At 41.2% G+C, this 144,179-nt stretch overlaps 4 protein-coding genes across 8 annotated transcripts in view; 1 reads left to right on the top strand and 3 right to left on the bottom strand.

The window, feature by feature from the left end:
• Positions 1-28,565: 28,565 nt before the first annotated feature.
• LOC110984446 (lactadherin-like) lies at positions 28,566-31,908 on the bottom strand. Its single transcript, XM_087133264.1, has 3 exons — positions 31,348-31,908; positions 30,433-30,808; positions 28,566-29,053 (listed from the first exon to the last, which is right to left on the bottom strand). Exons 2-3 carry the CDS (start codon positions 30,607-30,609, stop codon positions 28,865-28,867), a joined length of 366 nt encoding a protein of 121 aa, XP_086989390.1. The 5' UTR covers positions 30,610-30,808; positions 31,348-31,908; the 3' UTR covers positions 28,566-28,864.
• A 2,345-nt stretch (positions 31,909-34,253) lies between these two features.
• LOC110984447 (uncharacterized) lies at positions 34,254-62,568 on the bottom strand. 3 transcript variants are annotated; one of them, XM_087133261.1, is made up of 17 exons: positions 62,412-62,568; positions 58,115-58,497; positions 57,287-57,431; positions 55,729-56,108; positions 55,090-55,228; positions 46,881-47,023; positions 46,028-46,131; positions 42,442-42,605; positions 41,603-41,757; positions 39,922-40,028; positions 38,655-38,797; positions 38,043-38,231; positions 37,415-37,714; positions 36,962-37,006; positions 36,251-36,283; positions 35,815-35,885; positions 34,254-35,224 (listed from the first exon to the last, which is right to left on the bottom strand). In XM_087133261.1, exons 1-17 carry the CDS (start codon positions 62,455-62,457, stop codon positions 35,168-35,170), a joined length of 2,604 nt encoding a protein of 867 aa, XP_086989387.1. In that variant the 5' UTR covers positions 62,458-62,568; the 3' UTR covers positions 34,254-35,167. The 3 variants fall into 3 exon arrangements, with proteins under 3 accessions (XP_086989387.1, XP_086989388.1, XP_086989389.1); XM_087133262.1 differs by having other exon boundaries at positions 46,881-47,020; XM_087133263.1 differs by lacking the exon at positions 62,412-62,568 and adding an exon at positions 61,199-61,313.
• A 2,898-nt stretch (positions 62,569-65,466) lies between these two features.
• On the bottom strand, positions 65,467-134,764 carry tmem131 (transmembrane protein 131). 2 transcript variants are annotated; one of them, XM_022244607.2, is made up of 36 exons: positions 134,579-134,764; positions 133,986-134,047; positions 133,231-133,271; positions 103,452-103,538; positions 102,489-102,612; positions 100,595-100,708; positions 97,558-97,680; positions 95,353-95,433; positions 92,132-92,297; positions 91,246-91,364; positions 90,728-90,939; positions 89,767-89,929; positions 89,336-89,506; positions 88,245-88,349; positions 87,547-87,669; positions 86,553-86,744; positions 85,862-86,017; positions 85,576-85,657; positions 84,847-84,964; positions 83,633-83,768; positions 83,045-83,154; positions 82,457-82,523; positions 81,368-81,543; positions 80,506-80,645; positions 79,821-80,016; positions 78,541-78,930; positions 76,976-77,663; positions 76,355-76,533; positions 75,909-76,057; positions 74,708-75,181; positions 73,455-73,581; positions 72,839-72,945; positions 72,168-72,293; positions 71,361-71,494; positions 70,781-70,975; positions 65,467-70,120 (listed from the first exon to the last, which is right to left on the bottom strand). In XM_022244607.2, the coding sequence occupies exons 1-36, from the start codon at positions 134,724-134,726 to the stop codon at positions 70,013-70,015; spliced, it is 5,889 nt and encodes a 1,962-aa protein (XP_022100299.2). In that variant the 5' UTR covers positions 134,727-134,764; the 3' UTR covers positions 65,467-70,012. The 2 variants fall into 2 exon arrangements, with proteins under 2 accessions (XP_022100299.2, XP_022100300.2); XM_022244608.2 differs by having other exon boundaries at positions 65,467-70,117; positions 134,579-134,762.
• A 2,155-nt stretch (positions 134,765-136,919) lies between these two features.
• The window catches only part of LOC147799973 (ELMO domain-containing protein 2-like), a 9,877-nt gene continuing 2,617 nt past the window's right edge, over positions 136,920-144,179 (top strand). Inside the window, exons 1-8 of one of the 2 annotated variants that reach the window (XM_087133390.1) lie at positions 136,920-136,987; positions 137,903-137,995; positions 138,589-138,781; positions 138,907-139,033; positions 140,809-140,938; positions 142,820-142,928; positions 143,601-143,625; positions 143,870-143,938. In XM_087133390.1, the coding sequence (XP_086989516.1) occupies positions 138,637-138,781; positions 138,907-139,033; positions 140,809-140,938; positions 142,820-142,928; positions 143,601-143,625; positions 143,870-143,938 (605 nt within the window). In that variant the 5' untranslated portion in view covers positions 136,920-136,987; positions 137,903-137,995; positions 138,589-138,636. Of the gene's footprint in view, positions 136,988-137,899; positions 137,996-138,588; positions 138,782-138,906; positions 139,034-140,808; positions 140,939-142,819; positions 142,929-143,600; positions 143,626-143,869; positions 143,939-144,179 lie in introns of both variants that reach the window. The other variant, XM_087133391.1, reaches the window with a different exon arrangement.

The raw sequence follows: 144,179 nt of genomic DNA, 5'->3' as shown, positions 1-144,179 counted from the left end.
CTACCCCGATCGATCTACTTGGATTCAACGTCAACCTAACGTCCGAAGAAGCGCTGACTAAAGATTTAAACGACGACCCGATTATAAATCAAACGATGGGACACCTACTAACCGAGGTTTGTTACAAGTACGGTGTTTACTTGTCGCCACTTACAGCAGCGTTGATTACAACAAAACATCTAGAATTCAACAAAAGTTCTCTTATTATAAAAGAGGATGTCAACGAACGAAGTGAACCAAACAAACGAATCGAACAACAACCAAATTCAGACGGTAACTAAAGCCAAAAATCCAAGGCGTGTAGAACAAGGTAAAAAATTGGCCGAGCATAACAAGAAGATGAAGCAACAGCTCGCCAAGATGAAATTAGCGGGTGAAGAAAACACCGAAAAATCTAGCTTTACCCAAACGGCCTTTGAAAACAGAAGCTTGATATTTTGTGGATTGGGTATCACTTGGGTTCTTCTCTATTTAATTTGGAAAAATAAGTGTTCTACTTCTCGACAAGTTATTCAACCAAAACGAGAAGCGGAGCGAGAGATAATTCCTAACCAAGAACCAATTTTGGATATGGAATGACTTTAAGATTCCTTATATTAAATATGAGTAACGCTAAATCAATCGACGTAAACGGAATCGCACGGTGCCGTCGTTTCGGAATTTCTATTGGATATGCTATGCTGTCGAACAAGCATTTAAAATCAAACCGCCGGACCTATATAAGTTGTCTGCCGAGGATGCGTTGATGTTGACCGCGCTGTCTAGCGGTGCCCTGTTCACCCAAGGTTGGCTGGTGTCACAAGGTATCCTGCCCGCGAGTTTTCCTATGAGCGGTTAAGTTTCTTTATTTTAAGTGGCTGAAGGAGGAGTTGATTTTGAAGAAATACCACTAAAAAACAAAGAGGAGACCAATCAAGACTCGCAATTGGAGTGGGAGGACTTAATACTTAATCGAACGCAAACAGAAACGTCGTTAGAAGACCCTGATTTTACACATCCTATTGACGTTGGGCCAGACGAAGAAGATGAAATATATGGCGGCTTAGAGATCGAAAAGCGATACAACGAGTTAATTAAAGACGTCGATCCTTTACACGAAACAGAACTAACAAGACAAGTCAACTTAATGGATCTTAGGCAATTTTTACGCGAATCTAAAGTGAACGATTTTTACTCAGCTATCAAAAAAGAAACTGGTTACGAAACAGAAATTAAAGACCCAAATATTTTTAATTTAGATAGTAAAGATCGCTTGTACATAAAGTTTGAAGGCAAAAAAGTTCTTTTAACCCAACAAAACGATAATAGTAAATTTCTTAGCCTAAGTACTATTAAACAAAGAACAAACACAGATTTTATAAGACGCGTTTTAGGCTTGCGTCATAACGTTTCCGGAAAAACAAAAGAAGAAGCCGCTCGGGTGTCTCGTAAACTCGCGGAACTTCATCCCGAGAGCATAGAATTGGTAGAAATACCCCAAGAAGCAGATCTAGCGAGCGACATCGTGGAAGACCTCACCCATGACGTAGACGTTCAAACCGAAGGGTTAAATTACAGAGAACTCGTCGCTTTAGATAAATCGTTACAAACGGCAAAAGGAGAATTAATTTTGAATCAAGGTAAATAAGATGAGTTAGACGCAAAACTTCAACAGGTCGAAGCCGAGTTGGAAGAAGCGACGTCCGAAGGAGAACGTATGGAACTTCAACGGCAATTTGACGACTTACGAGTCAAAAGACGGGGTAGATTAGAAATCATCGATAGAAATACAAATCAATTAGGGAGCCAAATTAATCGCATCAAGGAAACGATCGAAAAGATCATGAATTCGGATTTGACACTACGCGAGAAGATTCGAATGATATTTAGAGAACAAGGCGTCACGATCGTAAGTATTTTAACGGCTTTTAGTTTAGCGGTAAGTACCATCGTTAGTAGTATCGTGGCTAGCGTCAGAGCTGTTGGAACTCCTAGTGTAACGCCAACACCGCCAGCTCCTCCTTCCAAAGGTGGAATTACCGATTGGATCAAACGTCAACTGTGGAACCTGGCAAACGTATTGAAGAAACTCGGGTTGAAAGCTTTAGGCGCTTTGCCCGGGGTCATAGGTAGCATTTTGAGTTGGATTTTCAACGTGGCGAGTAAAGCTGTCGGATGGGTGGCAGAGCATCTGTGGACCTTGCTTGTAGGCTTGGGTGTTCTAGTTTTGACGTACGTGCAAAAAGGGTAAAAAGAGATTTTAAAATAGGCAAAAAAAAATAAACACCTGTTTTCCCCATGGGAGAACAGGTGTTTATTTTTTTTTATGCCTTACATCAAACCGTTTAAGTTAAAATTTTATACAAGGTAAAACCGACGACACCCATGGCAACAGCTCCGATGGTTAATGATAGTTTTTCTTCGTTGTGACCGTCTAAAGGCTTTAGAATTGGTTCTGGTTGCTTTAAAACTGGCTTTACAATTGCCCTCCTCGGTAATTCCTCTTCATTAAAATCAACTTTTAAACTCGCTCCGCTATTTAAACTCGGTACGTAACCAGTCTTCATATCCTCAGTCGCGACTTGTAAATTATTGTTATATCCCTCAAAAGTGCCGATGCGTAAGTCCATGTCAGAGGGCACCAGGTACAAACCCGGGGCAACTACGAAGTTTAAGGGCGTTTTTGCGTATTGTAGCGAATCTTGAAATTGGTCGATCGACTGTTCGAGATCGGGGTCCGAATTAATTAAAGATTCCACGATCGTAATAAACTGCCGTCGCGCGTCTAATCCGGTGCCGGTGGCCAAAACGCTGGTCTTGGTCTGCGCCTGTGCCCCGAGTAATGCGTAGACGTAAGCTCGAATTGTTCGTTTACCTTGGTGATTCCCATGTCCGTCAACCGAGACTTTTTAGGAACAAAATCCCACCAGGCCAAAGTAACCGCGTCCGACTGTGAAATCCAGGTGACCGTGTAGGTACTCGCGTGACCGGAGCCTTTAGGCGGTTTAGCCCATCCAAATCCCGTGTAAGTAGATCCGCGTATTTACCGTTGGTCACGTGTAAGTCGTGCGCGTCGTAGTTTTTACCCGGAACGGATATATATCCATTGTTGTAATAAAAAGCTGTCCCTAATCCGTTCGACAAAGTGTCTCTTGTTTGTTTATACGATTTATTCGGGTCTACTCCGTATAAAAGACACTTGTCCGTAAACTTCCGATGGTCGTAATTATTGTGTAACGCGTCAAATACGTGTCGCTCGGAATGGGCATCACGCAGTCGTAAAATATTTTTCGTACGGTGTAATACACGTGAAAGTTAAATAAAGCCGAGACGTACGGATTAGGGTCGGACAGCAGATCAAAACCCACACCGCAGGCCGTCGTCGCGTAATAGACCGCGAAATTAAATTGATTTTGGTAAAACGATATCGACTCGGTAGACCAGCGATTGACTGCTTCACCCGTGGTTACTTTCGGTAATTTATACGCGTGCGTTAAATTTGGAAACTCGGCTGTAAAAGAATTGTCTTCGTTTACTAAAATATTTAGACTACTAAAATTGCCTCCCATTTATTTTAAAAGAATTTTAAAGGAGGTGCCGTTTGGACAGACCAAGTTTTGATAAGCGGGTGGATTCTCTTCATACTTAACCGACTTTGTAAAACTTGTAAAACTTTGCCAAGTTTTTTCATAAGATCTTTTTTTAAAACCGCCGCCCGTTCGTTGGCTAGCGCTTCTGCTTTTTCGTTGACTTGACGTTCGAATTCTTCTTCAGAAGTTTCGCTCGCTTTAGTTTCTTCCAATTTTGTAGACGTACGCGATCTGATCTTTTCTTTCATCTCGTTAAACTTTTTCAGCTCGGATAAAATAAGGACAAATTCTTCCTGGGATATGTCACCGTCTTCAATCGCGTGAGATACGTATTCCTCGATGGTGTTTAATTTAGCGTCTGCCAAAATTCGAATTTGGTCGTGTTTTTTAGTTTTGTGGGCGAGTCTACGGGAGGCGTACTTTAGAATCGCGTAAGCGCCAAACGCACCGATAGCGATGCCTTCCATCACAAGTCCGACGGGCCCGGTAATGACACCCAAAATGGCGGGAATGCCTACGGCTGCTGATGTGACTCCAATTGCTTCCACGCCGTGCTCTACGTATCCGAGCGCGGTTAAAAGTCGTTTGATCTTTTTGTAACTATTTTCCCTCGCGTCGCGTTTTCTTTGGATTTGAGATTTAATTTCTTCGATCTTTCTGAGTCTGTAAACCTTTGTTTCCGCTTGTTCAGCCGAGTTTAAAGTCAAATCCGAGTGTTTACTTAAATCTGGGTATATCATCTTTTATAATTAAGAGTTTTAAACGATATTCACCTCAAGCAAAATTCCATCTCCTTCGCCGCTTACTAACTTACCAGCGTCGTTTCTTAAAGAAAAGGTGAGTTCGTCTATGTTCCGATCTATAAGCCTTTTACAGGTGGGGTTGACCTCTAAGTTGCACAGGTCTGTGTCTCTGGTGCCGAGTACCGTTGAAGACTTTCCATCATAAAAGTTATAATTTGGGTCGAGCTGCTCGCAGTGTATAAACAGATATTTGATACTATCAATGTCATAGTTGCCTTTGTATACGTGAAGGCTTCGTAGTTCGTCGTTGGGCAGACCGAGCAATTGACCCACGCGTTCGTTTAGTTTTAGTTTTAAAAAAGGATCAAAAATTAACAGGGTCACTACTTGAGACTCTTTGTAAACTTTAAAAATAACACCTGGGATGGCGTTTAAAATTGAATCAAACCAATCGATTCCGTAGTACCCAGGTTCAAGGGTGATACTTATACTAGAAAACCCAGATACACTTACTGACTCAAACGCCTTATTAACATAAAGTTGGCCAAACTCAAAACTCGCTTGGCTCGGTTTCATGGTAGAAGTCACGGTATCCCAAACAAACGCCTGTTTTTCTCCGGTTGACGGTGGTGGTCCATCTGTGAGATAATTTTTATAGTCTAATGAATCAATAATTTGAAAGAACGCGTGAAGGACAGCCCATATTGTTTCTTGAAAATAATGCGCGACAGTAATACTTAGTTCTACATTAACAACATCTCTTAAACTACTATAATCCATATAAAAGATATTAGAATAAGAACCTCTAGTAATGTCTGAGCGCACTCTTTCCAATCTACTGTTAAATCTATCTAAATTAAAACCAGTTCCAAAAATACTAGGATCTAATGGATAAAGAGTATAGCCATGATCAAAATAATCACGTAAATAATCTTTAGAATAACGAAAAAATTCAAAACTTAATGCGCTCGTTATAGAATTAATGTGTGACATATAGATTTTTATTCGTTTAATGTTGTAATCCCAATTTTCAGTATATTTATGTACGTTGCTTAAAAATTTTTAAATAGCGTGGTAAAATCCAAAAAAAGCGTCTATTAAGCGCAAAGACGGTTCTTCAATATCGTATCCTTCACCCGTATATAGATCAAGGTATTTTTGATCAAAGTAACCATAAACCATATCTTCACCGGGTTCGATAGGTAAGAACTCCCTCAACTCCCACTCGATCTCTGTCTCCCTCGTAATGTTTAAAAACTTTTTTTCAAGCTGAATATTTTTGACGCAGATACGTTTGGTCCCTTCTTCATTTTTGATCTCGTTTTTTAAGTTTAAATGTCTGCCGATTTTTAGTCAAGTGAAATGTGTGGGTCTCAATATCTTTCTCCATTTTATTAATAGATATCTAATTCAATCAAAATTTTGTTGGTGTTCTTCAAGAGTTCATCTCGCTCGTTTCTCAAAGAAAAGGTCAATTGCCAATGTTCCGAGATAATAGCTTTTTAGGTGTTTTATTCGTTGAGTCATAAGGGATAACGTCAAGCAGGTTAGAAGACTTTCTGTTATAAAAATTGATGGAGTGATCCAATTGTTGACAGTGAATAAACGTAGGAGTTGAGTTATACTCACCTATATAAATAACGTTGGGTGAAAGTTTGTTTTCGGGTAAGTTTAACAAGTTAGCCACCTCTCTATTGAGCCGCAATTGAGATTGGGATCTGTAATGGTTAAGGTCACCCTTTTCGATTCTGAGAGCACCTTAAAACTTACTCCAGGGATGGCGTTTAAAATAATATTAAACCAATCGATTCCGTAGTACCCGGTAGACACCACGATGCTTCCTCTTTGCGACTCGGGCAGCGGTTGAGCCAAACTTGGAGCTAGCAAAGCATATATAGGTTCTTTAATTCCCGTCAAAATAAGTTTTGGGGTCGTCTCTTTTCTTCTTTTTTCGTTTCTGTCCGAATTTGTATCCCGTTGAATGTCGGTGTCTTGTGTTACGTACAAATATTCAGCTTCAAACTGAATGTTTTTGACTCGGACTACTTTATCGCCTTTAATGTTGTTAATCTCGTTTTTTAATTCAAACGTTTAAGGATTTTTAGTCAAGTAAAACGTGTGAGTCTCCATTTTATTATATACCCGCTTTTAAAAACTTTTCTTGGGCGTTTTTCCAGTGCTTATCCGAGACTTGAAAAAGGTCTTTCACTTTAGATTCGGTTTCCCCCTGTGACGTCTTGATAACATACCGCAATTAAAGCCTTCAACGGTTTACCTCGAGAGATCTTACCGTTTAGAACTTGGTTTAATTTGTATTCTATTTCACCCTCTTCGCCGTTTTTAAAAGAAATGTTATACTTCTGCAACGTTTTTTCTGATTTTGGTGGTGGCGGTTTCTTCCAAACGTGATGATTAAAGTACCGATCTCCCATGACTGCTGGGGTGTAAGAAGTGAGCTAAGCGAACCCCAAAATTAGGCCGCAATGTTTACAAGCTTTTCTTTCATCTATTTCAACTATTTGGTGATCACAAGCGGGCATCGGTTGACTTTGTTTTTCTGATCCCGCTATGTGTACTTCCTTTAGATTCAGCAAGTGGCAAAGTTCCGCATCAGTCATCTTTTATATAAGGGTATATTTATTTAAGGTAAAAAAAAATTTAACCCCGGTTATTTTCCGAGGAATAACCGAGGTTAAATTGATTTTTCAAATTAAATCGTCTTTTAATTCAAATCCGCTAAACGCTTGCAACGCCGACTTACTCGAAATTAGACCGTTGTTTCTAATTTTCAACATTGCCGCTGTCACTCTATACCTGACGCTGGCTCCGCAAGACAGTAAACCGTGGGTACCGTAGTATACGTCTTTTGCACAAATAAATGATTGCGCGTCGCATCTCTTATTGATAAATTTATCGATATTTCACGAGTCGATAGACATTTTTTGTGATCAAATAGCGAAGCAAAGGGATCTATTTTAACGTACATTTGGTTTTTAGCCGTATAAGGCGGTTTAACTACATATTCGATCTTGTTCAATTCATCGATATCGTGACTGGCTTTGTAGGCATTCACGGTGTTAGACGGGAGATTAGACCCTTGAAATTCGATAAATTTATAAACAGCCAAATTTATGTGATCGAGTACGCTTGCCGCAGGTGATTGTATCTGGTAACAAATTTGACCGCCCTGGGTGTTTTCGGGCGTTTTATCTCGAGTGCCATATTTGTAAAGTGGGTTTATACCGTAACAGGGTTCTGTCGTCATAATCAACAGGCGTTTGTTTTGGTCGTTGTGATAGTAAAAAATGGGCGAAGTATAGATCCCTTCTTTAACCACGGGATTTGAAATGATTAATTTACTCGGGTCAAAGGGGCCATAGGTAACTTTGGGATCGCAGTTGCCGGCATTTAGGCGCTCGTGGTCGTCTGAAACGATAAATACTTGAGTTGACATGGTTCTGATTTTCCAGCTTTGACCAAAGTTTTTCTCATTTTTATTCGGGTGGGATTTCTACTTTAATTAAATTTTTGACGTCAGCGTCGTATTTAATAATTAATCCAATTTTGTATAAGTCCGCGTCGAGTTTAGTCGATGAATCGGGCAGTGGCTCGTTCTGTCGCGCGTGCCTCAGCTTTTTATGCTTGCCGTCTACGAGCACCACGTGATCCATTCCTTCCAACTCGACACAATTTACGCAGCAGGTGCAGTAGGTACAACCAAAACATTCGATACAATGGGCGCACTCGTAACAATCCTCGCAACTGTCCAAGGCATTTGAATTTCTGCAGTCGTATGAATTAAAACAAGCCACGCAATTTATACATCTACCACAATCGTCGCTGGTGGAGCAGTCCTTACATCTGACGCAGTCTTGGCATTCGTGACAATTGTGGCATTCTTTACAATCGATGCATTTGCGTAAACTTTTGGAATTTAAACAACGAAAGCAATCGTACGAATCTATCAAGTCGATCGAATTTCTCGTGTCTTTGCAAAAATAACAACTCACGTTTGTAGTTTCATGTACCATTTATTTTTATTATTGCTTGTTTATTTATTCCGTTTTTTTTTATAACGGGCAAGTCGAGAAGTTATTGCTAGTGTGATCGGTGCTAGTCAAAAGTTCAAGCTCAGTGAAGCAAAAATAACGATTTTCATTTTAAATAAATAATGTATTTAAAAATGTTGATAAAGGGTTTTAAAAGAGAAGATTACATTAAAGCTCAAAATGCTTTAGATCCAGATCCTTTTAATGATTTTCACGCGATTAAATCTAAAGAACTAAGAGATTCTTTAATTTACGAATGGGTTTAAAATTCAAAAATAAAAAACAAAGATCGCGCAATACACGCGATCTTTGCAAAATTAAACATGAAAACTCTAAAAATAGTAATTAAAGACGGAACTATTATAGAACCAACATTACCGCTTAAATAAAAAGCAAAAAGTTACCTATAAATGGCGGTTCAATACACCGTAAGTTATTCTACTAAATCACCAAAATAATTCCCAGCAAGTAGATCGGATGTAGGCCAAAGGTCACCCAACACACCAGCAAAGGGGAGCCGCGTAAAATAGATTTATCCCCTAGAATGTCTATATTTTTTAAAAATGTCCTTTTTGTCGATGTGGTACCAAGGGGTTTTTTGGGGCAAAACCCGGGATTTTGAGTCATTTATGGTTTTTTCCCATTTTTTCTCGTCAAAACTATTTCCGCGATTTTTTTTAGTCGATGTAGTACCCAGGAGTTTTGGGCAAAAAGGGATGTGTGCTCCAGAACTCTCCAATCCCTACTACTAGCCCGATCCATGCGTCCCTTCCGATGTTACGTGCAAGGTAATCCTGACATAAGGGGGGAAAATACGATATGAAAACCCAAATTACGGGTCGAGTGGATCTTCCTGTGTTACAATCACAAGACACACACAAAAATGAAAACAAAACAAAGGTTTAAATCTAACAGGTCATATATTATTTAAATAGAAATTCCTAACAAGTAATATTCTTCCCCCTCTTCTGGCCCGGTGGTATTCCCTAAAAACAACCTACGTAACAAGAAAACCACAACACCTTCCGTTGATCAGGACAGTGACTGAAGTTGGGATACATGACTTCTTTTTCGCGGCAAAGACAACTGTGTCTTCATAATCATCCAGGAGGACAAACTAGACAAGGTACATTCTATTAATCAGTTTTGTTAAGGACGTAAAGTAGTAAGTGTAAACAGTTTAGTCGTTTCAAAAAGATACTCAGAGTTTAAAAAACAGTTCACGGAAATTAATTAACACTTAGTTTTAATGTTGACAAACTCAATAAACGTCCACAGCGTAGCATCCAGAGATCAGTTAGAGCTATTTTTTGGCTCTAAACTTTTTTTGTGTTTGTTTCTTTTTGACGTCTTCTCTACAGCAGACTGCCGTCATAATTGAGTACCACAGTTTCCACGGTGTAACGCCACTCGACCACAAACTCACACCGATATTTTGAAAGGACAGTGATTTATGGCGGTCACTCTGCGTCTCATCAACGATGAACAAAATCATTTTCTGGAAACACTTTCACGATGAAAATGTTCAGAAATGTTTCACTGCACAGTGAAAGAAGCTCATAAACCTGACTGTTTAATGTCTCTAAACATACACCGGATTTACATGCAGCATTATAGAAAGTGGGCGTTTTCACATGTTGCAGGGGTTTCGCAGATTCCATTACAAGTTAAAGAAGAAATCTCACGGTCCTTACATTCATTTCTTGATCGACTACTGTCACTAGGCGCGAGCCATTGTGCACACGTTGGCAAGCTGCCTCGGCATCCAACCACTGGGAAGCATCATAATACACGTGGAAACATTCCCCTCTGAATGATAGGCCATCGGGACCACACTCTGTAAGGTTTACTGTTCCTGCTACTCTGGCCAAACGGACAGACAAACAGACATGAGCAATACAAGAACAACTGAACTACAGAAAAATTAACCAACAAGAAATAATTATGCCATGTTTGGAAATACAGCTATTACAGCTGTGTCTTCAAACATGGCATCTTCATTGAACGGACGCATCAGTCAAGAATATATGTAATCAAAGAGATTAACAAATAAGGTTTAAGCATTTCCGAGCATTCATAAAGCATAAATTCGATCAGTCCATTTCTGATGCACACAGCCTACAGTTTGCTTTTTTTTGCGATATTTGATCAGATCAACAATTCTTCATTCCGAAACGAATTTCCAGTGGTGGCACTCTTTTGCTCTTGCCAGAAAACTACATTACACATTTCTTATGTGGTGTTAGATAACATTGGGTTTTCCCACAAACGTCCTATCTTTAACTGCATATGGGACTCAAAGTCACATCATGTCAACTTGAAGGGAACATCTCCATAGCCTGTTCTTCTTTTTGTAACAGAGTAATGCAATGCTCAAAAGACACGTGCATCTTAATGCTCAAGCAGGTTCAGCCTGCGTTGTTGCGTTGCAGAATGTACATTACTATAACAGCTGAAGTATAAGGGTTAAGTTGAACTTTTCTCATTCTCTACTTGTTGCGTAGGTCCTTTTATTCGGAGTAGTAAGGAAGGGACAGTTCTGGACCAAACGCCCCTTTTTACCCGGTTTTTGCTCAAAACCATTGGGTAGTACATCGACTCAAAAAATCGTCGAAACCTTTTTGGTGGGAGAAAATGGGAAAATCCAGAAATGACGTGAACCCCGTTTTTGCTCAAAACCCTTGGGTAGTACATCGACTCACCCATCACACGCACCGCTCGCTACGCTCGCTCACCTTTTGACCCCGGCTGTAAACAACTCGTGACTAGCGCCGGGGATTTCCACTTCACTGACCTTGAACTTTTGACCCCGGCTGTAAACAACTCGTGACTTGGCAATCACTCGCAAACAAGTCGAGACTTGCCCGATCTGAACTCGTGACTGGCACTCACTCACAAACAAAAAGGGATTTCCCCTTGCTTTTCCGGTCTGAACTCGTGACCTCTACTTAAAGCATGGCTCTGTTCAAAGCAAAACACGCTATATTTACAACCGCCTTAAATAAATGACCTATATATAAAAAAACATGTCAAGTCAAGTCGATAGAAAAAATGGAAAAAAATTTAGAAACCTATATATAAATAGAGACATGAGCAACCTTCTACACAGACCAATACTAAAATATTTTACTCGATTTAAGAAGGCGTTTTTAGAAGATTTTGTCAAACAGTATAACATTCTGCTACCGGCACCTAAAAATAAACATCATACACGATTTGAACTAGTAAACGCTATCAAAGAGGATCAAAAACAATTTAGATATCTCCCGCGTCAGTCATATCGGCAGCTGTTGCAAACGGTACAAAAATATAATATTCCTTTTACAAAGAAAGACAGATACGTCAAACAGGACTTTATCGATGCGATTAAAGCTTACACTAAGCCCGAGGAAATTGCGGAAGTCGACATTAGAAACGTCAGGTGCTTTCAGGGTAATTTTCGCAATTGGGAATTGATACCTCGTTTCTTTGAATACGACCTAATACACTTTTTTGATTTTTACAAAACTGTCATCGAGAAAAAAGCTTTGGAAGAACTGAAAGAAATTGGTTCGTACAAATTGCAAACGGCTCTAAAAGTTCAGTTTAGATTGGAAAAACCTGAAAAAACTGAATTTGGCGTATTCCCCTTTCCGAGCGACAACGATGCAGTCGCAAATAAAGCCGACGTTAAAAACGCACTCGCTGAACAACGCGAAGCGCAAATAAAAGAGGTGGAGGCTCATACACAAAAAGGCTCGGGTTGGATCTTTGACAAAGTTGTCGCTTTTTACATCAACGTGGTTAAATATAATCCAGTGGGTTCTTCTTACATTCCGTTGCCAAAGAACTGTTAGACAAAAAAGCAATCATAACTGTCCAAAATAAAGATCAAGAATGTATCCGATGGGCGTTGCGGGCAGCTTTAAAGTTATATTCAGACGACGTCAAAAGTCAGCTAGAAACAAATCCAAAATATAAAAGACATGACGAGTGGCCTTCGACTTACCGGTCAGAATCAGATGGTTTAAATTTTACAAACATAAGCTGTCCAACACCGATTTCACAAATTCCACGTATCGAATCGCAAAATAGATTGGCGATCAATGTGTTTGGTTACACCAAAAAGACGGTCTTTACATTCTTCACAAAAGCAAGCGTCCAGAAGAACCGATCAATTTACTTTACTTTAACAAAGGTGACGAAAATCACTACTGTTGGATTAAAAATTTTTCTAGGTTGACGGGTGACATCAATAAACACGACGGCCAAAAACACTGGTGTTTCAATTGCATGTCGCATTTCCAAACGGAAGAAAAGTTAATCAGACACAAAGACGATTGTCAAGGCTTAAACATTCCCACATGTACGGTCGAGTTGCCGGTCAAAGGTGAGAATATACTCAAGTTCAAAAATTACAAAAATAAACAAGACGCGCCTTTCGTCATTTACGCCGATTTTGAGTCTGTTTTAGAAAAATTACCGCCGGCAGACACAAACACGGTCAAAACACAGATTCACAAGCCTTGCAGATACTCATACGCGGTCGTCAGATGAGATGGAGTTTGCACTAGCCTAAAGACTTACAGAGGTCAAGACGCGGCTGTTGATTTTGTAGGGTCACTTTCTCAGGAAACAGAGAATATCAACGAAACGTTTAAAAACAAAGCGAAGTTGATCTGGTCACCCGAGTTACAAAAAATTTACGAAAAATGTAATAGATGTTGGATCTGCGAAAAGTTGATAGATCGAGCGAAAGCGAACGAATCTCAATGCCAGTGTGATATTCCAAATGAACCAGAAACAAAAGCTGACAAAATTGCTTTCTGTCATAAAAATGAAGCTGGGTTCAAAGAATGGGCATGTTTGGATTGCAAAAAGCCCATCAACAATTTTAGAAAGGTTAGAGATCATTGTCACGTGACGGGGAAGTACCGAGGCGCAGCGCACGCCAGTTGTAATCTCAAGTTAAGAATAGTGGTCGATCAAACACCCATTCTGGTGATCTTAGACAACTTGGAGAAATACGATGCGCACTTGATTATGCAGGGCGCTCACAAATTTTACGGGAAATCAATTAAGTTGATCGCTAAAAATACTGAAAATTACATTTCGTTTTCTTTTGGCCAACTCAGATTTTTAGACTCTTTTCATTTCATGGCGGCTTCGCTAGATCGGTTGGTTAAAAATTGTTCACCTTATGATTTTAACTTACTTTGCGAAAGGTTTCCAGAAAACACAAATTTACTGTTGGAAAAGGGAATTTACCCCTATGCGTATATAGACTCCTTTGATCGGTTCCAAGAGAGACAGCTCCCACCAGTAGACGCTTTCTATAGCTCTCTGAAGCAGGGAGGGATAACCGAGCAAGAATACGCTCGTGTGGAGACAGTATGGCAAGCCTTTGGTTGTAAAAACCTAGGCGACTACCACGACCTATACGTGGAAACGGGCGTGTTATTGGTAGAGGCTGTTTTTGAGAACTTCCGCAAAGTCTGTAAACAACACTACGGCCTTGACCCAGCCAACTATTATACGTCACCGGGTCTGTCGTGGGATGCATTGTTAAAGCATTCGGGTATACAATTGGAACTACTGACAGACATCGACAAGCACTTGTTCTTTGAAAGGGCAAAAAGAGGTGGTATCTCGAGCGTGGGTGCAAAGCGATATGCAAAGGCCAATAATCCAGAACTACCTGATTACGACCCCAATAAGCCAGAGTCACAGATCATGTACCTAGACGCAAATAATTTATACGGCTGGGCGATGAGCAAATATCTGCCTGTAGGGGGAATTTACCTGGGAAACAGACTTAAAAAAATTTACTTACTATTACATCCAAGAGTTGCGACTAACTGACGACTACGGTTACATGTTTGAGATTACTATGGATTACCCGGAACGTCACCATGACAAACATAATGACTTTCCACTTGCACCCGAAAATATCTCGGTACCAAACGAATGGCTTTCGAGCTATCAACAAAATTTAATTGGTAATGGAAAAACCGACCTCGGTAGACAAACTAGTGTCTACTTTCAACACCAAACGAAAATATGTGTGCCATTATTGTACATTGCAAAAATATCTTAAACTCGGGTTGTGGATCAAAGAAGTTCACCGGGTACTGCGTTTCCGCCAAAAGCCGTGGATGAAAAGCTATATTGACAAAAACACGAAATTGCGCAAATTGGCCAAGTCTGATTTTGAGAAAGACTTTTTCAAATTGATGAACAACTCGGTCTTTGGCAAGACGATGGAAAATGTCAGATATCGAATTGACGGTCATTTACTGAGGGACGTACAAGACGCCGACAAATACAGAAAATTAACTTATAAACCAAATTACAAATCGACGGTACCATTTGAGGATTGCGAGCTTTCGTTTGTGGAGATGTACCAAACCAAAACAAAATTAAATAAGCCAATCTATTGCGGTGTAAGTATTCTCGATATCTCAAAAACGTTGATGTACGATTTTTATTACAACGAACTGAAAGCCAGTTTTGGTGAGGGGGTACGCTTACTTTACACGGACACTGATTCTCTATTAGTTCAGATCGAGCGAAGCTCACACGATTTAACTGGTTACCTAAACGAAAAGCGCAATTTATTTGACTTTAGTAATTACCCGCCCGATCATCCGCTTTACAGCACCAAAAATAAAAAAGTCATAGGCAAAATGAAAGACGAATTTGGTGGCAAAACAATTTTAGAAGCCGTTTGTATCAGACCGAAAATGTATTCGATCTTAACTACCGATCAAAAGCGAGCGGCAGCGAGCAACGAGCGAGGAGAGTACTTTTCTTTAAAGAAGGCGAAAGGGGTCTCCAAAGTAGCAACCGAGAAACGGTTAACCTACGAGATGTATAAAAGCTGTCTATTTGACCAAACGCATTATTTCAATAAACAACAATTATTTAGATCGGATAAACATCGTATGTTCACCATTTCACAAAATAAACTTAGTCTGTCACCGTTGGACACAAAGCGCTACATATTACCGAACGGATTCGATACGTTGGCTTACGGGCATAAGCTAATCAGGCTGTAATTCGGTATCTTCGGGCACGACCTGAAGTTCCTCTTTGACGAAACTCCTATTTGGTCCGTTTAACAAATAGTACAAAGTGGGACCCGTTTTGACCCTCTTGCCTTTCACTTGTTTACCAAATTGACTGGTGCGCTTTTCAATTTGATAGACGTCCACGGACCAGATCGGATCTGTCGCCCTTCTGACGGTGCCGCCCTCTTGCTCGCCCGGGTAATATAAATACCTAACGACCACGTCTGGAGGAAGTTCTCTTTGGGTAGTTCTTACAGGTGCACTGGGTGTTTGGCTCGCTACGCTCGCTAATTTTATAGCTTCTGCAGGAACGGCATCTATTAACCGCGTTTTTTCCTCGTTTAACGATTTTATAACTTGAGGCAAACGTTCTACCCATTCCACGTTTCGCTCACCCACGTTTATCATTTCTTGAGCGTATTGGTGGCCAAATAAACGCTCGGCTAAAGTGCGGTTAAACCTTTCCACGATTCCTTGAGATCTGTGTACCCCAGGTTCACCCACTTGAATTTGTACTTTATTTTTTGTCATTAACTTTTTAAACTCACCTTTGAATTCAGTTCCCGAGTCTACCATTACGAATTTGGGCCAGGTCAGAGGTGATCGCTCGTAAATTTTCTTGGTCGCTTCGGTTACATGTTTGGCGGTTTTATTGGTCAACGGTTCTGCTTCTTTATATCGCGAACCAACGTCTACCACGGTGAAAGCGTACCTAAACGTTTTTCTTTTAACGCAGTCCCAGGGTAAATAAAGTACGTCCATTTGATGCGCGTAATTAGGTTCGACCGATTCTGATTGCAACATTGTAGGTCTGGGTACGTAATGTGGTGCGGGTAAATATATTTGCCAAATAGCCTGCTTTTTTAGCCACTTCCTAATAACTGATTTGTCCGCACCGGTCTTTTCGTGTAGATGATCGACCGCGCTTTCTCCTCGCCAGTAACCCTGTGGGCTGTAAAATAGTTTTTTAAATTCTCTCTCCATTTTAAAATAAGTTACGCAAATCGATAAGCTAACAACCCCACCAAGGCCGTCCCGGATATAATCCAAACAAACTCGCGAATTTTTTGATCTTCGGAAGGCTCGTAAAAATCGGGCAATCGTTAATCTGGCGGTAACGGGGTAATACTCTTACCAGTCAATTCCGAATAAGCTCGTAAGGCTTCGTCCACGTTTACAAATGTCTACTGACTCGCGCGTTCTTGTTGCATTCGTTCGTTTAAAAAGTCTAGCATGTGTACGCGTTTTTGTTCCCAGGATTCCTTCGCTTGCGCCAGTTGTTCTAACGCGAGGTCGTGTCGCTTTCGTTCTTCGTCCACTTTACTTTTTGATAAACTGCTGAATAAAAAATTTGAGCCCGTGAATGCCAAGGCGTTTACTATCGCTCCTCCAACCATCATTAAAGCACTAGCCATTTTTAAAATAAGGTTAAATTAAATATGAATAACGAGCGAAGCGAAGCAACGAAGCGACCAGAGGGAGCAAAGAGTGTTACCGAGATTAAAGATAAATTAATCGAGATTCAAACCGATCAAACAGAGATTCAGCAGATGCTGGGTGATATTCGCGCCGATATAGTTTCAGAGACCCAAAGTGAAAAATACGAAAACCTGTTTTTTGTAGCGGGTTTTACGTTTGTTGCGTTTTATTTAATTTTTAAAATAAAATAAGAATAGTATTATATAAAAGTAATGTACACCAAAAAGCTTAACCCGAGTCGCAGACTTAAAGTTGCTCGCGCGATCAAAGGCGAAAGGTGCAAAGTCACCATTACGCACAACCCGAGCACTATAGCCGCGGATCACACGTTAAACGTAAAATTCCCGGCCCTAGGCACGGACGACGTCATTGTACCCGGTACGGCAAAGTTGGCTTTTAAACTCGATCTAGACGGCGCCTCGGACGACAACCGGGCAGTTTATAACAACGTGGCGAGAAACCTGGTTTCGGAAATAAATGTGAGTCTACAGGGAAACAAGATCGTAAGTTACCGAGATGCAGACGTATTTCACAATTTTAAGGACAATTGGTTACCCCTGTCGCAGACTAAAAATATGGCGTACTTTGGGTTGGAAAAGGAAAACGTGGCCAAGATACGTCTAGGGGCTGGCGATAAAAACGAAGCCGCAAACAACGGTAAAGATATGGCGATTGCCGACGCTTTTAAAAATCGTTATGCGATTCCACTGGACACGCGTATGTTGACGGATCACGCTCCGTTTTATCCTTCGTGGTTTAAAGAGCCTCTGACGTACCAACTAACTTTTAACGGGCACGACAAAGTGGTCAACTCGTCAGATACCGCCGCAGAATATCAAATTTCAGATCTTACCTTGGAATATGAAGTTGTTACCAATCGAGATCTGGCGCAAACACTAAAAAATAAAAAAACGATGTTTTACCTATTTGACCGAGTGCATTCCTGGAAAAAACAGGTCGTAAACAAGAGTGACACGCTATGGAACATCAACATCGATCAGACGATTAAAAGTCTAAAAGGAATTTTGATCTTGTTTCGAGATCCGGTTATCAAAAACCCGCAAAAATTTTATAATCCGCACATCACAAAGACGGTCGTCACGGTCGAAGGGAAACCTAATCAATTGTACTCGCAGGGTCTGTTTGAATATCAACATTGGAACGAAGTTACAAAGTACTTTGGCGATTCGGATAAAGAATTGGCTAGAGGGGTCGTCTCAGACATATCTTTGTTGGGAGTAGATATGGCCGACTATTTAAAAGACAAATACGGTCTCTGGCTCGACTTCAGAAGTTCCGACGACAATTCTGCCCACGGATCGGGTAGGCCTCTCGGTGGAGGAGGGGACATTTCTATACAGATGGAACGAACGGCCGAAACAGCGGGACCTCTGACGATGTACGTATTTTTGGTGATGGATTCTCAACTCACGGTGGAAGAAGGAAACTTTAAAAGTCTGGTTTCTTAAAATGAGCTCCGTGTTTAAAAATCCTCACTGCGCCTTAATCGTGGGTAAGACGGGCAGCGGGAAAACTAACTGGATTTTAAATCTTTTAGAGACGGAATACCGTTTCGCGTTTGAAGCCATCGTAATTATATGTCCGACGCTTTTTAAAAACAAAACATACTTGGACCGACTATGGATATACAGCGACGAAAATGTTTACTTGTGTGATTTAGATCGGGAAAGGCTAGCATTAAACGAGGCGATCGAACTTTATCAGAAAATATTCGACGGGATAAATACGTTGTTTATCGTCGACGATTGTGCCGCCGATCAGTTTATCAAGTATCGAAAGAAATCTAAGGGTACCAATACGTGCGCGTTGTCTAAAATGGCTTTTAGCGGTCGACATTATCTTCATTCGTGTTGGCTTTTAACGCAAAAGTATAATTCGGTTTTAATACCGCATGGACCGCGATATTTCATTGTAAAGATCGTTCGTCCTTTGACCAATGTCTCGACGAAAACGATGTAGTACCAGACGAAAAGAGAGAAGAAATTAAAAGACACCTACGCGACGTTCGGTTTAGTAAATTGGTATTAAATACAGAGCCACCCGTAAGTTATTTAGTTCATTAAAAACGAGAAAAATTTTTCAATTACCTTCATTAAATAAGATGATTGAAGAAAAAATAAATTGCAAAAAGTGCCGTTGGCTCCTAGACCCGCCAAACTTCTCCGTACAGAGAACTGGTAAAATTAACGCGACCTGTAACGGCTGCATTGAGAAAGTACGAGCCTATCAAGAACAAAATAAATGTGAACACGGGAGACAAAAATCTCGTTTTAAAGAGTGTGACGGAGCATCGATTTGCGAGCACGGGAGACGAAAACATACTTGTAAGATTTGTTCTGACCCAATCAAGGTAACGATTAGAAGATGGATTCGCAGCGCTAGACAAAAGGACAAAATGTATAATCGATTTGATCCCGACCGGTTTATTGACACAGACTTTTGCCGCGGGTTAATTGAGGATTATCCGCGCTGCTTTTACCCAGATTGCAAAGTTCAGATGCAATTCTTAGAACACAAAGACGATCTTTGTACCATCGAACGATTAGATAATAAAATCGGCCATATTAAATCAAATTGCGTGCTTTGCTGTTATAGCTGCAACAATAAGAGAAAGAGCGATAAGTTAATTGTTACGTCGTATAACGATTTGAAAGCTAGTTGTTAAGAAGTTACTATTACTAATTCTTTGCTTGAGCATAGCTAACTCAGCTGTGCTTGAGCAATTTTATTTTAGTTATAGTAAATAAGCAACAATGTTACAATACGTTCAACTACTTACCCAGCTAGTTATAGCAGCTAACTTAACTTACTACACAGTTGAGTACCTACGACTAAAGCATACCTACAACACAATAAAAACGTATATATTTAAATGGACGACATCAAATCTATACTGGCCGATTCAAAAAGCGGAGCGAGCAACGAATCAACTGAAACCAACCACAAAGACCGCCTTTGCGCGATAGCCGCGTCAGGTGAAAGTAAGAAGTACCTAGGCAAAGAATACTCGATCAAAGAGATTGAAGCTCTGTCACCCAAAGATCAAGAAAAATTATTCAATTTGTACGAAGTTAAGTTTGGCAAAGAGATCGTTAAAACTCTAGGTAACGCGATTTTGAGCCTGTATTCTCGCCTACTCGGTATAGCTACTCCGATCGATCTACTCGGGTTCAACGTCAACTTAACGTCCGAAGAAGCGCTAACTAAAGACCTAAACGACGACACGATTATAAATCAAAAGATGGGGCACTTACTAATCGAGGTTTGTTACAAGTACGGAGTTTACCTATCCCCACTTACAGCTATGTCGATTACAACAAAACATCTAGAATTTAACAAACGTTCTCTTATTATAAAAGAGGATGTCAACGAACGAAGTGAACCAAACAAACGAATCGAACCAAACAAACGAATCGAACAACAACCAAATTCAGAAAGCAAATAAAACAGAAGCAATTAAATCAATTTCCCAACTGTCAACGGTAACTAAAGCTAAAAATCCAAAGCGTGTAGAACAAGGTAAGAACTTAGCCGAGCATAACAAAAAGATGAAGCAACAGCTCGTCAAGATGAAACTAGCGGGTGAAGAAAACACCGAGGAAAAAAATCTAGCTTTACCCAAACGGTTACAGAGAACAGAAACTTGATATTTTTATGGATTGGGTATCACTGGGATTTTTCTCTATTTAATTTGGAAAAATAGATCTCAACAAATTATTCAACCAAAACGAGAAGCGAGAAAAACGAATGAAGCGAGTAAAACGAACGAAGTGAGTATTCCTAACCAAGAACCAATTTTAGATATGGAATAAATTTAAAAGTTCTTTATATATAAATATGAGTAACGCTAAATCAATCGACGTAAACGGAATCGCAAATACGGTTTACCACGGTACCGTGCTTTCGGGGTTAACGCTCGGATATGCTATGCTGTCGAGCAAGCTATTTAAAATCAAACCCCCAGACCTAAATAAATTGTCCGCCGAAGACGCGTTGAAATTGACCGCGTTGTCTAGCGGTGCATTGGCTACCCAGGGTTGGTTGGTAGCTCAGGGTATCCTGCCCGCGAGCCTGCCCACCGCTTAAAAAACGTATATTATAAAAGAAATGGCAGAAGGAGGATTCGATCCCGAGGAAATACCTCTCTTAGAAAATCAAGAATGCGATCAAAGCGAGCGCGACCAAGATTTTGTTGAGAATGATCGACAAGAAACGTCCGTTATAGAAGGTGCAAATGAACCTGGATGGGACGATACCAACACTTCATTACATGAACTAAGAGTAGGAATAGAACCGATTGAACCAAATGGACCTGGATGGGACGATACCAACACTTCATCATATGGAGAAAAGGTAACAACAAAACCGATTGAATCAAAATTGACCGTAAACCCAAGACCAGTCGGTGATACATTAGAACGAGGGAGAGCGGTATTAATAACTAACCCAATTGTAGAAGACTTTTACCGATATTTTAAACTCGCCGGAAGAAAAGATGTACCATCAGTACTTCACTATGAAAGGTTTGATTACCGCAAAGGCAAAGGTTTATTTTACAAAAGTGAAGGCGAATACGGTGATGTGCTATTAACCGACAAAAGAAACCCAGATGTAGTTGTCGGTCTTGACACAATCATCAAAAACGCCAAGCTGCTGGATACACCGGAACGGGTGAAGACACCATGTCAGCGCAAGATTTTATAAGATTCAAATTGGGATTTGGCAATTATGGAAGATCGGTGCAAAAAGCTGAATCAAAATTAAAATCCATTCAACCCGAGAGCATTCCAATAGAAGAGCTACCCCAAATATCAGACCAAGTCAGTGACATCGTAGAAGAGCTCACCCAAAATAAAGAAATACAAACAGAAGGATTAAACTATCGCGAGTTGGTCGCTTTAGATAAATCGTTACAAACAGTAAAAGGAGAATTAAGTTTAAATCAAGGTAAATTAGATGAGTTAGACGCAAAAATTCAACAGGTCGAAGCCGAGTTGGAAGAAGCGACGTCCGAAGGAGAACGTACAGAACTTCAACGGCAATTGGTTGACTTACGAGTCGAAAGACTGGGTAGATTAGAGACTATAGTTATAATACTAATCAATTACGAAGCCAGATCAATCGCATCAAAAAAACGATAACGGCTGTGATGAATTCGGATTTGACACTACGCGAGAAGATTAGAACTATATTTAGATATCAAGGTGTCACGATCGTAAGCATCTTAACAGCTTTTAGTTTAGCGGTAAGTACCATCGTTAGTAGCATCGTAGCTAGCGTCAGAGCTGTTGGAACTCCTAGTGTAACACCAACGCCTAAACCTCCTTCCAAACCTGGAATTACCGATTGGATCAAACGTCAACTGTGGAACCTGGCAAATGTGTTGAAGAAACTCGGGTTGAAAGCTTTAGGTGCTTTGCCCGGGGTCATCGGTAGCATTTTGAGTTGGGTTTTAACGTGGCGAGTAAAGCTGTCGGATGGGTGGCAGAGCACGTGTGGACTTTGTTCGTAGGCTTGGGTGTTTTGATTTTGACGTACGTGCAAAAAGGGTAAACGGATTCTAAAAAGGAAAAAAAATTAAACGCTTGTTTTCCACGTGGAGAACAAGCGTTTAATTTTTTTTATGCCTTAAATCAAACCGTTTATGTTAAAATTTTATATAACGTAAAACTGATGACACCCACGGCAACGGCTCCGACGGTTAAGGACAGTTTTTCTTCGTTGTGTATGTCGAGCGGTTTGCTTAAAACTGGCTTTACAATTGGCTGCCTCGGTAATTCCTCTTCATTAAAATCACCTTTTAAACTCGCTCCGCTCGTTGCTCCGGTCGCTCCGCTATTCAAACTCGGTACGTATCCAGTCTTCATATCCTCAGTCGCGACTTGTAAATTATTGTTATATCCCTCAAACGTACCGATGCGTAAGTCCATGTCAGAGGGCACCAGGTACAAACCCGGGGCAACTACAAAGTTTAAAGGCGTTTTCGCGTATTGTGGCGAATCTTGAAATTGGTCAATCGACTGTTCCAGATCGGGGTCCGAATTAATTAAAGATTCCACGATCGTAATAAATTGCCTTTGCGCATCTAATCCGGTACCAGTGGCCAAAACGCTGGTCTTGGTCTGCGCCTGTGCCCCGAGTAATGCGTAGACGTAAGCTCGAATTGGTTCGTTTACCTTGGTGATTCCCACGTCCGTCAACCGAGACTTTTTAGGAACGAAATCCCACCAGGCCAAAGTAACCGCGTCCGACTGTGAAATCCAGGTGACCGCGTAGGTACTCGCGTGACCGGAGCCTTTAGACGGTTTAGCCCATCCAAATCCCATGTAAGTAGATCCCACGTATTTACCGTTGGTCACGTGTAAGTCGTGCGCGTCGTAGTTTTTACCCGGAACGGATATATATCCATTGTTGTAATAAAAAGCTGTCCCTAATCCGTTCGACAAAGTGTCTCTTGTTTGTTTATACGATTTATTTGGGTTTACTCCGTATAAAAGACACGTGTCCGTAAACTTCCGATGGTCGTAATTATTGTGTAACGCGTCAAATACGTCGTCGCTCGGAATGGGCATCACGCAGTCGTAAAATATTTTTCGTACGGTGTAATACACGTGAAAGTTAAATAAAGCCGAGACGTACGGATTAGGGTCGGACAGCAGATCAAAACCCACACCGCAGGCCGTCGTCGCGCAATAGACCGTGAAATTAAATTGATTTTGGTAAAACGATATCGACTCGGTAGACCAGCGATTGACCGCTTCACCCGTGGTTACTTTCGGTAATTTATACGCGTGCGTTAAATTTGGAAACTCGGCTGTAAAAGAATTGTCTTCGTTTACTAAAATATTTAGACTACTAAAATTGCCTTCCATTTATTTTAAAAGAATTTTAAAGGAGGTGCCGTTGGGCAGACCAAGTTTTGATAAGCGGGTGGGGATTCTGATAATTTTGAACACCTTAAACATTCTGGTTTCTCTTCATATTTAACCGACTTTGTAAAACTTATTCGCCAAGTTTTTTCATAAGATCTTTTTTTAAAACCGCTGCCCGTTCGTTGGCTAGCGCTTCTGCTTTTTCGTTGACTTGACGTTCGAATTCTTCTTTGGTGCTCGCTTTGCTCGCTTCCAATTTTGTAGACGTACGCGATCTGATCTTTTCTTTCATCTCGTTAAACTTTTTCAGCTCGGATAAAATAAGGACAAATTCTTCATGGGATATGTCACCGTCTTCAATAGCGTGAGATACGTATTCTTCGATGGTGTTTAATTTAGCGTCTGCCAACATTCGAATTTGGTCGTGTTTTTTAGTTTTGTGGGCGAGTCTACGGGAGGCGTACTTTAGAACCGCGTAAAAGCAAAACGCGCCGGTAGCAGCGCCTTCCATCACGAGCCCGACGGGTCCGGTGATCACTCCCAAAATAGCGGGGATACCCACGGCTGCTGATGTGACTCCAATTGCTTCCACGCCGTGCTCTACGTATCCGAGCGCGGTTAAAAGTCGTTTGATCTTTTTGTAACTATTTTCCCTCGCGTCGCGTTTTCTTTGGATTTGAGATTTAATTTCTTCGATCTTTCTGAGTCTGTAAACCTTTGTTTCCGCTTGTTCAGCCGAGTTTAAAGTCAAATCCGAGTGTTTACTTAAATCTGGGTATATGTTAGTCGTCATCTTATTACTTTTATAATTACGCGTTTTAAAAAATGTCTAACTCGATTAAAATTTTGCCGATGTTATTCAAGAGCTCGCCTTTATCGTTTTTAACAGAAAAAGTCAATTCACTGATGTTTCGGTGTATTAACTTTTTAGGCGTTTTACAGTGATTACAGGTGCTAGGCTCGGTAGCTGTCACGTCTAGCAAGTCTAAAGACTGCCCGTTATAAAAATTGTAAAATGTATTTAATTGTTTGCAATGAATAAACGCGAGTTTCAAGGGGTTTAAATCGTAATTGCCTTCGTAAATGACGTTGGGTAAAAGTTTTATTTTGGGTAAGTTTAATAGCTTGGACACTTCTTTATTTAGTCGCAACTTGAGATTGGGGTCCGTAATGGCCAAAGTCACCCGTTTAGATTCCGAGTGAACCTTAAAAGAAACGCCCGGTATCGAGTTTAACAAAAAGTGAAACCAGTCCATGCTATAATAACCGGGGGATACCACGATGCTTCCTCTTTGACCCTCGGGTAATGGTTCGGATGAGCTTCGCGCATGAAGTCTGTCGTATATAGGTCCAGTTAGCCCCGTCAAAAACAGTCTTTTAGTTAATTCTCTTCTGGGTCTCCTGGGGGAGTTGGTGGTGGTGGTAGGTCGAGTTGGTGGATTCCCTTCGTAGATTTCATCTAAGGCTTGTCTTTGCCCCACGAGCAGTGAAGCTGATTTGATTTTTTTATCGTCGAGATCAAAAGCTAAACGAGCTCGCGTTTCTGATGGTTGTCTTTGGTTTAACTGACCTTCTAAAGCTGCGATTTCTTGGTTTAGCTGCTCAATTTCATCAGCTCTGATTCTGATTTCTTCCGCTAACTCGCCTCTTTTATTTGCTTGGATCAATCTGGATTTAGCTGTTTGTACTAATTCTGGATTGGAAGATGAGTCTGTTCTTTCCACTGAGGGTATACCGGGCGGTCGTTCGCCAAGTACCCCCGCTGGCCTACCGTCCAAGTTTGTATCCCACTCAATTTCAGTGGCGTTTGTTACGTTAAAATATCCAGCTTCAAACTGAATATTCTTTACTCGGACGACTTTGTCGCCTTTGGTGTTGTTGATCTCGTTTTTCAATCTAAACGTCTGCGGGTTTTCGGTCAAGTGAAAAGTGTGAGTCTCCATTTTATTATATACGTTTTATACGTCTTGTTTGGCGAGGTTAAACTTCTCCCTAGCGTTTTCCCAGTGCTTATCCGAGACTTGAAAAAGGTCTTTCACTTTAGATTCGGTTTCCCCATTTGTGTCTTAATAACATACCGCGATTAAAGCCTTCAACGGTTTACCTCTGGAGATCTTACCGTTTAAAACTTGGTTCAACTTGTATTCTATTTCACCCGCTTCGCCGTTTTTAAAACAAATGTTGTACTTCTGCAACGTTTTTCTCGATTTTGGCGGCTTGGGTTTCCTCCAAACGTGATGCTTGTAATATCTATCTCCCATGTCTGCTGGGGTGTATGAGGAAACCCACCCAAGAATTTGACCACAATTTTTACACGCATATCTTTCATCTATTTCAAATATTTGGTGTTTACAAGTTGGCCTCGGTTGACTTTGTTGCTCGCTACGCTCGCTTCCCGCTATGTGTACTTCCTTTAGATTCAACAAGTGACAAAGTTCCGCATCAGTCATTTTATATAAGGGTTTATTTATTTAAAGTAAAAAAAAAAATTTAACCCCGGTTGATAGAACCGAGGTTAAATTGACTTTCACTAACTTTTCTTTAATCAAACGCTTCCCAAAAGCAAGGTTTTTCTTCAACCGTGAGCATAGCCGACGTGACTCGGTACCTAACGCTCGCTCCGCAAGAAAGTGAACCGTGGGCGCCATAGTAAATATCTTTAGGAGAGATCAAAGAGACCGCGTGACATTTTTTGTTCGCAAAAAGAGCGCGGTCGATTTCTTTAAACGATTTATCCACCAAGGAGGCATCATAGTCGATCTTAACGTACATCCTACTTTTATCGGTATAAGCCGGTTTAACTAAGTAATTGATCCTATCGGATATGTCGTCTAGTTTTTGAGACACCTTAAAGGAGTTACGCGTACTCGCGGGGAGATCTTCCAGCATCTTATCTGTTAATTTTTCAAAATAATTATAAACTTCATCATTTACACGTAATAGCAACGACTCGGTCTCGGGAGATATCTGATAACAAATTTGATCTTGACCAGTAGGTTCCTTAGTACCTTATTTATAAACTGGGTTGACTCCGTAACAAGGGTCTTCGAGTCTAATCAACAGTCGTCTGTTTTGCCCCTCGTGGTGATAAGCGATCTTAGAAGAACACTTTGTAGGTCTTAAAATGACTAAATTTTCAGAGTCAAAGGGGCCATAGGTAATTTTTGGGTTTTTGTTGCCGGCATTTAAACGTTCGTGGTCATTTGAGACGATATATATTTGAGTTGACATGTTCTATTTATAATTAGATTTCTAAAATTTTTCTCATTTTTATTCGGGCGGGATTTCTACTTTAATTAGATGTTCGACGTCAGCGTCATATTTAATAATTAATCCAATTTTGTATGAATCCACGTCGAGTTTAGTAGCTGAATCGGGCAGTGGCTCGTTCTCTCGCGCGTGCCTCAACTTTTTATGCTTGCCGTCTACGAGCACCACGTGATCCATTCCTTCCAACTCGACACAATTTACGCAGCAGGTGCAGTACGTACAACCAAAACACTCGATACAATGGGCACACTCGTAACAGTCCTCGCAACTGTCCAAGGCATTTGAATTTCTGCAGTCGTATGAATTAAAACAAGCCACGCAATTCATACATCTACCGCAATCGTCGCTGGTGGAGCAGTCCTTACATCTGACGCAGTCTTGACATTCGTGACAATTGTGACATTCTTTACAACCGATGCATTTGCGTAAACTTTTGGAATTAAAACAACGAAAGCAATCGTACGAATCTATCAAGTTGATCGAATTTCTCGTGTCTTTGCAAAAATAACAATTCACGTTTGTAGTTTTATCTACCATTTATTTTAATGTATTTTTAGTATTGTTTGTTTATTTTTCCGTTTTTTATGATGGGCAAGTCTCGACTTGTTTGCAAGTGATTGCCAAGTCACGAGTTGTCTACAGCCAGGGTCAAAAGTTCAAGGTCAGTGAAGTGGAAATCCCCGGTGCTAGTCACGAGTTGTTTACAGCCGGGGTCAAAAGGTGAGTGGGAATCCCCCCGTTTTTTGGGTCGATGTACTACCCAAGGGTTTTGAGCAAAAACGGGGTTCACGTCATTTCTGGATTTTCCCATTTTTTCCCACCAAAAAGGTTTCGGCGATTTTTTGAGTCGATGTACTACCCAATGGTTTTGAGCAAAAACCGGGTAAAAAGGGGCGTTTGGTCCAGAACTGTCCCTTCCCTACTACTTTCGGAGTTCCTCCTTGGGATTTCCCTTTCCCAAATCCGAAACTCTTTCTTATAGGCCTTTAAAGATCAATGTCATAATGACATGGCCGTGCTGGAGCCTCGTACCTCCTGATGCCTCTCACAAGAGTTAAAATGGAGGTTATGCAAGGGAAATCTATCAATCCGTATAGTGGAAGTAGTGTCGGTCAGCGACACAGAGCATCTCGCGTGCGTGTGTGTTGGAAGGCTTTCTCCTCGCGATAGGAGCTGTTTCTTTTGTTGCAAAATTCAAATCTGCGTCGTGGGAAAAAAGTGTCCCTACAGCATTCTTGATTCCCGACACGTCGATATTTCAACAGATCTGTCGTCCATATTAAGCGGTAACAAGTGAAGTGCACGTGTGTGTGTAACAGTCACCATCGGAGAAAGTTACTTGCGTCTGTCAAACGTTAATTCAAGTGTCGCGTAGGTTTTTTTCCTTTCAGGGTAACTCCCATGTAAGTGACTGCTCTCCAGCCGTTTCGAAAGAATTACATCAAATTTAAATAATTGGTTTGAGGTAAATGTACAGTTCCAATTAAAGAGGATTTAATTCGGTTAACTCACACATTCAAAGATAACAGGAAAAATTAAATCCAAACATTACTTGCCTTCCAACGCCACCCTCCCCCTGCGGGGTACACCACGTCAGGCAAGTTGCTATTAGACCAATATATTGTCGGCCGTGATTTTGTGTCCCACAGAGGCCTACGTGGAAAGTCAGACACCAGCCATGAACACCAGCCCAATCTACAAACTTGGCCTACTCCAAATTCAGCAATTCAATGATCTCTTCGAAATGCTTGAAATTTTATAGAACGGACTTCGTTTTACCACGAAGCGGTAAGAACCCAGACAAAAAGCGATCTAGTATGACGTTATTGAAAGACAATCTACAGAATAAGAATCGTCCTTGCCTCTGCAGCCGATGAGCTCAATCCGCATCGTTGGGTATGTGTAGTACTGGGTTGGTCTGACGCGGATGTAACGAGCTTGAATCGGCCTGTCAAAAATGGTGGTAACAGGTGTGGGTATGTCTTCGCTGCCTTCAAATGTCTGTCAAAAAGGAGAAGCAAGAAGTTTGTTTAAATCCACCACAGACACCACATCGTCGAATTGCACACAATAACCCTGGGTCTTTTCATATAGGCTACCTAGATTAGTATCGCTGAGTGAACCACTGTGACATTGCCCAATCAATTAAATCTGTCGAGAACATCAAAAGAAGGCAGCTGCTGAAAGTGTAAAACTGGTCCATTTCCGTGGCAGAGTTGTAATGCTCGACTGGAGTGTGACGCCAGTCATAATTTTTGGCGACTCGACTCCCGATGGATATTATGACTCGACTCGAGTCACTGCGACCAAATGACTTGACTCGAGTCTAGCTCTCATGAGAGGACCTGACTCGAGTCTAAAACATGAAAGCAAACGTCTGCAAAGATTTTCAGTGACTTACAGTGTCGGTTTCTATAAATGTTCATGTCATGTGTTAAGATCAAGAGTAAAATATGATGTGACCACATGTAGAAACTCAGATATATTTTTAAATTGCGAAAAAATTCCTCTCGTGTTTTTATTTATAGTTTTGTGTTCAGACATTGGCAACTCGAATTGATTTAAGCTAAAAATACTTGACTTTTTGCCTGATTACTCGACTACACTCCAGTCACTTCGTTGCAATGCCTCGACTGGACACGAGTCAGAAAAAAATAATGACTCGTTACAACTCTGTTTCGAAGTCTTTGAACTGTTGGAGATAATACTTCTAATATCTTTTCCCTTTGCCCTATCCTTTTAAGGAGGCATCCTTTACATTCAGCAGAGAAATCGTCTGATAAAACGACCCATGGTGTTAGAATGACACCGATGGAGTCCAAACAAAAAAGATCATGGTTTCAACAAAGGACTTCACATTTGGGACCGATTTTAATATTTTGATTGTTTTGTTCTCGTTTGCGATCAATCTGATCAAAGCATTATCTAGATGTGATACGGCTTATATGAGTAAATATTGAGTTTTTTCTTTCACTGTAATGGTGTTTGCTCCATAATCACTTTATCTGTTTATCGTAAATACTGTAATGGCTATCTCAAATTGAATTCAACACGAGCGGATTCACAATAGTGCGCCACCAAGAGTTTGCAACGCGTTGGCCAATCACAATGCGCGAAATTTTTCGACCAAATGCGCATTTGGAAAGGGTCGACAAATTTTTCGCGTTGGGACTGGCCAACGCGTTGCAAACTTTTGGTAGCGCGCTATTGTGAATCGTCCGTATCGAAATCAATTCACAAGACGCTTTTTATGTATGTAGACCTAATTATTCTTTTTTTTGTCTCTGTCTGTATTATTGATCTTTCCAAATCAAGAAAGGCAGAAAGATTTTTCAAGAGTAACTTTACCATTTTTTCGGATAAGGAAAATGACCGTTTACCTTCGGCACACTCCCAGGATCTTCACTACGGGTCACATACAGCCAATCAATCCCGTCATCACTGTACTGCACTCTGAATCGGGTCACTCGTCCAATCCAATGTAGAAAGGCATTGCGCTGCCCTGTATGATGACCCCTTCCACCTGCAGTTGCTCTCCCAAATCGACCCCCAACCATGACGTATACTTGTCAGTCCGGGCCGGACACCAACCGTCAGCTATCCCGCCGCCTCCTGGGTTGTTCAGCCGGCCGTTTGCGGCCCTGCAGTTGCCGGGTGCGTTGATTTAATTGTGGTAGACACTTGAGGCTGTGATTCTGGAATCGGGAATGCTACCGTCCTCCATTCCGAGTCGTTGCCGGCAGACGCGTCCCTCCACTTGAAAAAAAAACAACAACAGTTGAATGTTAATTGCAGAGTAAACAGGTTGTTTATTGTGATTATACAGTTGACTGATATGAGGGTAAGGGACTTATCCAAGCATAATTTTGTACTCGGTATTGTTGGTTTAGGCCTATGTACTTTCAACATTCATCTAATTCACCCCCATAAAGAATCTTCCGTTTTCCATTTTACTCATTAAACACAAAATGAGAAACTGCCTTCCATTTTGATAAGAAAAGCCTTTGGGTAACATTTTATCGCGGTCGTATAATATTGTTTAGGGCCATATTCCGTCTTAGTCTTATTCTTGTAATTATTCTTGACCCAGTGTGACTGAATTCGGATTGCGTGTAATTGACTGTAACGTGTAATGTAACCTGTCCATGGAACCACCGGCTTGTACTCGAACACTTCATTATGAAGCAAAGGCATGGCTCAGCATATCGTCGGCACCATGCAACCACTCTACACTTCACCCCTCATGTCCACAACGTATTACCCCGTGAGTCGAACAAGCAGGAGAGCACACCTACCGAGGCTGGCAAGAAAATGTGCCAGTCCAATCCAGTATAGACTCATTTAGTCACGGAGGCGACCCGGCGTCAGAGACACTGTAATTCCGTCTGTACCTTTCTTCAACATCAACACTTGTGAGGGTTGTCGATGCTACTTCAGTAACAGGAAAGAGATATCAAGGTTTCTCGCTGTTTGTGCAGTTAGGAAAAAAAATAACCGATCTACAATTACTTGCGTCACAATTTAGCGCGAGAAAGGAAACCAGAATAAGTTGTCAGTCCCCGTGAACAATCGGATGGAGGCAATGCTTTGTTTCCTGTGTGATAACGCTTCTTTCGGAATTGTTCCCGTTGCTTCCTTTCCAAAGAACCACCACTCTCTTTCAGTGTGTCCTTTTTTGTGCTGTTGAACGTGAAGAAAAGGCCAGATCGTCGAGTAACATGCCTCTCATTGATTCATTGGTTCTTTCTTATGGACTTAGCAAAGAGACCATGAAAGTGTGCATTTCAGTCCCGAATTAAAAAGGACCACACACCTTACTTTCCATGCACACCAAACCGTACTTGTGCTCAGGTACGTGGTTGGATGAACTACTGATGTCGATAGATACCGCACGAGTTAAATGCATACAGCAGGTATTAAAGATCTATCAATAGGATTGAAACCATTGAAAAAGAATAACCACAATGACGTATCTCTGGTATGTATTGTTAACATTTTAACTGTCGCGTTGGGTCACGTAGCTGGTAAGTTCGAGTTTGCTGAGGTTTGTGGGGTGCTACCAATTATTTCCCCAACGGACTACGAAAACAAAAGAACATATAGCCAGATATTTTCCCCAACACTTGCAGGCAAGAGCGGTGGGGAGGGGTGTCACATAGCCCCTTCCTCCCCCGAACGCCTTTATAGACCTTTTTCAAAGCCTACTACGCATGGGCGGCCCGGCTTCGGATCCAGAAGGGATTGGGGTCAACCCCCGCCCCATTTTTTTTTAAGTGGCCAAAGTCTAAAGGTTGCAAGTCCCCCTGCACGCATTGACCATGTTAGGGGTCTTATTTGCGATTAAAAGATAAAATGGCTTCAACAACGACGACAATTGTTGACCGCTGTGATGTGGGATATGACATTTTGAACACCCGAGGGACGCATATCGCCTCGAGGCGAAGCCGAGGGCGCTATGTGTCCGATTGTCATATATCTGTCTTGGATACTGTCCGTTTATTGGCCCAGAACGATAACATGACGGGGCTGTATATCTGCATATCACACTCACCGTGAGATATCTCTTTCTGCCGACTGTGCGTGAACGCGTGCGAGACAGAAGAGCTTCAGAGAGTTCGGGGACGAGCATTTCCGCTCCTTTAGTCAGTTAGCGTGGTACGCATGATACGTTTTTCGCATAGGCTACCGGGGAATTCGATCAATGATCGTGCTCGTAAAACAGACTCGTTCCCGTCCCAGCAGCGTATAATAAATGCGGGAACCGCCAACCAGACTACATATACTCACTGGTACTTGCAGACGATCGTCGTTTGCGTCCGTTAGGTTAATTATACAGTTTGACAGTAGGCCTATCGTTTTCTGAAATTAAGGCAGAGGTATGACAAAACAATTGTTGACCGCTTTGGTGTGGGATGTGAAATTTTGACCACCCTCATGCACGCATATAGCGCCCAGAGGCGGAGCCGAAGGCGAAATGCGTCTCTCGCTGGGGTGTTCAAAACGTCATATCCCACACCACAGCGGTCAACAAATGTTAATTATTCTCCCCTGAAGAAAAAAATTCGACCCCCCCCAAAAAAAATCCTGGATCCGCCCCTGTGGCCTAAATATCACCACTGCGAAGTAACATCACGGTGTGACATCCAGAGAAAGGGCGATAAATAGACGAATATATTCAACAATTGCATTGTCGGACACTGGCGTTCCTTAATTAAGCACTTGGGTTTGTGAGGGGTTTTTAAATGGGGCAGCGCTGCCGGTTAGGGCCTTGTGTAGTGAAGACCAGACGTGCAAACATGACCCGTTATTATTGTCTAGTACGTCGAAGAGACACCCACACACCCTTCGTGGATACCGTACCAAGTGGTGCCTTGGGGACACGGAAATAGAACCGGACAAAAATGATTCCTGTGCCAGTTACTGACTAACATCGCCTTTGGGCCAAAGTTAAAGCAGTACTACTTTCTTTTTACCGTTTCCCGGTAAAAATGTAATTTCGTTCGGTTGAGCGGGGTAGTTCTTACTGTGGAATGTATCACTCCGCGTCGCGGAGGTGCTTTTCTATGAGTCTCAGGGTGTAGCAAGAATGTGCTATCTGCAGTCCGACAGGCAAACACTACTTCATCATGGCAACTTATTCTTGTTATTTGCAAGGTTTTTTTTCCATGGGTTTTTACCCCCCCCCTCCCCAGGTTTTAGATTTTAAGGCGCCGGGAAGGGCAACTGCTTTAGAATATTTGTGAACGAAATGCAGCTACAGCTACAAACGTAAGCACTGTGGCTTACTCTCTTTCTAACTCCCTGCACGATGTACAATGTAATGCCCACTTGTCAAGACTAGCAGAAGTGTTCACACGTGTTGTTTTATTATAGCACTACTATCTAGTGAGTGCTTGGCAAGAACTGCGTCATATATGACGCAGTTCTTGCCAAGCACTCACTAGATAGTAGTGCTATAATAAAACAACACGTGTGAACACTTCTGCTAGTCTTGACAAGTGGGCATTACATTGTACATCGTGCAGGGAGTTAGAAAGAGAGTAAGCCACAGTGCTTACGTTTGTAGCTGTAGCTGCATTTCGTTCACAAAATTCTGTGAAATGCATTTGCCTTTGGAACTAGCGAAGGCTGATTGCAGCATATGAGGACTGACACTGGTAAGTGTGCGTAGACCTGCAAACTAAGCGACACAGCACAACAGTTCTTTCTTTTCCAAAACTTGGAAGTTTTTGGTTACTTTGTTTATTTATCTAAATCATTAGACATCAAAATAAAACCAAAAAAATGAAATCAGTGGGTGTGGTTTTCCCTCAGTCATATTAACCTTGCGGCGTTTGACATTGCATTCAACGTCGCAGCAACGATGGAGTTTTCAGCAGCATCCATCATGGATCACCAATAATTAATTAACAATAAACAATGTTAGTGCTGGTTAAAAGCAATGCTGATTGCAACCTCGGCGACAACTTTCTTTCGATTTTTCAGCTTTAGGTTTTTAACAACCCGCCACACCCCAAAAGTACCCTTGAATTCAGAATTAGAGACAGAGAGAGTGAGTGGAGAACGATTTGAACAGACACCCACCCATACGGCTCTCCTAAACATTACTTCTAGATGGTGAACAAAAATTGAAAAGCATGCAACAAAGTGAATTAAGCACGACTGTCATTTCAAGACTTTCAAATACACACGTATTTATTGATCTAAGACCCACGAATGAGAAAGAATAAGTGATATTTATGCTTTACAAGGCGATTCGGCATCTCAGTCCCCACCATCCCGTAATCATTCCCAATCCCCATTCAACCTCCATCCCATCTCACCTCCAGCCCCACACTCGCACTCAGCCCCTACTGATCAACAACCGTGATTCCGGGTAGAAAAGTGCCCAGACCGGCACCCACTTTCACCCCCTCTTCAAATAATATCCAAAAATATATACTTATAAAAATGTTCCTCCAGTCTGTCTACAACTTTCCCAATGGACCAAGACTGGGATGGATTAGATTCTCCGAAGCAACTAAACCGTACGCCATCAAGAAGCTGCATGAAATCTGCATGAACACGTTAACAATCAGCCGAATCCAGACTTGAGCCAAGACATTCATTAGGCGCTCACATCAGCACATCACTGGAGCGCCGAGTGCGTCGAAGAGTAGTTTCTTGACGAACCTGTGTGTAAAAACAGAGAACGTTGAGGGCGCAGCACATGAGCTCCAGGCAGAGCTTCAATGTCTCCCTGCAAGATGCTGAAAGCAATGGGTTTTAAGGAAAGTTTGAAAAACGCGATCTGTTTATGAGCATTTTGCATCTTTTCCCTTTTGCTCAAACAAAATCTCACCTCCTTCACTGTGAATGTTAACCTTTGAAGCGTTATGTTCCCAGTGCATTGCAATGTAAAACTTTGATACAGAGGAAAGCTTTACGTTCATCCGTGTGCAATGAACGTTTACCCATTTCTTTGCATACAATTTAGCCAAGAGTTAATTTTGATCTTGTGCAGCAATTTGAGGCCGATGCGTTTCCAAAAAGAGACGAATTTCTAGTCACGTTTTTAAAAATCAGGCTCGATTCAATCTCTTCCACGAAACACGTTAACTAGTCCAGACAGAACGGGGATGACGAATGCAGACAGAAGACTAAAGCATCGATGTGTATCAATACCATGCATAGCTGCAATATGAATGGATTTTAAGACATCCACCTTGAGGTTCAAGTCAAGGCCAAGCTTAAGTAAACGAACGTTGAAATTTGAAACCTACCTTGACAATGATGAAGGCAGCCAGTAAGCACACAAAGCAGACGCCGAGAGCGGCTACCGCAAAGATCAAACCTTTAGGAAAAAATGGGTAAATTGAAAAAGGAAACTCTTGGAGATAGCAAACTTACTTGTTTCGCCCCTAGTGGACTCGAAGTCAAGTCTGTCGTCGAAATTCGAAAATTACTTCAAATCAGTCTGCCACGGAACCCTTGTCCTAGAACGAATCCTATGTAGCGTCACATTCCTATACTTATGTGAGTTGGCATTCTGGGTGTGAGCTTCGGGGGGGGGGGGTTGTAGCACACAAGGAGACAACTTCTGGCCTCGGTAAATATCTTACGCATGACAAGTTCCAATTAAGGAAGTATGCATTAACTTTGTGTGCATGATAAAATCTTCTTGCCATCAAATCATACTTTCTTTCTTAGAATCTTTACCTTTTTCCTTGGGCGAAACTCCCTGCTCATTTCCTGTCACAAAAAGATTGTAACAACGTTTACATCCAACAACTGTGATCAATGAATGGTGAAGCCAACAGGATCCAACAGATCAAGTTGTATTACACCTTTTGAAATTCTCTTGAAAATAAATGTCAAGGCGCTATTTGCCTTCCAGATAGTTTTTGTTCTTAATGCCATTCATAGTTATTTCTTCCTATAAACGAAATCGGACAATTTTAAGTCGTTAATATTTATGCCCTTTCTAATGACATTTAAATACCAACTCCAACTGTTTTAAAAATCTAAAAAAAAACTCTTATTGCGTTTAGTGTTTAATAAATTATATATTCATTACCAAATTATGTCTGTATTGCGTCTGTAAGTTCGTGCTGTCGTCTGCAGCTATGCATGCTATGCATGCATATAGCGCGCGCACGGTGGTACGTGTATTTCCTCTCTTCTATACGTCACAGAAATCAATTCATTAGATGCTAATGAGTGGTGACGACACGTCCATTTTTATAACTGCAGACTGGACTCCCAGGAAAAATAGGTACAAAAACTGTGTTTTATTAACATAAAAATGTGTGTTGCAAGGGAGATATTGATATGTGCCAATTTTATTAGACTTGAATAGGATTCAATATGAAAAAAAAAATCAACATCGTTGGAGTTGGTCTTTAAGCAAAACTGAACGAGCTCACTTACCTTCAGAAACCTTGCGTGGCGGTTTGGGTGTTACGGTATTTGGAACTATGAAACACAAAAACATCAATTCTCAATTTGGAAGTGACTTTCTAATGTTACATCGTTAATTATCCTGGTTGAAACTTACACTTTTGCACAACAGTTAAAATAACTGATCGATGTAAATGGACATTGGAATCGACGCTTTATACGAATGTGATGTTTTTTCTTTGCAGAAATGTAGACGTTCATGAATTTGGAAACCTTGTTTTGGATGAAACAAATTTGATCCAGTGCCGTGTGTAAATGTATTTGTTCTCCAAATTAATGGGTGTATTTAGTACACAACTGCACGACATAGGCTTCATGGCAGCGACATCTTGGTTAGAATAAACACATTGTGTTAGGAAATTGTCCCAAAAAATGTTACGAATTCACAAAATGGGCTTGCTTTTGCGAGATTTTGTCACTAACCTACAACGTGAAGATAGGTACTGTCCATCTTCGACGTGCCGATCTGACCTATGACGGTGGTGGCGACGCACACGTAAGACCCTGTGTCATTCTCCTGAACTTTCTCTATAGTTAGATCGTAGTCTCCTGACTCAGGTCGGTCCAGTAGGACAGTCCGGCCCTCCGGGAGCATCTCCGTACCGCTGACCTTTCGCCAAAGCACCGTGATGTCGATGGACGGCACGTTGACATGGCAGCGCATGGTGACGGTCTCTCCACGTTCCAGTCGGTTGGGAGCATGGATTGTCACCATCATCTCGTCTTGATAAATATGGGATAAAATGAACACAAACACGACTTTAATGATCAATCATTTCGACAGCGTCGTATACGACGAATAGAGTAGGTAGTAACTAATTCCTGTCGATCAAACCACAATCGGTGTCCAAAAGTTGGGGAAAGCCAAATTTTCCCGGAAATATAAGGAACTCTCCGATTGACATGATTGTTCCTTCTACTTCTCACACCATTACCCCCAAATCCAATTCGATTTGGCCTGCAAGAAAGCACTGTACATGTACACAGTTTCAGTTTGACAGATATCAAAAAGAGAGAGGGCGTAAATCAAAAAGAAAGATCTGTCCATCACCTTTGTTGCACTTCATGCCCGGGAACAGCGCCTCGCAATGACACTTGCCCGTGAGCCGGCAGAGTGCACCAGAAACACACGAACATCTCGGTTTGCTGCCAAAGTCAAGACATTCGTGGTCCTCGTCGGATTGCCTGCTGTTTTGCCCTGCCCATGACCCCAAAACACGGGATGGCCCGTCGTAGCAAGCTGGAGAGAGAAAGGAACAGCGGTTAATTCAAAAAGACTTCTAACTTGGATTAGATTCAGGCATGCTGTCGTCTTGGTTTCAAGACCCTCGTGCTGTCTGCATATCTCTCTCTTCCCCTCACTGGAAAGTACTGCTTTCGTTACCAAATCTCTGCAAACGTTACTTTTAATCCATTCCACCTGCGTTCGATGCTGTAATGAATCGTGTTTCAAACCAAGCATTGATTCCTTCGGAACTGCATTCGACTACATATAATTAATTCAACATCTTCTGACTAAATGTTTTTGTGTATCGTGGAAATATATGCATGGGCAAAAATATCGGGCAGTAAGGCCAAGACTGGCTACGTAGGCCTAAAGGCAACAGTCACATTTTGAGACGGAAGCCCAGAATATCTTGGTAAGGATAAAGAGGGTTCTTACTCTGCAAGGCACAAACTGTACGGACATTTTGCGAGCAGAAAGTTGGCGACCAGTGACCGCCAGTCTCATCGTTATAGTTTAGAACTGCGCAGTATCGCTCATCTCGCGAGGGATCCAGTTCGACGTCTCCCCATCTTTCGTAACTTTGGGGTACGAATGGAAAAAAGACAATATATAAAGACAATATAGACAATATATTTCGAATATACTAATAAGGCAAGGCAAGGGTAAGGTTTTGTCTGATGTCGAACGCTTTTGACGTGCAAAATTTGCTTGAATGCCTAATCCTTAGGCCTTCACGCTTGATTGAACGGAATTCCACACTTATTTGTCACTGTGTTTAACATCAACGTCGTGGGGACCAAATACGTTATAGAACAAATTTATTGTCTTCTTGGTTGACGATTGAATTACACACAACGGAGTGGCATTGCATGCTTGCACCTTCAGAAAGTGAAGGGGTTAATTTCTTTTATTGGAAAGTCTGGACCGACAGGTGAGGACAAAAAAGTGGTCTGTAACATATTATATAACTTTTGAAAATTGTTTTCCCTTTTTTTGGTGATAATAATGCATTGTCGTAGTTGGAAGTCTAAAAAATGCTTCACAATCTGGTTACATGCTTTACTCAAGACAAAAAGTGTGGGAGGAGGATTCAATAGCACATCCACCACCTCAACAAGTGGGGGGAGGATGATTCAATAGCCTATCCACCACCTCAACAAGTGGGGGGAGGATGATTCAATAGCCCATCCTCCACCTCAAAAAAGTCGGAGGAGTAGGCCCAGACCCCCCCCCCAGAATTACGTCCATGCTGAGTTCAAACAAAAACGTTTCGGGGCAATACTTTTTTCCCCAAAATCTCGTCCCGACTTTCCATTAAAAAAATGTCCCCTTTAGGCCTAAAATGTGGAAGGCCCTGCCATACAACGCTACATACGCTTCAATACGCTAAATTATAGTGTTCTGTGATCATCATTGAACAGTACCATGCAATTTGCGTACATTTTACCAATTAAAATGTTTGTCAAAAACAAAACGATTTGTGACAGATTGTGCAAACCCAGTTTTTCACTGACTCAGATGTGCGAACTATCAGGGCAAGGTCGCACTTGCAAACAGGACGCGGCCATTGTTATAAACCATTCACTTAACTATAAGGGCCCATCCCCTGGGGTTCAGACTCCGCCTATTGCAGAAACCCTAAGATGCCTGTCTCATTTTTATAGTCCATTCTTTTGGGGATAAGTTACCATGCCTACCGTACCCGTTAGGGTCCAGCGGGCTGCCATCTACCCAGTACCATGTATCATTCTGTTGGTAGTAACGCAGGCCAAGCCATACTGCGGGATGCACGTGGCGAGACAAAAACGCCTGGATTATATTAAAAAAGAAACAAGGAGGATGGATGACACATTAAATGTTATCTCTTGGGACCTTTATATAAGAGTCATTTTCTACCGGGCTTATCACGTATTCTTGTCAGCAAACCTGCTCACACTGAACAAAATGTTGCTGAAATAAGAATTTACATTCATTGCTCACAAGTATCTTGTCAAGACGTCAGTCCTGACTTCATAAACCTGTTGTAATGTGGGTGAGGAATCTTCAGAATCTTCAGAAATTTAATTGCATGAAATCATCCGGAGAGGTTTTCTAAACATGCAGTGCGTCATTTATGCAGCAGGCAGGCTATATTTTGAAATGGGTTTTTTTCTGGTTAGTTCTTCAAGATCAATGGCTTCCAGTCTGGCCTTGAAGTACTTCAAGTCAGATGCAAGACCCCACGAGGATAAAAGTCTCCACATATCACCAAATATGGTCGTAACTTTTTCGATGGGCCAATTTGGCAAAGATTTCATGTAATCCTAACCCAGGCATACACGACAAGCCTGTGGACTACCATTGGCCTGACCCTAACCACTCAGGAGTAAGACTTTTTGAAAGATCTGTATCCCAAAGACGCCCACATGACCGGGAAATGAGCTAGTCGTAAACAGCATCCACTTCGCAGCTCGGAGTTATTTTCGGGGCGTGGCTACAAATGTACTTCCACAGCAGCATAATGAAATGAAAAATGTATTGGCTACCATAAAAACGGTCGTTCGGGTTCAGGCATGACAGGAAACTCCGGGAACCGACGTGGGGATGATTTTCTCCGCGTGGAGAAAAGGTCCCCGTTTTTTGGAGTTGCGGCTCCGAGGGTTTTAATTAATATCTGCTTGTTTAAGAGGTTCGGGTATAATTTAATGACAGAGCGAGAATTTTTCACAGTTTGACAATCGATAATGGACAATAGTCTATTTCCACTATCGATGGGGAAAAGTTTGAATCGTTTTCATAGACAAAAAGAGAAGAGAAAGATAAGAAAAGAGATCGATGCCGTCAATCGTGAATCGATATTTTACAACAAACTACGGAAAACGATATTGTACACCTACAACATACAGGAAGCAGGAACTCGTTCGACATGCCAATAAGTATGCTCATGCCTGTTCGATATGCAAATAAGTATGTTACTGCTATTATGCTTTGCATAATAGCAATGGCGCCACGCAAGAATATTGAAAGGCAGGTTGTAGGCACGCATATTCTTGCTCCAACAGTCTTCCAGTAAGTCTGAGACGTCACATTAAACAAGACACCTGATTGGTTAGCAAGCATCGACTCGTCAATTCGGTAAATTTGAGAAGTCGCTCTGGTTTCCAAACGCAGCGGTTTATGGACCAACCACACAGTTTGTCTGCTATCGATGTAAACTGTCAATCTAAAAGAAAATCACGTATACGACATGTGAGGAACTCCGCCGTAGCTGTTCGTCTGCGTTACTGGGCGCTATGCTTTGTAATGCGGGGGCAATGAAACTCAAATATCCGACAGAAACAGTGTTTTACTGACGGTGTCATACCGACCCCCCCCGGCAGACTACACATCTTATTGATTCTCACATTTAACTCCGCGTCACGCACGATGACCAGCTTTACACCTTTCCCAAACCGCTCTTCGCAATCTCTGTTAGCGTTGTCCCAGTTTCCAACCTGGTTATACCAGTAGCATCGGTCACGGAAAAAAGTTCCTCCATCTGGACACAACTGCTCACCACCTAAAAGAGAACATTGGCCCGTGTCAGAAAACTGCAATCGTCAAAGAGTCACCGCTGTCGATTCTTTGATTCGAAGAAAGTGAAATGGATTAGAGTCCACGGGGTTAAACATGTTCAGGAAATGAACTGACATATAACAACACTATTATAAGTCGCCTGTCACTAACAGTGTCAATCATTCAGAAGAACCGATCTGTCATCCTTTAGATTTAGAACAAACAATATAATTTAGATCGAGCGACTACGGGGGAGGGCGTTCGTGTGCCCCATTGGATGATCCCCGGGTCTTGAAGGGCCCCGTTTGGAGTCTTAAAATGAACAAACACTTTATATTTTAAAAGGCTGTTCGTTTGCTTTTAATGACCCCCTAGAAATTTGTGTTCACTGTACTCTCGAGTACAAAGAGAAAACTGTACTTACAAAAACAAATTTCGCAGATTAGCGATATCGTAGTCTATTTAATGTCTGTGTCAAGCCACTTGACCAAAAATTCACATCAAAACGAAGTCATTTTATCACGTCTGAAGGCGTTTACAGAGTGCCAGAAACGTAAAGGGCTTGATGTTGGTTACAAATTAAAATGTACTTTTGTATGCCCTGACAGACTGTGTGATTTGTCATTTGGGGGTCTTTTACGAGATTGTGTTCAAAATATGTTTCCTAACGAGTCTACGTGATACTCACGAGGCAGCGCACAGATCCTGCCATTGTACGAATTACAATTCGTGGCCCTCCATTTCCCTGTGTTACTAAGTAGAAGGGCGCAGTTTTTGGCGTGGTCTGGAGTCAAGGCCGAGTCTGCGCCACCATCGCCTCGATGGTCCGCTTCGCTGTCTGAATTGAAATTCCTGCAAAGAAAGACCCGAAGAAGACCCGATTACTATGTACGTTTCATGCTGACCACTGATATTGGTCTCTGTATGCTGAACTACGGGGGGGGGGCACGGGATGGGGCAGACAACCCCCCACGTCCGTGCCCCTCCCCCCATTTAAAACTTTCGAAATGTCCTCAACTTATGTTCAAGCTGCATTTCATCTGCTCATTGTGCCTCCTTAAACTAATACGCGGCACCAGCCGATCATCTCCATGAGGCAGCAACTTTCCAGTAGCAAACAGGAGTGTGTATACAAATTATCTGCGACTTCAGCAACATAGCCGAACCAATGATGTAAGCGCAGCCGGAAAGCAACGCTGAGTGGCGAAACTCGAGTGAATGGGGAATCTAGTGGACGGGAAATCTAGTAGACGGGACTGTGAAAGGTTCCCAACAATAGCACCCTCATCCTCAATCGTTTATGCAACCAGTATAAATGAGTGGAAAAAAAACTAAGCCAGTGAACTGAATTAACAGTTTTATGCACCGGAAACATACTTTTTTAAACTTGTATACTTGCGCATTTGTGTCTACTTAAGTCCAAACAAATTAGGGCGAGAGCAGCTCAAATTTTGATAAGATTTTGTCTGTGGGTGTCCTGAAAGATATCCAGAGACAACGGCTGGAAATGGGAAATGGCTGCAAAGTTGTGAATGGAAACTCAGGACATGAATCATGGAGGTGAGCCAGCAATAATGCTTTTCGTTTCCTTCTCAGTATTTTGTGATAAGCCAGCCTCGTCCCCATTGTTACTGTATTTCCCGCTCGGCTCCTAACAGCAACCCTGAGTAGCTGAATAGGATACTTGTTTTTCTGCAGTTCCTTGATCCTTGCGTTTTTTTCAGGGCCTACGTGTTTCCTCTGAATTAGTACGGTCACATTTCCTTATAAACACTCCTATTTCCATTTCGATTTATACAAAATAATTGCTGGATGGAATTTTAGTATTTGGTTTACAAATATCGTTTTCTCAATACGTCACGCTACAGAGAATTGACTCTTTTATATACTACATAGGGCCCACTGCTTATTACTAAAACGAACACTGATTCGAAGCACGGTCAGTACCGGGCTATTCATCACTAACAAACATTAGTTAAACCGCGGTAATATAGTTTGGGACTTTTTATCGGTCAAGAATCGATCGCATGGTGTGGCACATATACCCATGTACACCGGATCATGAGAACGTGAGCGTTGTTTCCGTGGTACATCAGATATGTACGCCATGGTGTACACTGCCTCGATAATTGCCACTGTTAAAGTGTCGTTTCCACCGCGTTATATTTGCGTGCCCTTGAGTACGAGGCCGTACAACTGTGCTGCATGATGCAGAGGGGATTGAGTATAGCGCTATTCTATGCTACGACCGCCATTCTTGTATGCATCATTCGTTCCATAATAATCTATCGACAGGTAACAGCAGGTTGATTTTTGAACAAAGAATTTCTCTCGTTCCAAAATTGACATCAGAATTTGGTTTTTGTGCAGGACAGCATAAGATAGTAGAAAGATCCAAAGATCCATCCAATCTGTATGTGTGCGAATACAAAAGTTCCGATATCTACATAGCCACAGGTATGACACGGGAGACCCTTCAGTTTTCGATATAACCCACGATAGAATTGGATAACCATCTGGAAAATTTCCTGAGAAAATGTTGAGGCAAGAGATGGTACAACCAGTTATTCAATTCATATGAATTTGGTTGAAGGAACCAGGACATATAAATATTTTATAAATTTGGCTAAAAACCCTTGAAATTGCATCTTTCGGTTTCAATTACCCTGATTTTAAATTTTTGCATATTTGCATATTCATGAGCAGAACTATGATGTCATCCAAGGCACTGAATCTCAATGTTACTGATTTGTGCACAGACAATTTCTAGATTTTTTTAACCACTGCTATGGCAGATTTTATTTTCTTTGGCAGTTTATTGCTGTGTGAGTATGTGGCAATAATCCAGCAAAAATCCTTTCCGCAGAAATGTTCCCAGATAGCAAACTTGGGATTCACAATTTGAACATGAAAACATGGAATCTGAACCATATCTTCGTGGATTTACATCAGAGCAAAAGCGCCCTCACTTGTCCAGAAATTCTTGGTCAATTTTTAATGTTTGAAAGAGTCCACCGTTCAGTTCACGAAACTCAAACAAGATGACAAACAGTCTTCATATATGGAAGAAGAGTACAGACATACACAAAAGGTGATTCTAAGAAAAATTCATTTCCTGGTTCCTTTAACTAAACACTTTGTTGGTGAAGACATTTTCATTGAAATGAAATGCATTGTGATACAGTAAATGTATTTCACTTCAGTCCATTATATTCGTAAAATCTGCCACAAAGCCTTGTTGCCTATTGTGACGGGGTCTATGGGTTTTGTACACCCTTGAGGGCAAAAATGCCCTCGGCTTCGCCCCGGGTGCCTTTTGCCCCATCAGGTGTACAAAACACCATGGACCCCTAGGCTGCAGGCAATAATAACGCACAATGTTTGGACATGTAAATGATTTAACAACTCTGAGACAGTAGGTAGCCGCGGGTACGCTCTGTGCTCACACACGAGAACGAGGTTGAGAGAGAAGCCGTTATCACCGCCCCTGGATACATGGAATTCTAATTTGTAGCGAAGCAGGAAAACTGAGTACTGTTGTGTGATGACCCTTTCACCATAGACCACCAAAAGGGCGTTTTTCCCCGGTAAACCTAGAGGACACACGTTGTGGCACAGGAAAAGTCAAGCAGGAAATAAACCACTTGTAGAAAGAAAACAAATTCAACAGGAAAACATACTCAGTGCTCGGGCCAGACTCGTGTTCAGTTAAATAAACCCAAGTACATGTACATTAACTGATTTTCATAAGAGAATTCTGCGTGCACATAACTAGAGCATTGCCAGTCTGGCCATAGAAGTTTTCATGAAACCAATATGTTGCAAACTCACTGACAAAAATAAGAAATCCACCCCCTAAGACATCAGAAAAAAGATCACAACTTTCTCAGGTGTCTAGAACACTCACAAATCAGAGCTTAGTTCACCATCTGTTCAATTTTTAATAAGTAATCTAATGATCTTGGTGGTCCCATAGTCTTGAAGCCCGTCGAAATTTTAAAAAATGATTCCTACACTACATTGCGAAATGCAGCATTTTCATGGCACTGATTTCATTCAAACCTCATGCAGATACAAGCTGGTGTTCCTGTGGGTAGGGTCCACATTTTTTCTTGTTGTTCGAACCCGTCAAGTTCATGGGCCCTAAAACGCTCTATAAATAAGAGAGAATTTGAGGGTATGCAAACTGTGATTCGACCGGCGTAGGCGATTTTTGATCTTCTTACGGGACTGCACCCAAAGGGTGCTACTCTGTTTGTAAATTATATACTAACGTGTAGTCGAAGGGAGTGTCATCCACCCATTTCCAGTTGCTCTCATTGTGGGTGTCATGCAGGCCGATCCACACGTCCCTTGTGATTTCCCGTGCGATGAAATCCTAACATAAGGGAGGAAAAAAATAAATTAGGAAAATCCCAAATTACTTGTGTCACAACCACAAAACATAGAAACAAATAAAGAAGCAGAACAAAAGAAGACGAAGGCTCAACTCGAACAACAAACAACCTGAAATCGAAGATGTAAATAGCAATTTCTGACAAATAGCAATTCCTAACTTCCCTCCTCTCGTGGCGTGGTGGTGTTCCATAAAAACAAACCAGTATAAAACAAAACAAGAAAACAACAACACCTTCCGTTGACCAGGACAGTGACTGAAGTTGGGATGCATGACTTAGTTAGGGGATAGCAGGGACAACTGTGCCATCAGACTTAGATTTGGCAGCAGGGGCAACTGTGCCATCAGACTTAGCGGGAAAATAAACTTGACAAGTCACATTCTTTTAATCAATATTAATTGTTAAAGATGTAAGTATCGAGTGTAAACAGTTCAGTCGTTTAAAAAACACTCAGAGTTAAAATTGTTCAAGGAAAGAAATAAACACAATGTCGACGAACTCTGAAACTGGATTTCCCAATCATAGTCTCCAGAGATCGGTCTCAACTATTTTTGAACGACGCTGCAAATGTTTCTGTTTATTATTTGTTTGTATGCTTTCGTTTTTATGTCTTCCGTCTGAAATGTCTCTAAAATACACTAGGTGTACGGCCAGGCAATGTTCTCGAAAGTGAGCGTGAAGGGGTTTCGGAGATTCCATAACAAATTAAAAAAAAATTCTCGGTCCTTACATTCATGTCTTGATCGACTACTGTCACAAGGCGCGAACCATTGTGCATACGTTGGCAAGCCACATTGGCATCCAACCACTTGGACGTATCGTAGTATATGTAGAGACATTCCCCTCTGAATGGTACACAGTCTGATGTTGCTGCTATAGCCAAACGGATAGACAAATAGGCATGAGCAATATAACAGAAAAATTAACAAACAAGAAATAACAATCGTACAAGTATTCACAAAGACGAACAAGCAAGACGGAAGTTTTTTACTAATACTGAGCATATCCTCAACCATAGATTCGACCTGTCCAGTTTCTAATGCGTGTTGCCAATGACGAAGTAAGTAGTTTAACACGTCATAACAATCGTGCTTGAAAACAGGCAACAAAGCAAATTCTTTGTCCCCCCAAAATTTCCAGCCGTTCTGCGATTTCGCTCTTGCTTGGAAACTGTAAATTTCTTTTTTATTATTGGGTAACATTGGTCCCCCCCCAATAAAAAAGTTAGATCTTATACTGCATCTTTTAGACTCCAAGCCACATCATTTTAAGGACACGTCTCACAGTCTGCTCTTTTTTTGCTACAGAGCAATACAATAGGGGAGGGTGGGGCAAGTGGGTCATCGGGGCAACTGGCCCACTCTTAGACCAAATTAAATTGAAAGGTTATGAAATTGACCGGTTGCGTTTAAACAACTATATTTATTTTTTCAGAGATTCAGCTGAACATAAATTGAGGCCCAAGTGAAAAAATAAATAAACTTCAAAAATGAACTTCATGAAATGATTTAGGATAACAAAAATACCCAAACCAAGCAACTCCGTACTAGGCTTAACATTCCAAAAACCAGACATTACCTGACTGGAGGAAACGTAGAGGAATTTTCTGATTAATTTTTTTAATCGAACTCTAGTACCTCTCGGATAATTACGATTAGTGTTTTATTATCAATTTACTCATTCCAACATTCATTTCGTACTCGTTTGGTGGCAAGTTTTAAGGTTTTATGATGTGGTCCACTTGCCCCTGGTGTGGGGCTAGTGGTCCACTTTTGCATGAATTTTTAATGAGTTAATATTGATAAGTTTTATTAACGTAATTGATTTCAGCTGTTTGAAATAAACAAACGAGTGTTTTGGTCATGTTTTAAGAGTAGATCTATCCTCTTCTGGGATTATCAAGTTACAATTTGTTCCGAATCAAGACTGGGCTGAAGTCTAGTGGCCCTGCTTTCCCCTACTCTATAGTCCTATTTCGCTCACGTGACTAAATGTAAACAATACCACCACGTACGTGTGGACCGCCTTGGCCACGCAAGAGCGCGTGCAAATTCTGCACTACTTTATCTTGAATAAGTAGATCACCATTACAACACTATGCACTCAATACCATCACAACACATCAGAGGTCCTGCACGATCGTGACATCACTGGGAAAAGGTCTATACCGTTATGTAAAGGTGCAATTTAATGCTCAAGTTAGCTCAGTTTCCACGGTTGCATTGCGAAATCGCAGCGCGAACACGATATGTCCATATACCATCGGCCTAAAGGTGAAGTTTTACTTTCCTCGTTCTCTGCTTGTGGCGAAGGTCCTCCCTACATGTTCGAAAAAAAATCGAAGAAATTCCTCCTCTCGGGATTTCCCTTTGCCAATTCTGACAGTCTTGTTCCTCTCAGAGGACTCTTGAAGATAAAACAACCAGGTGTTTTAAAAATCAATGTCATAAAGACATCGCCCAGATCCTCGTGCTTCCCGTTGCCTGTCACAAAAGTTAAACGAGAGAACGGAGGCAACGCATGGAAAATCTATCAATCCAGACAGTACCGTGCAAGTTGTGTAGATCAGCAACACGGGGCATTTCCAGTTTTCGAGTTGTAAGTGCGCAGGTGTCGGTATACGTGTAAGGAGCAATTTCTTTTGTCTGTTAATTCATAACTGCGTTGTGGTGGAAAAACTGTCCCTATCGCGATTTTATGGAATTCCATATCTGCCGTCGCCCATCGCCCGTCGTCCGTCGCATTTTGCTTTTTGTTGTGTCCCAATTCTGCCATTTACCAGTTCCAAACATGCCATTTTCCGTCGTGCGTCGCCCGTCGTGCGTCGCCCGTCGTGCGTCGCCCGTGGTTTTTTTTGTCACGATTGCGCAGTGGTATTTTTAACTTTGACCCTTTATCGTTTCACATGTACATGTCCTTGTTCGATCGATCCACCATGCCTGACTCTCATTTTAGCAATAGAACTAGAAGATGTACATGTATTCGTTTTAGCAGTTGCGCCAAACTCCAATTGAAAGAAGAAATAATATCCTGACATCGGCTAAGTAACGTGTATATGAAATAATACCATTTTGGTTACATAAATAAATCAACAAAATAGACTTTTGTTAGGGTAGATTGTTTTTCTCGATAACTTAGTTACTCTAGACGTAATTTTACTCGTTAACAGCCAGACTTTAGGTCTACAGCCTATGTGATATTTCTGTCTGTCCCTGCACGATATCCCACAGAACGGAATGTAAATAATAGATTATTTACAATGTTTGATTCCCAATAGTTTTCATAAGAGACGAACTGATTCAACATTATTTTGAGGGCAGGTATACCTATGATGAAATCTGCTGTATACTCCAAATTAGACATGACTTTATTTGCAGGTTGGCTCATAGAAGTCTTTTAAACAGTAACGTTACTTGTTAGCCCCATAAATAATGCTGATGTGCTGGACAACCTATTCTCATTGGTCTATCCACCATGGCATACACACCCACAAAAACCAACACGTCATATTTTCTGAAACTTAAACCAAGTGGTAATTGCCCCTTAACAATACATTTAATAAACAGTTTGTTATCCACAGCACGTGTAGTATTTCTGGATTTCAAGGTGAAATTGAGAGGACAAGATAGAATATCTGTATCGGTTGGCAGATTTCTTCCTGGAATTCGATGAAAACAAGTCGGCACATTTTTACAGTATGCAAATTAGAATAACACTGTGGATAAGTTGGCCGGAACATTTTTGCTGAAAATGTTTTTTCCCCAAAAAACAATTGGTTGAATTCTCAGAGAGGTGATATTTTCTTGTTAAGGGGAAGGGGTAGTCTAGCATTATTGGAATTAATTATGTGACTAGTATATGCTTTGCAGGTGGGATTTGTACTTGCCTTATTCGGAAAAGTTCTTTCGAAGTGAATGGAATCATCACATTGTCATTTGTTAAACAACGGCATTTGCATGTCCTATGCAACCCATTTGATGGGCGACGCACGACGGGCGACGCACGACGGACGACAGGCGACGCACGACGGGCGACGCACGACGGACGACGCACGACGGGCGATGCACGACGGGCGACACACGACGGGCGACGCACGACGGGCGACGTGCGACGGGCGACGCACGACGGCAGATATGGAATTCCATACGTTTTTGGTTCCCGAAACGTCGATATCTCAAACAGGGACATCTGATATCTCAAACAGGGACTGTAGTCTATATTAATCGGTAACGGGCACATGCATGTGTAGTGACGGAACCATCGACACTGCGCAGAATAAAGTTGCTTGTATCTGTCAAACGCTTCAGAAACTAGGCTAATCTAAAATTGAATCCAATCATAGTGAATCATAAATTTTGGCATATTCCTGTCAAGCTATGATACGTTTAAATCTAACTCAATCGCTGACATTTTCACCTGTTTCCAGAATGCAGAGAAAGCCGAGAAGTAACTTCACGAGTAGTCTCTCCATTACTGACCAATAACACAGAACTCCGCAGCACAGCGATCTTCCCTCAAAGGCTCCAGTCCACAAACTGACCATTTCCTTTGCTTTCTGTCATTATAGCTAGTACTACCTGTTGGGGATGACACCGAGTGGTGCATGTACAGTACCTAACTACTACTTCAACCACTGCGTGTGAGGCTTTCTAGTGTATACTTCCTTGTTGTGAGCTTGGGGTCGCGGATGGATCGTTTGACTCCCAGGGCAAGGCACGATAATAACGATGGCTTCTTGATGTTCGAAAAACACGTGCGGATCGAGATAAGGCTATGGCGACAGCTACACAGAAACAGCACAAGTCTGTCACTACATGTACATGCACTAACATTGGTTCTCTGGCCCTATAAGATTTTACGATCACACTAACCCCACAGGTGGCAAGTAATGCCCACCATAAGGGTCGCGTGTAACCCACGCTCTACCAAGCGTCGAATTACAAGGGCGCGAGCAATTCTGAGAAGGCACTTACAAAACTCTTGCCTAAAGACACGTTGAGAAGAAAAACTGAGGTGATGGATTTCTTAGCCATGTCATGGAGGAAGGAATGTTCGAAATAACGGAAAAGGCTGACAAATCATGTTTCGTGTTTGATCTCGCAAAATATCTTTGAACATACCATACATGGCAATGAAATTGAAAAGGTTTCTATCAACACTCAACATTACAGGCCTAAGCACAGATATCGGGTGTTTTTCTCAAAGGTCAGAGCAGGTGTCAGGACGTTTCGCTGTTTATATATATCGGAATACCAATGATTTCGCATTGTTCCTCTTCCGTTTTTTACCGGAGTCAGGGACCACAAACATATCTTTCACCCCACAATGTCGTACAGGAATTTCCTCCAAGAAAGGTTTGCCACCTCAAAAAAATGTTGTAAGTGGTTCAGCTGTTTTCCTCATGCAAAGACTTCTGTCTTACACGAAGTCGCAGCGAACTGTCACCCCGTGTCTTTCAGGGTGCATCGCATCAAATAAATCCCCATAGACAGCAGTGATAAATCCCCATACTTCACAAATATTTTAAAAATACAACTCTCACAGGTGTTCAGGCTGCACAGAAAAACGATGTTCCACATGTCCTCTTTCATTCATTTTCCTTTCAATTTTCGGGGGGTTGACCAATGAATTTTTGTGAAATTTTCACCAGAAGCAGACCACCTCTAAAATGCAGAAAATGTCCCTGTCCAGAAAAGTAGCCATTTTGAAAAACCCTCCCTCGGCAAAATGGCTCAAATAGTGCCACTTTCAAACCTGATTGCATCCAAATTGCTCAGAATTGGAAGCCCTGAGTCCGGCCCAGAGGTTCAGTCTCATGTTTCTTCAATTCTCCAGTTCTACGGCTCTCAGAACCCTCTAATATAAATTATTTTGAGTCAATAACTTTTATTAATGAGCTCGACGGACATATTTGTGGCCTAAATACGTGGGTGCACTCTCCATGTTGGTGCTCCAAAATTGTGGAATGGGCTCTGTATACGCGCAACACTTAAGCAGAAAAAAGTTCATGGACGACAAGCTAGGTCAACTTCTATACACACAGCGTCACCTCACCAACTCACCCAGTTATGTGCGTGAGTGACTTGACTGTCAACACCATATCAAAATACATGCAACAGGAAATATATGGGGAAAACCGAGTCGTGTGCTAGCTTTCTGTCGCTTCACCTTCCACGTCGGTTCACCGCAACGTACAAACAGATGGAAGAGACTACAATTCAAAATGACTCCGCTTCCTCGATCGCTGCACAGGTGAAGCCGCAAAATCCCATCAACAATGGTGTTGTTTTCTCCAACGACTGTTAAGTAATAAGACCCCAGAAAGAAGATTCCCGCAAGTACACATGTCGATGGAGACCAGAATTCCATTCAAATATCAAAGCACGACAGATTCAGTTTCTTCAGCGAAACATCCTGGACTTATTTATGATCACGTTACATGATCATAATCCAAGTTGAACAACCGCAAGCATACAGTATCACCCAAACAGTTTGTCGACATCTGTCACCAGTAATTGTTTCCATTGACATCATACACATGTGCGATTCTCCGTCTTCGATGTGGGGCTGTTTTGGGGAGGAGGTTCAATACAGGGCCCGTCTCTATCTCAGGCTTCGCCTGATTTTAACCCCCTGACTTGGCAGTTTAAGTTCAGTAACAAATCAGACAGTACCCATGGAATACCGAACTTAGTATCTGAGTACTTTCGTAATTTTAATTTGAACACTGTACATCGACACCGATAGATCGATTTCAACAAAGCCTGAAATAGAGACGAAACAGAGTGTTTGAAAACGGGCCCTGACCTCCGCGAAAACCACATTCATTTTTTGAAATGAAGCCACTGTCTTTCACATTTCCACTCCACGAGCAGCAGATTCTCGTTTAAAAGATTGTTTTGAAGTGGATGCGAGTGGTTGAGTTCCGCCGCACATTCCAGTCGAGCTGTTGGGAATCAGCGCGCAGCTTTCCTGTTTCAGCAGCCTGGCCAACGACAAGCTATCCGATTAAGCCACGACAGCTACCCATCGCTTCAAATATAAATACCGCTATGGATTCCTGATAAAGGAAAGCCGCCCGTTTAAGTCACGGTCTGACATCAAAGGTGTACATCACAACGGAATCGCCAAAAAATCAATTTCTTGGATTTTTTACTTTGTATATTTCAAAGATCTGTGTGGAAGGAAACCAACACAGTTACGGAATAACCATCACAAAACAGAGTTTGTTCTCATTTAACGCAGCCATTTGGAAGCTTGATTAAAGTACGTGCATTTCCAGCAATGAATACACGTGATACTTTTACAATTCCCTAACCTGGCGCCCTTGAAAAAATCTAAGAAAATCCCACACAAAATTTCACAATTTTTAAATTGGTAAATTCTTGTAAATCATTATACCTCCACTCACTTTTCTAAATGAAAATTGTGAACAAAAATTGAGGGTGAATTTAAAAGAGTTCATTTTGCACTTCGAAAAAAAAATCAGAAAATCGGGCTATAATAAAATAAAATTTCATCAGAACTTTGTCGTCGATACATGAAATCGACACTTATGAATCAGAATATTTGGAGTTTGAAGTAAAATATTACCCCATACACAAACGTCAGACGCAAAAGTTCCAAGTGCCCAACGTTAGGGTATGCGCAATTTCCAAGTGTAAGCATCAAGCGAAAGAGTGGTCATTAAACCTAAACTTTCTCAAGTCCTCGAAATTAATAATTTTTTGGGGGGGGGGCTGGATTAGTGTCCTTGCTGGGTGGGCCATGCAGCAGTTCTTGGTTTTTTTTTTTTTACAGTTACGGGTACCAAAGGACCAGTGAAATAATAACCAACATGGACTGTACACAACCGTAAAAGAAAAAAACGGAGAGACGTACCACACGATTCGTGAGGTGTGAACGGTACTCACGGTATATTTACGAGTCTATTAAGTCTCCCTGGACTGGTTTCCTTCATTTGCAAAATGTGAGAAACGGCAAAAAAACGAAAACGTAAGTCGCACGCGTGGCTGGCTAGCCGGCAGCGGCGGCAGCCCGGCCTCGGCTGCGCTGAGACACGGCGCGGCCGTTTTTCTTGCCTCCCGCATGACCCCCCCCCCGCGGTACGCCACTGCGGCAGACGCATCCTCAGCATGGCAGGCAGGTTGTCATTTCCTTGTAAACACAGTGGAAGACAGTAAAGACTGCGGTAATTTAATAAAACAGAGCTAGATGGTTTCTAGCCTTGTACATCCAGTTAAGATATCCAAGTGACGAGCGCACATGTTTGCGCGAACGCATTTGAAAGAAAGAAATGTGACTGGAAGTGCGACTAAGCAGCGTTCCAATCGATGGATTTTTCGGGAATCAAAGTGTTCGCACTCGAAATTTCTCTTTCCAACTATAAGTTGAATATTTCAAGGACGCAATTCAAGATGGTGCTTACCTTACAGGAAAAAGATTTTAATGAATTGTTGGAGTTGAGATGTATACCGGTTCTATAATTATCTGTAGGGCCTACCTTTTTTCTCTGTCCTATATTGTTTCGAACGGTAGTTACATGTCAAAATTAAGATCACTCCGCGAGCTCTCAAATTCAATTTGAGGTAAAAAACACTTGAAATACAGGGTAGTAGGCCTACATAATCTGTGCTCCCTCTTTAAAATCAAGCACTGAATACCTATTTGCCTGTTTCACCCGACCAACAAAACTCCTAAAGCCCAATCAAATTTTGTGCAAACCATCTGAAAGTTCCTGCCGTTGTTTTCTGCAGGGCAACCAGCCCAATCTTTAAACTAGGCCTACATTAAATACAGCTACAAAATAGTGTCTTCGAAATGCTTGGAAATCCTCGTTTCACCACTGAGCAAGAACCTACAAAAGCGATCTGGTACGTGTATGCTGTCACTAAAAAAAACAACACAAAACAGTCTAGAGGGATAAGATTTTGCTTTGCCTTTGCAGCCAATGAGCTCAATCCGCATCGAGGGCCAGTTGAAGTAGGCGGTGGGTCTGATGCGGATGTAACGAGCTTGAATCGGCCGGTCAAAACTGCTGGTAACAGGTGTGGTTAGGTCGACGTTGCCTTCAAATGTCTGTCAAAATGAGAAGAAAACAGAATCTTTAAAAATCCACCAAAGAAATGACATAATGAAAATTCGCAGTAAACAAAAGGTTCATTGTTTTAAAAAGAGAAACAAACAATGGCAAAGCCAGTAAAAGGGTCAGTGTTTTTCAAGTACATGTAATTCCATTTGTTCTGCTTGTCATTTCCGTCCACTCTATAAAAACCGTTGTTGGATTCCTTTTACGGCTTGAGAGGTAATTTGCCATCATCTGTATAGTTCGACTCGTTCACAACCAAGTAAAATAAAAACTACATTCTCTCTACATATTAAATATTGTGTTCATTATATGGTTCTGGCTAAATTCAACCAAAAAGCCTTCATGTTTATGCATCGACGCGCGTTGAATTAATTTGGAATTTTTTATGTTCAAAGGTTTCTCTTTATGCATTAAGTTTTGATTTAAGGCAAAAAGTGCTAACACCACCTTTTGGAAAATAGGCCTAACATCACATCACTTGACCGTTTACCTTCGGCACAGTCCCGGGATCTTCACTACCGGTCACATAGAGCCACGCAACCCCGTCATCACTGTACTGCACTTGATACTCGGTGACTCTCTCGTTCCATGAACCCAGGGGATCCACGGCGCCCTGCATGATGACCCCTTCCACCAGTAGCAGCCCGCCCAAATCGACCTGAAACCACGGAGCAGCCTTGTCATTCCGGGCTGGACACCAACCACCCACTATCCGGCCGCCTCCCGGGTTGTTCAGCCGGCCGTTTTCCGGTCGGCAGTTATCGGGTGCGTCCGGTCGCTCGTGGAAAATAGTGGAAGCTGTGATTCTGGTGTCGGGAATGCTACCGTCCTCCATCCCAAGTCGTTTCGAACACATCCGTCCTACCGCTTAAATTTAAACAGACAAAAACCAACAGTGGAAAGTGATGTAATCGAATATGAACTGTCAGTTATTGTGATTTTACAGTTGGCCTGTATGATAATTTGCACATGTAAGGAGTTTGTAGACTCCAAATTCGTTGCTGATTTCAACATATATGATGTACTTTTAACACGCGTCTACTCCAACCCGGCTCAGTTAAGAATTCTTCGTTTTCCATTTTGCTCGTTCAAAAACGAAATGTGAAACTAATCTAAATGTTGATTTGAAACGATTTGTTGACATTTTAACTCGATCGTTCATTCCCTCTTACTATTAAATGTTATTAAAATGTTATTAAATGCTATTAAATGTTAAATGGATTAAATGTTAACTTTGCAGGTCCTATAATATTTGAACCTGATAAGTGACTAAATTTGGGATTATACGTGTGACTTGTGTTCAACCTTCACACATGAACAACCAGCTGGTACTTGAACACGTCATTATGTAGCATTTCGTCAAAACCAGCCCAACCTACAAACTAGAAACCTTATGGAATTCTTATAGAATGGACTTCGTTTAAGCCCCCCCCCTTCCAAAAAAGTCTCCAGTTTCTGGTCAGCGCGCGCGTCGCCGTGGACCTGCGCGTCGGCAAAATAAGAGTTTTTTATTTGGTATAATACGATGTCCAAAAGCTGCCAAACTTGCTTGAACGACTGGAATCCTACTACTCTGTAAATTAAACGTGTTTTAGATGGGGGTACGGTTGAGTAATATGTAAGGCCTACAGTAAAGGAGTCCCCTATCTCCCATACATTTACTCGGGCACTGACCTTTTTCAAATGACGTCATTTCTACATTTACATAATCCAGACAAACCAGGTGGTCTTATCTCCATTGTACTAATACAAGCTGAAAACGCTTTTAAACTGTAAATAGTGAGGGGTCCTGTCTGTTTCAGTGTTGGGAGTGGCGGTACGTAGGCATGCAGTGCATGGCGATGGACATCACGCGTTATACGTACATCATTTAAAAAATAAAAGTGAGGGGGAAAAAGCTGCGTTGCCGCGCTAGTTTTGGAAATAACCCTGACCAGAAACCGGAGACATTTTGGCCTAACCAATGAGTAAGAAAACACAAAAAGCGATCTGGTATGACGTCACTGAAAAAAACACACAAAACTGTTTAGAGGGATAAGACTTTCCTTCTTTGGCTTTGCAGCCGATGAGCTCAATCCGCATCGAGGGCCAGTTGAAGTAGGCGGTGGGTCTGATGCGGATGTAACGAGCTTGAATCGGCCGGTCAAAATTGCTGGTAACAGGTGTGGTTAGGTCGACGTTGCCTTCAAATGTCTGTCAAGATGAGAAGAAGAAAAAAGAATCGTTTCAAATCCACAAAAGACATCAGATCATGAAACCGCGTACAAAACAAAAGGTTCATTGTTTCAACAAAAGAAACAAACTATGGCAAAGCCACTAAAAGGGTCAGTGATTTCCAAGTACATTCATTCTTTCTACTTATCATTTCCGTCTACTGGATGAAAACCTTTGTTAGTTCCTTTTACAATTGAGAGGTAATTTACCATTTTCGGTAACAGCCACTTTTCTATACATGCAAATATACCATGGATGCAGATTTTCCTGAAGCACGTTGGAATTGTTTGCTGCTTGATTAAATTGAATTCTTCCCATCGTTTCTGACACTGGTCAAAACAACAATTTGAATTTAAAAACTGCTTGAATAACGAAATCGAAAGAAACTTTCTAAAAATTGAATTTGGTTGGGCCTTTTCTTACTGAACTTTAAAAACTTTGGATAATAGGAAATGTATACTACAGTAGTGATAACGCGTCCCTGGCTCCTTTTAAAGAATTTCTTGTCATGCGAACTGTCATCTGAGGTAACAGACGAAACTGCAACTTTTGCCAACGCATCTTGTGCAGCCCAAAATGGCTGTGCTTATGCTTAACAAAAGAAGTTTTTGAAAATCTTATGCCATTGTTTGGAAATAACATAACATCACTTGACCGTTTACCTTCGGCACAGTCCCGGGATCTTCACTACCGGTCACATAGAGCCACGCAACCCCGTCATCACTGTACTGCACTTGATACTCGGTGACTCTCTCGTTCCATGCACCCAGGGGATCCACGGCGCCCTGCATGATGACCCCTTCCACCAGTAGCAGCTCGCCCAAATCGACCTGAAACCACGGAGCAGCCTTGTCATTCCGGGCTGGACACCAACCACCCACTATCCGGCCGCCTCCCGGGTTGTTCAGCCGGCCGTTTTCCGGTCGGCAGTTGTCGACTGCGTTCGGTCGCTCGTGGAAAATAGTGGAGGCTGTGATTCTCGAGTCGGGAATGCTACCGTCCTCCATCCCAAGTCGTTGCTGACACACAAGTCCCTCCACTTGAACTTCAACAGACAAAACCAACAGTGGAAAGTATATAATATATGTAACACAGGCTCCCACAAGTTGTTTGTCGGCACTTTTACTTTAATTACCCTTTACGTTTTCTGATTTGCAACTGACCTGCCATAAATTTCTTTATTGTAATAATTGAGCAGGCTGGCTTGACCTAACTTTCTGAAGTTCAACGTATTTTAGTAGTGAGATGCTTGTGTGTTAAGCCACCTCACTGCAGTCGAGTCGTTCGATGCGTCCACATCTACATGCGCAATCATCAGCTTTTTGCTGTTAAGAGCACTTAAGCTCTACAAAGTCGCAAGTTTGATAATTTTTTCTGCATATAGGCCTACGCGTGTATCAATTTTTGTATTATTCGTTTGGGGTTGTTATGCAGATGATTTGACTATGAGCCAAGTCCATTTATGTTCATAAAGTAATTAGTCGATAGTATTGATAATCATGTACAAACACTTAAGTTTACTATTTGTATATAGTTTCTTAGAATTTCTTGTGATTTGTGTCAGATTAAACGGCACGTAGAGGCACCTGAAGGAAACACTGAACATGCATGGCACCGTTCAGTGTTTCGGTGGAAGTGTCAGTCCTTGACGATTTTGGGTGCTTTGTATAAGTGCAGCAGCAATCCGTTAGATGAACTTGTACGTTACTGTCATTACACAGTTGGCTAATATGATTATTCACACATGTATGGTTTAAGGCCAACCCCAAGCTCAGTCTTATACGTTAGCATGCATTATTAGGTCTATGTACATTTAATAATCGACTACTCCACCCAAATTAAGAATTCTCCGTTTTCCATTTTCTTTATCTAAAAACGAAATGTGAATCTAGCCTTGGTTAGATACGATTTGTTTGATATTTTCAACTCGATTGTATAATTGTTTATTCCCTCTTTACTCTAATATTATAAACCTGACAATACCTGTAGCTGAATTCGGATTACGTGGAATTGACTTGTAATCAACCTGTTCACAGATCCACGATGCTGTACATGCACTTGAACACTCACGTAAACTTCAGTCAAGGCGCTCGTGGCACGGCTCAGAGCGTTACCACAAGTAAACACGAAGGCCAGTGAACGTGGCGAAGCAACAAGAGCCTGTACCATCTCGTGGAGAAGACTTGTGTTTTTTCTTCACATTTCTCTATCTATTTGGTAGAGAAATGCCATGCATAGGCCCTAAGGCACTGCCCACTGATGGATATCGGCAAATAAGAATTACTCGCATCAGCTCAAACTAATTAACGCTCAAGAGGACGTTGATACCAGTTGGATAATTGGGTCAACACTTCCGGTCGCGAGGAATGACGACAGCTAATTGTCATGGAAGAGTTTAGCGCGAGCCCGTGGGCGCTGAAATAAAGTGCACAAAGTGGAAGTATCTTAAATATGTTGCTGGGGAGCCCAGTTTCAGGCACATAGGCTTTATACACGAAACCAGCTGAGTCGCACCCGAACAAAAGAGCTGGGTCCTGTAACAAAAGACCATACTCGGAACAAAAGACCCGTTGCTGGGAATTGCCATCATTTTTCAGCTTACATTTATCGGAGGTAATCCGTCATTGTTTTGAAACAGTATACCACTGTTTTCAGCATAGCACACCCGGGGATTAGCACTGCGGACAAAAGTGCTCGCCTGCTCCCATTAATGAGCAAAGCAGCCGGGTACCGCTGCACACATTTGAAAAGACGCCACTGCATTCACTGGGAACAAGGGAGATTACATAACACGTGAGGTACAAGTCTAGGCTCTCTTTACAGAGCGGCGGTAAACGTCCATTAAATGAAATTATGATTTTTGAAGAATTTTGAAAACGGGAAATCTTGAAAAAATGCCCGTATCTATGCACTGCGTTTTTAAAAGCACCCGGAAGGAAGTGGTTAATAACTGTATTCGCCCCACACGCTTTGCCTTGTATCATCATCCTCGACTCCATAGGCTGCGTGCACGTTGCTTCACTAGCGCAAGGCATTGTGGGAACCAACATGGCGCGGCAAGATCGTATCCATGGGAACGAAGTTGGCCTTGTATTAACTTGTTGACTGGCTCCACTACGAGATGGTAATGACCAGCCACCTGCAGCATCAAGGTGCCACGGGCGCCTTGACTAATCCGCTCCGACTGGACTCCGCACGAGCGCCATGTGACGCGCATCTAAATTGATGTGTCGAGCAGTCTTTTTACGCACGTGCGCAAGAGGCTACCACTCTCGTGTCCGGCCTTAAAAAGCAGCATTTCGCAGCTTAGGAAACAAACTCTTTTTTTTTCTTTCCGGCAGATTCTAGGAGGAGGCAGAGCATGGATTATCTCGTGAATATCACCGTGCCATTCATCGTTTCGCCCACTGCTTTCCCCCTTTTTTAAATTTATACGCACAAGACTGGTGGTCTAGGCCCGAGGGGGGGGCGGAAGGGTGTTGTGCGACAAGCGCCCCCAACGTTCAAACTCTTCTCATTCAGTATTGTGCAGCGACGGCGTGCACATCCTTTGTTTCTTAGCTGCGAGAAGATGGACCACGATCGACGAACAGCCGGCTATAAGTTACATTGATAATTTGTTAATTTTAACTGTGACTCGGAGTGTTTAAACCCGTGTGATATATATCTTATATGGGACTTTCACTTGTATCAGAAAAGTTAATTTTCGAGATGAAAATTGTCTTCGGGAGAGATGCTTTGTTTACCTGCAATTCCAGGACCGTGCCGTGCCAGTTCAACTGTACTTGCATCCTTTGCCTGCAACGCGTTGCCCGCATATGCGTTTGTGTGCGACGGTCAGAGATGCGTGCTCTATCTCCATGCGCTGTAAGTTTTGATCGAACGTGAAGAATTTTTGACTACACGCGTACCCAAAAGCAATGGACAAAATTTGAATGGACGCATCACTCGTTTTTTATAACGTTGTGGAAAAAGAGTCATGATGAAGGGAAGGATTTCCTTTAAACGACTACAGTCGGAAGGTGAGGTCTTTAAACACACATTTCAGAAAAACAAAATGTTGAAGTTGGGAGTTTTACAAATTGAGTCGTTGTGCATGGAATTTAGTTGTGTTAATTTGAGGAGATCACACGGCGCAGCGTGTGCATTATAAACGTGTTCGCAAGCAGGATCCAAAGCTGGATCGAGAAGCTCAAATGGGAATCCTTTTCTAGAATCTCCATGAAAAAAAGGCTGGTGTGCATATTCAAAATAGAACAAGTTCTTCGATAATCCTTGTAGATAATGGAAACGCTGGAGATTTTAACTTTAAATGAAAAAGTTCCTTATGGGCACCCCATTTAACGAATGGAATAGGCTCACAGCTGTTGTGCGCACATCACGCGCAAACCCCTTCCGTCCCCCCTGGTCTAGGCCTGTGTGATTATATGTCCTACAGGCTAAGCGCGCATGTATGCGCGTTTAACGCTGAGCACGCCGAGTACGTGTGACAAATTTATTCCCGCCAGAAGTATCCAGTTCGTCAGTGTGTCGTCACTTCAGTTTAAACCACGCCCACTGCACACGTGCGCTGCACATAGGATTACATACTGTAATATTGATCGCTGTTTACATGGAACCGGAGGTTAACGCGTAACTTCAGCGATTGTCCAATGAGAGCCAGCAAATCGTGGCGCGTCCGCCTTTCTTTGTGACGAAGTCACTTACGAACCAGATGGTCTTCACGTGCACGCCAAACGCTTGCAATAACCCGGTTGGGAAACTGTACTGCCATCTGTCTGACTTTCGCCGACTGGGGGTGCACTTCAGCTCACAGCGGATAGGCTAGTCCTTATAATGAAGCAACAGCACTGACACAGAACGCCGTTGGCATTACACAACCACTTCCCATTTTCTCCCTATTCTGTCCACAACGTAACACACACATCATTACTAGAACAAACAGGAGAGCACACCTACCGACGCCGGCAAGAACGAACACCAGTCCAATCCAGTAAAGAGTCATTTTGGCAGAGGGGCGACCTGCTAGAAGCACTGTAACTCTGTCCTTATATTAAGGTTTCATGAGGTACCGTTCTTAAGTTGTGAAAGTTGTCAATGCCACGTCACTTGAGCAGAAGAGGCATCCAGGTTTCTCCCTGTTTATGCTAATACAGGAAATTAACTGATCTATTTCCGTCGCAATTTAGCCAAAGAAAGGAAACCACAACACGTTTTCTGTCCCTGTGGAACAAATGGATCGAGGAAATGCTTCTTTTTTATGGGTGGCAATGCTTCGCTTCAGATGAGAACACAGCCAGATACGGCTACAGAAAACGCCACAAAGCTTTGTGACATTTTGTATAAACCTAGACGAGTATTCAGTGCGGCAATTGGACAGTGGAAGGGACATATATTAGCACAGACTTTACGTGAATGTCAAGGGCAGGATTCCTCAGAGGCCTTGTCCCCAAGAAAATGTGAAGATCTTCTTTACTGAATTACATGTATAAAAAGGTACATTATAAAAAAAAACATGTACAAAGTCCCTTGACGTTTGGAATTTGCATTTGCAGACACTATCGTTCATTTATTAAGCACTTGGGTTTGTGAGAGATTCGACATAAGCAGCGCTGTGTAATGGGAATGGACGTGTCAACAGAATGTCGAACAGACGATCGCATGCCATTTGTGGATAAATAAACACTAGCGATGCCTTTACACGGAAATAGAACAGGGCCAACATGGTTCCTGGGCACATTGTGCCTGTCACTGACAAGCATCTCCACTGGGCCAGAGTTCACGAACTTGATGGGCTTTAGGATCAAAGGTCAAGAAACCAACTTGCGGACGGATGTGCCATCACGTCATTTTTACAAACAAAATAGAGAATCTCTCCCTATAATTCACTTTCCTTCGGTATGAAAGAATAGTTTCAGGCCGGGATGGGGGGACGCCCTCCGAGTTCCCACTTGTTGGCGCCACGTTCAGTACTTTCCAATTTGATATCAAGCAATGCCTCAACTACTCGTACAAATCAAAAGAAGCCAACATTAAATTGTGGTCATCTGGCCCACTTCATGGTAAAAACGCGTCACTATTCGATCAGTGGATTGGTGGCAATTCGCAACACGCTCGTGGACCCGTATTTTGTGCACGACTTGGTTGAGGGTTAGCGCATGCGCACTCGATCACTTTATCGTAGATTTTGCGGCAGACGACGCGACGTCAGACACCGTCCCGACACTTCTTTCTGCGGATGGAGACTTAAATGTATTTTTACAAAATACGAACAAATAAAGTTCGTGGAGATAAGCCGATGACTGAAAACTGTTTTAGACAACATTAGACCTTCGTATTAGATGAACCCAGTTACACAAATTTTGAAACAAATTCTGAAAAAATGATAAAAAAAAGAACAAACACGATGTCATTCCCATTTAAAAACCATTTGTTCTGTTTGTCAAAACACATGAAATAAAGTGCCGTGTGTAAAAAGACCTCGTAATAACATGGGTGGTATTTTCAAGTTATTGCGAACTGAATACATGTATTTTGCACGAGAATCATTTTATCCGTAGTAGCGCATGTATGGGTGCGCTGGAGTACATGTACGTGTATACATGTAGGGTTAACCCTAACACTCCTCAGTCCTCCACAACAGGTGAAGAATTGAGGAGAGTTAGGGTTTAATTAATCATGGCCGACCACCAACCGACAGAGAGCCAAAGTAGAAATTGATAAAACTAACGAAGAACGATTCGGAAAAGCTTAAACATAACACGGCATCCTTTTTCAAACACTCTTTCAATTACTAAGATATGCAGCATGTGTGGAAAAACTGGAGAACAATTCAAAATTTTTAAAGTGATTTTACGCGATGGGGTATCAGATGAAATAGGTTGCCTTCGTGGATCGGCCATCGCTTCGTGTGCCTAGCAATGGTCCAACAGAAATTGGGCCCCACTGACCTGCTGAAAACACATGCGCTGAGACCTTGTCATAAATACATGAAATTGAAAAACACCTACGCATGAAGAGTAATCTAATGATGTAAAATGCTTCTTCTGTTTTCATTGTTCACGTTTTCGGGGTTGTCGAAATTCGGAGTGTATTGTGTTGCCATGGGGGTCACTGGCTCTCAGCCCTTCCGTGTCGTTCCTACCATTTCCAGCGGTAGAACCAGTTTACTGTGTATAGGCCTGCAGTTGCGCGCCTCATACACCACACAACTTGCGCGATGTAAGTTGCGTCACTTTTTGCGTCAAAGCGTACAGAGTTTGCAACCACTTGTGATGGCCGTTTCATATTTGGGGTCCGGGCAACTCTACCGTTTGCCAACTTGACTTGGGCGAAGCTTTGTTGAAATACAAAATCTCCTTAAGTTTAAGGCAATCTGAAACCAGATCTCACTGCATTCCATCCTGATAATACATCTGAGAACGACGACGCGCTAAATAGGATTTACGAAACTACTGACTTTTTCCCGCGGCAGGATATCTATTTCACGCCTTGACGAAATACGCGTTCAATTATTTAAGTCGCCGCGGCGAGATGGGGAGATATTTCGCCGCGGTTAGTATCTTCTGCGGAGAGATAGCAACTCGAGAAAAAAATGCAAGTGGCCCTTATACGCGTCCATACAATCACAAACTTTCGTGAAAGGCATTTGCCCTGGGAACGACTGAAGACCGAGTAAGGTTTGGGAATGGGGATGCATTAGATACGTATGTGTAGTCCTACAAAATAAAGCGCAAAGGCTGATTCACACTTTAGGTGCATGCAACAGCGATGCAAACTTGACGTCACGTAGATTTGCATCATAGTTCCGCTCGAGTGGAAAATGTGTTCAATTTTGGCGAAATCGCAGTACGAATATTACATACACGCGCGCCTCTGTGTGACATTCACAAATTCATTTACGTATATTCACGAATGCATTTTGATCCGACGTCACAAATTCGCGTTTGCATTCGCTTTCGCGCCAATTATGAACATGCTTTAATGTTCACAAAAAGTCGACACAGCACAACGATTCTTTCTTTTCCAAAACCTGGAAAAAAACTTTATTTTTTTTCCTCAGTCATGTATCAAACCTGCGGCGTTTCACATTGCATTCAACATCGCAACAACGTCTGGGGTTATCGGATACAGCATCTATCACGGATCACCAATATGTTAATTTAACGATTAACAATGTTAGTGCTGGTTAAAAAGCAATGCTGATCGCGCCCTCGGCGACGACTTTCCTCCGATTTTTCAGCTTTGGGGTTTTAACGCCCCACCACACCCCAAAAGTACCCTTGAATTCAGAATCAGAGAGAGAGAAAGTTGGAGAACGATTTGAACAGACACCCATAGGGTTCTCCTTTTTTAAAAGCAACCTAGAGGTTTTTCCGCTAAACACAAGATACAAACAGCGCCCATCCATCGCAGCAAGGTTACTCGAAACCCACAGCGACGGATCTCTGCACCCTCGACGTAAACATAACGCAGAGGGAGAGTGGAACATCAGTCACTTCGAAACATTACGTGCTACTAACAAGTTCTACACTAGCTCTGAATGTCATCTCACCAGAGCCATCTCTCTAATTAAAGTGAAACACACTTTGCTTTTGTGTATTTTTTTTAATCATTAAACAGCAAGCGTAAATGGAAACAGCAGGCGCAATACCCTGCGTTAAGATAATACCGTTTTCTTCGTTCAGTTAAGTAGAACCGATGACCGTGCGTGACTCCACACTGAAATCACAATCCTAACATCCAAGTCGTGGACTGTCTGCACAGCTCCACGACCAAACCTATTGAACACTGTCGGCAACGGACATGCTTCAGCACATGCGTGATTGACGTCTTCCTGACGCCCATCAAAGCGGATCTTCATATTTACTCCAGTTTACCTTCCAAGAGAAAGTTGTACGATTCCAAAATACGTTTACTCCAAACACCGCACTGCCCTACAGTATGGCAGGTCATGGAAGGGCAGCCAAAATGATCGTTTCACTTTCACCTGGAACCTGGAGAAAATTTGTGATACCACGCTTTGAATAAGGGCGCAGGTCAGATTTTTTTCAGAGGACCAGCGATACATTGCAGTACTGCTGTGGTACTAGTCAGTGAGTGTGTCGCACGAGCCGACGCACCACAAGCGGTGGGGACTGGCTCTGAATGAACTACACTTGACGAGGCTTGTACGCGTCCACCGCTGAAAGACCTCTTTGAAGTCACATGTCGGGAAGAATAGTCTCACAATCGGAATTTTGGTCAAGTTCGAGAAATAAATCATCAAGCCAAACCATCAGGTTTGCATCAACGGAGTTGGAAAAACGAGACGGGACATTGCTGTCGCACACATCTCCCAACAGGTCGCACTGCCACAAGTTACCGCAGGAAAGTCACGAGAATTGCTTAGAAATGTCACAGCCACGACAATGTCACAAGCATGCGTACATGCACGCCGTTATGTCGCAGGCGTGACGGGGGGGGGGGTATATTTTGAATTGACTATCCCGGGCGACTGGGACTGGGTCAAACCACGTGACAGACTGTCCCAATGTGGTAGTTTTGTTTTTATGGAAACATGGCGTCTTCTGTTTCACCACGACACGAAATTTTGAGCTAATCGCCTATTCCCACTAGGAGGAAAAACAGTAAATATCCAAGCTGCATCTCTGCCCTGGAAAAGATGAGCAGGCAGAGATCAGCGTGCCGTGCTGGGAAAACGATGAAGCACACACAGGTGAAAACCAAGTACATGTACTCCATCTTCCCTTAGCCACGGCCATAAAATCACATTACCTGTGGTTTGCTGGATCTTACTAACAAAACAACTGTACATCACAAAACACAAATTGAAGTTTTCCCCCCGAAAAAGGGCAAAAAACAAACAAACCCAGAAACATTGAGTTAGCAAAAAACAACCTAACACCCCACCACAAATATTTCAAGACAAGGTAAGAGGTGGCAATGCACAATACACCTCTATGACCAAGTTTGTGTATGTAATATGATAACTCACCATCACCAGTGGCTCAACGACAACTTTGACAACCCCTACTGAACTGAGGCAAAAAAAGGTTGAGGCAGAAAAAAATCAAAGACAATGGAAAGGCAGGAAAGGCAAAAACAAACAAACATACACACAAAAGCCACAAAATCCCCAAAAAGCAAGCAAAAAAATGAAAACAACATCTGATGAAACAAAGAAAAGGACCGAAAACTAACAACCCAACAAACCACTGCATAATGTGATTTAGTGCAGAGGGGTACAGCCATCACCACATAAATACATGTATATCGCTTAGGCCAAAGAACCACAGTCTATACCTATCGTGACCCTCTCCTATTTGTTGTGGGATCCATGTAAAATGGTATCAGCCACAGGGATGGCAGAATTCACAGCCTTTTTGTTCAGTGGATGTTGACAAGCCACTGAATTCTGAAATGCACTCCTCGGAGTCAACTTGCATCCCTACACACCATCAGGGCATTTGGGTGAAATATGGTTGCCTGCAACTAGCAGTCGATGTAGTAATCAGATTGGAAAACTTGGCTTTGGCCTAGTTTCACGACTAAGCTATCAAAATGTGACACACTGTTACCTATTTGCAGTATCAAGCAGGAACAATTAAACTTATTGAGCAACAAGCAACTATTTTTAAATCAATTTTTCGAAACTCTTTTTTTGATAAACTATGAATTCACACACAGACCTCTTTCCCCCAAACCAATTTACATAATCCTGTTTGCTAATTCAGTCAAACAAAAGTGCAGTTTTATCACTGGGACATCTCAATCAGTTAATATACATTGTTGTAAAAGTGCAATAAAATAAAGAGGAAAAAAGCACAGCAAATATTGCCCAAAAATGGTTCAACGCACACAATAATTAAGCCAGAAATTACTTCTTCCATTGAAGTAAGAAAAATACAAAAATATAACTCATTTCGCAATATAAATTACACTATTCTACATTTTAGCCCAACATATACAAGTACAAAACTTATAAAGCAATTTCCATTTGAAGTGAGGACAAGAAAGTCAAACGACATTTGAATATTCGACAGGTAATCTGAGATTATTTCTAGGTTTGTTAACTTTCAAATGCTTTTTTTCTAAAAGTTGCAACTGAAATCAACGTGCGGAAAATAGAATCAGTTGACAAACTCCAGTTGTGTTGGAGACTGTATTGGGCAGGAAATAATCTATTATTATATTTCACTTTTAGTCTCAGAAATGTGGCTGGCTGTGTTGAGGAACTGACACACATACATTCTACATTCTGTTTTAACTTTCTCAAGACAATCATTATCCAATGCATCTGGTACTCTTTCTGTAAATGCATTACAGGGAAACAGGTTAAATAATATACAGTCCCACAGTATTGATTTCTGTTCCTGCTTGATTCGGAAAGAGTGTTTTCCTGGTAAAACCAACTAAACCTTGACGACTGCCTAAAAATACCATTCTGTGAAGAGGAACAAACAAGGTAAAAAGATTATACTGTCGTTAACTTCCTGATAAACTGTGTTTTGACATGGAGTGGACTGAACGTGAGTTCCATACACACATAACCTGACTCAGCGGTTTCTGCAATGAAGTGTGTCACGTTTGATAACATCACTGCAGGGACAGTTTTATTGTGAACAAAAAACATCAAAGCGTAAAATCATCATCCATCATTATTTGACAATAAAAATTTTTTTTTAAAGTCTGTTTCAGTATGACCCTACCGCTCAGCACTTTGAAAGGAATTTGAACGTTTTCTGGCATTTTAAATATTTCAACCTTATGCAACCATCTGCTCACCCAAAGTGGATGAAAAACCAAGAATTTAGAGTGGAAGTTTAAATCAGTTGATTCAAACTGATAAAACGTCCAGCAGGATTTAAAAAAGTGTTAAAAACATCTGTGCAAAAACTGGTAGAGTAGGGTGTGTCCAAAATGGAAACAGTGGCTATGGCTAGCCAGTGACATGCTAATGGCAAAACTGAAGCCCCAGCCTCAAAGTATCTGCTTTGGACGCAGCCTTGCTGCAATCAAACTGAACAAAAAAGCTTTAAATCGAATGATTTTGCATTAGTTCTGCTTCGATGCAGGTTGTTTTGTACATTTTTTATTACACTTCTCTGAGGTTGGAAAACTGACCTGAAAGCCCCCCAATTGACCGATTTTTGGACTCAATGCTTTCAAACACATTCCAATTTAGATATGCTCATTCCCTTTGATTTGTGAAAAACAAAATGCTAACAGCAGAAATGAGACTGACCAGTGATAAAAAAATAGCTGAAAACAGCTGAAAAAAGGCATAAAGAACTGAACTGTGAAAATCTCCTACACTTTTGTACACAGCCAGTGAGGAAAAAAAGCTGAAATCCAAAACAAAAAAGCTGAAATCAGCTAAAAAGCTGAGAAATCTCACCCCAGTAACAGGTTGGATTGTCACATGAAATCAGATAGATTTGCTGTGAGCCTAAGCCCATGGACAAGAATTTCTTTGGTGTTTGATGTTCACAATTAGAACTGGCACCACAATGCCTTGTTTCAATGGTGATGGCTGTTTTTTCCCCCTACTTAACAATTTACTGTTTTTGGTCGTTGTTCCCTGGGCTCCAGGAGGATCCGCTGTTCCCCATTGCAGAGAAAGGGTTTCCCCACAGACTGCGGAAGCTGCTGAAGGGAGAGTACTGCTGAGAAAGACACAAATAGACAAGGGGAAATTGAGAAACTCATATGAAACAACAACAACAAAAAGCCTCATATTTTTTTAACTGGATGTCAATCATCACATGTATTTCTATTAATGAATAAAATATTTATTTTTTCTTTTACTCTCTCTTTTTTTTTGGGGGGGGGGAATGCAGGCACATTTGCACAACTAGTGCCTAATTATAATTTCAGCTGTTAAAATGTCCAGAATTGGTTGGGTAACTAAAAGAAGAACTATCTTTACAAATCAGCTAGCCTACTTTGAACATTAACAGTTTGGTTTGACTGTCTTACAAAGATACATGTTACATTGCAGTGAGCAGATATGTGGTGTACACAACATGAAAACAATCATTTGTTGGAGTGGCTTAATTATGCTTAGTTGCAGCTTCAAGGCTGAATCATGAAGGACCCAGCTACAATGTGGTTGAGTTGAAGGTATGCAAATGCACCTCCGGCTGCTACCAGAAAACCCATGTGCAGTAAGTTGTGCGAATATACAGAAAAGATGCAAAATTGTCAATTCTTAGTATGAGAGGCCAGCACAGGGTCGCAGCCTTGGGCCAATCTCTGTCACCACTGGGGGGGGAGGGTAATTTGTGTACAGACCCCAAACTGGCCCTAGGGGAAAGGAGACTTACTGGTGACTCCTGGGTGGCCATGCTGGGCGTGGTGGTGTCCAGCAGGGAGGTGTTGGTGCTGCTGGGATTGCTCCAGATGGAGGAGGGGAAGAGCTCACTGCTGCTGTTCCAGCTGGAGTTGGGCGACTGGGCAGCGGGGGGCGGTGGCAGGTCCTCAAAGCTCCATGGATTGCTGGTGGCCGGGTAGAAGTTGGCCTGCAAGGGGCAAAGTGGGGTAGTACATACCAAAGTGTGATTGGAAGGGCTCCAAACGATGAATTATTTTGCACACGTATTTTGTGCAACGTGGTACTTCTCTTCTATGCCTGAGAATATTCAACATCCTCTTAGACATAAGTATTTTGAAAAGTACACTTTTTTGAACATTTCCTGTTGTCCATGGTTTTCATGATGCCATTGGGGAAGACACTGCTCATGTTACACGTTTTTCTATTCAAATTGTGAAACCAAATTTCATGTATCATTCGGTTTGACATCCTGACAACAACGAACACTACAGGGATGTGGGTCAAAATAGTCAGGCCCCCAACTAGGTTTGAATTTCAATACTGCTGTATCATTTCAATGCTATCTAGCTCACTGTTTGCCCCGGTGATCTTGGGGACCCAGTCTCTGTTGACCAGCCAGCGTCAGGGTAGGTCGGTCCGAGTTGCCACAGGTTGTTGGAGGTGCTGGGCATGCCCACTCCTAGTCCAAGCCAATCTCCAATGGTTCCTTGGAAGGAAAAATACCACAGAATTATCTCAAATTGGTCATCTACATCTAGAGTTTACATTGTTTACCAAGCAGATGGTTCTGATGGTTCTTGATTCAAGAACTGAATGAAGGAAAATCGAAAGACGAAGTCCAGCTCGTGAAAATTTAAACAATCCTAAAACAAAGCTACAAGTCTTGACTCCAAGACACAATTGCAAGTCGTATACATTGAGTCTGCATCTGAATAATTTCAAACAATCCCAGCTCCTAGCCTTAACTCCAACATCCCACAGGCCTCCAGGTTGAAGCTGACTCCCAATCAGCAATCTACGTCCAATCAGAGTCCACAGTCTACTATCTTGGATGAAGTACCAAGTCCCAAATGCCAGTCTGAGGAAAGCGGGAGTTTATCGGGCAGCACATGAGAGTCATGTTGGCAAAGGGCACTTTCCTTGCCTTTTACCTCGGCGGTCTAAGTTTGAATCCCACCCAGCCCAATATGTGGATTGGATTCTCGGTCCCCCCTGATTCCGTGGGTTGGTTCCGAATATACATTTGAGGTTTTCCTCCCACCTGTAAAAAGGCTGAACATTTCTTTACTATCTTCTCCCCTGGGGCTCCTAGGGAGTAGCGGTTCTTTAGTAACTGATAGAGTTACCCTGGTAAAATAAACAAAAAACTCACTAAATACCTTTGATGGACTGGGCCTTGGGCTGCTGTACCTCTTGTGGGTTGTAGCCTGACATGGGAGGGGGTGGTATGTCCATACTTGGCTCTCTCACGCTGTTATCCCAAAACGTCGCGGGGAAATTGGTGCCTGAAAGTAAAACAACTAAAATTTGTGATTCCACCAATTTTTAATTAGTACAATCCAAAGCATTTTCGAGTGATAAGGAGACTTGAATGTGGCTGCAGAGCAGAGGCAGTCCTAAGGGGCCCCTGTCGAAAGCAATATCCATGATTTTTACTGCTTGGTGCACAGGGAGTTACAGAGGGAGTTTATAGGCCTTTGGCATTCTTATTAAGGTTTTTTGACTGCCAACGTTGTGACCTTGGGCAAGTCAATTTTCCTGGTTTGCTTCTTGTGGAACACAAATTGGTACCAGCAAGGGTAAAAATAACTATAGAACTTGATTAGTTGTTTGTACCTACAATGGCAGTATTAAGCTGTATACTCTCCAGGGAGCTAAGGTGGTTTCAGGAATTTTTATGGTCACGGTAATCGGGGGGGGGGTAATTATGATGCTTTCGCCTTGATTGGTTTTCAAGATAAGTGTGTCTTTATAACCTCATGAGATGGTAAGAGTGATGGTTATGGTTGATGTTGTCATTACTATCGTCATCAAACCGCTGTCCACTCACCTTGGTTGGCAAACGGGAACTTGGAGGACGCACTGGAGTAGCTGTCAGCAGACATTGGCTTCTTGGTCTCAGCTTGGCTGGCACTGGGCATGCTGAACATTCCGGGGCTATGGAGATTACAGACAACAAATCTCAAAAAAAAAAAAAAATTCAGAACGTGCGTGTCAGCAGACACTCAGGCTATTAAAAATGTCGTTGCTCCGCAGCAAAGATTTCAGAATCAGAATCTTTACAATCAGGGACACCAACAGAATGTGTGCAGTGATGTCCACAACTACCGTGCCCTTTTATATAAAGTGACACATCCAGTCTTTAGCCTGGCTCCTGCTTTTACTGACTGACTGTTATAAACACATTTAAGTCATCAAAAACTTTAATTCTACCCAACAAAAAATGATCACCAGTGAGTCAAGACATCCTTTTGAAAAAACATTAAGACTCCGTGCAAGGTCAAGTAACAGTCATTGTCCACTTCTTAACTGCTTTTACATGACTCTACACACCAATGCACCTTGTACAAACTTCCAAGATAAGATGTAGATCTAATCAAGGTGCTGCAATGAACGTCCCATATAATCAAGAAGTATGGAAGTGCACTCCTGTTGGGTGTTCCTACCTGCTTGGCCCGGTGGATGCAGTGCTGCTGGTATCAGAGGCACTGTCCAGCATCTCCGGCTGACCGGATTGGCCAGTCCAGGGCCAGGTCCTGGTCTTTGGGGAGATTCCCTTGCTGCCAATAGCTCCTAGGATCAAGCAAGACAGAGAGAGGAAAAAATCAATTTCTCCCCCGACTTCTTGTCAACTTTAGGACGGATAGCCAGGAACTTTTGGCCAGGTTCTGTTTGATACTTTTTTGAACCTGGTCTCTTGGTGCTGGTTCTGTTCCTATTCTGTTCCTAGCCACTCTGTTTTTCAAAGTATGCATCAGGTTTCAGTCATCGGACCGTTCAGACATTCGGCCTACTGACTATGAAAAGAAAAAAATGAATTCTGACAAATCAAAGGAATAAGTCAAAGATTTGGTATCTGCACGAGATGACATAGCAAGGAATCAGCCATGAATTTAAGATGTAGCTGCGATCGGTTTTTATTAGACACAATTTTTCTGCGTCTTTGTACTCTTCTTCATTGTATGAAAACTCTTACACTCCTATTTGGTTAAATACACTGAAGAGTGTGAGCTTTTAAATAATTAAGATTATCCATGCTTTTCTGTACAACTGAGGGCGCTGTTGCTGTGAAGTGATCTAGGGAATACATGGTTCAGTGCATAGGTGTTTCTGTTCAAATTGTGAACCCAGAATTTACTAACTGAGAACATTTCTGAGAGATGGAATGATGCTTTCTTATTGCTATCCACATGAACACGGAATCAGCAAAGAAGAGAAAACTGAGTCCAAGAAAATTTACAAAAGTGTAGGACTTTTTTGTGTACAAACTAATGTAACATTGAGGCTTCTTCCTGAGATGACACCACAGTTATGCTCATGAATATGGAAATACTCATTAGCATAAAAACCAAAAAAGGCATTAAACTACAATTTGAAATGATGTAGCAAAGGTTAAAAACAAGGATTACTGAGGCACAAAGGTGCATTTTAGAGGTTTGTAATCACAAAAAATGATTGCAGCTGCCCTTTAAAGGAAATTCTCCAGACAGATTTCAATCTTTCACACGTTGCTGACATGAAAAATGAGTGATGACTGAAAGATAACTTTCTAGAGATTAAACATAAATTTAGTGAGCTCCGATGAGGTGCTGCCAAGAGTCAGCAATGATTCAATCGCTGACAAAATGGTATACTTTAAAAGACGTATGTGTGAGTAAGTTGTTGGGGAGGAGCTTCAGAGTGGCTGTGACATTTATACCTGGACGACCAGCGATATCACCCACAGCAGTGAAAGCTGATGTCTTCTCGGGCATGGATTTGGTTTTGGCCAGTTTAGTTTTCTTTGTGCTCTCCTCGGGAGCCGGACTGGTCTCGGAGCTGGTGCCCGGCACTGCCCCGGCTACCGCCTTGCTGTAGCTGCTTGGCCGGCCGCTGGCATTCCCTGCTGCAGCAGCGGCAGCCGTAGCTGCAGCTGCCGTTTCAGGGAACTGACTGGACTTGGTGCTGGAGTTCTTTGAGCTGGAGCCCTTGCCTCGGTGGCTGTTGCTGGTGTTTGTGGTGGTAAGGGCAGCAGGGGTCGGCTGTTCCGGGTGCTTGGCTTGCACTGGCAGCTGCCGTCCCTGACTGCTGGGCATGGGCTTAACCTGCTCCCACAGAGGCGGCGGAGAATCCTTGTCCACTTCACTGCTTGGGGTGCTTGCTGTCTCACTGGCACCATCTATAGATTTGGTCGCTGCCAATCGACAAGGGAAAGAGAGAAGTGCCCAATGGTCAATCCTTTACAAACTGAGCCGGGATCAGTACTCACACTGCCAATAATGCCGAGCTATCACATGAAGAATGCTCTCATTATCCGGGTAGTTACCATTAAATCTCTCTCCGTAACATTTTAGCAGCATCTCAAGGGCCAAACTGGCAAACAGTTTTGACAGGTCAGTACCGTGCTTTGGTATGTAATAAGTGCCTGTACCTTAACTGATGTACATGGATCTTAATACGTGCACGTACCGTATGACAGCTGCTTCATGGACAAGCTGGACTCCAAAAATTGTGGACTAGCAGCTAAGAAGAGATTAGGTACCACAAATGACATTGTGCGGTGTTCACATCATAACAGGATCACTGAAGGGCACATGGCATGCGCACACTACTTCATGCATGCTGCAGGATGGGCCATGCATGACTAAAAGCAATGATTAGAAATACCACATGGGCCTAAGAAAGTCAAAGGTTCGTGGCTACAGACGCTTCTCACAGATGAGTGCTGCTCCCAGACACAGTCAATTGATGTGAACATGGCTTAATTTTTCAACTGAATGTGCACAAATCTCTTGCCTCTGAATGAGAGGACTGTGGCAATGCAAGACTGATCACAGCAAGCATTCAGATTTGCCGTTTCCCCCCCTCACCCACGACACACACCACCTGTATATCCCTGGGATGTGAGGGAGTCAACGTACCTTGTTCGGGTTTCGCCGTCTTGAGTGCCTTCTTGGTCGCCTTAGCGGCAATCTTGGCAGCAATGGAGTGAGGCGAGGTTGGCTCCTTGGAGTTCTGCTTGACCCGACGGCCTGCTTCACCGTGCGGCACGTAGGGTAACTCCAAGGTACTACATAAAGTCAACAAATTTATACACCAAATTAAAGACAAAGAATTGCAGTGACATATTTAACAAAATCGTAAACACAAACTAACCATTTTTTTTCACAGAATGTGAAGCCTTCTTCTGTTCATGTTTTTTTTAATAAGTCATCAGAAGAACCTCTTCAATATTGAATACTTGAGCCAACAATTCATTTCCAGACAAATGAAAGCTTAGACGGTACAGTTGAAAGTTATCAGAATGGGTAAAGTTCCTCCTTATAAAATACGTAGACACCAATAATAGGACAGAATATATTGTCACCTGGGCCTGCACACGTCACCATAGAATGCAGGGTCCATCTTGGCATTTTTACGGGGTTTGGTACGGCTCTTGACGTCCTCAAATTTGAAGTCGTCCAGACCCATGCCACCCGAGGACAGGGCCTTGCTCTTGGACTTGTTTGAGGGCCAAGAGGGCTCGCTGTCAGCTTGGTGGAAAGTCTGCAAATAATAAAAGATATTAGCTTGTTTTGTCAGATGCAGAGATCACGTAAACCATTAAACTTCAAAGAAAGCTACTAAATGTTGATATTTTGGAAAGGTGGTGAATATGATCATCAACAAAGTGATCCCAACCGATATAAGTTAGCCTTTTCAGTTTTCTGCAACCCCAGAGGTACACTTTAAAGTGCTTCTTAATGTTGGTGATTAAAAGGGTGGTGAGTATGATTTTCAACAAAATGACCCAAACCAATATAATTTAGCCCTCTTCAGGTTTCAACAACCTCAGGAGTTAAGCTGAGGAATTTTCTCAAGAAGACCTTCAACAACTACCAATACAACAACTGTTAGGAGCCACAGTAGCCCATTTCTGCTCTGATGTCGATCAGTGAACTCATTCAGACAAATGCCCAAACTGATCAAAGATGCAAACTTCTCCTACCTGCTTGCCGCTTTTGTCCGATGGCTCTGACTCTGGATTGGAGCATTCGGTGGAGATTGAGGAGGAGTCGTCACGGTCCACTGCCTCCCGCATCATCTCTTCCTTCCGCTTGCTCCCGGTCATCTTCTTGTCATGCTCCTCTCTCTTGGATGTCGTAGTCGGTCGGTTGGATTTACGCTTGCTGTTTCGGGCTAATTTATTTACGCTGGTGTTTACCTCTAGGCTGTCTTGGGCTTCGTGGGCCGGCGGGTCCTGGACCATAGCCGGTGAGATGTCTTCCACGAACGATCGAGGGGATGGATGCTCTGGGTGTCTGTTACTGTTCTCTCTGCTGCTGCTAGTGTTGTTGGCGTAGTTGCTGTTCCACTCGGAGTCGACCGGGCGTCGGCGCGCCTTTCCGGTGGACCTGCGGTTGGGGGCCGCCTCGCTGGGGGAGGGCGTACTGCTGTTGGATGTATTCAACGCATTGCTCTGCTTGGCTGGGACGCTGCCGTTGGCCCAACTGTTGACCTTGACTTTGTCCTTGTCAGGTGACAGACGCCTCTCCGACTGGCTCTTGGGTTCGGAGTGCCGGGTGTTGTTGGCGACCGAGGAGGTGCTGCCTCTCGTAGACGTGGAAGGGGAGGAGGAACGCTTTGGCCGAAAAGATAACTTCTCACCCAGGGTAGAAAGAACACTACTTGTTGAACTGTACAAAGATAAGGGAAACAGACACTGAACATTGGTCCACAAGCACAAACAAGAGTACCATGTTTCAATACCGGTGAATAAATGAAAAACTGCAGGAGAACATATTACCAGTCCCATCATGAACTGACCTATCTTGTTGAGTACAGACCATGAAGTGACCTATCATGTTTGGACTCTTTGTGTATGGGACAGGTCAGCTGGTGGTACTCTACATGGCGTGTAAAATGTCAAGCTTGAGGTTTCAAGGAAGATGTATGAGGCAAACATTTGAAGGTGCACTGGTTGGCACACTCTTCCAACTATGCGCATGCACGCATGACTAGCACTGTTCCGGAGAGAGTTGTATTCAAGCTTTGTTAGTGACACCCTAGCCATTTGTCAGCTGTTATCAAAGGCTATAAAGCCCTTCATGGCAAGTTCCACCACAGGCCCCAGATTCAATCACTTGTTGCCAACACATAACTACTCGGTCTACGGTATGTGACCCCACTCCTGTACAAGCACATGTATTTGTGGACACATTGCCATTTGAAGACATCTTATTGACATCTTATTGCCATCATCCACTATTTTTACGTACGCTCAAAGTGGTATGAACAAAAATCAACCACTTTCATTCAAGTATAAAATGGATAAATGTTAACCATGACAACGCTATCACTGGTTCATTAGCTCACCTCCCCCCAACCATGGCCACTATTGTACAATAGTCACTCTGCACAGTACCCACCATAGTGCTTTCTGCCATTAAAGGGGGCCATTACAAATGTCTTGTGAACTGCTGCTGGATTTGTCAAAAGCCCTACAATGTGTGACAAAGATACAGCTTTTATGACTAGTACTCGATGTGACAGAAACTATGAGGGAACCCTTACCTGGGCTTTGCTCCCCCTCCCCCACTGGCCCCGCCCCCACCCCCTCCAATCTTGATTCCCGCTGCGATGCTGCGTAGGTCGAAGCACTTCAGCCTGCCCATCTCCCCTTTCTCCTCGGGAGGGCCAGGCTGGGTGGCAGGCATGGGCTCGGTTAGGCGTAGGGCTTCCAAGTAGGAGGCCGTCAGGATGCCCAAGAACAGGACCCCCATCAGGATGACGGAGATGATGTAGAGCAGGTGCTCCCACTGGGGGCGGGGTAGGGCGGCCGCGCAGGTGGACAGCATGTGAGGGGGCAGCGTAGCTATCAGGGTGTACTCCAGCTCCTCCTGGTTGTAGGTCAGCACCTTGAGCTGGCGCGTGATACGCGACATGGTGAAGTCTGGCGTAAAACTGTCAGAAAAGAGAAGAAACATTAATGCGATGCAGTGGCACCAATATGCAAGCGTTCTGACAAGGTCACTAGCCTTCCACTTTGCTGTAATCATTCCACCTGATCAGAGATATAATGGATTTAAGATGTTTAATGCCAGAAAGGGTCAAGTTCCTCATAAAAACCGTCCAAAAGTATTAATAAGACACATCACAAAGGGGCCTAAGTCATTCGATTATCTGGGTAGTTTTATCCCCTGGTCTGGGAACTGTTGGACTTGATATGAATAACAGACTCTTTTTGGTTTCAAAAAGCCTTCATTTTACACAATCAAAGGCAAAATTCAATGTTATGCAATGGTCCTACGAAAATGGGCTCTCTGGCAAATATGGCCATTTCAAAATTCTAAGATAATGTGAGGACTTCCTTCAAGGTATCGAAATCTTAAAAATCTATCAGGGAGTTTGGGGAGGATTTAGAAGGATAAAGGAGGACAGAGCCTAGGTACCATACAGATTGTTTAGGGGCACTGTTGCAATTTAAACCACGCCCACTTAAAAGGTGAGACAATTGAACCGGTTGTGGTACGAATTTGGCATATCAGCCAATGACCACTTGTAATCAGAAGAGAGATTGCACACATGATATGTACTAAGGTGTCAGCAATGAACTGGATTACTTTGCATGGGTCCTGACATCCCTGGAAACTGTTAACACAAAGAAGATGTCATTGATTTCCCTTACAAAGGAGAACATACGAGAAACCATGCAGATTCCTGATGAGGGTGCTCGAGGAATAATCCATACACTGGGAGAACTATCACAAAATGAAGTAGTTCAAATTCAATCATGTCTTCAAACATCATTTTACTGAGCAGCAAGCTGAGATATCGTCCTGAGTCCAACTTACGCTATATCCAATCGCTTGGTTTCGTTAGGCACCAGCTCCATGGGCCGACACTGCAACACCTTGAAGCCGTAACCATTGCAGTCATAGCCGTTAATGCTAAAGGTTTTAATGTAAATCGGCAGCTGCCCTGTGTTTTTCAGTGTGAAGGAGCGCTTCACGGTAAAGTTTGGTGGGACCCTGGCTTTAGGGGACGACCCTGGGGAAAGACGGCGAAAGGCAAGGCACTGAAAGATTGCTTTGTTAAATTTTGTTTCAATTCCATGCAAAGTGCCACAACAATGCATAACATCGGCTCTGAAGGACTTGAGATTTTTGTGAATAAACACTCTCAGTGTGTTATGAGGGCTGGGATCAACAAATGTCTTCAAGAGAGCATGTGAGCTGACAGGTCAAAAACAGGACATTACAGTCAAAATAAAATATACTGAAGCTGTGTCAATGAATCACTTACGTAGAACGGGGGTATTTCGACTTACAATCTGAGACACATGTATGCATAAAACATACAAAGTATCTGTAAAAGGACTATGAGAATGCCATACATAGGTAGATTTTTAGCACACTTGGCCACATGTTTCCAATAACGAGGGCGTGATCCCAACTCTACCGCCTCACATTCCAATGAAATTGTTGGCCTCGGCAAGGAACTTGCACCAGCACAATAAGGGAAAGGATGGATACTCACTATCGCAATCTTCCAGATGCGTGGGTTTTAGCTCAAAGAGCAGGTTGCTGTTGGGGCTGGGCATCTTGCTGTTGAACCTCAGCTCTCCCCTTGCCCCGCGCCCCCGGACCATGAACGCATCCAGAATGGTCAGGTTGTTCCTATGCAAACCAATTAGTGAGAGAGATGATGACAGGTGTTCTAGTGGCATTTCAGAGAACTGCTTTCTAAACAAGCGTGAAACAGTTTACAGCTTACATTTCTTGGACAAATGTTATGCTTGTTTGGAGGAAATCTGAAAGTTTTTTACCTTTTTTTTTCATGTTTCATGAGACTTTGTACATAAGTTTTATTTTGTTTTGGCACTGAATACAGAGCAGACATAATCATTTCCTTCAACTCAAATTAACAGCAAAATTCTAGCCCTCAATTTCTGCAATACAGAAGCAGACTATATTTTCTGCATTCCAACACTTCAGAGGATTTGCCATAAAATGTAAATAATACCACAAGGACTTTTAAAAACAGCAGCTTTACTAACTTTGTTCATGTTTTTGGTATCATCTCTGGCCACATATGTACTGACAAACTGGGACACTGCCAAAAGCTATGCATTGCTCAGTTGGTACAGAAATGCAACAGCATTTCATTGGCCACTGGTTTGAATCCCATCTAAGCCTTTGCTTTGCTTGCAAGAGAATTGATATACGAAAGATCAAACAGACCTCTTCCTCAATCATAAAAAAGCTGAATAAACGACTTCATACTATAGGTTTTTGTGCTCTTATTTTGGGCAAGGAATAAATTGTGTTGTATGGGGTCAGGAAACCAAAGAACCGCACTTTAAAGATCAATTTGCAATTTCTTATTTTAGTCAGCTGACCTGATGAGTATGAGCGATATTCGCTCTCGGCCGTCGCTGGGTTTAAAGCCGATGGCCACAGTGACGTTCTGGTGCGGTTTGATGGGAACCGTCAGCGCTGTCCTGTTTGGTCTCACGCCAAATGTCTCCTCTATCACACCACACGAACTGTTTTTAAGGCACTTCTCTGACGAATCCTACCCCAAGTGAAGAAAAAAAAATTGCCACAAAAAATATCGCTATGCGGAAAAGTTTTGCAAAACGTCAAGGGGTTATGTGCTTCTTGGTTAGAAAAGAGAAAATGCATGGTAAGTCATGCAGTTTCTCTTTTCTATTCTTTTTTATTCTTTTCTTCTTTTCTTTTCTATTCTTTTTCTATTCTCTTCTATGACATTGAGTAAATTGATATTACAGTGTGCAATTAACATTGGAAACGTACAAGGGAAGCCATAGTGACCTTTATGAATTTTTACCCTCACAAACCACATCCTGTAAAGTGTAATTTGACAACCAGAGCTGGGAGCCATTGCCGTGGAGGCACAACCCTCGTGGACAGGTGGCACAACGCACATGGACTGGTGGCGTGTTACATGCATCTTCAACCAAAAGGACGTCATGATTTGCCACAAGCATGCGCACGTCAACTTGAAAAATGTGCCTTGTGAGACCAGTGCCACCGCAGTTACGGCATCCAATCGGATTAGTCTATAGATTGTGTTTAATAGATCCTCATGGGTACAGCTGCAGGGCATTTTTGTGATGGCAGAACGAGTGAGTGACCTTCCCACTGTTTCAGCAGTCTTACGTTTTCTCTTGTTGCACACAGAGGTCGGGGGATTGCAAATGAAAAATTCATCCTGTCCTAATCACCAGAGCCCAATGTCATTGTACACACATACATGGAGAGAAAGAAATTATTTGCTTGGGCAAGAGTAGTCACCAGCTAAAAGGCCATGTAAAGTATGCTGCTAAAGACTGGTTACCAGCTGGTTTTAATCAGGCATAAAAAGAATTGCTAAGCAGTATTTTCTGCTGGGCAGCCCTGTGAACTTGGTCGCCGATTCAAATGTTAGACTTGACACTACAGGTTTGGCGATGGCATCAACTCACCTTGTCTGTATTGTTAGCTAAGAAGAAGACACTGGGGTCGTCCGTTTCTATCAACTCTGGATCAAACCTGGACAGAAGGGACCAACAACAGATGCAGGAAAATGACCGGTCAGGGAAAGACAGGTTGAGTTTTATAAAGGTGACAAACGGACAAACAAGATTTGGGTGGGGTCCTTTTCTTAAAGATACCTGCGCATTTACGAAATCTGATTGAATATTCAGGTGATAAACTGACAAACAAATCAGGTTAGGGTCTTCTTCCTTAATGTACATCCATGCAATCTGATTAGGCATATCTGCTATGGCAAACAACAATAGTGACGGGGGTAACAAAGAAAACCATATGGAAATGCCGGCCAAAAAATCTAATACAAATTCATTTCCGGATCGGGCAACAACTTTAGGGAATAGAGGGAATAAATTTCTTTATGAAATTTCAGAAAGAATTTTTTTGACAGCATTTGATTTTTGAAATATTTTTGAGGCAATATGCTAATCCTCTGCAAAATGAAACCTGAAAATTCTCTGGTTCTGAATTCTGCAATAGTTTGGCAAAACACTTGTGCAGTGTCAGAGTGAAGCACCTACCTGTCTGTCAAAAAATCTAGTACTGATGTTGGGTCTTGATAAAGCGCTACGGGCAGAAGCTGAACTAAAATAAGGGTGTCTGACGGGTTTAAAATCTGCACCTCAGATATCTGCAGAATAAGACAATGTTCGACAAGATATTTTAATTTGAACTGGATGTTAAACAAGGAAATCTACCTTCAGTATTTTTAAATCTTTCATGAATTCCCAATAATTGATCAATACACTGACAACCGGCAAAGTCGGTTCAAATTCAAATTTCAGTTTCAAAGTTTATGCAAAAATGTACCATGAATTTGATGTCCAGATGAATGCAGAGAGATATTCATATCGGAGCTGAACAGAACAGTGTTGAAATTCGGCCAAGCCACAATCCTGATCTTTCACCTAACGTCTCAGATTAAGGCTTAAATTTGCATTGGTGCCGAGAATCAAAGGGCCCTAGGGCTGAATGATATCATCTTCAGCCAGTGTACATAGCCAGTACCACCAACTCCCGACGCCACTGAGCTATCAATCCAGGTGAGCTCAAGGCTGTTTATTTTCATTCTTCGATTTCCCGAGTAACAGTACCCCGAGGTCACTTACACTGGAATTTTCTATATACGTCAGCGGGAACTCGATTTTGTCCTTGCGTATGAGTCTTGGCCACTCCAACACCGCTGTGACGGGCAGTTCCTTGTCTTTGACCAGATTACTGTTCACTTTCAGTGTGGCGTTAAAACTGGGACAAAAAGGGGGAAAATGAAAAAACAAATTTGCTAAACTGGAAGAATAAAAACAACAATCATGAGATGAAGACTTGCTAACTAGGCTGAGTTCCAGCAAGTAACTCAATTTAACATGAGTACACTCCTGAGCACACTAACAGCAGGAGCACGACCAACAAGTAAGTCAGAGTACGCCTTCAGCCAGACTCGGAGTATACTCTTGCATTGAATGGTTATTATAAGACAGTGGAAAGGCAACCATATATTTGCCCATGTGACGCGATTCCCATGTAATGCATGCGCAAAAGTTTCCTGCACCTGCAAGTCCGACACTGAGATGACACACGCTCGCTGTAAGAAGCTATCCTGGCTGACTGCAGCAAACACTGTTGACAATGTACAGCTCTTAAGCTGTGTCTGAAATGGGCGTCCTCAGCTACGGCTATGTGCCCATGTATTTGCAACCAACTGGCAATGACTTAGGAAAGCCTATCTGTGGCTGCAAAGTTTGCATGCAGTGTAACATGGCAAACATGTTGGATGCAAGGTGTGCATGCTTCATTCTAGCTAATGAATCATTTGAATGCTATAGATGTCAAAAGAAAATCAAAATACACTAATCTTTGGCCTTACATCACAACACTGTTTGTAACTGGTGAAGAGAATAGACCAATATTATTAAACCATTCCTCAAACCCAAAGGCCTTAACATCATAAAGCTTCATCCTAACCCCTAAGCCCTCTTGGATAGGATGCATCAGTCTTTTTAAATGCTTCACTCCTTCCATGGAAAAAATGCATGCAGCCAAAATTCTTGGAGGGGCAACCACTGCTTCAATCCTTTGAAATCCTCCAGCAATTCCTGTCATTAAATTGAGACGGTGCGAATGGTTTCCCGAAGCAGTGTGGATGATTTCACAGAAACTCTAAGTACACAACGTTAGGTTTGGCTACAGCCTCAGTCCTCAAAAACCCTCCAAAAACTGTCAAAAGAATTTACAGGACTGAGGAAGGTTATGGTTAAAGCCCAAAACCCCAAAAGCAGGGACTATGCCAAGGTTTTTGATAACACCTTCTTCTCCAGCTACTTACATTGTTTTCCCCGTTTGTTCCAAGCTCTGCCACCTGTTGTGCAGGTGATTGTAAAACAGCTTGTCCACGTCCTGTGTCTCATCAGGGAGGGCCAAAGATGACAGCCACACTTCACCATCTGTTGGAGATGTCAACCACAATAGCATACAATTCAAATAACAGTCTGAAAGCTGAGTTATTAAGTGCGCTTCAAGAGGATTCATATATAGGGACACTCGCGAGCAGTGACAAAACATTTTACCAATTAGTTTGAGTGACTGTGAGATTGCAAGCATCATAAACTCAAATTATGGATTAAAAAGAACAACAACAGTATTCTCTTTGACTGAACATTAGGTCCCAGGAATTTTGCCCTGGGGCTGCTTACTTTAGTTGAGTGAGTTGCAGCGTAGCATGAAATTAAGACTCTGACATCCAGGCTTATTGAACATCTTCTTTTTAACTTAGTGGAGGGCGTTCATGTAAGGAAAATGAGACCAAGTGTCGTTGGATTCCAAATGCCTTAAGTCATCCCCACAACCTTTCACAAGTGACAGGTTTCACTCCCATTTGTGGTCAATTCTCCTTGCTCCAAAAAAAAAAAAATGGTTAAAGATCAACCTTATTCATATCAAGTTATGTCTACTGGCTGCTGCTTTTTACAGATGGACTATTAAATTTTTATCATCATCAAAATTATGAACAATGCACACTCTTAAAAGCATTTACCAACAAAAGACATGTGCCTACCAAGAGATTGAGTGGATAATCCTACGTAACAAGAATCGTCCTCTCCGCACGCTGCCTTGGGATCAAAAACAATTCTCCCAACCTGTCGGTTGGAAAGTTAGAGGAGTTAAGAGTCAACCTGTGCAACTATCACTCGTGTGCAATTGCAACAGCACAAAAACTAAAAAAAAAAAGAATCCACAGAAGTGGCAAAAGACAGTGTGCACATTTCACTCTTTTCAGATCTTGCTCTTAATACAAGGGACAACACCGCCCTCTGTCAGCTGTAAACAGAGCAGATACTCACTTTTTGTTTCCTGTGTGGCTCAATCTCGACGACAGGTGTTTTCTTGGGCAGTCGATAGTAGAACCTCTTGTCCGGAGGGTCGGGCAGAATGCTTTCTAACTTCATGCGATGACTGAAACTGTTAACCAGCATCAGGCTGACTGACTGCGTAGTGCCCTACATAAATGCAGAAATATTGCGTTTACATTTACCCCAACTCTAACATCACAACCATAGTTGAAATTAATTGAACAGCTGTGATCCTGACTGAGACTTCATATCAAACTACTACTGAAACTCTGTTAACAACTACATGGTTTGTAATTACTTGGTACCTCTCTTGGTGTGTTAAGTAAATCAAAAACAAAACAACAACACAGTCATGTTATGTAGTTCATAACAGGAGGTAGCCAATCACATCTCAGGCTCAATATGAAGTACTGAAGTTTATGAATCTACAAACAACAGTATAGTCACTGCGCAGGAATGGGCGCTGAGTTGTCTGCTCACAAGGGCATCACTTCTTCTTCAAGCGAGTAATACTGAGTTCACACGATCATTTTTGACAAAATGTGCACAAAATGTTTTGCATATAAGGAATTATGAACGTACTTAGTTTGCTACGAATGGTCTTGAGGTGTCCTCCAAAAATTTTCAGCACTTCATGTAGCAAACATGAAAAAAATCTGGGGGCAGGGGTTGACCAACATACCGGAAAGGCTGGCCTGAAGATGACATGCTCGGGCTTGACACCCAGACACCCTTCCACTGTGCGGAGCTTGGCTGAGATGGACACACGCTCATGGGGAGTTTCTATCACCACGCTACCCAGGAACTGCCCCTCGGTGAGTGGAGCCTTCACTTCCAGCCTCAAGACTGCAAAATGGTGCTCATTTATCACCAACTGAGGAATGGGGGCAAAATCATCAAGATCACTTGTGATGTGATTTAGGAAAATCTGTCACATGGATCATTCCGTGAGGTTGGGGCACAATTTGTGACGGTGTCCTTGTTACATCGGTAACTTTTACCACCTGTCATGACCTGTAGAGTAGATCATTTACTCCGCAAAAATAACACACACCTCAGTATTAGTCCTTGCAATATGCATAACAATGTCAATTTGGAATTCACATGCAGGGAAATAGCCGTTCATTAACACTTGACATCGTCACAAACTGTGCCCCAACCTCATGGAATGACCCACATGTTAAAGAAAGTTTGAGAATCATTCTTAAGCGGCGACTGAATGTTTTCAGAAAATTACACAATATTATCCCACCATCTGCACATCACGTGGCCTGTGATTCAACTCATTGTCTGAAACGAGGCAAGCCGACTTTACTTTCTCACATGAAATTATCTGCCTTTAGATCATGTGAACAAGACAGGACTTTACTTTCTTACATGAAATTATCTGCCTTTAGATCATGTGAACAAGACAGGCTGCTTTTTTTCATACCTGGCAACGATACAGCTTGCGAACACTGTGTCGTGCTCAATTCTTCTATTCCATCATATGTGCAGTGCTAAGTACAATTTCTTACTGCCGAGTCAGTTCTGTGCCCCTACAACAAATGCCCCAAATGAAACGTATTGGGGACCATTAGAAAACAGCGATATGTACACAGATGGCCTTCAAGGATCAGCCAGCATCTCTCTGTCACTGCCTGTAGGGCTCGCCTGGGCACAGCGCTCACACTCACCGATTTTCTTCTAATGCTGAAGGCGTCGTGTTGCTTGGTGAGGAGTTTGCCTTCCCCCGGCTCCACACCCAGGACCTGAGCCTCGCAATCGTCCAGATTGCAGCTGAAAGATTGAATGGGTACCTGGGCACACAAAAAAAAACCCACAATGTGAAAGATTGAAATTGATCGAATTGATTGAAAAGAAAGAAGCGCAGATCCAGTTTCAAGGCCCTGCTGACTGCTAGCAAGAAATTGTCGCAAAGCATAACATTCTGGGTTAAAATTACATTTTTGGGCTTAGATCATGGTATTTTGGCTTAAGCACATGCAACAGGCTTTTATACATGAACTTCCGAAGCTAACACCGAGTTTCTCTGCCAGCTGTTAGCAGAATTTCAGGCCTTAAATACAGAATTTGCTAACGCAGAATCCATGACATTGGGTCAAAAATGTAACCAATGACAAAAAACACTCCATTTAAAGAAATCTACATTCTTAAAATCTGTCACTTTGTAGTAAATCAACAGCACATTATTTCTTCACAATTCCAAGAAAAAAAACCTGTAATTTTGAGGATCTATCTATTTCACGTTGTTTTAACACACAAGCCCAATTGCAAAACACTAAAAATTCATAATATCAGAGAGCAATTTTTGTCTACAGTTGAGACAATACACTACGGCATCACTGAATACAGCAGCGTGGCGCATACTCACATCTATGGGGTTGGTGTTGACTAAAGTAATGAGCATGCTGCGATGGTCCCCTACACTCATGACACCCAAGTCAATGTTTTTATCGTCAACGCTGTGTACGGAGTACTGCATTTGGCAGGAAAAAAAAGCACAGGATGGGTAGAACAAAGATGGGAAATTTTTATTAAGTATCAAATGACTTCTGCTTGGGAGTCTGGCAGCGTAAAATTCAATACCCGAGTGAACGTCTTGAAATTCAACACCTGATCAGGAGAAATGAACACAGGACAAGGACTGTGGCCTGAACAAAGCGATTCACAGTGAACACAATGTGGAATACCTTTTCATCACCCTACGGAATTAGATTGAGCTATTCAGATATCATTTCCAAGGTTTCTAATGACACAAATGTAGATGTATACATGTACGTGGGCAGCTGCTGTCTTTGCACACAGAGTAGCAACTCAAGTGTGGGACTATGTTGAAGCTTTCTATGCGCAATTCAAGTTTCACCATTCTTTCAGACGGGCAAACTCAGTTCATTGAATAAATAAAACATATTCACTTGGCTACTTCTTAAATGTAATTGGAAGAACTTGAAAATGTATGTGGTTTCCAATACCAAAAAGAAACAGGTCAGAACCAACAGAATTTGAAAATAATATTGTTGCTAAAGAGCATTTCAAAATAATTTGTAGTGCACAAAGACATAGAAAATTTTGGTGAAAGTTTGAAATCTCAAGAGTCAGAGGGCCCAAAATGTCAACCCTAGCACCATCTTTCACCGGCGCTGTGGAAGAGTTGGCTAGGGCCGAAGCGTTATGCCTTCTGACGTTTGAGACTTGTATTTTTCAGGTCGCTGTAGTCAGTAAAACATTTTTGGCAGCTTCTGTATTTTATAAAGAATATGTTCCACTCTGGATTCTAACGTATGCTACAAATATTCTGTAGGCTAAAACATTGGGCATAGTGGGCAGGATTCGAACCAACAACCACCTGCTTTCAAGTGCAGGCATCTTCACCAGACATCCACATTTAAAGACTTGACCAATAAGACGTCAAAGTCCCCTCATAAATATGCATAAGACGTATTGCCTGGCTTCGGCATGTACCTTTAGTTTCCCGGTGTAGACGTGAATTCCCATGGAGAACACCGAAGCATTGCTGCCAAGCCGCAGGAATGTCTGTAGCGATGTTGTTGATGTGTTTGGGGAAAAGACGATAGAAAGGGAGGAATCCGTCGTTTGAGGTTGGATAATGAGGGCTTCATTGAAACCAGTCACCTGCAATTGACATAAACAGAGGCAAATTATATGAGGCTGCTTTGCCGAAAAATGCTCAACAACATGTCTTGCTTATCAAGTAGCAGCAGGGAACCAGCCTAGGCTGTATACATCATATGGCATCTTGTTTGGTAACTGCTTAAAGTAAAGCGAAATGTGTCACCACCAAACACATTTGTGGGGTAAGCAACTCCTTTGGTAACATAGAAAATTGTCATCTTTGTTCCCCAAATTCACCAAAATCAGAAAAATAGCCTTACCTTAAAAATATTTTTGACGTCCTCCGGAAAGGTAACTTGATGAATGACCAGTGTAAAGTTAAAATAGTTTGTAAGCGCTACTGGTCTGACTACCGTCTCGGCGGATTCTACTAGTGTTGGGGTTAGGTAGAATAATTTGCTCTGTTGATCACTACTGAGGGTCCTGCAACAACAGAAAAAGTGGTAAGGATGTTAGACTTCAGTAGGTTCATGTGGAGATGCACCTTAATTACCCAATGCTGTCTTGTCATAGAGCCAGACGGCTTAGTACATGGGAAAGGGGTGACACAGACTTTGCATGCTCAAGACCCACTCCGGTAAATTTTGTGTTTTAATATGTATGTGACTAGATCCCCGCAAAAGGAGACACGAGGCTGTTATTTCAGCAATTTTGTTTGCAATAAGGAAGTGTGAACTGAGCTCTTTGCTTTGATGTGTCATTCAGTTTGGCATTCTCACAAAAATGGACACTAGTTGGGTGAAACATTTCCTGAGTTCCTTCTGGGTTACTTTGTGGCAAAATTCACTAAGATCTGTTGACCCGTAACTGGCTTTGGCGATGAGCAATTCATTTTATTAAGTTTGAGTCACACATTGAAGACAAAATATTCAGTCTGCCTTAACTCCGAACAATAAAATCTGAAAATAAATGTAAATTTCACAGAGGAATAGTGATAATTTCAGAGACAATACTTTGCATGTTTGCAGATATTCGTGTCAGGGAATATAAAATATAATATTCACCTCTGCGGTTCACTCATGCAGTGCTGTAAGGACTGCATACTCAGTACATTCTAAGGCAGACCTGAGGTCAGGCATTAACACGCAATAGATTGAAGGGTATTTAGTTCATTAAAAATTTTAATCTATTGCGTGGTAATGCCTGACCTCAGGGAGGGGTACGCCGTGTTGGCTGTCCAAGGGTGCGTGAGACAAAGTTTCACTGGCTGCTCGGACTCACCCTTGTAAAACATGTGCCTGGTAGGGGATCTGTAACTTGATGTTTTTATCCTTGGTCTTGACGATGAGTTTGCCCGACCACAGGCGGGAGGTGTTGGCCTTGAGGGGGTGGAACGTGACCTCAGCCACCTTGGTGTGGGTGTCCGAGGGTTTCAGGACCAACGGCTTGAAGTCTATCGTCAGCGCGTTGTTGACGCGCATCGACGTGATGCTCTGCAAGTGTAAACATCAGCCAATGCGCACTAAGAATGCTGTCCAAAAGCCTCAGCATACCATATTCAAGACTGATTACACGACAATTTTAGGTTTTTGTATCATATGGTATATTGGTCTCAATAAAAACAGACACAAGCATTTACACTATGGCAATATCCCAGACCAGTTCATCATGTTCAAAATGGAAATGCCACAAAAATTAGCTACCGGTAACTATTAAGAACTCAGAATAATAAAAAGACACTTGTTTTGAAGAGCAGTTCTCACTTGCGATTTTTATTACTATGTAACACAGGTACTTACCAATATCTGAACACTTTTCGGGCTTGTGTTAATTAGATATAAAGGGAGTGTCTTGGGTGAATCTAACGATCTCAACGTTCCAAAGTCTAACATCTCTAAAGAGGAATATATTCCAGGAGCTGCAACAGGAAAAGAAGGAAGAGTTTAGTTTTGCCTGGAAACCTTATCTACCTGTCTGTAAAATACGTGGCAATTTTAATCCCACTTCATGGCAAAACTATTGCTAACGCCTCCCAAGGAGCTAAACTAACAGGAGGCATCCACAATATGGTGCACCCCCTGACACTTATTTTCAGCTAGGTCTTCTCCCAGCTGACAGGTCCACATACATGTAGCTAATCCTGCTGACTGCAGCTCTTTGGAGATGGCAGACACCCAGGGAGGAGGATCAATGCAAGTTGACCACAAAAAGATTGATTAAAAATTGCAGCACCCATGTAATGACAACAAGGGGTAGGGGCGGCACAGTCAATGTAGACAATGTACAATGTATGTCTACCCGGGCATTCAGGGATAAATTTGGTATTTGATAAAACGTACACCATAACTACGCCCATGGCAATAAAAACAACAAACCACAAGTCTTACTGATGCAGCAATTTGGCACTCAGGTGAGTTCCTCTCAAACATGAGGCAACGGAACTGTACACATTCAGTCAAAAACTAGTCTCTACTACTCCATGTGCACCAACCGGTGCACATCTACAACGTGTCCATCCTGATCTTTTTATGTTTAAGCACATCTACAATTCCTCCATGAAGTCTGCTCCCTTCGAGAGATCTTCAGAAGTTAAGGGCCAGATCGCCTGACAACACATCAGAGAATTCCTATAGAATGCAAGTCTCACCATTTAGAATGTTTAAGGGCAAAGATTTCCACACTCACCTGACGACACTTCCACCTCAACCGGCAACATGAGTAATTCATTTTCCTCATCGTCAAGACGCTTGGAGTGGTTGGTCTTGATTCGGATAAACGCCGTGTGGTTACTCTCCACCCGTCCAGTAAAGCTTGCCCTCATGACAGACCGCGTTGTGTAGGGTGGAATCTCCTGATATCGGCCATGAAACAGGTCAACAGAATTGAAATTGTTTATGGGAACATCCCACCTAGGAAAACTGGAATTGACGATGCGGGGGGGAGTTCCACTGACCTTAACCCTCCCAGATCCTACGAAATTTACATGTACCTGACGATTTTGGCAAGATTCTGCAGGATTCGAGATACCCCGGTGAAACACAAATACTTGTTCCACAGCTGTGGGGACATGTGTTGAAACACAGATGCTGTGGGGACCAAAAACATTATGGGCACACATTATTGTGCCCACAACTCAGTCTCCACTTTCACAGCAAGAGAAATTGTTCCCATCAACGAGGTAAAATCCTGGGCCATAGACACCACCAGTATTTTATATAACTTTACAAGGGGCTTGATGTCCCTTGAATGTTAGAAACTCTTTGTATTGCTGTCTGATTTCCTGAATGGTAGAGAGTCAGACGTTTTCAGGAAGGTTCCCAGTAAAAAGCACATAGAAGTTACAGTTTGTTGACCTTAACAGTCATGAATCACCAACAAGCTGGAAAATTCAAGGTTAGGGTTAGGGTAAATGAAAAACCATCAATTCCAGATTAGCTCCAACAGTTCTGAGTCCTCCAAGTTCAATATAATTTTCACATACCAAATTTGATAGGAGTGAACAAATGAAACTCCGTCATGTGAGCCGTGCAAGCCTACATGTACACGTACATGTGTATTAGCAGTAAACCATCCCTCAAAGTGTCAGGGCCTTGAATATTGTTGGTGTATGGGTCAGAAGTCACAAAACTAGTCGCCAACTTTTTGTGCGCATGATTCATTAAATGGTTTTAACATGCACCCGACAAATTAAACACAGTTGCTCTGCACAAAGAAGTCTTTTGCACAGGACTGGGTAGTCCATCATGTCACATGCCGTACGGTGCACATGCTGTCCTGAATTGGTACAAGGCTCAAACGTTGGCTTGTACTTCATCTAAGGGTACATGTATGACTCTGTGCTAAACTTCAATCCTCCCTATAACGGTCACAGTCAAGAATTCCTTCCACTGGGGGTCATTTGCCTGATTTGGACTGATAGGACATCTTTGCATAGGAGGGTTACCTTTGGAAACAGAGGAATGGCATCTAAATGCAATTTCCATCTTAACTCATTTGAACTCAGTAGTTTTATCGACTTGCCACTCATTCCATTGGATGGGGTCACCTTTCTTATTTCAATGAATGCATACAAGTAAAATTCAGACATTTCCTCGCAAAAATAAATGTATTTTAAAAAATCTTTACAGTCCTGTGGAAAGAACCTATTAACTGGCCTTTATCTGCGCATGTACAGTGATGATGCCAATAGTCCTAACCCTGGGAAAACATTGCATTGAGCTTTTGAGGATTGCAAACTGGACAGGTTAAATGTACTGGTATGTTATGGAAGACATTGAAACAAACCCAAACCAACCAAGGTTTAAAACAAAGTAAACCCAAAAACTTATCAATTTGAATTTAGGACTGGACCGAGTAACGGCTGAGTCTCATAAATAAGCTTAGGCACTTGGATGACTTGTGCCAAATGTTGAACATGTCATCATTTAGTCCAGATTGGACTATCATCCCACAGCAGAATCCTCAGGATCCATCACTGCTTATCAGGGACCCCAACTCAAAAGCATTTATTAAAGGACTCTGCCATCCTGGAAGATCTGCAAAAAAGTTTCTACTGATACCAGCCTGTGTAATGCCACGCATGGGCTCTCTGCATGATGTGTGTACATGTACATGCACATTTCACAGGTCTGATCCTGGCACAAAGTGTAACGCATTTTGATGCATTAGTGTGAATCAACGGCTCATTTTCTGCTCTTAAAATGGCTCTGGAAAGCACTGGCAGCTCATGTGACCACTTGATGCACCTACATGTACGTGTGTATAACACAATTCCCAACTGGACTTGGCCCAAAGCCGAGAACGAATGAGACTATACAGTTCTAGACCAAGGCTCTTACCAACTACATGTATGAACACAACAAACCAACATGCCCATACTTTAACAGCCACATGAGCTCCCCGAGGTCCCTCTTTGCCCAAGAACCTCCAAAATGTGAAGAGTACCAGTTTCAGCGGCACAGATACATCTGTACAGAAGAATTCTGAGGCTGCAAGAGCACCCAATTAGGTTTGTGTGACTGCACCGAATGCCTCTCACATCTGACTGATAAGCCACCTGGCATTGTCACATCACGTGTCAGTGCAATCGGCCAGTCAATTAGGAGAGACTTACGGTGTGCAGTGATGACGAGAGCACGATATCACTTTTCATCTATTAATCAGGACATCTGATGCATTCAAATCAGACGTATTCCTGTATTTGTGGCCTTCTATTTCTCTCCTTTTCACAATCAATAATAAATGACTCCATTACACTTGTTTCCAGGTGCAGAAAAATAAATCCCTGGCATCAAATGATTGCATCAAGGGACTTGTTTCCCAGGGGGAAAAAAAGTCTGCCTTTATTCGCTACAAGCATTCAGATCAAAGAGACGCAATGTACTAATGCATCCTGCACCTCAAATTAGAAAGTGTCAACATTTTGATGTCTTGAGGGCATGACAGACAATATATCAAATTTTTAAAAGTTAAAAAAGAATGGTCAAGTTGATTTATTTCCTTGAAGCTGTGAACCTGTTTACTCATATTGAGAGTGTTTATTTGATTTAAATACTTAATGGGGGGACTCAAAAGAAACCAAGAAAAACAAGTGTCAGTAAAATGACCTCTGCAAAACATTATACTTTTAAGTTTTCGGAATGCCGATCAATGTTTGAGCATGGCAAGCCAATATGACTGATTGAAATGTTCCCCAGCAGAGATGATCTCCCAGCTGTAGGCTGAATTGGTCCCATTTTATTATATAACCCTAACCATCCTCAATCCTTCAAAATCCTCCAGGCAGTTTTGGAAGATTTTCGAGGATTGAAGCTGCTGTTCCAAGAAAGGCTTTCAACTGAAGATATTAAAGAGTAATGACTACATGTACTCCAGAAGCTCAAAAAAACCAGCTTTCCGCCACTCACCCATAGGTTCTGTGGGGCATCTTGTGACCCTGTGGGTAACTCTAGGTGTAACTCACCACCGCTGGAGTACATTTCTGTCACCTGTTAAAATGTAAAAAAGAGGACATAAATGTCAGGGACGTCAACGTACAAACACACGAGGGTGTAAGTAACAGAAATACCCAAGAGAAATACTCTCTTTGAAATTTAATTTTAAAAAGTAGCATAGTGGTGGAGGATCAGTGTTAAAGTAATCTAACTCACTGTGCATTGATTAGTGTCCTATGTACACTGTACACATAAAATGTAAAATGTACACGAATAAACATATTCTACATTACGCAATATGTATAACAGCAGTGTGTGTTCGATGCCAACAGAGAGAAGGCTGGGTTTATTCCTGTGATTTATACCGTCTTCTTCTGAATCCCCCAAATTTCCTTAGGGAGCGTTTCATAATTGTTGAAAGCGGTATTTACTGCGGTACTGCTGGTTTTTTTGGGCGGCACTGCACTAGTTACCTGAAAGGGCTTAATGCTGGTACCGCAAAAATACAGCGGTACCACAGTAAATACCACCTTCTGTAATTATGAAACGTTCCCTTACTCAAACACCATGAGCGTCAGGCCTCGACATTAACGGTTGTCTGATTGCCCGTGACAAGTAATTTCTTCTTTCGGGCAAGTAAAAATTAAGGACAAATTGCCCAATGGACAGGTACTTTTTACTTTAAAAAAGTGTCAGTTTTTCGGGGTCAAGAATAGCAGTCAGCAAATTGACCTTTGATTGGTTATTTTCCTCTTCACGAAAGCTTATAAACAACGGTAAAAAGTAAACAGCTGTGCAGTCTACAGTGATTTTTGGCATCATTATGTGCATGTACAAAATCGCATTTATTAAGCACGCTGTACATTTAGCACACAAGGGAAAACGCGTACACAAATAAACTGTAAGATACCCTTGTGTCTGGGTACCAAACCTCATTGGTTATTAATGCATGCGCGGTGCAGTGGAGCTTTGATGTCCGCAAGCTCGACGACTGTTTTACATCAACCTCGTCTCCATGGGCTGGGTGCGTGTTCCTTCACTAGCCCCTGGTCATGGAGCAGTCAAAAATGATGCTGACTGTCTATTCAGGATGAACATAAAGTGTGTATTTCAAATGCTACATGCTCGCGCCCGCGTATTCGCCTGCACGTTCATGCACACGTAAGTCTGCTTTGCAAGTAACGCCTTGACAACTGTCCTAATTTAAATATCCCAAATAGTGGGGTATTTAAATCATAAAGTACCGGGGGTTAAATCACACAAGACATGGCGTGGCAGCATTGTATCCGTGGGAACGAGGTTGATTTTACATGAGGCTGTGATGGTGACGTCAACATGAGTGAATTTTGCCCAGTACTTGTGTGTGTACTTTTTGCATACATGTATATAACACCAGGCAAAATTGTTGAGTGGTTAAGAAATAACCGGTGCCCGAACTTGTATGAATGATATATCAGAGTCCTGCACACATTGGCGAGAAGTATATTCATGTAGTATTGTGGCGTGGCAATGTCATCAATGGTGATTGGTTGGAGGAAGGAACTTACTGTCCCCACGCAGCAATGAGCAACTAAGTATAAAAATCTTACTTTGGGCAAGTGAATTTTCAGTGCTACTTGCCCGATGGACAGGCAGTTTAAAAAAAATTAATGTCGAGGCCTGATGAGCGTGTCATCACACTTACACTTACACAGTGTCACTGCACTTGGGTGCATGGACGTTCAGATAAGTGAGAACATGGATGCCATTCTTCAAGCAAGCATGAAGTAGTCTTCAATACAGGCAACTCATGTCAGGTAGAGCAGATTTTGTTGTAAAGCAACTACTGTCTACTCTTCCTTTCCAAACGTTTGAGGTTCTTGTGCCAACAACATAAAACATTTTCAAGTGTACATCAAAATACTCCCGACTGCAACAAATAACTTCTCAAGTTTAAGCTGGGCTGGTGAGGGGATTGCCCCAGCAACTTTCCACAGTGCTCATCTGAAGCGGTAGTTCAGGCATGCAACTTGGACTTCGACAAAAAAATGAGGAAATGGTAATCTTTACAAGACTTTGTACAGTGTTTTTTTCGACATGTTTTTTCAATGGCACGAATATAAAGTGAAACACAAGGAAATCGGCTGATCAGAGGACAAGTTGCACACCTGAGTAGTTTGCTTTGTCTGCCTTACTTACCATGAGCCCCGAACTGTAGGGGTTGTGCATGGTGATGAGCGGGGAGTAGCTGGTGTTGATGGGGACCTTGGCCCCCACGAAGGGCCTTAATCTGTAAGGATTGGGGACACCAACGCCAAAAACCTGGCAGAGATGGAAGAAATATATAATCCACTGTCACTAACAAACACAAGGAGTTATGTAGAACCAGCTTTGTGCAGGCATCTGAGATATTCAACAATTTCAAAATGCTGATAATGGAAGCATCTCACTGAACTGACAGGTGTAGACTTGTCTTCAGTTCAAAAATCTAGACCAAACTACAGGGGCATCTAAATGTTCGGTCCAACTGGTCTTCCACGCTTTTGATTGACTTGTTAGAGTACAGAAAAGCCAATTACTTAAAATAAGTCCTTAAAAAATATGAAACTTAAATCTACCAGTACAAATGAATTTTGAAGTTTGCGGACTGTGTAGAACCCTATTAAAAAATACAGTTAGTGTAACCAAAGTACAAGTACCGTACATGTAGATCTGACCCAAAGAGCACAGGATGTGCAAGTTTACTGCTGTGTAAATTTAGAGCTACGCATTTCCCATGGTGTAGTTATTCAAGGAAAACAGTGGGAAATTGACTGTGGGAAATACATTTTGCATTCACATCTACACAGAGATAGCACAGTGGTGGGAGACATTGGTGATTGCATTGTCATTAAACAGTGCCAGGAACTGCACAGCTTCAGTCATGGTTGTTCTCAGTAATGCCGGCTGCTTGTCCCAATGGATGGCCAGGACCACCCGTCACCGTTAACCCTCTAAGCCCTGAATCTCCTTCAAGGCTTGAGGAGATGAGAACCCGCCCCCCTCCCCATCCCTTAGTTTGCACTTCCCTCGCCAGCTCTTCAATTTGCAGAGACAATGGAAGAGATAAGCTTCCGACAGGCGACACCCAAACAGGGCTAAGCCCTATCCGTGAGCTGTCGACTCTCGTTGGCGTGTCGCAAAGTGAAGTGGGGATAGCGAGGGGAAAAGGGATTGCACAATGCACCTCGAGATTGGCGGTGTAAACTGTCTGCGTAATTACCCTCAGGCCATCACATGGCGTGCACACCAGTCTGGATTTCTTTAAAGTCTTGCCTTGTTTGGCAGGTACATGTACTTTCTTCTTCTTTTTTCCATAGTCATTGCTCCTTTTGGTTTGGTTTCTCGGCACGACAAAGATCCAATCAAATCCCAATGGAAAAAAAAGGAACAATTTTCCAAATGATTGGATCAAATTACAGTGTATATTTCAATCACGTATTGGAAGGGTTTATCTCTTTCCAAGCTTTGTACCCAGTCCGAAGAAATGTTTACTGTGACAGTGGAAGTCAATACCGTACGTGTACAAGTAATGGCAACCACAATTACATGGACATGTCCACGTTTATCCGGTTCGTACATGTAAGTACGACGTCACCTCTGCTTAAATTGTCCAATGGGAGCCTGCAAATCGTGGCGCATCCTCCTTTGAGACAAAGTCACTTAAGCACCGGATAATCACCCATTGCCTACAAATTCTTGGCACTTTAATACATGTACATTTTCACCAACTCCCTCAGCTCCTTTTTATGCCGTGCACAAGATCATACACCAAAGCGCTTTTCTTTCTTTGAGTATCTGCCCTACTTTTGTTATGGATTCTAGCCTTGTTGATACTTTTACTCAGTGCTAAAGTCACTTAATTATTGAGTAACTGCAAACAGAGACAAGGGGTTGAGAATACACATTAATATACTGGTACATGTACATGATACATTCAGTGAATACCACTTCAATGAAAGCAGTCTCTCAAGATCATTTCTCAAATCTCTTTCTCCATCATTTAGAAAGGACTTATTAAATTGACTTCCGTGTCTGCATACTTGCTGTAAAAAGAGTTGCAGTTCTTATCAGTAAACATCTTTGTACTGGAGTATGTTTTTTCCATAGTCAAAACTCATTTGCATGAGCGACGCCAAAAACAAGCACAAAATATGCACTGGTTTGGTGAAAGAATGGTTCTAGACCGTCTGCATAGTTTATTTTGTCAGACACAACGAGCACGAAAGATCTGTGTGAGTACGTCAAAAAACATCACAGAATTTATTACGGCTCGCAAATGCCAAGACACAGCATTTCATTTTGTTCTTTTGTTTCACTTTGCTGTTTTCTGCACCAAGTACAAATCCTCTGAGGAATGACGGTAATGGACATGGAGAGGAAATGAGATGTGCAAAATCGACTGGATGTCCTTCCCAGAAACCTCTGGTGCAGTGACACTAATAACAAATAACAGCTTTATGTCGACATTTTTGCTATGCACAAATAGCCAGGCTCAGTGAAGGTGAAGCAAAATTCAATCAAAAGTGTCAAATATTTTTGAAACTGCTTGTTTCTGCTACAGTAATTAATGTTCCTTTACACAGAAACTTGAAAATAGTTCAAGCATTTCCACATCACTGTTAGAAATTTCCCGTTCTTTAATTACTTTTTAAAATCTGTCCAAGGATATTGCTGTCCATGCCTTTTCAACAGCATTCTGTAGACAGAAATTGATCTTCACTGCAAAACCTATTAGATGCTTCATGACTTTCATTGCTGAGGATTCAAGTTCTCAACAAAAGTAACAAAATCTAATCATTTTGTGGTTGCTGTTTTTTCGCCCTAACACCTGTGTGTATATTTACACTGTATGCTCGGTGTGGCCAAGGAGTTACACAAATCATAAGTCGTCTTGGCTGAGATAGGGATGGCTAGCTCTAATCAAAAAAGCAGCAGATACCATGGTTAAGCAATGATAGTAATTTGGCTTGTGATGGGATTGTTATTTCATACTAGGATTGTTTTTAGCATAGAAGTAACATCTCTAAGGCAAAAACAAATTAATATCACTGAAAGCAAAACACCTGTATATCTAGGTGCAGAAAATAAAACTATACTGCGGGCACTGCTGCACGAACGAAATGTGTCCCAGCTCTGATGCGTAAAAAACCATTGCTTCACACACTTGAGGAGCTGAGGCAGCATCTCCACTAACCTGATATGGACAGGTCCCAGCGCTGGTGTGAATAAATATTGTGTTTTCGGCATTGCCTGCTACCCGGGGCAGGAAAACAATTTCAAATGTGGTATTGCCTCCTGGTGGCACAACCTGTGAAAGAGGGGAGGAGGAAACTGTCAGGCAAAGCCAGACACCTGTGGGAACTGAATGAATGCAGGCCACAGTCGGGTACATACAATGCCATGTTGTTCATGCTTCCTGAATGTTCAGTCTGAAAGTCTGCAGTATACGGGTAAATGTCTCCATGGAGCATGACTTATTCAAGTTAGAAACGTTTGGCTTTGGAAGCAGGTGGCTCGATACTGATTGACTTTGGGGGGCATTACTCATGGGGGGTAGTGGAAAGTTGTTTTTTTGAAAACTGTAACAAGTTATGTAACATTTCCAAGGGTGAGATTAAGAAAATGGAATATCCACGAAATAATCACCAGAGGTTTTGCAGCCCCAAAGTGGCATGCAGTCTACGGTAATCATTTGTGTTTACCTAAAGGCACCCCTTAAATAACCCATTACTTGTGTACAAACACCATAATGGTAAACTCCACATTTCCCAAACTTTTAGCTGTATTGGGCACTAGAAGAAGCAGCTACTGTTTTTCTTAAAATTTTTTCCTTTTTTCCCTGCTTTTTTCAATTTATCCCCATAGATAAAACACGGGTCATTTTACATGTACACGCGACTTTTGCCCCTTCCTTTGCACTGATGCCCTTCAAACCTGGCACATAGACTATCATCTGAATTCAATTTAAAGCCTTAGACATACAAAATGCACTAGAGGAATTACGTCATGATGACATCATCAGGTGTCAAATTAGAAACACTGAAATCGTTATTCATGTTAAATCTTCAAAAATCCATATAAAATCAACCGTGACTTCCCATAGCTTGCTTTTTGCATTTAGTGATAGAGTAATCTTCTGTCTTTATTTCTTCTTGTGTACGTAAAATCGCTTGACCCTTACTTCCAGTTAAAACTGGTCCAAACCAAAGTGCTTTTTGATTTAAAATTGATAAGAGATATGAACCTACTACTGCTACAGCTTGAAATTGCCCATCAAAAACTAGCGTAAATATCTGCTTCCATGGTCTAAGGTGTTGGGCTCACTGCACGGATCATACCACTAATGAAAAAATTTGCCCTCCGCTGGTAATGCCGGCAAAATGAATAGTAGGGGTAAGTACCATAGTGATAAGAGCTATATCCTTTGTACATGTATAGCGTATAATGGAGCCACTTTCTTTTGAGGCCTCTGGCAAAATACCAACCACGTGCCTGGTAAAGTGTGAGCGTTCATTGTGCTCTGGCAGATTCGTCGCAGTGAAAGGAATTAGTGTGTAGTGTAACTGCTGTAGCAAGGAGGATAGCGATCCCACAGACCCAAATTTAATTCTAGCCCAAAACAAGCTCTGTATCTTCTGAAGCGCATGTACGATAGGATCATGCATATACTGTCTGTGTTACATTTTCAACTGTGGACTTAACGACAGCTGTTTGATTTGCAGCCATTCCAACTGCGACAGAGAGTTCCCTAAAACAGCTCAGTGTTTGTCCGGCGACAAACAATGTTCGTGTCATTGTTTTAAAAAACCTCATATCCTGATGAAAAAAACCTGAGATCAGGAAATTCCTGATGACAAAAATCCTGAAATCAGACCAAATCCTGACAAATCTCAGACCTGCCTTTCTTCCCCTTGAAATTCTCAGTGTACGTTGTGAAATTCCAAGTGTCTTACAGCTCATGTCACTTGCACATTGATCTTTCCCTTAGCAGCACACAAGCAGACCTTCTTTACCCGGGACAGACGGGGTGGGGGAGGGGTAAAGGGTGGGGCTGAGGGCAGGAGAAGGGGATAATTTTTTCTGTTTACCTTGTCCTGAAAGAATGAACAGTGAAAATGCGGCGTGCTCCCTGAAATAGACAGCATCCGCAACATGTTTTCTGGGTGTGAATTGAAAACTTGCACCGTCGCTAATTCAGGCATACCAATCGCACTGAAAATGAGACAAAATCAACAGCAATTCAAAGTGGGAGAATATAAAATTCATTTGGGATTTCATTGACAAAGTACACCTTAACAGAAAAAATCCAAGCATTAAATGACTATTCATGGTATTACATGTAAATACCAAAACATTCAAGATCAAAGTTCCAAGTACAGTATGAATTTGGAGGGGGTCATGATAGTTCCCTACTGTGCAGTACAAGGAAAATCAGCTACAATGGCACTTTTCCCACCTCGTGATTCGAAGTTGCTTCACTGCTTGCTGCAGCAAGACTGAACAAAGAGGGTAGAGCCAGACAATCAACATGTTGGTTTGTGAAGGCCAGACCTATTCTTTGGACTTGAATAAGTTTATGAATGAATGGGTTCATATGCATTATGCATTTCAGTCACGTTCCTGCACAAGACCATGTTTGTGTACCTACATGTACAAGTGGACACTAACTCTGACAACGAGCCCTGTTTTTTTTTATTACACAGAGTGTACATGAGTTTTCTGGTAAGCTTACTTGAAAAGCTACCTGTAGAGATACATGTACCAACTACTTTTATCTTTTCCTGAACAAAGTACCAGTTTTGGACAAATCTAAAATGTTCAACAACTTGACTCCGCATTAGAGCAGAATGTCTGAACTGGTACATGTGACTCATGTACTTCCTACTTGAAACTGAATTCATGCCATCACGGTGCACGTGCCTTGCCCAAATGCAGACTGAGGGCACCAAGTTCAATAATCCTTTGTAACTTGCCATTATGTCTCCTGAGGCAGGCACAGTAAACACCACAGGGGATTTAGGTTTCAAGAAGTCGATATCCTTTATACTTACTGTTCCCCAAAATCTAGCATTGGTGGTTGTAAACTCAAGTCCAGGTCCCACTGCTTGTAAAGGCCAAGACCCAGTGTTTTAACAGAACTGGAACACAGAGAACAAGAAATCAAACATTGTTAATATTGTCAAAACCAGAGACATGAATGCCTTCAAAATCTGAACTTCTTGTACTTTGACTTAATGATGTCTTCTTTTGTCTGGGAATGTGCATGTGTGTGATTTCATTATAACCATATGCACTCTGTACTAGCAGTGGAGGTCACTTTTTAACCCAGCAATGGCATCCTCTCAGACAGGAACACTGCACTCTAGTACTAGACCCCATGCTCTGGTTAGCATGCATATGCTACATGTATGGAACAAGCACCAGTAACGTTCATATGAGTACATGTACATGCCTAAGTCTGAAAGATATCTACCGGTATGTATGGATGCCACTTTAAAAATGCCAAAGGCATCGATACACAGATGTACATGTACATAAGCCAAGCCTCTCTCTAATTTCCCTCCTGAGGGGGTTCTTTTGCACAGACCCCCATGGTCCTTGCTCTTTAACAAGCCATTGGCTTATAGGCAGAATGTTGGACTGTTTTTAAAGATGTAAAAGGCAGAAGAGTTCCACAACTTGAAGCATGTCAAAAAATTAATGAACATCTCCATGGTTCTCAGGAGACAGGCTCAACTACCGTACACAACAGCAATATTCATCAAGGAGTTTGAACCGCCCGGGCTGTAACATCTGGCCAATTACCACTTTCTGGAATGCCTGGTATGTCCATAGCCAGAGCGCAGCGAACGCTTGCTACACACCATCTGTTTCACAACCACGAAACCCCTTTGTACCCTACGATTGCTGCCGCAACTTGTCTGCATCCTTAAAACTTTGTGTACTGAGGTGCAGGAAATTGAATATTCACGCCTTTGTTGGTGCTTGGTATGATCTCATGACAACATTAAATTTAATGCTTGGGCAGTTGCTTGTATTACGCTGTGCACCCTAAATCTACATTTCTATGTGCAGTCATTGCTCTTAATGAAATCTTTCTTCTGGAGTTATTTTGGGAATAAATAGCCAGGTTGTAGAAAAGATTTTGTGTTTTGTTTGAATCATTGTGCAAAAGCGTATTTTATGAGATTTCACGATCACTCCCTGTGATAAAATAGCACATTTTGTTCCTAATGAACTAAGCTCTATGCATGGATAATGGAAGAGTGTATCAAAATTTTAAAAGTTTATTTATGATGGCAAAAGTACGTCTAATATCAGTCATTTTTCTCTCTCTATTCCCTGGTCACATCAATACTTTGTATTTAATTGCAACCAAAAAAGTACAAGTATTGCTAGGATATTACTGGCCCCGCTTGTCCAGCTAAGATGCAGGCAGTAATCAGGCATTTTTGGATTGTTCTCTATTATTTGTTGACTCGGCAGTGACCATCATTGAACACTTTGAAGTGCCCGAGTTGCAACTCCTTCTATGTCCTTCCTCTATGTATTCCTCCACAGCACATATGAAGCAGACTGATCCCTTGAAATGCCATTACTGAAGTAGCACAGCGCACACAATGCACTCCTGAACTCTCCACACACACATGATTTTGGCAAATCAGGACACCTTGCAGGGCCATGTGGTGCAACTGAGGTAACGGCTTCTATTTCTGGTTGCTAAATTAACCTACCAGGTGCGTACATGTACATGTACACAACAGCGTATTCATTAATAAATTTCAATAATACTTCATAATTGCAAGATGCATTTGCTATTCCATACACTTTACAGTAGAAATCACCAAGGAACTGAATATACATGTACATCAGGACTGAGCTGATCTGCACAGACCATGCATGGAGAACCAACCAGGCTTAATCGCATGCCAATTCTTCCCATCATATATAATTCAGAGCGTCTCACCAAAGATCACATTATTCAAGGGAAATTACAACTATACTTAATGATTAAAAACAGCCCCCTTTTGGACGCAGGATTAATGACGCCATTACATGCGCATGTACAATAAGAGCATGATAGCCATGCATGAGTTTTGAAATGAATTCAAAGGCAGGCTGTTCTTGTAAGTCACATGATAAATGACACATAAAGACTAGAGGCCAGAACTGTTGGAGCTACATGTACATGCACATGTGCATTTACTTGAACCAGCTACCTGTACATGTACACGTATGTGTACATGTACATGTATTTGTTCTCCAGTAATCAATATTGTAACAGACACTGACACTATGCTACACATAGACAGGTCCATTCACAAAGTGTGGGGTATTGCCAAAATAAGACCTTCCCTCTTCTCATACATCAAAGTGCAGCTTGAGGGCGTGGCTAATTGAACAAGCCCCTCCCCTAATCTCTACTTCATTTACGTGTATGCATGACTAATGGACATACATGTACTGTTCATGCACATGTATGCATAAGCTCCTCCCTGCTCTCTTATGCATTCAAGATTAGCCCCTCCCCTTCTCCCTAAATCCACATAATATCACCTTAACATTTTTCTGAACATATTTAAACCCTTCTCTTGTATACGATGTATTTTTGTGTTTTGCTCAAAAAGCAAAACTGCATGTATACATTTTACTATAATTGCTTTACATATAAATTTTTGGGTCTGCTGTGTTTTACTCTCCATTTTGCAAACTACCCATCCCTAATTACACTGCTTGTCCAAAAGACAGGTAGACAGGTCACTAGATGAGACCCTGACACAGTGAGTGCATTTCAATACACATGTCTGCATGCAGGATTCACTGGACGATTACAAAGCCAAAATACAAAAATCTTTCAAAACTCGTCTTATGACATTGGGCTTGTGCATACCGACACATTTGAAATTGTCCAAAAGCTTAAAAGAATTCTGGTCGATATTGGAAAATCTCAAATTTGTAATTTTATACTCGATGCGTATACTGTTATTTCTGTTCTGGCACACAAGCCATTGTACACTCAATGACAAACAGACCCTATCCGTCCTCCCCATAACCACTGTATGTAGTATGTAAAGGTACCGCTTGAACTGTACTATTTGGTTTTGATTTGTGAAACTGAATTACCTGGAAAAGATTTGCGCGGGCTTCGTTGCCAGAGAAAAAACAAACTTTTGCCGTTTACTCAATCTAGTCCTAAATTCATTCCAGGGAGAAGACACTTAGTCTGGTAACCTATCAATTAAAATTTCTGAAGGATGACCGGAGAAGATCAGCAAGTACAAAGTCCAACTTTGTAACGGACTGTAGTTGTGGCACATGTATCTTGTCATTTAAAAAAAAAAATGGTATTTTTGGCCAAGTTCCTAGCGGAATAACTTTCATGCGCATGCATGACAGGGTACTTGATTTTGGAGACTAGGGTAAGAATATTCATTTTTTTTCTTCTTAAATTTGGACAACCAGAATTGGAATTATTTACGCATGTACATGTATATGTATCTATTTTGCCAGGCCAAGCTAACGTTCTCCTTAGGACTTTTTGTTGCACCCATATGTACCAGTACATGTAGGCAACTGACAAGGTCTGAACTTCTGAAGGCACACTACCGGTAATTCTCAGCTTGTTTATGTTTTAATTTCACTCTTACATGTGCTGTATGTCATGAATGTAAAGAATGTAAATGTGGCAGAATCCCATTCTCCTTTGTACACCTGCACAGACAGCTTGAATCATCTGAACTGTTCTGCTTTGAGATTCACACAAAATGAATCACTGAAAACCGATCCCTCCAAAAAATTTCCTCTGTCGGTTACGATCAGCAAAAATTTGGCAAACGAAAACTACATGTACCCCTCTTTTTCTTCCACAAAGGACGAATTCATTTCCATTGCTCTCTGTCTACCGGTAACTAATAACAAAACGGGTCAAATTGACAGCCCCGGCCAGCGACAATGTAAAAGGAAACCCAAATAATCCATTCTTTTTTGTTTGGATGGAAAGCATGGTATCACTACGGGTGTGGGAATGGACTTTGTTTTCATTGTGTTAAAATTGAATTGCTTATTGATGGGGAACAAATCAATGGAGATACATGTACTGTGCACATACACCGTATGAACAAGTACACAAATGCACTCATTTGTATGCAAATTGAGCATATTACATGTATCTATTTGAATAAAAATCTATATTCATTGTTGCTGGCTATTTAACATTTTTGTCCACTGATCTGTTCACAACTGAAACAATCCTGTTTGACCTGCTAATAAATGCATTAAATTAAAAAACTACATGTTGTCTGCACTCGTGTCTACAGTTAACGATTTTCTCTGAGAAATAAAAGTACACGTACATATACATGTACATGTAGGTATGCACTTTTTGGCAACAATGTGTGCAGATGAGGGAGATACATGTAACTGATTACAATAATGCAACGTTACAAATTTACATTACCATCACAAATGTGTACGGCTACAGGTGTAGTGTACTGACTTTGGTCAAGGATGCATTTCACTCACTTCCCTTTGAATTTTGGCATCCGGTTTGTTTGGACATTTCGGAATCCATTGGACACATGTACATGTACGGTATGCGCACTATGAACAGCACACAAAACATAAATGCCAAATTCAACCCCCCCCCCAAAAAAAGAGAAGAGGGCAGGACAACGTCACTCCTCAGTATTCGTTGAACTGAAACTTAAATAATAAATTGAGGCAGATGTAAATTTATAGTAACCCTGGCAACTGAAGCTGTAGGCATCTGCAGATACACGTGGCAGGCCCCGACTGCAACGCTCTCAATTTGCAACGACCCTCGGGACAATAATAAAACAAGCTCATGGAGACAGAGCATTAGGGGCTGGCTTCCCTGACGACTCCTGATGGCCACCACCTCAGCACAAACCAGACCAGACACACGGTGGCTTTTCATTGGCTCCTTGGCATGCTCCTCTGGTCGGTATTCTGACCCTCAAATAATCTCGGCTTGTACCAAGCCAGTGACGCGTAAAATGATAACCAATATTACTGAATAGGTTTGTACATGTATTTACGTCATTTCTCCATAGTGTTGTGGCCTGTAAGCTAAGCACATTACGCCCAATTTAAAACACTAAATGCGAGAACACAATGTTAGGTTACCAGTGTATTTCAATCCTAAATGACCACACTCAAAATTTGGGCAGAAAATGGGAACAGGTTACACTAAAACTTGTTTTAGCTTATAAGGACAACTTGAATTGCAGTGTATATCGGTCTGCCAAAGTGTAAGTCCTAGATGAGATGAAACAAAGTATATATCTGTGAAAGAGTAATGTTGAAAGCAAAATGAAATTCAATAAATCAGATCACACTTGGTGGGAAAAGGCCGACAAGAAATGATCTGAAGCATAAATTGTCTGTAATTAATTGTGACATTACGAACATGTAGCAATCTTGATTACCACAAAGTTCCAGTTGTCATCTTTATAAAAAGGGCCGAGTTTTACTTCATACACTGTATGCACCTACAGTTGAGCAATTACACAGGGCGTACTTTGATCAATTGGTTCTTTTTAAATGCACTTTAAAAAGCCTGGGCTGTGGAAGTCTACCACACACTTGCCAATGTTTTCAGCATCCATCATTTGCATGAAAAGCTGTTCAACTCTCATCCTTTGGTTGAGCAGATGAAAATTATATTTCTTTCAAAATTTAGGGATTCTGTTCAGATACCCAAGTTGAATTTGAAGTCATGAGATTAATTATAACTTTTTATTTAAAATTTAAAAAGTGTTCATCTGAGTCACGGTGCTGTGAAGATCTATTCATCTTAACAGTCACTCTTCTCCCAAGTGGAACAACTGATAAACTCATCTGGTTGAGTAAACCACATGCACCAAATAAAATGTGGCCAAAACAGGCAAGCAAAACAACTCTCCAATTCCCTCCCCCCCCAAAAAAAAGCACAACCAGCAAGTTAACTATTTGTAAGCACAATATTAACGATTCTTTTTTGAAGCTGCATTACAGAGATCAAACTTCCCGGACGCCTCCAGCCACTTAAAATGACGCCCTTGTAGTCTGCCCCATTTCTAACAAAACATCACACAGTATTTTTCTCTTCCTTTCAGACAATTATCAAAGTGCAAGAGTTAATATTATGACTACAATATACCGTATGAATGATGTGTCAATATTCAAAGTTACACAAAAGGGTGGGCAAGGTTCAGTCTTGGCTATGATGGCTTAAGTATGGCTCACACACTTTGTGTCTATTCAGTATTGCAATGATTGTTCCAAAGGGCACTGGTGTTACAACGGACTTGATAACCCTCTGATCACTAATGCGCGCATTATTTTAACAGTAAGTTAAACTAAATACATGTAATCCAGCAACAAAAATTGTAAATCTGATTAATTAAAAAGCTTTTACATGTAGCTGTGGTTATCCAGCTATTGCAATCTATGATGTATACATGTACCCTCAATATTAATACCGAATGGCTGCAATATTTCCAATGATGAATGGGCTAATTAATGGAATAAAGTTACTCAATCAAAAACACAAGCATACTACTACATAACGAAAATACATACATGTACACTGTACCAGGACATTTTACCCTAGAAATCATTTTCACCGGTACATACATGTACATGAAAATGCAAGTACAAAAACCAAATAATACGGTAATTACATTTATCACTGACAAGAGCGTTTTGCTAGGCTAAGACATGTACAGTATGAGATACATGTACATACATGTACATGTACCGGTATGTCTTGGCTACTGATGTGTGGGTGAGCCTTTACGCCTTTGAAGGGGCAATTTCACTTCAGGGTTCCCGGCACTTCATGAAAACATTCCCTGATTTTTCCATGAATTTTCTTTGGTGAATATTCAAAATTCCCCCCGAAGATTATTTCCTGGCCACACACAGAGGGATTTCCACACTACAACGCCACCATAGCCAATCATCCAGTGGATACCCTGTTTGGACATGAGACAAAATATAACAGACTGACCGCTTTCTCTTTTGGGTCAATCGGATTCCATTACTTTTATGCATTCACAATAAGACAAGCACGCTGGGGAAACCTGACTTGAAAAAATCATGGCTCTGGAGGATTTTTTTTTTCAAAGAAAGCAAAGTCCAACATTTTCTCCTAGGGAAGCCTCCACAAGGCATACAGGTAATACCATTTTCCCAAAGAAAGTTACATGGTACTGTACATATCCCCAGAATGTCATCTAATAAAAAAAAAATCACCATCTTGATACAGGACTTTCCCCACACTGCTCCCAACTCCTTTGTACTCCAGCACAAAGAAGTCAAACATGCAGCACGTGAAGAGAAAAATGGACTCCAACTATGAGGTGCATTCAACTTTCATCATGCTCCCGTTACCACACTATGAATGGCTGTGCCTCGGGACACTCGGCAAAACAAAGTTTCCAAGGGCCTCGCAAACAAGGACTGAAAACGAGCTTTCCCCTCAAAACGTTTTTACACGTGCTTCTTTCAGAGTCGGGACAAAAAGTCAAAACCTGTCCAGGTTCAAATGTCAATTTCATTTTATGGCAACAGCGACCCTGACTCACCAGAGCAATCATTTCATGTAAAAGAAGTTTGATGGAATTAAAGAACACCTGGGAACCTTTCCAAATTGTGTGGGTGCACGAAGGCACGCAATGTAAACACTGAAGAAACTTGTCCCTAGTATTTTCTTTATTTTGGAACAGAGCAGCCAGGAAGGACAAAGGGGGGGGAGTAACGGAGGAAGGAAAGGCCCAGAGAGTAACTGATGTCAATAAATTTAAATGCGTTTACTGGAGAACCAAAAATGTAGGGACAAATAAAAGTCTCTACAGCCCTACAGTTTTCCTCATCATACTGTACATTCCCTGTAAATGTAAAATCTTGCCAGGGTATTAGAACAGGCTACATAAAAAAAGATACATGTATCCGAAACGACCTTCATTTAACCACTGGATGACGTGTAAACATACATAATTTTAATCACGTGTACACTTGTTTAAAATTTTTTCATTTCCGTGGTTGACATAGAGTAATAACATGTCATGCTTGGTTAGGTCAAAGCGCAATTGCAAGGTTGAAGAATTTACGTGTACAAAAAAGAAAGTCCCCAGAAGCTTTTTCAGGTTAGAAAATTCGACGTTAACTGGTAAAGGGAAGATGATGTATGTTGCTGTCCTTTCATCTTTGTGTTATCTTTTAATCTTTTAGATTTTTCATGCATGGGATTACAATCACTCACCCTTGTCTGACTGTTTGGGATACATGTACACATACGGTATAATTAACCACACAAATCACAACCAAAATTGCCACCAAGGCATCTCCATGCAATGCTCACTTGACAGGACATTGGTGAAGCATGACCTCGACCTTAGCTGACAGCTGCTCCCTTGCTGGTGCATAAAAATTGTGCTTTTTCAGTTTCTCTCATCCTACCGGTACATGTGTACAATTTGCACAGAATGAACAGAAGGGTGGTACATCATGAACAATTACATGTACCGGGTAGGCCTACATGTTATACAAATCATGACACACAGGTCTGTAAATGGGGGTGTGTATCATAAGTCCGACGCCCCAAAAGTCCGAATTTTCAGACTCACATGTACGAGGCGTCTGACTAATGAGGCATCAGATCTATACAGTAGGCGAAAATAAACTAATAAAGAATCACCAGACTTTTGAGGCATCAGATTTACCAGCCGACCCCTGTGAATGAAATCCACATTAATTTCCGCTTGTAACAATGCATGTAAGTAGATGTACAACTGTAGGTACACGTACATGTGTAGTAGCACTACAATATTACCCTGTTGCCCGCCACATGAGTACATCTACACATGTTTAATTGTACCAAATATGTACATGTGCATACCGTCGTGTGCCCAGTAGAAGGGCTTCAGCGCTTAGGCCCTTTTGCCTGGAAGCGTGATCACTGCAAAAAAACTTTTCCTGGTAAAAGGGCTGAAGTATGTAACTCTTGTATTTTAATGAAATATGAAGATTTCTTGGCAAAAAGTAGAAAAAAAAAATGCCCAAGTCCTTTAATAAGTTGTTCAAAGGTTGCTTTTTGTACAGCCCAGGTTGATTTTGTAGTAAATTATATATCTGTTTTTACTAAATAAAGAGAGTATGTTTCTTACGCCCTTTTGCCGCGAATATTTTTTCTGCTGTGATTATGCTTCCCAGCGAAAGGGCGTTAGTGTGCTTATGCCCTTCTGCCGGGCACCCGATGATACATGTACATGTATCAAATGACCTGCCTTGAAGTACCAGGTACACGTACACATATGGTCATATTTATGTACCGGTACATGAAAATGTACAAGCATGACCTGTAAATTTACAGTAACATGCACACAGACTGTTTTGGAGGGGAGGGGGGTTTCGCTGTTCCTTGATGTCAAAGAAGACGACTGATAACAGTCATTTCAGGATTAATACAATTTGTCACCTCGCTGATGAGATGTTACCGGTACCTGTGAAATGCACACAGACACAATAATGGTAGGAATGTAGTGGTACGCCGCAAGGGGGGGGGTCGACCTCCAATATTATTTGGGACCATGTGCGTTTGCAGTGCAGCACAATGAAGAAAGGACGCCGCACATTACGTAACTGCCTGCAATTCTTTATTGCTGACTTGTCCCCCCTAAACTATCCCTGGGTGTGTTCTAGGTTGTCTGAAACGTTAATGTACATAGATGTATAAACCAAAGATAGTGCGAAAGTGGTCGTGCAAAATAGCGAGAAAAGACACAAGTGCAGTCACAGCAAAATCTTGCATTAATGTGTTCTACATGTGCATGTACAGCGTACACAGTTTGTGGGCCATGGAACGAAATTGTGACCGGAGCATGAAGGTACATGTATAAATACCTAGGTTTTTACAGCTAAACGCAAGTGAAACTCATTCAATTTCACCCACCCAGGAACCTTACTGGCACAAGAAACCCTACAAAGCATTTACTCACCACAAGCTCCGGAGGAAATGACCCCTTTTTAAATCAGAACGAGGCCATAAAAAATCCATGGCACACATAACCCAGATGAAAAGCTGCAGTGCATGAACTGCACCAAATTCCGCGCTTCCAATTAACATACGTGTCACCTCACTATTTCTCCGCCAATAAAACCCCACATTAGTCACACATCTTGAAACAGACTTAGACAGATCTTTATTTCAAGAAATAACGTTTCTTTGAGCAATGTTTAAGGTGCCCTATTTTTGTTGAACACGAATACAATGTTTACACTTTTGCATGTAGTGATGAGTTCTAAAAGTACCTGTATACTGTACTTTTTGAAAGGAAGACGAAATGACGCCTAGACTGGCTATCTGTCCCGTAAACTTATGCAGTCTCCCACAGTAATGACGTTAATAATTGATTTTAATGTAAATTTTTACCTAAAGAATTTTACCGTAGCATATGTATATGCAAATATTCATAATGGGCATGTACATTTATACATTTCAATGCATGTACCGGTTCATACCATACACCCATACTGGCATACACATGTATACACGTACATGTACGGTATGGTAGATTCTGCAGCCACATGCACATTGTACAAGTGCATTGCAAAAGATGGCTGAAGAGAACTGCCCTATCACTCTCCCCACAATTAAACAATACAGGGCACATCATGTACTACACACTTACATGTACTTGACATATTAACGCACTTGTTACTAACTTAATAACTACCCGCACTTTCAGTTGGCGCAAATCTAATGTAACAGCAATATTTCTAGAAGCTACGGTACCAATTTTATTGCACATCAAATGCACTGATCCATTGACAGCGACATCAGAGAATACAAATTTCAGCTTAATAGTTCATCAACTTGGAGACCTCACAGTGGGTTTGTTGTAAAGCACTCAAGAATGTACAGGTAAGTACTGGTACATATGTACATGTAGCGCCTGTACGTGCAACACACTAGTATAATGTACAGTACATGTACATCTGTCCCTTGGCAAGCATTGTCTTCACCTGTGCAGCCCAGGTTGGATTCCCAGCTGGGTCATCATGCAGAGTTGCGGACTGGGTTTTCAGTTCCCGATTCCCTGGGATTTCTCCCAGAATACTCTCGGGCTGTACCGAATATCCAAATATTCAATCAATTATTTGAATACTACCGGTATTTTCTGAATCTGAATATTCAAATGCAAAATTCATAAAAAGGGAGAATTTTCTTTTGTTTTAAATGAGAAAAATTGCACTGTGGAAACCTAGTTTAAGCAGATTCAAAAGAAAAGCCACAGAATTCTTATGGCTTACTCAAAAAGTAAATTATTTATTAACAAATTTAAAAGGAATAGAAATTTTCAACAGGGCAAGAAGTATTGTTCGTCTCTTAAATCTTGCTAAATCATGGCTGGAGATATTTCCAGACATGAGAAGCTATTACAGTGATTAAAATGTACAATTAATGTACATTATTGCAACTGATTTTGTATAAGGTTTAATCATCAACAATCTGCTGGCCGGTGAGACTGAATATTCAGATATTCGATCGAATAGAAGGTCAAATATTCAAGTAGTTAATTATTTGAATCAACTCAGCCCTAGGATATTCCTCTGGGGTTTTCTTCCCACCTCTCCAACTGTAACTGCTTCTCACAACTGGTATCTTTTCTCCACAGGATTCTTCTGGCTTATGAGCTACCCTGCCCGGGGCAGTTTCGAGGAATCTTTTATTCCATTATCAGCGGCTTATTTCACAAAACCTGGCATAACTTTGCACCAGACATACACCAGAATTCTGAAGTATAGATGTGCAATGTACTTAAAGTTGACTACACAAAAAATTGCTTAGCGGTGCAATTTAATAACCGGTATATTAAACTCAATGACTTTTATGACTGCTGTTTCTGTCCATATTACTGTAGTATTTATGTCATAATTTGTTGAGGAACTTACACAATTAAATATGGTTCAACTGAAGTTATGGCATTGCCTACTGGGTTGTGACATTGGCAGCAGCAACGTTAAATAAATAGGGAAGAAAAGTCTAGCTGTCAAACCACAGCTCATAGAGGGATTTCACATTAGCGCCGTCTGCGCATATCCGCATCAAAACCGAGGCTCTCTGTGTTGAACTTCATTGCGCGCCCGCGAAGTTGACACAGTAAATGCAGTATCCCGTTCGTACAATGTAAGTGTGACACCACTTCAGTTTTAACCAGGCCCACTGCACAAGATACACTACCATCGCAGGTACGTTAGTTCACAGTAAATTGTCGTTATTTTTTCTCTTGATTTTACATACATGTAGCGAGTCATCCTGAAAGACTCTTCCACAAGAATTTGTAGCCTGAAAAGTCTGAATTTAACATACTTTTATGTATTTGTGTCTTGACTCCTTACTTTCAATCGTCTGATCGTATTAAGAATTGAAGCTGACACATACAGCCTCGTTTTCAAACGTGGAAGTGCGCAGATCGACGCTAAAAGCGTCGTACTGGGATCCCTCTATTGGCCTGCAGCCAAAATGATGAGGTAAGACACAGAAAGGACTATTCAGTTACACTGATTTCTGGCAACTAGCCAAGACTATCAATAAACAACGGCCAAACTAACATACTCCTAGTCACGGTCAGATGGGGATGCCTGTAGGTATAATTTTGAACAGACTACATAAATTCAAACTTTGGTGAGAGAACACAGTTTGAAATTCAACTAAGAAATCAAGCAGTATGCACAAATGACCACATACGGGCAGTCATTTCTTGGCTGCTCAGGTTCGAATCCCCATCAGCACATTTCTGTACCCGACAGAGCCTCTTTCTACTCCTCCAATCATGCAAGATACAGTTTTCATTTTCGAACTGAATTTCTAGAAATATAACTTGCCCTCCTCACTCACACCTTTGGTCCTGCTAAGACATGAAAGATAGTAGACTTCCATGTTAATACTTCAGGTGCATTTTTTAGCTTTATTATTAAAAAGAATGCCATAATGCTCACTGATGCTGCAGATAGGACCAAAAAAATCTCTTTAAAAATGTAGGGAGATACGGCCTTATCCTATGATACTGGAGAGATACAATGATGGAAAGGGAGAAATGGAAAAGACTAAAGCACACAAAAAAGGTATACATGTATGTACAAATAAACAGAATCACCTTGGTACGATAGGCAGTAGTCAGCAAAAATGATTGTCATTTGATTAACTCTCAAGTCCTGAATCCTTCAATTTTAAAATGGTTTTGCAGACACCCTCGGGAGAAAGGGTTAATTAATCTGTGCATTGATTAAATGGTTGCATTTTATCACATTAATACAAACCATTTTGGCTACAATGAACACACCCTTCTGCCAAGAAACAGATAACCTTCGCACCAAAACTTTCAAATATGCTCAAGAGCAAAAGGGGACGAACACAAGGACAAGTTGTAGTTGTAAGGATACAGAAGATGACATGAATTGTTAGTTTTTAAAAAAATTTCAACAGTGAAAAAAATAATCAAAATGGACCACTTGATTTTCATTCTTGATTAAATCTTGCATGATTAACCAGCGGTAACGGACAAAACTCTGCTGTTTGATTACTTAAGTCTGTAATTAAAAAAGGTTTTGATTTACCATCCCAAATCCTTCAAAATCCTCTGGGCGGTTTGGAGGATTTTGGAGGATTGTGGCTACACGGCAAAATTACATTACTGATTGCGAAGGATGTACTGTATCACATTTGTTGGTTAGACTTTTTGTTGTTTATGTTCATCCATGCATAAATTCCTGCCCACATTCTATGTGAAATGCTCCATACTGCTCCAAGATACCATTCACACTGCCTTAACATAAAAAGAGGAATTGCTGGAGGAATTTGAAGCACTGAAGCAGTGGGCACCCCTCCGCAGAACATATTTGAGAAATTATAGGGAATTTTGGAGGATTGAGGCTGTAGCCAATTTTTTAATGGGGACAGTTGGAGGATTTTGAAGGATTGAGGGTGTATCTTCTGTAAAGGGCCTAGGCAGGTTGGGTTAAATGATACACGTGTAATAAGAAAGAAACAAAAACTTGCATGTACATGTAGGCTGACAATGAGGTCAAATGAGCAGATAAATGGGGCCCCCACAGCTTTTTCTGTTTGTCACAGAGATGCCTTCAAATTGGCACACACCTGACAGACAAGATGACATTTGATATGACTCAACTAGGCAATCATGACAATCATGCTCACCCAGCAACTAACAGGTGGGCACTTGGGCCTCAGGAGATGTCAGGGAGGGGATGCAACAACCAAGGACAAGGTAATATGGTACGACAGAGAATCCTTTTTTTTTCACGGCCAAGGAGTGCCTGCATTTACCATGGTTCAGGTTCACCGAACAATATGGAGCTTCTATTTCCCATAAGCACGAGGCAGCAAACAGCAACGAAAAATAAAAGCTTTTCAGAAAAACTCGCCTCACCTTACTACTTCCCAAAACCCAAGACCTTACAATATACACAGCCACCATTTCCCAAGCAAAATGTCTATTCTCCATACAGAGCGAGCCTATGAGTATGTAATTTTAGAGGGCTCTTGATATTACATGTACATGTACCAGTAACCCAGTGCTCAGACCATTCCAATTCAATAGAAAAGTAAATACTCTGAACTGGTACAAGTACATGAATTTATGACAAATTCATGAACTGCATTAAGGCCAAAAAGTTCAACAGCATCATGTACAGTATAAAGATCTGTCCATGTACATGTAAATACATGTACATGTATAACGTCAGTAGCAATGAATGAAATCAACTACCGGTGTGTACGTGTATCAATAAGCCAAACCACACACCATAGTACTGGCACATTAATTCATCATAATATGCTTGGAAGAGAGTACCAGTAAGTCAGTTTTCCCATGTACCATACACATACATGTACATGTACTGTACCCTTCATCCTGCATAAAATTACAAATCCTCTGCTTGAAGGTCCAAGATAAAAATCTCACACACATGTACATGTATCTTACCCATTTTTGTCTGTGTAATAACGGAATGACCTGGCACAGGTACAGGATATACTGCACTTACAGAATAGTGTATAATATGGTTAATTCTTACTGTAGTGAATCCATCAACTTTGATATGTTACCTGTACCCATACATGTACATGTACCTGTTCTTTCTCAGAGAAGTCAACATTTCCATCATATACAGTACCTACATGTATTTTACAAATGTACCAGTACTGCACTCATATTCTGTCCCATTAAAGGAAAAACCACGGCTCAATTTTCATCCCAAGCTCCCTGTTGATACTTTGTTAGAAAGTACACATATGGTACAAGATGAGTTTGCACTGTATGTACACTGTACCGTGGGTGCACCTTTAGCTACAAGTATCCACTGATGCTGTGCCCTTAATACCGTACCAAACATCATAGCAAGCTATGTTTTTCCGCGCAAACATGCACATACATGCGTACATGTACATGTACATACCATGATTTTACGGCCATGATCCACACTGAAACCGTGGTATGCAATGTACCCGGTACATGTAAATGTACATATACCTGGACATTATTCCACTTTGTTATCACAGAGTGCCTTCTTATCACAGATTAATAATTATGAATCTCTACTCCCTTGGTTTCCATCCCCATAGTCAAGCCATTCATGTATTTACTACAAAAGACGTAGTCTTTGAATGCAGTATACAGACACAGGGTTGTTTTCCTATTCAACAAGCCTGGCAATTCAACATCTTTACCATCCAGCCTTAGATTCTGACACATTCTCAGGGGCGTCAGTGGCCACTGGCACTTAACATTAAAGCTAAAAACAGCTATCAAAAAACTGAAATGTAAAAATGTTCCCATACTTTTGTACAAAGCAGACCAGGTGTACAAAAAAGTTGCAACTCTGGGTCGAAACAAAAATCTAAACAAAAAAAGCTGAAATCAGCTAAAAACTGAATTCTCACAACCCTGCAACTCAGGGTCAAAACAAAAATCTAAACAGAAAAAGCTGAAACATTCAGCTAAAAGCTGAATTCTCATAACCTACATTCTGATAATTCTGACATCCTACCGTGACAATCCCCTAAAACTGCCTAGTTTGAAAAGAAGCTTTACTGTTTTCCTTTCGGGTTTTTCCCCAACTCATGATGAAGGGGTTAAAAAACTTCACTTGATACCGGTAGGGCTGTGCCGGATATGCCAATATTCAATCGATTATTGAATACATGTATTTAAATATTATTTTTTGAATCTGAATATTCAAATGCACAATTCATAAAAAGGAAGAATTTTCTTTTGTTTTAAATGAGAAACATTACACTATGGAGACCTATTTTAAGCAGACTCAAATGAAAAGCAACAGAAATGTTACGACTCAAAAAGTAAAATATTCATTAAAAAAATTTAAAAGGAATAGAAATTTTCAAAAGGACAAGGAGTATTGTTTGTCTCTAAATCTTGCTAAACCGTGGATGGAAATACTCCTAGACGTGAGAAGTTATTAAAGTGATTATAATGTACAATTGTGTGCATTATTGCAACTGATTTTGTATATGGTTTAATCACCAACAACCTGCTGGCCGGTAAGACCGAATATTTGGATATTCGATCAAACTGAAGGTCAAATATTTCAATAGTGAACTATTTGAATTGACTCAGCCCTATGGCTTTTAATACTGTTTTTTAAAACTGCATTACTGCCAACAATAACGCATATAAGTTTCACCTTTATGATGGCAGCTCTTGGAAAAAAAACACCATTTCCGTGTGCACTGATGATTAAAGCACCATGTTTGGATTACTGAAGATTGTAAATAAATCAAGCAGATCGAGAAATGTGAATTTCAGAAGTCCTCCAATTGAAAGTTTGCTGCAAATTTTCCACACAGTGAGACCAGTTTTACCACATGCTATTGACTGCAGTGGAACAACTAACCCTGATACTTACATGTATGTGTGAACTGTCTACAATTTTGAATCTCTACCAAAAACTCTATAATTATTTTAATGTACTTTCCCGGAATGTTTCAGGCACTTTCAGCCAACTACGGTATTTTTTTCAATACCTAGAAGCCTAAATGCTACACAAACAGTTTACAGTACACGTTGTAAGGGAGCAGCTTTCAAGTCGGACACATGCCATCTACCATGCATGTGCAAGTACACACTTCCTTCCTTTTCAATTCCACTCAATACAGGAAATGTACACATACATGTACACGAAGTTGTACCCAATGTTAGCTCCACTGCATGTACTGGCTACCAGTACATGTGCATGAAACGATACGTTATACACTCTACTATGCATCTCAACATGCTGTTCACAGCGAAAACTCTCAACAGTTATTTTTCCTTGCATTTTTTTTCGTAGCAAATGGAACAAGGAATTATACTGCCAATTTCAAAAACAGTTCATTTACACATACATGCACACCAGTATGTAGCTAATAAATGCACAACTGAGGTTTCTACATGCACATTGCATCAAATTTTTACCACTTTTGAATGATTTCTCGCTCAAAGAACTAAAAGATAGCAGCAATGAATTTTTCCTAGATAGAATTTTTCTATAACTTTACACTATACGTGAAATAATAATTTGATAATGTAAATGAAATTATTTGACTCCCTTTTGGGTTATCAAAATGTAATGGCAAAGTGCACAAGAAGCATTCAAAACTTGACAACTGAGAGCACTGATGCTGTGATGATATCCAGTCTCGATATAGTTCAGTGCACTCTGTTCAAATTGTGAACCAAGAATTTACTCACTAAAACATTTCTGGGAAAGGGTTGCCTGCTTGCTTATTGCCAGGCACCTGAGCTGTACACAATGAATCCCTACAAACAAGGACATTAAGGCTAGCACCTTCTATACAAAATTCAGGAATTTTTTGCGCACAAACTAATGAGGTTTTTGTCTGAGATTATCAAAGTTTTGCTCGTGAATATGGAAATACTCATTAGCCGTGTTAGCATGAAAAGCAAACAGGCAGCAAAACACCATTTAAAGTATGCAAACAAATACTAAAAATGAGGTCTACAGAGACACAAAGGTTCATTGCAAAGGTTTGTGTTTCAAAAAAAGGACTTCAGAGACCCTTTTTGGTTATTAATAATGCAAGTGCGCTAATAGAGAAAGCCTCTTCAAAATGTGCATGCACCGGTAATTGTGCCAGTATAGTTTTGGGGGAGTAGTACCATTTTGTACATGCGTCGCCCCTCACGCTAGTGCTTGCCTCACAAGGTAATTAAGGGACGATGCCTGTGCCTCCCAGCATTGCACCACAATATCCCAGTATCATATTGATCACAAGAGCATTTGGCCTACAACCAACAAGTAGACTACGGGTGGCTACAACAGTAGGATTCTAAGCATGCAAAATGATGCCTGTCAAAAATCAGGGCTACTACATGTACATGTAGGTGACTAAATGAGCATTTTGATGATGTTTTGATATCTGTACTTACCGTACATGTACCAGTACCTTGTTTTTAATTTAAGAGCAACATTGAACATGACCAATACCACAGCACAATTACCTGTAGTAAATTCTAAAATGTACATGTATGGTGTATACACATGTACATGTACATGTAAATGTACAACGTGCAGGTTATGTGTACAGCGCACATACGTAAAAACTGGTACTGTACATGTACATACATGTGGGTACAGCTCACCAGTAAATGTTTAAGGAGGTTAAAATGTAAAACAAAGTGTCCTCAAAATTACTGCAGACCTGATGTACATATACTGTGCATGATGAAAATTATTAGCAATTAAATAATTTGGGTTTTAAATCCTATTTCAGTTTCCACACTCTAAGGTTTGAGTGCTCTGGGCTGTGAATGTACATTACCATATTACACTGTACTTGTATACCGGTACATGTACAGCACATGTACGGAAAACATACATAAGTGCATTTCATATTGTGCATTTCACATTTCACATTGTGCATTTCCCATTATGCATTTCACATTGTACATTTCACATTAGGAAAATTTTGAGCATGTGAGGAATAACTGCTGATTGACTGATGGACGACTACGGAACCTTGAATAAGCGCATTTGACTACTCGTACATGGTGTCACCAAAAAAATGCCAAAGCAAACTTCTGCATGCTTTCAACGCGACTGAGCCACAGCGCTCTGCAAATACATGATTTTTTCGTAAAAATCTCATCCTTTGGAACAACATGCCCACACGCAGGTAGCCTAGAGCCATTGAAAGAAGGTTGTGTGCATAAAGGAGGGGGCGTATGCTTTTAAAAATATTACCAGACGATAAATCATTTTATTTTCCTTTCAGTTTGTACACTCTGGCCATCGGGGCAGGCATCAAGACAAATAAATATACGGTGCACTCATGAAAATGAGGGGGGGGGAAAGAAGAGCCAAGCACGTAGATTCAAGCATAGATCTCAAATGTACACACATGTACATGTACATGTGTCGGTGCATAAACCTGTACATCATGTACATGTATTTATGCATGTGCTAATTATTTCTGCAGGCAGATGGCTAGATTCATGTACATATGTATGTACATGTAAAATGCTGAGGCAAGAAAGCAATGAACCATTTCAAAGTCTCCTTAATCAGGATAATCACATCTGCCATGTGTGGACCAAGTGCCAGCATTTTTCTGTGGATGTCAGGTACATGTGCGTTGGCAAGTCAAATTAAAGGCAAATCCTGCATCGAAGTCTCTCTCCAAATAAAAGAAAAAAATTACAAAAAATCAATTAAACATCTACAGTTGAACTGCTACACAAAAAACCTTCCTGGTTAATCAGTGCTGCTTCACCTCCTTCAAACAAGATCAACATTGACCTTATTATCCATTCTCTGTACAGGGGCCAATTTCATTGAGCTGCTTAAGTGAAAAATTTGTTGAAAAAATCTTGCTTCACAAATCAGGTTACCAGCTAAAACTTCTTGTGATGTATATTGTTTTGGAATGGTTATTTACCTGTCTTTTGGTTAGCATGACAATCACATAGAACAGAGTTTAAGCTGGTAACCATTGTTTATTAAGCAAGATTTTTTTGCTCAAGCAAATTTCCTTGCTCAAGCAGCTCCATGAAATTGGCCCCAGCTCTCAACACAATCTGGTGTTCCTCAAAAACTTCCTGGCCAGCATAAAAGGGAGACAACTAAACATACGTTAAATGTACCGTATGTGTACTGGTTCGTTCACTGTACAATTACTACCGGCACACAGAAAGACGAATCAGAGCTGCAGTCTGCATTGTCATCGTTTTCCAGAAAACTTGCCCCGAATCATGAGGTATAGCAACAGTGTATTTAGTCGGGTGAATTCAAATCGTTATGTTTATGTGCAATCAGATAACTCTGTGTGCCAGACTTTATACAAATTTAACTCGCAAATGGCTTATTCAGAATTGCTGTTTGCTGTAAATTGTGTATTTGGTGTGTGGAACAGTTGTTCCTCTTTCCATGCAGCAACCTGTACCTCAACATTTGTGATTTACAAAACAATGGAGCAACTCAGTGTAGTCATATTAAAACTGAAAGACTGCACCCACAGAATACAAACATTTCAATTCCCATGCATTAACAATAATCCTACGTGTATGAACAATCTGCCCTTTCAGAGACCACAGTATGCCACTGATTGTACGTGCAGTCTGCCAGTATTCAGTACAGACCAACAGTTCAATTCTGACAATCTCAACTAATGAGCGAAAGGTTTTAGCATCCTTAGGATGAAGACTAGGGCTGAGTCAATTTGAATAATTCACTATTTGAATATTCGACCTTCAATTCAATCAAATATCCAAATATTTGGTCATACCAACCAGCAGACTGTTGATGAACAAACCACATACATCATCAGTTCCATTAACACACAAAATTGTACATTATAATCACTACAATAGCTTCTCATGTCTAGGAGTATCCCCAGCAAAATTTACCAGACAAACAATACTTCTTGCCCTATTGAAAAATTCTATTCCTTTGAAATTTTTAATGAATAATACTTTTTGAATTGTTGTAAGATATATCATTCTGTCGCTTTTCATTTGAAGCTGCTTTAAACAAGCCTCCATAGTGCATTTTTTCTCATTTAAAACTACAGAAAATTCTCCCTTTTCATGAATTTTGCATCTGAATATTCAAATTTGGAAAATAGTATTTGAATATTTGATAATCGATCGAATATTTGGATATTCAGCATAGCCCTAATGAAGACTTCATGTACAGGGTTTTTCTTTGGGGGCGGGGGTTCTGCTTTTTGGGAGGTTTACTCGTGTGTTTGTCGAGGTGTTTGCTGGGGTGCTTATTTGGTTCTTGTTGTTTTGTTCTCGTCAAAGCAGCTCTCAGACTTAATGAGTACAGATTTATATTGTTTGTAAAATTGCACCGAAGGCAACCAAGCCCTAACATAAACATATCCACCTACCCAATCAGGGTTTGAAATATATACAGTACGTGAGCGTTGGAAACTAGATGTGCACATGTACTGTACAAAAATACCGGTACACAGTAAATTAACACATCAACATACTGTAACACTTGGGAAGGTACATCGTTCATATGCGGTACATGTACATTTTTTGGAAATCCAGAGCAAACGGTACATAATTTTTACATTAATCTACATGTATATACACTTATAGTATAGAGAGTTTGTTCCTTGCACATGTACATGTATGTCGATGTATTACCCCTCCAATGTCCATCATACATGTGCAAGTTCACTGTTTGACCACTACTGTGAAACGCAGCATCACACACGTGCATGTACATGTATTGCTACATGTACATCAATGACCTAGACCTACATTTACTGGCGCATGAGATATCAGTTGGCACACTGACCATGAAAATATATGCTCAAATTGTGAAGAATAATCAGTCAAATTGGACAATCATGGTCACAGCTCAGAGTGGTAACAATACCAATTACTGCCATGATTGAAGCTTCTGGCATACCCTGCAGACTGTACTGACAAGGCTGTCAAGATCACTTTGTGTTATTTTAGTGGTCTCTTTGAAAATGACTATACGAGTAGTGGGTGTCCTTAAAAAAACAAATGTGGAGGAAATCAGCAAAATGTAATATGAATAAAAATCAAACTTCAGGGTAGTCTTCCACAAAGAAAACAACAAATCTGCCTGAACTTTTGAGAAGAGACATTTTCAAACTGCAATTTAAACTACGCGCATTGTGTATAGTGACACCTGTATCCCAGGATCAACTCTTTCTTCAGTACATTTGAAAAAAAAAATACCAGGGGTACAGGTTTCGTCTGCCACTGAATAAGAAATGAGGACAAAAAAACAACATCTTTCTAGTAGAACTAAGACAAATTAATTGCATTCATCATTGTATTCAAACTTGGTGAAACGTAGAATGTTCAGATTCTGTATTATGTGACAAATCACTCAGTATTCAACAGTCCTTGGTGAGAGCACATTTATGGCAGGTGCGTCACCTGCTTAATGTCATGGGGTTTGTTCACGTAAGAGAAAAAAAATCTCACTCCGTTTGTGCATGGACGCATACATATTAGCCATGCACTACATGTTATATTTTTCTGCATGGTTTACTGGTAGACTGTATACGTGGTATACGGCATAACGTGCACGATGTCAGGGAACAATCAATGACATACTGAGTAAAGGCAAGTGTTTACTTTGCTCTCTTTACAACTGACACAAATAGCCAGTGAAAGCCTCAGATGAATGGAGCCTATTTCCTTCACTGCACCCTGCACATCCTACTGTTGACACTCCAACTGCATGTACATACTAATCCAGTTTGCATGTAACTGAGCATTTAAACACGACACTTCCCTGTTGGCATGATGTCGGTTGTAGTAGTATCCCGGCACAGAAGGATTTGACATGTCCATGGATTCAGTTTTCTACTGTGTAGAATTACACTGGGTAGTCCTGATAGCAGAATCATGCCAGCACTGCCAATCAGACACTGAGAGATGGGATATGTCTGACATCCCCGCCACTAAATACCCTGACTTTTGATTTTGCTGCTAATGAGCAATTAACCTTTCAAAACACAGGGCTCTTCATCACTTGGCAAGCTGTGCAATATAGACCTGCATTTTCAGTGCACTGGTATTCATGCTACAATTCTCTCAATGATGTACATGTTCACTGTAGGCTTTTCAGGTACGTGCACATGTACATGTGTGCAAACACTACACCACATGCACTGTTAATTTATAATGTGCACTACACTGACAGAGTCGCTTCTACATGTAAGTTGAGCCTCTCTATGGCTGAACTTACCACCAGTACTTTGTACATTTACATTGTAGCATACATGTTTGAGGCACACCCTACATGTACATGTGCATCAGTGAAAATGTATGCACCTGTACATTTCTCATTTGCTATTTTGTAAGTACTGTCCACATGAAACTCACGTACCGGTACAGTGTACAATGTAGCTCACTGTTCAAACTATGCCCATACAAGGGCATGCTTCAGTCCAAATTCCTCCCATTTTAATATGATTTTACATACACCCTAGGGGATTAGGGTTGTATGCACTGTATGCATTCAAAACTGTTACACTGTAGTTTGTTGGAGTTGTTCACAGTAGTCAGCACCTGGCAAGCTCAAAAACACAGGTATGGTGAATTCATGGGTTGAACTGTCCATTCATACCCTGAAAGTATTTGTATCACCCACAAACATCATTCAGTACTTATACACATAGGAACCACAAGGCCAAAAGCCGTTGTCAAATGAAGGAAATTGGTTAAACTGTATATTTCCTGTTTCAGTAACAAGTATCATAAGCATCCACTGGCTTACTGCAGAAGACGGGCAACAGCACTTCATTTAATGCCAAAATAACTCAATTATGCACCAGTGTGTATCACGCCACGACACGCCCTTTAACAGGATCCTGCCTTGCCAAGTTATCCGGTTGATTTCAGCAATTCATATTTCCATCAAAAAACAACGGGTTGGACTAAAAAAATCAAAATCTTCATTTGTAGCTGTATTTTTAATGTATTAATATGACTGTCATTTTTATTCATATACATTGTAAAACGCCTTACGGCCCATTGGGATGAGGGCACTATAGAAGTGTAGTTTAACGATAATAATAATATTCGCAAAAATTGCCAGCCATTTTGCAGAAAGTTCATCCTTGGTTAGCCAAGATTTTGCTTCAAAATGCAAGTTGGTCCCGGCACAATGCACTTTCATTTACAACATAGTAATTAGCAGCAGGGTGTGTTTTAATAGCCACATGTGTACTTTGTGATTTAATTTAACACCTTATGAATTATTCTTATTATTCTTTTGTACCAATGGCCAGTCATAGTTTTACCAACCACTGATAGGCAAAAGCTACAATATTGAAACAGAATGACAGCGGTCTACATGTATCATTGAGGGCGTTTACTGGGGAATGTACCGGTATCCTCACACACATGTAAACCACTGCATTTTGTTTTTGTTTTGTTTGTTTTGTTTTTGGTTTCATTTGTTTAGTTTCATTTTTTTCACTGAAGTGAAGAAGACAGTAAGAAGAAAAAAACACACACCCAACTTTTGATTATCCCTCCCTGGAAGACTCTGGAGGATTTTGCAGGACTGGTTTGATTGAGAAAGGCTAAAAAGCCTGGGGGGCATTATTTTACAAGGGACTTGATGCTCCTTGAAAGTTCAAGTGCATATAAAGTGCCATCGGCTTCATGCAGAGCTAACTGCTGCTTTAATAGCCATATTTATGCCCTGAGCAAAATGATGCGGGGAACCAGTCACTCGGAATATAGAAAGCATGATAATTTTGGCTGGTTACCAGTACCTCCTTTATTTCCCTCTCAAGTGGTTGAATAGAGGATTCTTGCACGATGCAAATGATTCAGCACCCTTGATATTTTCCATCAAAATTCATGTAGTGGCTATCTCCATTTTTTTCGAGATAGCAAACTAGGTGACAGCAGTACCGTACACATGTACGGTACATCAAAATAAGATGTTCTGTTTTCTCTTTCTAAAGCAACTAAAAACCAAAACACTTTTCCTTTCATAGCACAGGGTCCTGCTACCTACTGGTAGCATCCTTTCTTTGTAGTTCAAATAATTGTATTTTGATGATATTTAGTTCCCTTTTCAAGATCAATTACCGGTAGCAGAACTGGGTCACACTGAAAAGTACTTCTTGAAGACATAAATGAACAAATTCTAGAGTACAGAACAGCATGAAGTATCCAACCTTACAACTTCAGATACAGACCCTACGAGATTGTTTGGCAATTTCTCAATGAGCAGTAAAGAGAATTTAAGTCTGGAAGTCTGCAAAGGTACAGTACAGTACTGTACTATACCATCATAGAGCCCTACAGCTCTACAACTTACATGTACACTCCCTTGAATTTTTTGGAAGAAACCTTGCTCAATTCTGTGATATACATCACTGTGCGGAAAACCAATGGCACATTATTATTTCTAGATGTTTATCCATATAGATGTATATTACACGCCTGCAGTAAATGTACAGTATATGTACATGCACACTCCTGTAAGCACTGTATCACTACAGACATTTGTATATTGTAATGAATTATTTTTAATTTAACTACTCAATGCCTAAAAATGGGCTCAATGATGCCCGTTCTGATATCAACAAACTGTCATTCGGAAATCAATATATGATAAACGATTAACAAACACATAGCCTGGTTGTTTTTGTATAAATGAATGTTTGGATTGAATGAGTATAAACACCATTATTTTTTTTTTGTTTTTATAAACAAGCTGGTTGCAGATTGTCATTTATGCACAATGAGTACTTATTGGCCAGTATCCCCGAATATCTGCAGTGGCCCAAATCCTTAAAATCTAGTAGTAGCATGCACAAAGCAAGACAATGGACTTTGTAGGTAAACATCCCTAATATGGCAACTGCGTCCCCCTATTCAACAAGAAAGGGCCCCTGGATTTTGGCACAACGAATACCCTGTGGTTTTCCACTCTTCACCCCCACCTCCCCCTCTTTGTTCCTTGTTTGGAAGCTGGGGGGGGGAACATAATGGATTGAATACTTGAAACTGCCAAACTTATTGTGTTAACCAGGTCACAACCCTGGTGGCCAGGTGTTGCAGTGCTCCTGTGTAAGGAGCAAAAAAAGGGGTTTTCAAACCTTCATATCCCTCATGCACAAAATGTACTGACTACTGGCACATGTATACATGTACATGTGCAGAGCTACAGTATGCTGGGCATTAAATATTAGCCTAGTTACAAGTGTTGGCAATCAGGCATTGCTGCAAACCTACACAGTACATATACATTGTATATTGCAATCTGAATTTAACACATACCGTTGCTCTACCCAGGGAATTCATTTTCGTTCATTTCCCATCCAAATTCATTTTAACTTTCATTCGCAATACTGCACATGTGCTCTATAATCTGTTACACTTCTGCAAGACAGAGGTCACTTTAAATCCTAAATTTCTCTCTCCTTATGGGCTTTGACAGGGAGGAAAACGTACAAACATTATATTTTTATTTCCAAAGTGTAAGAAATAGCACCAACAAAAGCATAGGATCTACAGCCACGACATGTTTCCAACAGCCCAAGTTACAAATCTATGGGTACAGCATAACTACAGTACAGAGTTGATAAACCTCAATGCCTGATTAATAAAGGCTATTACATAAGAGCCTTAATGCACAAAAGCTGAATTAAGCCATGCATTCAAAACGACAAGTAACCTGGCGAACAAAAATTGATTTTTATTTGGCTTCACATTCTGCAAATTTGTGCACAGAGGAAAAGGCACTTATTAACTATGACTGTGACATGTAGTCTTAACAAGAGCGGTAAACAGTACACATTCATACTCTAGGTACCCGTACTTCAATACATGTGTTGCATACATGTACATGTTCAATGACCTGTTCAAATGAAAATGCTATGAATTTGTAGCTGATCCCTGAACTGTCACACCAACTGACCAATCTGGTGCCTACCCTCAACACACCCACTATACTCCCTTTAAGGATAGTTCAGAGTTCACTTGCTCACTGTCAGGGAAATGCTCAGTAAACAAACACAGTTAAATGCAAAGTATTGCATCAGTATCAGTACATGTACATGTACCTGTACTCTGAAGTTGTGGTTTTTGCTATCATCAAGATTAATGACACATCTGAATAAATTATAACAGCATCACAAACATCTGCTCCAAATTTTGTTTTCATTCCAAGGGCACAGTTACATATACCGGATAACAGGCCTAAACATCATAATAATTAATAATGACTCATCGAAATGGATACTGACCAATTGGGCACAAATGAATAATAGCAAGTACATGTACATGTACACTGTACATATGTACTAGTACATGCATGTGAAGTAAAGTGAAATACATTACAAGCCAGAAGCTGAGGATGGAGTACCATACATGTAGTTTAGAGTAGGGCAGTTTGGGGTTTTTATACTCCAAACCTGTTCTTTGTGAAGACTTGACTAGTGCTGACTGTAATACCTTGTCAAATTGCAGTGGAGGAAACTGTTCTCCTCATAAATCCAAATATGTATGAAAACATTCCTGCAAGATATGCAATAACAAGTTGTGTTTTGCAGAAAGTTTTGGTTTCTCTTTAATTCCTCTTTTTGTCAGGCCTGAATGTGGAGATGCCTTGTCCAACGTGCAAAACTGACGAGGACTTGAGTGAAGAGAGAGCAGAGGTGAATTATGTTGTGTGGTAGCCAATCACTTTGTTGAAGTTTCATGCTACATGTACATAAATTCTTCCTTAGCACAAATTGCTAATTTGACAAAGAAATGCTTCTATGCACAAACACATTTTGTTATGCAGAAAAACCGATCACCGTTTCTTTCATTTTTGCAATTCTGAGTAAGCTGAAGCTTGTCTCGTTGATCTGCTCATGGGTTATTGATTTAACCTAAAGGTTATCAAAATTTAAAAACTATGCAGTAAAAGATAACCTGTGATTGGTTCACTCTTGGACCATCTAAGACCTGTAATTTACACATAATGTACATGCTGCAGTAGCTAATTAATCCTCCAGTCTTCGGCAAAATCCTTCTGAATGGATGTTGAACAATCCAGGTGCATTACGTGTATGTAATCTGGATTACCTCGTTAGACCACTTTAAGGTGGTAAACTCCCACATTTCCATGGGATGTCATGTTAACGGACAGTTTCCATGGGGTTCCCGGTGCCAATGCCATGGGAAAGAAATGGGGCTTGATTTTTCCAGGAAATTAGAATTATTTGCAGACATTTTTATCAGGTTACGCCATTTTTCCAAGCCATATTGTTTACGTGTTTATATTTACAGTACCTTGGAGTTTTAATCTGGCACAATTTGTGGATGTTTATGGTTGAATCGGTGATATTTCTAGGTAAAAAAAAATTGACTACGAAAAAATCAGTATCGCCAACAATATTTCAACGGCAGGTTCACTCCTGTGTACTGAAGCATAGCCCCCACAATGTTCAGCCCCAGCAGCAAATCCTTGGCAAATTCAGAGGGCGGTCTCTTTGGCTCATACCCACAGAAAAGTATTTGCATGAAAATATCAAAAGGCAGGGCCAAGGCTAGCCAACAATGAGGGCTAAAGTTCCCATGCGCAAAAAAAAGGCACATCCACAGTTCACCACTATTTGTAACTAGCTGCTGTCAAGTGTTTGTAAGAATAGGCAGTCGGCCATACCTTGTTTGTATTTTAAACTTCATGTTCATACCCTGCCAGGTACTTTGAGTCTACAAAGTCTGTGCGCACCCACATGAGACAAAATACACAAATGTGCACGTCGAGTGTGGATCATGTTACATATTTTATCCTGTCCACTTCATTTCAAAAGGAAACATGATTGTTCACACTGGCTAAACATGCCAGAAACATAACAGCACTTAACAGTTTGTGATAACACTGATGCTGTCATCTACTCGCTTTCAATATGAAACTCAAAGAATATATCAAATTTCTACTAAACAATGTTTTCATTTACAAATACTTCTGAACTTGTCTAATTGCTGATTTTACTGTGCTGGATTAGAAGCTACGGTGAACAATGGGCATGAAATATTGTTTGCCCCCCCTAAACTAAGAAAGGATATTAAAGCAACCGATATTAGTGTAAGCACTTCAAATTTCCTAACCAGTCACGTAACTCCCTTCATACATGTATCATACATGGTTAAAATTACATGTACTTGTATTTGTGTGCCGTAGTGTCTTCATTAATTAATTACTTCACATGATAAAAAACCTGCACTTTGCCCTTTATTAGCACCTAGCAGCTGAGACAAACATCAAATCCTCATAAACGTATCTACTCAGTTCTAGTGTTTTTGGCTCCCGCAAGTCATTGACAAAAGAGCAACCTTTGAACGCAAATCGCCGCAAAATATCATGGTGAGAAAAATTTACATCCTGGAGTCACAGCTTCTCAACAATAACAGTGTAAATGCTTGGCAAAAAGTTTGATAGGAGCCAAGCGCAACAACGACTCAGTCACCTTAACTGTTTAATACTAAAGTCATCATGACAACTCCTACTTGAGAGATGAATGTGTACATGTAGATTCACAGTTAATAACATAAAACGGTCATTAACAATTTTAAAAGTTTCTTCTCAACATGATTCCACAGGAAGTATACTTTTTGGCCAAACCATGTTTCTTGAAAGTTTTTATTTCTCATAAATTCACACTCACTTATGGATGTTCAAAAAACAGCCAGCCAAAGGCAAAAACCTTAAACAACTTTTTTTCTTCTGTGAAGCCACTTTCAAAATAACAGTAACAAAATCTGTACTTACTTTTTATCATGTGTGTTTAGACCCTGGTTTGTAAGATCACCCTGAACAGAGAAAAGAACACAAATATAACACAGTGAAGCCTTTCCCATTTAATAACAATAACAAAATTTGTACTTTTTTAAAAATACAAGGCTTGACATTTAGTAATAACACGAAGATATGCTATTTTGAATTATCTGTAATTTGGTCCATTTAGTTTCGTAAAGTATTATTAAAATAGCAAATTTCAAAAGTACTCTATTTAATGACTTTGTACACAACTATATCAAGAACATAGTGAAATTTGTAAACTGATTCCAAGAGAAATGATAAATAATAAAATAATATTTATCAGTTGAAGAATTGCAATTGCTTATTTACCAGTAACTAATTCTAAATATCAGTATCGGTCTAATTACCAGCTTTTAATTTGATTAATCTTCTTTTGTATTAAAGTTTAATTGAGGCCCTTGAGAAAAGCAATTTTTCAAGTGACAAAGACTATGCTGTAGAAATAATACACATACATGTACATGTTTATATTAACATATGAATAGCTTCAACTGTCCCACTTGGTAACAATTTCTCCTTCCCCCAAGCTGTGCAAAAGACTTCCTGAAATGGTTAAACTTAAGGTAATTTTGGCCTCATACAGTTTGCACACTTTGTAAGCAACTGAAAATATATGAGTCTAATTTTCAACAACATAATTATGTAGGGCAGGGGTGTCCTAACTATAAGGATATCTTGGTGTTTGTATGACAGCAAAAATGTACCTTGTTTAGAGTAACTTCCTCGACAAAATGGGGTAGTTCGCTGAAGTCTGTCTGCACAAATGCTGTTAAAAATTAAATGGTAAAGAAACATTTGATTGAAAATCTTATTTATCAAATATCTAACCCCAAATTTTAAATGCTTGATGCAAGTCATCCAGACCAGGCCAACCACAAGGCAAAAAAGTCTCTCTGTTATCATGTCAGTAGAGTGACAACTAATACAATGTCCATCTCATCATTGACAAAATGTAAACAAACACAAAATCCTGATATTCATAAACAACCTAAGATTATATTTTGGCCATTTTTAACAAAGAAGTTTATGCTTAAACTGAAAATTATCTTCTGACGGTAAGTTGAAAAATATAAAGTTTCTGAAGCAAAAGGCAAACTCGATGGTTGGCAACAGTGTATCGATCGCGTGCACGTTAATCGACCCGAAACCGTTCATAATATGTGCACGGAAGATTTTACGTGCAGTCTGTCATGTAGGCCTATCTGAGTTCCGCGAGATGGGGCACAAAATACTACAATTTTCGCTCCAAATTTTCGCCCCCTTTTACCACACAGACAGGATCAAAAACAGTCCTCACCTTGCCCATGTGCTTTAACTGTGTCGAGGTGAGTGGGAAGTAGTTGTAGAATGCTCAGGGCGAGGGTAAGCCACATGTGTGCCATCCCGTTACTGTGTAACTCTGTTCTCCCGAAAACCGCCATGTTTGTAATAACTGCACTCATCATGTCATGAGGGATTGCTATCGACCTATATGCCTAGCGCACTTTCTTCTCTTTTTGTACCCATTACTCGGCTGCGGCTGCAAACTAACGCGTACAACTTGGCAAGCCGCTAGCTAACGGCTGAAGTCATTCAGTCATTCGCCATAGGCTTGTGTGTTACTCCCAGCCGTAGCCAAGATACACATGTGCTTTGTGTGTGTAGTAAATTACTTCTGTGTATACGTGAGGGAGCCCTCTTTCGCGCGCCATGCAATAGTCCAGTCACTTCACAACCAAAATTCTGTTTACTTTTGGTAATTTACATGACAAAGATCTAAACCGCAGTGTATCTAAATCAGCACTAGTGTCTGCGAATTCAATTTGATAAACCGATTAAATTATCTCCTTTGCAAATGGACCTACATTTTTATTTGCCATTAAGTGATTGTGCCATGTGTGGAAGGTCGTTTTTACAGTGACCTGACAAAATATATCTTTTCCCCGATTGCTTAATGGCCGGGTGCAGTATATTGCTGTGATCCGGGGCAGAAATAGGACGTTCCAAGTTCGTGTCATCGAAACAAGCGTTTGCCAAGTGGCTATGGAGTTATCTGTTTCCTTTATGATATTACTAGGGAAAGCTGCATGGACACACCGTGTAGCAACATCCACTGTCTATATTTATAATTAAAAATGCTCGGGGTTATGAGTTTGGTCTGTCGGTATTATAATCCATTTCTAGGGAACAAAACGAGGAATTCGCGGCCGCCCCCACCAATGGCGACATTTGATATTTTACGCCTTTTTAAATGAATTGAAAACACAAGCACCCCCAATTCCCAACTCCCCACCCCCGCTTTTGACAAATTCGTGGAATAAAAAGACTTCTTACCCCTTCTGACAAAGAGAAACGGAGAGGTTGGTGAAAATGGGAAGTCGTTTTTAGAAACAAATCCCGCCACTGCCGATTTCAATGATTTCATAACCCTTCTAAAATTTAAGGGTCTTTGGAATATCGCCAGAATAAGCAGAATTACATGTACATGTTTAAAAAAAGAAAGTGTACGAGGTAAATTGTACAGTGTAAATACATGTTAATGTTGTACGTAGTGACAATCCAGCACATCGCCCGTCACAGTGGAGACGGATAGTTGAGATTGATGAACACTTTGACTTTTGAGACATAATACAAATCATTGCTGTAATGTTGTAATGTTCAAGATTGTCACTAAAATTAATCAGGGGGAAGATAGAGTCCTCAAACAACATAGATCTTAGTAATAAAGTAGAAAACTCGCCCCGAATTCTGACTTTTGGATTGGTCTTGCACTGGCCTCCGTAGAAGAACGAAAACCGGTTTCTATGTTTTTTCCCCGGGTAGTACGAAAGCCCACTAGTGCCATGTAGTGTACATTTTTTCAACTTCGTTTTTACGAGATATTTTCACATTTTTGTTTTTTGAGATATATTTTTCAATTTTTTTTGCAACTACTTTGTATCAAAGTACCAACCTATACAGACTTTGGGAATTATGAAGGTCTGATTCTGGTTACAAATTGACTCACAACCCGAGTATGTTTCTGCTTGTAAACCCTTCAAAGGCGTGCATCCCGTGAAAGTGGCAGTGTACGCAACCGAGCCACGTGCGAGTGAAAAAGACCACAAATTATCCCGGATGGATTTTGGAAAAGGGTGGAGGAACAAAATAAATGAATAAATAAATAACAAGACCTATCTCATCCGACAATCGCACTGCATGGTAAAATGTCTCACGTTGTTTTCGAGAGTTAAAACAAAAATGGAAAAAGAAATTTACAAAATTGAAAAAAACACTGGAAAATATATACCTCGAAAAAAGGAAAATAAATCTCGCAAAAACAAACCGGGAAAATATATCTCGTAAAAACGAATGTTTCCAAAATAGTAAAGATGTTTCTAAAAATAGATTCGAGAAAGCAAACTTCCCAAAAAAAATCTCGTAAAAACGAGCTTCGGAAAATATATCTCAAAAAAAACAAACTGGAAAAAATATATCTCGCAAAAACAAATTGGCAAAAAAAAATATCTCGTAAAACAAATTTGAAAACATGTACACTACATGGCACTAGTGGGCTTTCGTAGAGTAATGTTTGTGCAACCATATGCAACCGGACTACCAGCGATACCGTATAGCATGCAGTGCTAGTGCAGCGCGACGTGGATATCTCCATCATTATGCATTCCGCTCATACCACCACCAGCGCGCCAGCGGAGCGGCTTTAGCCCTTTGGGGTTTCGCTTTCACGGTAACCATAGAGCAAGGAATAGCCGCTAAGTTGTTATTTTTTTAATGAATCACCATGGATATTCTTGAAAATCTGCGTATCACTCTCTCTGATTTATTATGGTTTTTTAATTCTCCCTGTAGGCCTACTTCGATCTTGTTGACATGGTTGATGTATTGTACAGCCTGATCTGATGAACTTACTCATATTTGTTCAGGAATGGTGGGGGCAGGCCAGTGTCAAAATAATGCCGAATATGCGTTGAGAATTAATGTGATGGTTAAATCACTGGCACTATTGCCTTATGCCGGACATGCATGATGTACGGAATATAAACGGGGCGGAGCTAAGGAGGAAGGCCAGGGCGACTTGAGCCTTTTGAGGTGGAGTGGTGCTATGAAAATTTATAATGAGCAGAAAGAAAATCTCATGTTGACCTAGTGATGATTGATGACAGGTTGCCAAGTGTGGAGCTCAGGCTGCCCATGGCAGTCAGCTTGTCATTCTGCACCATGACCAGATGACAAGGCCTTAATTCTAGGGGTAGGGTCTATACTGCAAGAAGTACCCAGAAAGAGTTCAATATGCGGACTAGGCCTACCCCCAGAACTAAGGGGTCCGACATCCGCCCCACTCTGTGGAGCAGGGAGGACGTCGGACCCCACAGTTCTTGGGGTATATGTGGACAACACTTGATGCCCCTGTGCACAAACCTAGTACTAGTAATGAGACTTGTCTAAAGACAACCCAAGTATTTTCTAAGTAAATGCTTCAGAATTTTCCTAGGCTTGTTAGGTAAATTTCACTTTTTTAGGACATGTTATCGTCACCTATGTCTGACAAGTCTGATTATAGAGCTGTGTTCCAAGCTCTATGGCCTGACGGCTACTGGCTAGTGACAGTGTTGTTATTACATGTGGAACTCTTTCCCAGTAGGTCTAGCCTACCCCTTGACTGCTGTCGAGTGTGAAGTCTATGGGATTCATTGATCTGCCTCTGTGAGAGGAGCCCCACAGTTCTGTACCAGAGGTATGCAAATAGGCAGCTTGTCATTTCGGTAATTTTGAAAAATGAAAAGGAAGGTGTTTATAATCAGACTGTGATGTGAACTCGATTGGTTTTGCTACATGTGTTTCACTGGCGTGACTGGCACGGCACTGAACATGTGCAGTGTTATGTGAGCTTTGGACATTTTTGGTTGTTAAAAATCTTACTTAGTCTGGTACCTTGCGTACATTGATGTCATTACTTTAATGAGATGGGGTTCAGACCTATTGCAATTTCAGATTTTATTTACATTAAAAAATGAAAAACAGAGCTGCAAATCAGAAAAAGAAAATGAAATACTCTCAGATTAAATGATTCAGTTTAGGACAAATGATATTATTGTGACTGTTTTGAAGGGGAAAAAAGGAGCCCAACAAGGAGTGTTGGTTATGACTACCCCACGCTTAAACATTAATACGAGTATGTCACGCGGTCACTCAATGGGGCACAGGGAATGTGATATTGTATGGTATTGACTCTTGAATGTGCTCAAAAAGGAGAAAATGCAAGACCACTTTGTGGCAGAATATTCACCTGTTTCATATTGTTCTGTGTTTCTTTGTCTTGACTTGAAGGAGTGAAAAATTGTGGTTTCTGGAGAGTTTGGTCAGGGATACTTTGAGATGATTTTTGGCTGGTTTTATGCCTACTTTGCGTGGCTGTACCACCGCATGTTCAAGTGGATGATCCGCGTATTGACAGGCAGTCATGAGCTGCAACGACTTTGTTCCAGAGATCAATTGGACAGTAGGAGAACCAGAAGAGTGGGTGAGTGTTGACAAGCAGGTAGTCCTTGAAAACAGTCTCCCCCCCCAAAAAAAGGGATTTAGGAATCTTGTGCGTGTTTAGGCCCGTTGAAATAAATTGTTTTCCGTCATTGTTTTGTGTGACAGAGAGCTCATTGAGGAACTCCAAATGTGGAGCTTTAAGGAGAGTTGTCGAAGAAGACAACATAAACATCAAGGATGCTGTTGAAGGCATCGTTGCCGTCAAAGGAATTGATACCAGAAAGAGTCCAGAGTAAGTTCATTGCTCCTGCTGTGCAACATTTGCAAAAACAGTTATTAAATACTCTAAAATTTAGTTCAGTATCACTAGTTTTTGTCAATGTTAACCCTAACCCCCAAGGGTTGCTGGCCCTAACCTTCCCCATTCACCCATATGGGTCTTTGTGCACAGAGGCTGTTGGACTTCATTTTTCAAACCCAATGCAAAAGCCAGCTGTTTTGGCCTACCAGACCTATCCCCACGGAATTAAACACTTTACTACTGTTTAATTCTGTGTGGTTGGGGAAGGTTAGGGTTAATTTCTTCATACATTCAAGTCTTCTTTCTTTTAACACTGGTCACACAACCCCAGCTACTTTAGAGACCTTTAATAAATGGGTGCCAGTTGTGTAATTTATTAAATTAAGACTCCTGTGTATTAAACTTTCAAAATTCCTTTGTAAAATCCATTCACTTGTGCAGACTTCTGTTTTTCTACTTTTAAGTTTGATCTTGTGAAAGTAAATTCTTTGAATTTTGAAATTCTTACGCAACGGTAAAATCAGGTCCTTGAAGGTAGTAATTATTACCATAAGTGTAAACCATTGTCAGTCTATAGAGTACCAAAGCGTGGTGTCATTTAAACCAGGAAGTGTAGTGCAAAGGAATTTCATACGCGCGTGGGTGTTCATTCACACACTAGTTCTTCTCGTGCTAATGCCTTGTACACGAATAATTGTGTACATAACATATTCACCAGCATTTGTGATTTATATGAACCTTTTGTAGGGTAAGTAATATTACATCTAGATGGTGAGCTGCCCCGGGTAATAATAGCATAATTCAAATAGGGTCAAACTAAGGAATTATACAATGTTACTAAAACCTTATGTGGAAGATAAAACCTTAAGCAATTCATAATGCCTATACTCTGGGATATTTTTGTAGCTTCCTCATCGATATGACATTTCCAAGTAAGATTTTCATCCATTGTTACACCCAGAAATGTTGTACTTTTAAACTGGGTCAACCTTGAATTGTTTAAGATCAAGTGGGCATTTTGTGTATACTTAAATTGATTTGAACCAAATATAATGTAATGTGATTTAGGGTATTAATACACAATTTGTTTGCTGAAAGCCACTCGTTAATTTTAGCAAGTTCCAAATTAAGGTTTTGGATTGCTTCATTTACATTATTGTGTATATACAACAAAATCGTATTATTGGCAAATCAATAAAATGTTGTTCTGTTTGAGGTACTGTATATATCGTTGATGTAAAGTAGAAATAGCAATGGACCTAACACAGAACCTTGTGGTACCCCACATGTGATTCTTTGACTGCTGGAATTAACAGATTTAAACGATACATACTGCTCTCTATTACAGAGATAACTTTTTAACAAATCCAGAACTGTACCACGGATACCACAATGCTCGAATTTTTTAATCAAATTATTGTGATTGCCAGTCAGGAATACACCAATGGAGAAATTCTAATTTACTAACAACATACGATAATGCCAATTCAGTAGAGCGTTTGGAACTTGGAACTACATGTATAGAGTGGAATATTGGTAGGTTCAGGAAGGTATACTGAATAAAATGCCCAAAGTGTTCATGTTGAAATAGGGTAACTTTTCTTTTGAATGATGGATGTTTTTGTGGAGACAGCTTCTCTTACATGGGAGCAGCAAGTCACAAAACAGGTTTTTGCAACTTAGGAACAAAAGGAAAGGACTTATTAACTCTCAACACTCCTTAACTTTCTATCCTTAATACTTGTTTCAATTCTCAATTGTCGCAGCTTTGTACCCTCTCTACGGACGTGTTTAGAGCAGATCTGTGGCTACAGGTGTCTGCTTGCCGAGGTAGAGGCAATTAGGAAAGAAAATTATCAGTCCGTAAGACAAGACCACGAGGAGAAGCTCATCAAGGTGAGAATGTTTAGCATTTATCAGCTTGGGATTGATCTCTGTAATCAGTTCTAGTTATCACTTTTAAAATAATGCCCCGGCAGATTGTAATCCCATTCATCAAAATTGGTACTTTTTTGGTCAAGATAGCCCAAACAAGTCTGGAAGTTGATGAAGTTTAAACAATTTATTGAACCATTTTTTACCTCATGTCTTGTGATGCTTGGCTATAGTATGTACACGCACACTTGTCAAAACAGAATCAAATGTTCCTCAAATACAAAAAGCTAAACATCTCTTTATATATGTACAGTGTATGGAGATTATTGTCTTCAGAGCACATAACGCAGGATGCGCCACAGAACGCATAACGCAGGATGCGCCACAGAACGCAGTGATTTTCAACAATGGTTTATCAGCAGGTTTAACCACAAATTTGATGGATTCTGGACCAATCGGAGTGCTCCAATCCTCTTGGGTGTCTGTTAATATCCATTTAGAGCCTAAAACACGAGGTGATTCAAACAGAATGAACTTGCCTTTTCAAAGTTGTGGTTGCTGGTATGGGTGAAGAATTGGTTGAAACTGGCAATGTGCACAGTTCTGATAGAAAGTAATCCACTGGTGACTCAAATGGGAAATGTGTTATTCATTCCATGAGTCATACATTGTATAACACATACACCCATTCAAAACATGCACCCTCGATTGCCAAAGCTCTTCCACATTTAGCATGAAAGAGCCACTCACTCATGTTCTGTATAAAGCAGGAAGGTTGTCATTAAGACCCCTTTATAGTAATGGCATTTGAGGTACCTCCTATGCTTCTCCCCCCCCCCCGGCCGCCCCCACAAGAAAAAATTAGTGCTCATCCAACTTTGAAAAGATTGCATTCGATTTGTGATGATTCAGTGTTTTGTGCTTTAGCGTTGGAAATGGAAAGCATGTCTTCACCCTTAAGGTTTGTGTCCAAAAAACACCAGCCCTAAGATTTGTCATCCATTGAACTGTTTGTCATAGACTTCAAGCACAATGGTCCAGTGGCTGTGGCGTCAGACTGCTACACAATGAAATTGCCATCTGGATGTGTATCGGTGTAAATGGGTTTGAACACCACCTGTCCTTGAGTGTCAAAGATAGACACTAACCATTGTTGACTGTGTGTGTTGTGACGTACATTGTATGCCAAGTGGTGCTGTACACCCCACGGGTGATTAAAATGGCATGTCCCACATCACACTAGTCAACTGTATTCTTGTATTGTGCCAATGCATCAGAAAAATTGTATCAAATTGTAATAAAAGTCTTTGGTAACTGCAGGCTTTCCTGGTGGATTTGTGAGGCACTGTGCGGTTGCAGCTCTGGTTCTTAGTTGCAAGCTTGTGTGTGGGGCCCAGTTGCATCCATGTGTGAGATTAAGCATTGTACATGTACAATGTGTAAAACACCTAACTTGTGGCTGTTACAATGAAGTTACAGTGTCCAAGCACACGGTGTAACCAAATTGTGTCACTTTAACACAGTGAACAAATGGTGGTGTCTGGCAGGGTGACATTGGTTAGTTTACAAACAGCATTCCTCCGTCTGAATTATTCTGTGGTCAACCATTTAAAACCCAATATATGTTATAAAGTGTAATTAGATGCTTTTCGTTTTCATTGTAGTCCAAGTTAACTCTTTCATGTTACAAAAAACCTTCAGGTTGGTTTTATTTGACCGTCTGTTTTCCTTCTTGGCCTGGTTAGTACACACTCCAATTCAGACCTAAATATTGTAGCACTTTGCCTTTGCCCTTCGCGCAATAGTCCAACCAATGTTCTTAAACCAGCCTGACAACAACTTCCTGCGCAGCTGTGCGACTCGATCCAAGAAACATCCTCCATTCTGTATTCCTGTTGACAGCTTTGGAACCTACTGATGCCTGACACACCGTTGGAGAACCGTATCAGCAAACAGTGGGGTATCATCGGATTCCAAGGAGATGACCCAGCCACAGACTTTCGGGGAATGGGTGAGACAAAAACAATTGCCGAGATATAAGTCACCTGCTGATGAGTCATTGTTGGTATTTTTGTCATTAGTTACCGTTCACAAGCAGTACACAGGAACGTAATGAGCGGTTTAAATCCTAAAACCACTCACTGTAGCAAATGTGGGTTCATGTCTAGCCAGGGGATCATGACTTTGTGTCCTTGAGCAACCCATTTTACCACACTTTAGTCATTTGATCTAAAAAAAAAAAATAAAGAGTGCCTGCAGACTGTACATGTAAATTGAATCCTACCAGCTGTAATTTGTACTGTTTAGGACCCACCTTAAAATCATACGGGTACATATGAAGCCAGTGGCCCATCACACTTGTGTCCCTAGGCATGGCATTTTACTAGACTTGTCAGTGGAAGTATGAGGGCTCAAATCCCACTAGTGGATCCAGGTAATTTGGCACCTTTTTCAAGACTTTTGACCAATCTTGCATTCCATCGTCTAAAAGTGTAATTCCTAAGCTTCAGTTCGAGTTATTCCGTTGATTTACTGACAAATCCCCCCCTCATTCACATGAATTGTTAGTGTTCTAATTGAAATGGTTCTGAAGACATTTGCTTGAATCCCAGCATCTCAGCCTTTACTTTTATACTGGTATGTAAGTGTATGTGATCGTTTCTTTTTCTGTTGTTATTCATAGGTATGTTGGGGCTTCTTAATTTAATGTAAGTATTTTTTTACAATCTCAAAGCATTTTCTCAGAGATTTGGGAATTGTTAAACTTCAAAGCAAACATGATTGTGCACCTGTATGAAACTTCTTAAAATGAGTCACTTTGTTCATGACGGCCACAGATGTTCATATTTGTTAACTTTATTCTTCGATAGAATTGCAGTTGTTTTCAATTTCAAATCGGTATGAAAGGCTTGTGTCTTCCTTGAAAGGATTTTCATTTTGGTTCGTTACTAGATATTTTGCCGAGGCATACCACAAGGCTGCCAGACACGTCCTATCACATTCCCATCACCCAAAGTTTGGGTAAGTTTCTTTCAAGAAAAACTTTTGGGGGAGGGGATTAAGGTTGTTTTTTCTTGTTGTATTTTAATGGGGGGCTTTTACAAAGATCAAGAAAATCTTGACACTCATGTACATGCATATATACCTCTTGTACAGTTTTTAATCTTGGACTCAGTGTAATGTTCTGTCTGACAAACTTTCTTCTAAATGATGTTGGACTGTACTTGAATAAGCATTACTTTGATAACTTTAGACAACGTGT

This window comes from Acanthaster planci, linkage group LG02, assembly GCF_054643075.1.
Source record: "Acanthaster planci isolate LZ-2023a linkage group LG02, COTS_SCS, whole genome shotgun sequence".
NCBI lineage: Eukaryota > Metazoa > Echinodermata > Asteroidea > Valvatida > Acanthasteridae > Acanthaster > Acanthaster planci.
Note: the sequence above shows the minus strand (reverse complement) of the source record. Positions and strands in the feature narration are given on the sequence as shown.

What these genes read in the sequence shown, in the direction of transcription:
- LOC110984446 (XM_087133264.1), bottom strand. Translation starts at nt 30,609, where the DNA reads ATGGTTGGGGGTCGATTTGGGAGAGCAACTGCAGGTGGAAGGGGTCAT. An exon ending in ATCCTGGGAGTGTGCCGAAG is followed by an intron (nt 29,054 to 30,432) that starts GTAAACGGTCAT and finishes CCTTTTTGACAG; the next exon opens with ACATTTGAAGGCAGCGAAGA.
- LOC110984447 (XM_087133261.1), bottom strand. Translation starts at nt 62,457, where the DNA reads ATGACTCTTTACTGGATTGGACTGGTGTTCGTTCTTGCCGGCGTCG. An exon ending in CAGGATCTGTGCGCTGCCTC is followed by an intron (nt 41,758 to 42,441) that starts GTGAGTATCACG and finishes GTTCTCTTTTAG; the next exon opens with GTGGTGAGCAGTTGTGTCCA. An exon ending in GCCACGCAAGGTTTCTGAAG is followed by an intron (nt 36,284 to 36,961) that starts GTAAGTGAGCTC and finishes TTTTTGTGACAG; the next exon opens with GAAATGAGCAGGGAGTTTCG.
- tmem131 (XM_022244607.2), bottom strand. Translation starts at nt 134,726, where the DNA reads ATGATGAGTGCAGTTATTACAAACATGGCGGTTTTCGGGAGAACAGAG. An exon ending in GTTCATTCTTTCAGGACAAG is followed by an intron (nt 100,709 to 102,488) that starts GTAAACAGAAAA and finishes CCTCTTTCACAG; the next exon opens with GTTGTGCCACCAGGAGGCAA. An exon ending in GCATCCACCGGGCCAAGCAG is followed by an intron (nt 72,946 to 73,454) that starts GTAGGAACACCC and finishes TAATCTCCATAG; the next exon opens with CCCCGGAATGTTCAGCATGC.